General features: G+C 34.3%; 4 protein-coding genes and 1 long non-coding RNA gene across 5 annotated transcripts in view; 3 read left to right on the top strand and 2 right to left on the bottom strand.

Moving 5' to 3' along the window:
• The window catches only part of LOC134266897 (nucleoprotein TPR-like), a 23,247-nt gene extending 5,384 nt beyond the window's left edge, over positions 1-17,863 (top strand). The window contains exons 3-26 of the mRNA XM_062749101.1: positions 488-573; positions 739-812; positions 2,007-2,110; positions 2,370-2,547; positions 3,039-3,155; positions 4,477-4,640; positions 4,904-5,027; positions 5,218-5,335; positions 5,450-5,555; positions 5,738-5,969; positions 6,191-6,357; positions 6,650-6,946; positions 7,096-10,617; positions 10,738-10,800; positions 10,895-10,982; positions 11,133-11,407; positions 11,712-11,835; positions 13,205-13,345; positions 13,466-13,619; positions 14,008-14,135; positions 14,476-14,735; positions 15,072-15,230; positions 15,382-15,462; positions 17,196-17,863. Of these exons, the coding sequence (XP_062605085.1) occupies positions 488-573; positions 739-812; positions 2,007-2,110; positions 2,370-2,547; positions 3,039-3,155; positions 4,477-4,640; positions 4,904-5,027; positions 5,218-5,335; positions 5,450-5,555; positions 5,738-5,969; positions 6,191-6,357; positions 6,650-6,946; positions 7,096-10,617; positions 10,738-10,800; positions 10,895-10,982; positions 11,133-11,407; positions 11,712-11,835; positions 13,205-13,345; positions 13,466-13,619; positions 14,008-14,135; positions 14,476-14,735; positions 15,072-15,230; positions 15,382-15,462; positions 17,196-17,246 (6,813 nt within the window). The 3' untranslated portion in view covers positions 17,247-17,863. The remainder of the gene's footprint in view (positions 1-487; positions 574-738; positions 813-2,006; positions 2,111-2,369; positions 2,548-3,038; positions 3,156-4,476; positions 4,641-4,903; positions 5,028-5,217; positions 5,336-5,449; positions 5,556-5,737; positions 5,970-6,190; positions 6,358-6,649; positions 6,947-7,095; positions 10,618-10,737; positions 10,801-10,894; positions 10,983-11,132; positions 11,408-11,711; positions 11,836-13,204; positions 13,346-13,465; positions 13,620-14,007; positions 14,136-14,475; positions 14,736-15,071; positions 15,231-15,381; positions 15,463-17,195) is intronic.
• A 756-nt stretch (positions 17,864-18,619) lies between these two features.
• On the bottom strand, positions 18,620-35,431 carry LOC134266895 (uncharacterized). The gene is made up of 11 exons (XM_062749099.1): positions 35,349-35,431; positions 34,963-35,046; positions 32,542-32,756; positions 32,206-32,298; positions 31,470-31,682; positions 30,922-31,109; positions 26,832-27,299; positions 26,514-26,551; positions 20,740-20,840; positions 19,771-19,899; positions 18,620-18,776 (listed from the first exon to the last, which is right to left on the bottom strand). The coding sequence occupies exons 2-11, from the start codon at positions 35,024-35,026 to the stop codon at positions 18,747-18,749; spliced, it is 1,539 nt and encodes a 512-aa protein (XP_062605083.1). The 5' UTR covers positions 35,027-35,046; positions 35,349-35,431; the 3' UTR covers positions 18,620-18,746.
• On the bottom strand, positions 33,819-34,969 carry LOC134266896 (vesicle transport protein SEC20-like). Its single transcript, XM_062749100.1, has one exon. The coding sequence runs from the start codon at positions 34,849-34,851 to the stop codon at positions 34,174-34,176; it is 678 nt and encodes a 225-aa protein (XP_062605084.1). The 5' UTR covers positions 34,852-34,969; the 3' UTR covers positions 33,819-34,173.
• A 10,464-nt stretch (positions 35,432-45,895) lies between the features above and the next one.
• On the top strand, positions 45,896-109,872 carry LOC134266906 (uncharacterized). The gene is made up of 36 exons (XM_062749113.1): positions 45,896-46,671; positions 64,190-64,523; positions 64,940-65,074; positions 65,275-65,512; positions 65,607-65,745; positions 65,986-66,120; positions 66,983-67,086; positions 67,523-67,647; positions 67,784-67,896; positions 68,000-68,137; positions 69,145-69,244; positions 69,377-69,477; positions 69,806-69,985; positions 71,806-71,880; positions 89,189-89,565; positions 90,695-90,756; positions 91,736-92,016; positions 92,336-92,497; positions 92,605-92,715; positions 92,903-93,104; positions 93,336-93,448; positions 93,792-93,993; positions 94,297-94,456; positions 94,627-94,789; positions 94,974-95,197; positions 96,965-96,967; positions 97,987-98,387; positions 98,919-99,029; positions 106,114-106,227; positions 106,980-107,093; positions 107,357-107,470; positions 107,700-107,813; positions 108,099-108,243; positions 108,556-108,831; positions 109,256-109,421; positions 109,709-109,872. Exons 1-36 carry the CDS (start codon positions 46,111-46,113, stop codon positions 109,826-109,828), a joined length of 6,213 nt encoding a protein of 2,070 aa, XP_062605097.1. The 5' UTR covers positions 45,896-46,110; the 3' UTR covers positions 109,829-109,872.
• On the top strand, positions 78,148-83,678 carry LOC134266900 (uncharacterized). Its single transcript, XR_009992064.1, has 3 exons — positions 78,148-78,386; positions 80,857-81,045; positions 83,464-83,678. It is a non-coding gene; the product is annotated as an uncharacterized LOC134266900 (long non-coding RNA).
• Positions 109,873-125,000: the final 15,128 nt, after the last annotated feature.

Genomic DNA, 125,000 nt, shown 5'->3' with positions numbered 1-125,000 from the left:
GCACGTGAAATGAGTAAAATCAAACATACACTTGAATGAGCGTATTTTATTAATAATTTTGGATTAAATACTTTAATATTCAGTGTATTAAAATATAGATTGTGCAGACAAGATGATAAGGTCATGAAGCAAATGCATTCACATGTGCACGCGTGAAATGCTAAAGTTTAAATGATTTTTGTACACTTCTTTGTAAATGTTGTTAAAATCTCAGATGCATAGAGTTTGTCTTATTTAATGAAGCTTACAGGGAATATGGCACCAAAAGGGAGTTGGGGAGCGTTTGGGGAACATCTGTAACGGTCCCCGTTACAATTAGCACTAGTTGTTTTTAAAATCTCATTCTTTATCATGTTTACAATACAAAAGAAATTGTGGCTAAATAAGTAAATTTTAATTCCTCTTAATTATATTGAATCTGAAGTGAATTAAATCTTACTTTGATAACTGTAAATTCTAATATGTTTTATATGTGCATTCATTTCAGCTTGATGCTTTTTGTGAGGATAAGAATATTACCTGCATCAGTGATATTAGCTCTGGGAAAGAATTTATTGACTTCATTTCAAGACAGTAAGTAATTGGTTTGTTTTGTTTTATTAAATTAATGACATATTACCAACTGCTCCTTAAATATTACAATTTTGGGTGTACAAATCAATTAATGGTGTGCTATACTGCAGTCTGCTATACTGAGTTGTACTTTTATATACAGAATTTTAATTCTTGTATTTTCAGTGACTCTTCAAGGAACATAAACAATATTCAATCAAAAGAGGCTAGTTTTAATCTGGTTAGAGAAACATTAGAAGGTAAGTTAACACAGAGGATGAGATTTGAAGACTTAAATATGAGCAGAAAAATTATTCTTCATATGAACTAATAAGCAGGAGTCACCTAAAATGACTTGTAATCTCAATTATAAAATAAGTAGAAAATATTAAAAAAAATTCTTTAAAGCAGCTGTATCTGAAGTTAAAAATAAATAAACAAGAATGAAAAAAATGCAATCAGAAAGTCATAGATGTTTGAATTCATCAGGGTTTAAACTTAACTGAAATTTCCACGAGCCATGTGGGCTCCTGACATTTCAAATTTAGGAGCCCACTGTTAAATTTGTTAGCCCACAGTCTCTGTGATTTTTTGTAAAAAGCATAGATACTGGGACAAAAAGTAGATACAAATGAAATACATATAGAAATTCATCTGTTTAAAATTGGAGTTCTTACTTTATAAAAAAAATCAGATGTCATATAAATATTTAATCAAAGGAAATAAAATTGCATTCAATAAATAATTTTACTATCTTTTTTTTTTACTTGGTAATACATGTATATAAATACGTAGCCCTGGTACATGTCTTCAACTGATAAATTGACAATGACACAATAAGATTTTCTAGGTTAAATATTTTAACTACAACATATCTGAAATAGGTGAAAACACTTAGTATTCATATGACTGAGTAGTTGGGAGTTATTAAAATTGTATATCTCTCACGTATCAACCATTTACAGAGGGTTGGAGGAAATTCGGATTAGGAAAAGAGACGATCGTTTTAGGGAATTTCACAAATCGTTTAGTACTTTAAATGGAAAAGATGAAGAATATTTACGAACAATAGGACCATACTGCTGTGATTTATTTCATTTTTCTGTAGTTTTAAATCAAAAACCTGCATAAAATGTCTGTTTTTCAGTAAGGGGACTGGGAATGAATTCGGTCCCCTGCAGAATTTTTATTCGCCACGTGGGCGAACAACTTACAAATTTTATGAGCCCACACCAATTTTTACTCGCAATTTGCGAGTGGGCGAGCGTTAAGTTTAAACCCTGTTCATTAAAATGGGAAAGGAGCAGATAGTGGGCTGTGGAATGCACATGATATAGGTATATAAGATGAAATGTTCAAGATTTGAAGAATGTATTTGTAGTGTGTTGTGTCAGTTTTATTTTAGACAAATCCTCATTTATATCCTGCCTGTACATATATATGAATTTGTTTAGGTATTTATGCTACTGACCTATCTGGGACTGGCTCCATTATTGACTTCTCAGCGGTTTTTAATCTGAACACTGCACCAGAAATTCTAGAGTTTGAACTTGCCAAGGTATATTGAAGGGAATATAAATGTTTGATGGCCAGAATGACCTAAAAGTCCTTGAACAGTTATGATTCCATTAATCACTGAGTAATAAATTGCAATGGAAAAAACAATAAAAATATTCAGTACATTTACTCTTTGGAGCATAATTTTACATTTTAAAAGAACCATTTAATAGACCAGTGAGGAATGCACACTATTCAGAAAATGAGAACTTCAGAGTCTGACCATTTTTATTTATATATAAATATATTAATCATTACAGATTCTGCTTGCCCTTATCGGAGCCTACTTTCAGCCCACCAATGGAGATGTGGGAGTGTTTGCTAAGATTGCCTTGACCTTACCAGCTGACAAACAGGCCCACTTCCTACAGATGCTGGAACATATACTCAGTAAAGACTTAGATGAGGAATTTGTGGCAGTTTTATCCAAGAAATTAGGTAAGACTTTTATCAAAGAATATGAATTTACATGTAGGTAATATAATTATGTCAAAGAATAAGAATTTAGGTAATACTTTTTTCAAACAATATGAATTGCATTGTGCTCCCTTAAAATTCAAGTATTTATTCCAAGATTTTTGGATTTACAAATTGGAATAGTATAACATCAAAATTTCATTGTAAAAAAAATTACTTTTAGCATGTATAAACATTGTTTCATATGATTTCCTATTTTATTGCATATATGCATTCCCTCCCCCAAAAGGTATTCTCATGTCACTAAAAGATTTTTTGGTGCAAAATTATTTAATTTTTGACTAATTATGATGTTTTGAAACACAAATTACAAGGACACTATATTTTTATTGATCTGAGTTTTTAAAAAACATCTAAATTGTTAGAATTTTTCCAAAAACATCAATCATTTAAAAACATTACAGGTTCAGATAGCCTGTAGTGCCCCCCTCAATTTCTTTCCTTTGATATAGATTCTGATCCAGATGGTGCTCTTTTCTTGAAACTAGTGACCAGCCATCCTCGCCCCCTAGAGGCCTCCACGCCATTGTTGGAACAGTCGTTCAACTTTGCCAGTAGATGCATCAATGGTATCATAACCCTTCATCTGTCATTCATCTAATCATAGTAGACTAATCCAGTATTAGGCAGTTACCATTTAATGTTGTTCTTGTTTGTGTATTAAACATTTTTCATAATATGAGGGCTTTTTCATGTTTCAAGAAAGATAGTTCATAGTTTTTGGGTAGATAGTACATAGCAAATTGCTGAAATTATCTTTTTCATTTTGATAAGTATTTGTTTTAACATTACATAAGATAGATTTGTGAGTGTGTGTTGGGAGGATAAGGGGATGTATATTATAATGTATATAATATTTTCCGGTTAGTACCAATTTGAAATTTTGAATTTTGACATCTGGGGGATAATCTGCCATTGGAATCATACTAGTGAATAGCCAAATCTTTCTCTAAAACAGCATGAAAAAGCCAAGAATTTAAGTAATCCTATTTTTGTAAATTTCATTGTTGTAAAATTGCATGGTTAGCAAAAAAAAAATTATTATTATAATTCCAATGCATATTGCAAATATCTAGTGTTCAAACATATACTTCAGTACAGTAGTTTCAATGGATTGAGAAATATTTAAGAATAAAAAATATGGTGTCTTTTAAACCATTTATTAAAATGATTTTGCAAAGTATATAGCTAAGCACATATTACATGTAATTGTACACATGGATATTTATGTATGAGTATGTAACAACTATTTAGTTTAAACAGTTTGAAATACACAGAGATTTAAAAACAAACTAACAAAAAAAAATTAAAAACACTATTAAAAAAAATCCCCATAATGTTATTAATTTCATGAAGTTATTGTTATTATTGGATAACAGTTATCAATGAGTAGTTCCATTTACCTATAATTTTATTTTACACCTTTGTTTGAGTAATTGTTAACACCTCACAGATGTGGCTGTGTAAACAATGATAAGTGTTAATGTTTATACTGCAAGTCCTCAGGTGAGAAATTGACCTGTAGATGAGGTGTTGACAACTTAACACTCTCTTGTAATCATCTCATAGTCAATTAATTAGTGATGCTCCAAGCTAAGTGGGCAGCCATTTAACACTACAGCACCATCCTGACTAACACATTCAATTTCTAATCCTCATTCTGTTCACATGTTTCATGATCACCTCCTAGAGCTTCACAGAAAGAGAGAAATTCAAAATATATGAACATTACATGTACTTTCATTCCAAGTCATTGTGGATTTTCATCATTGCTTTATCTGGTTCTAGCAAAACTTTGTCAAGTTTTGAATTCTTAGAGCATTGAGTGACATGACTTGTAATGGTCCTTTGAATGTTTGTTTATATGTGCTTCAATATGTGATATGTCAGGCTCCATGAGAGACAGCCCTGCCCCCCTCCATCAACACAATACCAGCGTCGGGAACCATTCTATACTGGAGATTAATTCCCCCCTACGAATGATGTCCCTCAACTCCTCGCCCGCCCCCACCTCCCTCGGGGACCTCGTGCAGTCACCTCAACTCATGCAAAAGGTAAGCCGTCTTTTATTGTATGTGCTAGTAATTCTGACATTTATAAATTTAACAGTAAACTGTCAGTTTGAACTGCTTCTGTAGTCTTTAGCTAAGTTTTTTTGTCATGTTGATTGCAAAATAAGAGAGGAAGATTGATAGTGGTTTCTACATAAAATACATTCGTAGTTTCAAGCTGAAGATTTTTGAAATAATCAGTAAACTTTGATGGAATTGTAAAATGCTCTTAGTGTATTACATACTGCAAATTTTATGTTGTTCAGGCCCAGCTTCGACAGAAGGACAGAGAAATCAAGAGACTGGAATTTAATCTGCGAAGTGAGCAGCATCTGAGATGTGAACTGGAAATGGACCTTAAAGAAAAATGTTCTAAATTGGAACAAAAAGGTATACCATATCTACACTTAACTTAAGCTGAGATAGCTTATTGTGAATGAAATTGTCAAGAATAATTAAATTACAAATGATAGATAAAATGTGTCGAGAATAGTTCCCAGAAGTTTAACTGAAAATTGATAATACATGTGAACATTGAAAAGTCGATAAAAAGAAAATTAAATTGTACACATATTTTTAGAATTAAACATCAGGGAGCTTGAGGCTACCATAAAAGAACAGAGAAAACTACGAGATGCTGTTGATGAGCTGCACCAAGTTCAGAATCTAAATGAAAAACTGAATCAGGATTTACAAAGGTCAGAACTGTGATGAAGATTTTATTTGCCATTTTATTTATGCCTTACTTAACGATATTATATGAAAACGATTTTACTTGTATATTTTTTAAAATAATTATTATTTTCAATTAGTTGCAAGGCTAAAGTCACAGATTTCCAAGAACTGAAACAGCAGAAGGAGTACTTTGAAAAGCAGTACGAGGAAACTCTGGCCCAGTTCAATCAGATGGAAGAAGCTGTAAGTCCACTGAACAAAAACCTTTTGTTATCAATCTTGTTAATTCAGGAAGGAAAATGTGCATTTTTCTAACGAGAAAATGTGAATTTCTTAAGAGGAAATGTGAACTTTTTTTTGCATGTTAAATAACTAAATTGAATCTGATAATGCTCATTAAAAACTTTACTTTCATGTACTTGCAGATGCGCAGCCTTGAATCTCTGAAACAGAGTCATGAAAAACTCCGAGGTAAATGCCACAAACAGGAAGTGGAAATCTCCGTTCTACAGACCACGCTCCAACACAGGGCCGAGGAAATCAATGCTCTCAAAGGGGAAATGTCTACTCTGAACGAAGCCAGGCAGTGTGCCATTCAGCAGTTCAGCGACATGAAAAAGGAAAAAGAGGAACTGGAAGAAATGTTTGCTGCAAATGGTAGGATTTTATAGAGGGATAAAATTGAGCCTTAGATTACAGGATCATGAAATATTTTAAAATCAAAATGTATGTTAGTGGTTAAATGAGATACAAGTCAAACAATCCAAAAAATTCCAGTAAATCAAAAATATGCATAAACAAGAATGCAAAACAGCAATCCAATATTTACTTGAACCTGAACATGGATCAAGGAAATTTATTTTGTACTTAATTTTCAGGAATGGCTGGCGGTATAGGAGAGAGTATGGGGGTGGTGACAGACATCAGGATAAGAGATTTAGAGGCCGAGTTATCTCAGCTGAAGTCCACCTGGATTGACCCGGTAGTACACGATCAAGTCAGGAAGGACCTGCTGGAAATGTCGGAAGCCAAAGAGACTTATCAGGTAGGGGAAAAATCTCTTTAATTTGTGTTACTGATAGTGCAGGAATGACATACAATGTAGAATGTTATGGTTTTGAAATACTAGCAATAAAATGTACATTTGTTATTGTGCCTGTGTTGGAGTAATTCACTCACTTACTGAGAATTGGTAATGATTTCATTTGAGGTGTTTATATACATCTAATGAAAAATCTGCTAATGAAGCTGGGGAAAAAAACGAGGAAAAAAACTTTAATACTTTTACATACATGTATATTCTTATTTTTTATATAGCTAGTTTAATATTTTTTCAGACAAAGTTTTCGGAGGTTCACAAAGAACTGCTGGCAGTTCAGAGTGAGTTGGACACCACAAGGTCACAGGTCACCAGCCTGGAATCTCAGTTGTCAGAGAGTCAGCAGATCTCCCAGGAGAAGGAGGAAACCATCAGGTCCCAGGTCATGAAGATCAGGGAACAACAGGAAACACTGACGGCGGTCAGATCATCCGAGGAGAGTCTACAGACTCTAAATCACGACCTGGAGGAATCTTTGACCACTCTAAAGAAAGAACTGGCTCGAAGTCAGGCAGAGTACAAGTTACTGACAGAGGTAATACACTCATTTTTAATCTGAATAGAACTAAAAAAAAAAAAATAGAGACAGAAACAAGAAAGTCTACAAAGGCAAACAGTGTTTTTTTTTCCGATTCTCTAAAATGATTGGTAAGTGATCCATTGATAAAAATCATTCTCTTTTAGGAGTTTGAGAATGAGAAACAGATTCATGAGAGCAGAAGGCAGACAATGTCATCATCATTTGACACAGTTCAGTCTGAGAAAAGAAGCCTGGAGCAGACACTCAGTAAAGAGAAAGCCTCACTGACCAGTCAGATAGAAGAACTTCAAATCAGACTCAACTCGCAAACTGAGCAGGCTCGCAGCTCAGAGGAGGCATTGAAAACTAAACTCGCTGCAGCTCAAAACACCATCAAACAGACTGAGATTGTGCTAGAGAATGAGCGATGGACAAAAGACAATTACATCAAGGCACTGAAAGAGGAAATGACACAATTAAAAGAGGAGATTCAGCAGACTGAGGAAAAATTGAATTCTGAGATACAGGTGTTGTCCTCGAAGTCCAGACAGCAAGAGGAGGCGGCACAGAGGGAAATCTCTCAGAGGGATAATAGCATTGAGGAGCTGAGGCAACAGTTGGAGTCCTCAAGGCAACAGAGCAGAGAGCAACAAGACAAATATCAAGAGGAGAAGGATGGCCTCAACCAAGATCTCGATCAAGTCCGCAGCGAGAACGAGAGACTGAAAACCGACTGCGTGATCTTCCAAGAGAAAATTGATAGCATGAGTGTGAAAACCAAGTCCCAAGTTGAGGAACTTCAGAGCCAGATTTCATCATGGCAAGATAAATATCAGTGGAGTGTTCACGACAATCAGATGGTTGGGGAGCAGTTGAGTGAATGCAAGGCTAAACTAGAAGAAAAGGGTCAGGAGCTGGAGTCCTGCAAATCTAAATTGTCAACAGAAAAGGAGAAAAATATTCAACTCAGTGGCAGAAACGGTGATCTTGAAAGCAAACTTGAGACTCTGCAGAAATCTTTCAGTTGTGTGAAGCTAGAAAGTGAACAATATCAAAATGAAATTCTTGAACTGAAAGCTAGTTACAAAAGTTTGGAATCTGATATGCAGAACACTGTGGATAGCTTGAAGAATGACATTTCCAATTTCTCTTCAAAGAACAAAAAGTTACAAAGTGAATTAGAAGAGCTTCAAATTTCATCAATGGAGAAAGAACAAAACTTGAAGAAGGAACTAAATAGGTTAGAGCAGACAAGTAACGATCTTGAAAGCCGTTTACAACAAGAAATCAATTTCCACCAGGAGCAACTCCGACAACATGAGGTGACAAGTGAGCAGAACCAGAAAATTAACGTAGAAGTGGCCAGATTACAACAGCAGCTAAAGCATAGAGAGACAGAGCTTCAAACAGCAACGGAGGAGGTTCAGAAGAAACAGGACTTACTGGAGGAAAACAGTGGCCAGATGGCGCTGGTCAAAAAGGTCGCTGAGGTCAAACAAGCAGACAACGAAGAGCTGCAACAGAAGATCCAGCAACTGGAAAAGAAAATCAAAGAGAGGAAGGAAAATGAATGCGAGCTCATCAAAACGCAGAACAGATTGAAGGCCGAGAAGGATCAGTTTGAAAAGGGTCTGCAAGAGACGGAGACAACTGTTGGACAACTCCACAGAGAAAATGATGTCCTGGAAGTGGAAAAGAACAAACTGAATGGTTTGGTGGCAAACTTGAGGAGCAGTGTGGGAGAAGTCCGTGGCCAAAGAGATGAGCTGCAGACACAGGTAGATCAGCTTAAAGCTGAGAATGCCAAGCAAATCAGAATAATCTCTGACCACGAAGAGGAAGCCCAGCGTTTACAGCAGAAGATAACAAGTCTGCAAGAAGAAGTGGATTCTTTAACCAACCAAACCATATCTAGTAAGGCTAACATCCAACAATCTGCCTCCGAGTGTGAGAGATTGAAAGAAAAAAGCAGCAGACTGGAGGCGGAAATTCAGGATCTGTCTTGTCGTCTGGATGATCAGACCCAACAAAGGGAGTCACTCCACAGCAAGAATCAGGATCTAGAGGCTCAGATTATTAACTTCCACAATACCCTGGAGACTGAGAAAGAAAACTTAGAGACGATGGTCAGTGAGAAAGAAGAGGCCCACAAAAGGGTTGAGGCCTTAACAGGGGAAATTAATAGTCTTCAGGCTGTGCTCAGATCTAACAGTGAAGAATTTACAAGGGAGCTTGAAGAGAAAGATCAGAATATTCAGCTACTGAAAGAAAGTAATTCAAAGTTAGAGAGTGATCTTAGCTGTGAAAAAATGGAATCTGAAAGACTCCTTCAAGAAAAGAGTGATCTGGATAAAATAATACTGGAATTGAATGAAAATTCCAAGCAACTTCAACATTCTTTGGAGCAAATGAGATTAGAATACTCAAATACTGCAAGTGCATTGGAAACAATGACAACAAAATGTAGTGATGTTGAAAAGGAATTAAAATTGAAGGTCGAAGAATGTAACAATTTCTTAAAAGAAAAGGAGAGTTTGTGTGGAATGATTGAGACATTAGAATCCTCTCTGAACCAAATGTCATCCCAACAGGAAGAAAATCATAAACAACTCAGTGACATGTCTGAGAAATTCAGTGAAGCAACTCGGCAACTTGAATGCAAAGAAGAGGAGCTTGAGAAATTAAAATCAGAATTCGAAAAATCTTTAAAGGAAAAGAAACAAGTCATTAAAGAATATGAAGAGCAAATCATATTAACTTGTGAGGAACACCAGAAGAAGGTGTCATCTTTACAAGATGAAATGTCAGAAGTTAAGCAGAAAAGTGAAGAAAAATTGAAGAGTTTGATTGCTGACTATACAGCAAGCAACCACGAACTTAAAGAGGTCCAACACAGGCAGTTGACGTATGAGAGGAAGACAGGAGAACTCGAGAAAATGATAAGTATGGAGAAAGAAGCTAAAAAGGAATTGAAGGCCATGTTTGAGAAAACAGTGCAGGAACTGCATGGAGATGTGGAATTTCAGACGAAGCGGAACCAGGAGTTAGAGAATCAAGCTCAGAGGAGACTGAAGGAAACAGAGTGCTACTGGAGAGCACAACTGGAGCAGTTAGAGAACGAGTATTCCAGGGCTTCTGAAGAGGTGAAAGAAAACTACAGCTCAGAAATATCGGAGAAACTGGAGCAGGTGACGAGTCGCTATGAGGCCATCGTGGCCGAGAAAGAGGGCATGTGGAGTAATCAGAGACACATGTTCCAGGATCGCGTAACTCACCTGGAGGGGCGGGTCGCCCAGCGACAGAGGGAGCTAGAGGAAATGAGAGAGAAGAACAGAAAAATGGAGGATCTTCTCACAGAGGAACTGAACAGCCACATGGAGCTGAAGACAATTACCAGCGAACTGAGTTCCAAGATTACAGAGAAAGACAACGCGATCAAGGAACGTAACGCAGCAGTGGCTCAGTTACAGAAGAAAGTGAACGAGAAGGAGACGGAAATCAGCAGTTCTCGTCAAAAGATCTCGGAGCTCCAACAGGACGTTCAGTCCCTGCAGGACAAGATTCAGTGTCTGTCAGAGGACATGGAAAATCAGACACATAATACAGGTGGCTTACAGAAGGAGATAGAAGTGTGTAAAGAACAGAGAGAGGTGGCCCTAGCAGAGATCAACAGTTACAAACAACAGGTAACCTCCAAGTCTATTTTACAGAAAATGGTGAATTTTGTACTTCTTTTTCTTGTTTCTCAGAGATCAGAATATTTAATACTGTGTACCTTTATTATGGAACTGTTTTGTTTTTTGAAGCTTGGTGCAGTAGAAGCTGAAAGAGATAGCCTACAGGAAGAAATTGAAGGTTACTCAGAAAAGGTATTAAGTTGGAGTGATGTAATAACAACGTTCTTGGAAGCGTTTTAATGTTGGTTCAATTTCATTACTTAGATGTAATTTTTCCCTCCAACAGTTTGAGAAATTCCAAGAAAACCTTGAATACAAGCTCAAACAGGCAGAACTGCAGGTGCTGGAGACCAAAAACCAGAAGGAAAATTTTTGTTTTTTTGAAGAACGAGATTGGTGCTGTAGAAAAGTTATTCTGAAAGGGATAGCCAAGCACAAGGTAGAACATTTTATGAAGGTTACTGTACACATATTTAGTACAGGGCTGTTTAGAGTAATCTGAAGTAAGAATTAGAAATTTTAAGATTTGATGTCTTGTCACCTCCTTTCTGCTCTCAGTCCTTGTGGAACAAAAATTTATACAGTTGATGTTTTATCTTTGCAGCTGGAGAATGAACTAAAACAAGTTCAGGCTGAGAAGGAGAAAACGGAGAAAATGCTGGATAGCTACAAAATTCACTACAGTAATAAAAAATCAATAATAGAGGGCCAGAGCAAAGAAGTTGAGAGTTACAAAAAAGTGGCTCACGAGTTCCGACAGAAATCAGAACAACTCAAATGTGATAATAAGGCACTGAAGGTATCTACAAGTATTTCATTTGCAGTATCCCATGTAAAAGTATCAATAGAATTTTTCTTTCAAAATCTTTTAAAAATTTGTTTTGTTGCCCAAGTGGCTGAAAATGGTCTGACTCAAAACTTTTTTTTTCACTCCCAGGAAGCAATTATCTTTAATATACACATTTAAAAAAAAGATTTTACTGCATTGAAATTTTCTGGTGCTTAAATGTTTAATACTTTAAAGTTGGCCTTATACACTTAGCTTTATGTTATTAAAGATAATTTACATTCTGGATTTTTATATTGTTTTTTTTTTTTCATAGAACACCTTGGATGAGATGAAGTCAGAAATAGCTTCCTACAAATCTCAGCTGGAGAAGGCAGAGCATAATGTGTCTCCTTTACAGGAGGAGCTCCAAGCAGAGTGTTTAAAAAACAAAGCCCTCAGTAAGTTTTAATAATGCATTATTTTTACAGAACCCCCCCCCCCTCCCCCTTTAAGTTTGCATTGTCCCCTCCCCCTTAAATTTTTATACGCCCGTCTTAAAACGTAATGTTAGGCTGTGTCCGTCCGAGAAAACAGTAAAATGCTGTCTGTTAGCAGCTATAAAATTCACTAGGCCTAGGATTATCAAACTTTGTCATCTGATGCATCTTGGGTAGAAGGTGTGTCGCAGCACAAAGAAGTTGAGAGTTACAAAAAAAGTTATAGCCAAATATTAAAAAATCCTTTCCGGCCCATAACTAGAAAACCATAAGACCTACAATCATCAAACTTGGCCAGTTTATGCATCTTAGGTAGAAGGTGTGTCGCGACATTTCAAGGTCACTGTGACCTTTAATTTAAGTGAATTTTTTTTTTAAAAAATGTGTCTTTTTACCATTCATTACACATCCCAAATAATGTAGAGTATTGCATTTCTTTCAAAAAAGTTTAAATCAAGCAAATACTTATTTTTTTTTAAGCATTACTTGACAGCAATTAAAAAAATATAATGTATGTTGTCCCATGTCTCCCATGAGTGTAATTATCAAGCACTGGTCAAGAAGAATTTTGATAACAGAAAATTGCATGTCAAATTAGAGAGAAATTTTTTTGAGTGCGAGGAGTTAACTGACAGGCATTGGCATTATCTATATCCCTATGCATTAAGCCTGTTTGATTAAAAATAGCTCTTGTTGACTAGAAGTTTTGAAATGAAATTTGATGAAAAAATTAAAACTATTTTGATATTGCATAATAGACTAATCTGATATTAAATATTATTAATTTAAAAACTTTTTAAAGTTGCATGTCCATATGAATACATACTTAGCTTTATGTTATCTCAAAGAGAGTATTTTATATGTTTTTTTTATTTAGTGCAGAACATCTCTTGGATGAGATGAAGTCAGTTAAAGATTAATTAATGAGTTCAATATAGGAATCTCAGTCGCTCTGATTAAGCAGCCCTTTGGGGAAGGCAGAACTGCTGGTAGTTATGTATGTCATTTGATGGCCTTTTTTTTTCAAAATTAATTTGGTATAGATTAAGTTGTTAAGACTAATTTGATGATGTTTGACAAAACACAACCAGCACAGAAATCTATCAATGATGTAATTTTATTATAATTGATGCCTACATCACAGGGGATATTTATTTTAAGGAATGGAAAAATCATTGAAATCTTAAAATCAAGGTTGATGTGATTTTTTTGCACCTAAACTGTTCAAATTTTTTTTTTATCATTTGACTTTATTTTTTTATTTGATGCTCATTCTCTTTTTTATACTTATAAATACTTGATGTTAGAATGAAAACATTCATTTTTTCAGACAATGAGATCAGGAGCCTTAAAGTCCAGTTAGACCACGCCTCTAGACAGCTACGTGACATGAACAAAAGCGGTGGTAGGGTGACAGAAAATGCAGAGATGTTCACCACTAACAAGGTCATTGACTCCATCAAAATGCAAGGTAAACTACTGCAGTTTTGCAATTTTTATCTTGAAATATTTGAATTTTTGAAAGCTCCTCAAAGAAGGAAAACTTGTTTTTGTGGGATATTGATTTTTTTTTTCAACAAATCTTTTTCAGACCATGAAATGGGGCATGCCTTGTTCGGAAAGACAGAAACCAAGACAATTCTAAAACCTCGGGAAGTCTTAGATTCCTTGGATGATTCTATCTTCATGGAGTCTCCACCCAAACCAGAACATGTTAAAACTGTTAGCAATATAACCCTAAAGAGGTAGGCAGTGATATGAAACTTGATTGACTCTAAGTAAAAATTCTTAGTTGTTAGACTTTTATACCAGTTTACTGGCTTGAAATATTTGATTGTATTGAGTATGTGTGGAAAAAGAAAAACATTTCAAAGTGAGATATGAAAGACAAAGTGCTAGCAAGTTAGAAGGGTACTAATGTACTCAAGACATTGTGCGAAATTTTGTGATTGATTCTTTTTTATTCTAAACAATTCATTTACTTGAGTTTAAAGGTGCAGATATGAACAATTCGGGATGTTTTAATTCAAAATTGGTTATAAATTCCATCTTATATCTTTTTGAGGTTATAAGAGCTGAAAATATTTCTCAGAATAAGTTAAAAACTTTTATGTTTACTTTTATCCTTTACAGTGAAGCCCTGGATACCTTATCAGAACGTCGGATGTCCCTGAGGAGTTATTCCAATCGTCTGTCTAGCTCAGACATGAACCAGAGTATGTACAGTACCAGCTCAGCGGCTTCAACGGCTAGTGTTCCACGTAAGTACACACTGAAATCACACTCAAAACTTACTAAAAGTCATCAAAAATTATATACATAAACACCACACACTTTTATCCAAACCATTAATGAAAGACATGACCTTTAATTGAAACTTGTTTATATGAAATTTCAATTCATCTTTGGTGAAGTAAATGTAAATGTCTTTTATCATGTTTAAATACACATGCAAGCCAATGCAGGAAAAAACACATTCTCACAAAAAATCTGTTTGGGAACACTCTTTACCCCATTTATGTACATGTAAATGTGGTGTTTTCTTGCACTCTACATTTTTGTAGGTGATATTGAGAAGGGTTTTCATGTTTGGTATTACAGGTGGCATGTTCCACTGCGAGGATGAACCGGAGGAGTTTGAGTGGAACCGCCTGACGGAGCTACAGCGCAGGAACACCCTGTGTCTGCCCCACCTCAAAACCTCCTACCCTGTGGAGACCCAGCGCGTCAAGCCTAAAGAAATCAGCGACGACGCACTGCGCTACAGTCTGATGCCCAGTGGGAGTGGCAAGAAACGGAAACAGACACAGTCAAGTGACGAAGATGATGCAAAATCCATGCAGCTACGAAGCAGTAAACAGGTTATTATTCTTTTTCTTTGTGATATAAGGTGCATGTGAAAAGTTACTGACATATTGAATAGAATTTGGAGGATTTATATTGTATTTGGGATTTTATCTTCATTTTATCCACACTTTAGCAGAATTGAGTAATGATACATTGTATTAAAAGATGCTGTCTTGTTGAAGGTATTAAAAAAAAAATTACATATTTTTGCAGTCTTCTTCATTTAATGCTTGAACATAATACTAATGTTTTCCGAGGAAAATGAGACTGAAATGCATAAGTAGTAAATTCATTCCAAAATTTTCTTGTTGCAGGAATTAAGTAAAAAGATCTCAAAAAACCTTTTTCAGGCAAAACATAGTACTAGCCAGAAATTGGGAGCTTTAACCCCTTCCAGACCTAACACTCCCAGGACGCCCTCTAGTTCTAAGAAGTCAAAGAAAACACCTGGGAAGCAGAAGACCCCCAAACTCAGCATGAACAGAGAAAACGCATCATCAGTCAAAAAGGTCAGTGTTAAAAATAACTAATTCAGATGTGTAGTTCTTCCAGAAATTAGCACAAAAAAGAAAAAAATAAACAATTGACTCCTTTTATTTACACGCAGTTTACTGTATAATGTCCTAGCTAGTTTCTTAATTCCATGATGTATTATTTCAGTCAAGACTTGGAGGACTGAAATTCAACATTGGTTTTACACCCAAGAACAAGAACAAAGAAAATCCCAAGAGCACATCTAAGGTGGGTAGTCTTGTTAAGTTATTTGAGTTACGAGGATCACAGTCATCTGAGTCCAAAATACCCACACCTGTCAAACATAAAGACCTCAGATCATCAACTGTGGTCAAACATTCAAAAATGACTCCAGTGAAAAATGGTGATTCCAAAATACCAACTCCAGTGAAAAACAAAGATTCATGTCATACACCTGTAAAACAAGGGAGCATTAATTGTAAGACGCCATTGAAACTGAAAGGCAGTAAATTTCATACACCAATCAAATCCAAGCTTAGATCCCAGTTTGGATCTGCTGATCCAATCAAATTGGCTGTTACTCCAGTTAAGGTTTTAGGGAGTATTGTACAAAAAATCTCAACTCCAAAAAGGTCAAACAGGGTCACACCAATGAAGGTCAATGAAAAAGAATGATGTTTGTACATTCAGTAATGTATTTGCTTCAGAATTGTTTTTTGATAAATTGATTTTGAGTGCATTTGTGTTGTTTCAAAGAAATACATTGCACATGTATAAAGGTTTGTTATATTCATACACTGTTAGAAATTGAACACTGGATTTCCTATATATAGGATGGTGGTAGGGAAATACAGGAAATTATTTTCACTTTTGTGTGTCACCTGTTTTCCTTATTGTAACAGTTAGAGATAGGGAGTCAGCGGCTTTATCTCTGGTAGGTCTCATGTTCGACTCCAGATTGTGACACTGAATTATTTTACTAATCCTTAAGGCCGGTTTACACTATGCATCTTGACATATGCATCTTGGATGCATGTTTCAAGATTCACAGTGTAAAAGCCCCTTGTGTCAAATTAAATGGGTGTTGCGTCTTGAACGATGGAATAGAACTTGTTCTATTCCGTGCTTCAAGATGCATGGAACTTACCAATGAAAAGAAAGGTCAGAGTTGAGATTGAATCATGAGCCTTATTTTTTTCATTTAGTTTCAAAAATGGCTTCCCAAGATACACAAAAACAGAAAATACTGATTAAAACTACAATTGGAAAAAACTTATTTGATAATTATAATATAGAGGAGTTTTTGTTTTGGAATAAATATAAATTATATCTACCAAAAATTATCATAAAAAGGAAATTAAGAATGATTTGTTCAGCTAAAATAAATCTGGAAATGAAATTTGAAGGTATTGTTCCTTTTTTAAGTAGAGAAATTTCATTTTTACAAAGTATTCTAAAGATGCATGCATCAAGACACATAGTGTAAATAAGAAGATGCATGAGGCAAAATTGAAGCATGAGTTTAGATGCATGTGTCAAGATGCATAGTGTAAACCGGCCTTTAGACTGATGTATGACATCTACTTGTACAAAGCAGGGCACAATTTTGTTCTCTGCATGTTTTGATTTGTACACCATGTTTTTCAGCATATAAGCAGAAATTATAGTAACTTGGCAAAGATGGTCTAGAGGGTGTTAACCAAATGTTGAATAATAATTCAATCATAATTCTTGGCACTTTCTAATCCTTATTTTTTGCATGCATCTCAATGGAATATTTCACATCTTTGTTTCTTAATCACTTTTCATAAAATTGCCATAATATTAATACATGTATGATGTTGGGAAAAGTTTCAAAATTATTGAAAACAAACACATTGTAAAGAAAATGTGCTTACTTTCTCAAATTAGTTTTCATATCTACATGTACTTATTAATATATGTATTATTAAGAGGTATGTTTTAAATATGAAATAATTTAGTTTTTTCTTCTTTTTCAGGCCGATAGAAAGCCCCTGAAAAGCAAAAATTGGTTTCAAATGGGACATTAGCCAAATAAAATGTAATGATCAATATCCTTGCAAGCTAAGGAAATGGAGCTCACATTTTTTATTCCTAAAAGCACAGACTGAAGAAAGAAAAAATTCTGTGATATCACTGAGTCAGTTGATCAACATTTACTTAAAAACTGCATCTTGAATTTTAGAAAAATGGTGGCAAGGTAAAAATACATTAAATCTTGCCAATCTTGTTTATTATTCAGTTCAAAATTGTGTATTTTGCCCAAATTTCGCCATGTACAAAATGTAAATTGCCATATCAGTAAGTTTTTGCTTTAATTTATGTACATTGTTTGTAAATACATGTTTGTATGATGCTTCTTTCTCGACAGGGACAAAAATTATGCTTGAACAATGTATATGACAATTCACTGTAATCTAAGATTCTTTAATGAGCCAAGAAGGGTTGTGATTTTTTTTATATGTGTATGTATGTGCCCTTTGTTTTACATGTGTATATTGTATAAATGGAATCATGTTTTACTAGTCACGTAGAAATGTAGATCTGTGTAGACATTATTTATTGTGTGTAATCATGTATGTTTTGCTTTGTATCTCAGTGCTCATCTTACTTCAAGCACATGAAAATGGCAGCAGTAAAGGAAGTAAAAATATATTGATGTTTTTTTTTTCTTGTTTTTGGACAAAGGGTTCATATGAAATAGCAAAACATTTTCTTTGACTGATATTTATCTCATTTATATCTATTTATTGGCCATACTGTAGCATCCCTGGTTAAAGTATTCAGGGCAAATTTATTTCCGAATTTGATCAAAGTTGTATGGATGTTGCTTGTAGTATGTTTCATTAATGTACTAAGTTAGATTTCAAATGCTTTATTTCGCCCAATATTAATACTTTGTAAAAGTCAGTCACCAGGTAAATGTTTTTGGAGCCATTAAATGTTTCAGAGGCAACATTTATTTCAAAGTAAACTTAAAGCATAATCTCTGATATCTTGCATGGATGACGCATCTAGGGATGTGCATTATCACATCTGCTTTGAATCTCAGGCATTATTATAATAATTACTATGTGATGATAAAAAATTAAAAGAAATGTCTAGAGACACATGCTCTGAGCATGTGCCTGAAATGCTGGATCTGACCTACAATTTCTGAGAGTTTTATATATAATAGGTCCATTTCCATATAACCATAAATCCAAAACAAAAACAATATTGCATAGATGTTCCTTTAAGGGGATGCACAACCAAAACTTTGCCTTATATATGACATTTCTTGACTTGAGCGTTGTTTCCTTGAATTTCCTGTATAACAACTTGTTGCCTTTGGATGACTACGGTTTATTTATTGTTTTTCAATCCATCAACTTAGGTCAATATAGAACAATAAGACATTTTTTTAAAAACTGTTTTATATGAAATTCAAATATTTCAAAATGCTACTTATAAAATGACGAGCAAATGAACATGGAACTTTTTTAAGATAAAAAAAAAAACAACACTCCAGAAATGGCATTCAGTCTTCTTTAAGAGTAAATACTGTGATTCTTGAAGACCTGAAAGTAAAAAAATATAGAGTAAAACACATTTATAAAGAACACGCTTATACTGCATTGACGCTTACAACAACTGCATTGACGCTTACAGCAGTCAATGAGTGATTTTCATTCCCCTACATTTTTAGATATAACAAAGCAAAATTGTCCATTCCTGCAAACACTTCGTTATCAGCTTGTTTTACTTAAGTGAGGAACTACACCTGTACATGTGTTAATCAAAAGTCTTAGATGATATCACCTCTTTTTAAATAATGAATTGTTTCAGAGTTTTACAGAAAAACTTTCCTGAAAAATAATTCTTGGTACCAGTCTCCCGAGAAATGTACTAAAAAAGGAACTACTAGTGATTCGAAATATCTTTATAATACTAATATGCCATCTTCGCTAGCCAAGGGTTTCTGATATGCTCCTCTCCTCATAATCCCTTGGCATACGGTGAAGTCAAAAGACAGGATTTTTTTTCCGTCACATGATCTCGAATCTATCAGGTACGCACAGATTGCGTCATCGCCAGAAGTAAAGACACGTGTTAAAAAAAATTAAATCAAAGTTTTTTCAAGAATAATTAAGAAGCAATAAATGAATTATGTTTATTCATTATTTATAGAACAAATCTGAAGCTTCAATATAGATTCTTAATCACATATTTAGAAGATATTGGATGACACCATGGCTATTCATAGAATTGAATGTTATCTTACGGATCGTTTACTTGCGTTTTTCATTTCCCAGATTAAAGAGTGAAGATGTATCCCGAACGCAAATATCGTCATTTACAAAAAACAATTGCTGATTAGTCGACCTGTATGTACTGAAATCCAATCAGAACTCTGGACAAAAATCCTGATTTCTATGAACACCGTAGGCCAAGGGTTTATGAGGAGAGTAGCGTATCAGAAACCCTTGGCTAGCGAAGATGCTAATATGCATACTTTTCACTTTCTTTACTGTAACAAAAATTTGATGCTTTATAAGATGATAAAATGTTTACTTGGCTTTTAAACAGCTTGACAACACAAAATGGTGTAGATTGCTGGCGTCTGTGGATGTTGATATCTGGCACCTGATATCTTTCTAAAGTAATTTCACCACCCGATGAATCCGAGGTAAACTCTATTTGCTGAAAATAAATTTATCTCTCTGAGATCTTTAACCACTAATTATTAATGATCTTGGCTTAAAATATTTAATTTCATCCTTGAAGCATGCACTGGTACTTGAGTCAAGAGATGTACAAAATCTTATAGTAGTATGCTTTTAAACACTACATTTCTAAACATATATTTGATTAAATTTGTAATTGTATTCTTATTTTTTAAACAACTTCCAATCACTTTATAATTACTTATTTTTGTCTCGTGCTGAAAAATTGTAATGACAACACACAAATTTCAATCAACACTCTGTTTTACGGGAGGTAAATCTGCCGGTTTACATTTTTTTCTGCGCATCTTTTTTCATATGAATGTTCATGACATATTACATATAGCATACCAGCATTTCTACATAATATGAGTTGTAATTAATTCATTGAGAAATTGTTTTAACTTTGGAGGGAGATTGGACATGGGCGGATCTAGAGGGGGGTCGGGGGGGTCAGGAACCCCCATGGAATTTCCAAGGTTACAAAATGTATATACTAAAGCAAGAAAAAAGTTGCCATGGACCCCCCTGGTAAATGCGATTATGTGTGGAATAGGTAGGAAAAGTGAAAGATTTGAGGCAAAAGAAGTCATAACCCCCCCTCCCCCCTTCCAAACACGAAATAGGTTTGTGACGTTTGGGCGAGTGTAATTTTTTATTATAATTTTTTTTTTTTGCTTGTCAGGAAATTTCTGGGATTGTTTTTTTTTTTGACTGGGGTGGACCCCCCCCCTGGAAAAAAATTCTGGATTCGCGCCTGTTGGAGATTATAATATGCATTATTCTGTAGATAAATTAACTGATTTGTTAGTTATACCTGCTGGTTGTCATTTTCCAGGTCTGAAAACTTGTCAATGTCAGAAACTGACAATTCTGTATCACTTAGGTCTTCCAGTGTCACAATGTGCATATCTTCTCCTGTCAAAGGTTATCAGAAAAACTCATAGAAATATTCAACAGAATGCTCAGATGATTGCAAGTTAAACTAGTGCTAATTGTAACGGGGACCGTTACAGATGTTCCCCAAACGCTCCCCAACTCCCTTTTGGTGCCATATTCCCTGTAAGCTTCATTAAATAAGACAACCTCTATGCATCTGAGATTTTAACAACATTAACAAAGAAGTGTACAAAAATCATTTAAACTTTAGCATTGCATGCGTGCATATGTGAATGCATCATGACCACATCATCTTGTCTACACAATCTATATTTTTAATATACTGAATATTAAAGTATTTAATCCAAAATTATTTTTTAAAAAATACGCTCATTCAAGTGTATGTCTGATTTTACTCATTTCACGTGCACGCACGTGCATACATGAGCATGGTGACCATACCTTCTTGTAGAAGTCCATTACATCTATCTATGTTCTAAATTCCACCCCGTTTGGGTGAAAACTAAGGGAGTTATAGCTGTTTAAAGTTTCAGCCAATCAGATTGCAGCACATGTACACGCACGTGTATGCATGTGCATGGTGACCATACCTACATGTAGAAGTCCATTATATCTATCTACGTTCCAAATCCCATCCTGTTTGGTTGAAAACCAAGGGAGTTATAGCTGTTTAAAGTTTCAGCCAATCAGATTGCAGCGCACGTGCATGCACGTGTTTTCATGATAATTGCTTTATTTCATGTTGAAGGATATCCTAATGCATGGCTATGTTCAAAATTTCAAAGGATTTCGTCAAAAAACAAGAAAGATATTGAGACTTTAGTTGCAGCCAATCAGAGCGAAGTGCACGTGCATGCGCGTGAGATCTTGCTATTTTCACCATGTCGTCATGTCTATACTACTAATATATCCTCACATAATGAGTTTCAAAGCATTTCATTTAAAAATAGAACAGTTGTGGCTATATCTATTATATTGGTCATTTCACGTGTTGCACGTGCACGCTCTTGCAAGCACGTGCGCGCAAAATGACCTTGATTCCGCAAATCTACATAACATGTCTACTAACCCTAAAAAGGTTTTACTTACATCGGACGAACAGTTTACAAGATCATTCCCGGACAAAAAAGTTCCAGGAAGAAGAAGAAAAATAATAATAATAATAATAATAACTAGTGCTAATTGTAACGGGAACCGTTACAGATGTTCCCCAAACGCTCCCCATTTCCCTTTTGGTGCCATATTCCCTGTAAGCTTCATTAAATAAGACAAACTTTATGCATTTGAGACTTTAACAACGTTTACCGAGAAGGGTACAAAGTTCATTCAAATTTTAGCATTGCACGCATGCGCATGTGCGTAATGACCATATCATCTTGTTTACACAATCTATATACTTTAATATACTAAATATTAAAGTATTTAATCCAAAAGTATTAAAAAATACGCTCATTCAATTGTATTTTTGATTTTACTTATTTCACGTGCACGCACGTGCATACATGAGCATGGTGACATACCTTCTTGTAGAAGTCCATTACATCTATCTATGTTCTAAATACCACTCCGTTTGGTTGAAAACCAAGGGAGTTATAGCTGATTAAAGTTTCAGCCAATCAGATTGCAGCGTACGTTCATGCACATGTACGGTTGTGCATTGTGATCAAACCTTCTTGTAGAAGTCTATTATATCTATCTATGTTCCAAATCCCATCCTGTTTGGTTGAAAACCAAGGGAGTTATAGCTATTTAAAGTTTCAGCCAATCAGATTGCAGCGCACGTGCATGCACGTGTTTTCACGAAAATTGTTATATATGATGTTGTAGGATATCCTAATGCATGGCTATGTTCAAAATTTCAAAGGATTTCATCAAAAAACAAGAAAGATATTGAGATTTTAGTTTCAGCCAATCAGAGCGAAGTGCACGTGCATGCGCGTGAGATCTTGCTATTTTGACCATGTCATATTGTCTATGCTACAACTATATCCTTATATTACGAGTTTCAAAGCATTTCATCAAGAAGGTAAAAATTTACGCCGATATCAATTAAATCGGTCATTTCACGTGTTGCTCGTGCGCGCTCTTGCAAGCACGTGCACACAAAATGGCATGTTGACAATGTCATCTTATCTACATTTATAATATGTCTACATATTCTAAATATCAAAGCATTACATCGAAAAATGTAAAAGTTACAGCAATTTCAAGTATATTGGTCATTCCACGTGTTGCACGTGCGCGCTCTTGCAAGCACGTGCGCGCAAAATGACCTTCGTTCCGCACATCTACATAACATGCCCACTTACCCTAAAAAGGTTTCCCCTTAATCGGATGTGTACTTTACAAGATCATTCGCGGACAAAATTTTCCCGAGAAGAAAAATAATAATAATAATAATAAGAAACAGAGTAAAAACAATATGTTCCCCAACTTCGTTTGGGGAACATAATAATAAGAAACAGAGTAAAAACAATATGTTCCCCAACTTCGTTTGGGGAACATAATTACTGACCATTTCATGCATGTTGAAATATTGCAAATGTACCTTGTGAAATTATATGGGGAATATGACACGAACTGAAAAACCGATCTGGAAAATTTCACTTTTGAAAAAAGATTTCTATTCAGGTATTAAGACTGATATAAACTTTAAAGCATATTTTTGGGCATTTTCTTTATCAGAAAATGGAAAATTGTTTTAGTTGCAAAGAAATTTTGGCAGTAAAAATTTGCTTTAGAAAAAGGTTCAAGTCCTTTTTTATGAAACAAGAGGCCCACGGGCCTTATAGGTCACCTGAGCATTATGCAACAACTTTCCAGTAACAGTGTATTGAATTTGATTCATGTTTTAAGCCAGATGCTATATGGCATTCACAATTTTGAAAGAGGCACCATTGATCATCATAACAATAAACTTAGCAGTTGCTTAGCTTGGTTACTGAATACCCATACACAGGGTAGGGGAACAAAAATGCACTCCAACTAATCAGTAATATTCATCAATAATCAGTAGTGCCCCTAAAACTCTGACATAAACCCCTGACCCTAGGTTGCACAAATTTTTAAAAGGCATCCTTAAAATTGCCTATAAAAAGTAAATAAATGTTTTATATATATAAAGGACCAGATTTCAAACAATTAACTTATTTTCAGTATATAAGTAGAGCCCCCCCCCCCCCCACCCCTGACCCTGGGGCATTGAATTCACAATTCTGCAAGATTAGGGCCCTTGCCCATCTTAACTATATAGGTAGTTCATCTGCTTCAGGCCCGGAGACAGAGAAGAAAATTTTCAAAGATTTAATGTTTTTCACTATATAATCAATAGAGCCCCACCCCAACACCAGAACCCCAGACCCTGGGGCAATGAAATTCATAATTTTAGAAGAGGCATTCTTGCTCATCATAACTATGCACTTACTTAGTTTATTTAATACCTAGGAGCAGAGAAGAAGATTTTCAAAGAATTCATGTATTTTCATTTTATAATCAATAAAGCCCCCCCTCCCAACACCAGAACTTCTGACCCTGGGGTCATAAAATTCACAATTTTTGAAGAGGCACTCTTGCTCATCATAACTATGCACTTAGTTAGTTTATTTAATACCTAAGAGCAGAGAAGAAGATTTTCAAAGAATTCATGTATTTTCACCATATGATCAATAGAGCCCCCCCCCCCCCAACACCAGAACCCTTGATGATAGGGCCATTAAATTCACAATTTTTTGTTGAGGCACTCTTGCTCATCATCACTTTGCACTTATATAATTTATTTAATACCAAGGAGCAGAGAAGAAGATTTTCTAAGAATTCATCTTATTTCACTATATAATCAATAGCCCCCCCCCCCCAACACCAGAACCCTTGATGATAGGGCCATTAAATTCACAATTTTGGTTGAGGCATACTTGCTCATCATAACCATGCACTTAGTTAGTTTATATAATACCTAGGAGCAGAGAAGAAGATTTTCAAGGAATTCACATATTTTTCACATATTTTCACCATATGATCAATAGAGCCCCCCCCCCCCCCAACACCAGAACCCTTGACCCTGGGGCCATAAAATTCACAATTTTTGTTGAGGCACTCTTGATCATCATCACTTCGCACGTAGATAATTTATTTAATACCAAGGAGCAGAGAAGAAGATTTTCTAAGAATTCATCTAATTTCACTATATAATCAATAGCGCCCCCCCCCCCCCCCACACACACAAGAACCCTTGATGATAGGGCCATTAAATTCACAATTTTGGTTGAGGCACACTTGCTCATCATAACTATGCACTTAGTAAGTTTATATAATACCTAGGAGCAGAGAAGAAGATTTTCAAGGAATTCACATATTTTCACAATATAATCAATAGAGACCCCCCCCCCCTCCCAACACACACACACCAGAACCCTTGACCCTGGTGCCATAAAATTCACAATCTTGGTTGGGGAACATTTGCTTATCATAACTATGTACTTAGTTAGTTTATTTAATACCTAGGAGTAGAGAAGAAGATTTTCAAAGAATTCATGTACTTTCACTTTATAAGCAATAACCCCCCCCCCTCCCCCACCAGAACCATTGATGCTAGAGACATAAAATTCAAAATTTTTGTAGAGGCACTCTTGCTCATCATAACTATGCACTTGGTTAGTTTATTCAATACCTAGGAGCAGAGAAGAAGATGTTCAAAGAATTCATGTAATTTCACTATATAATCAATAGAGCCCCCCCCCCCCCCAACACCAGAACCTTTGACCCTGGGGCCATAAAATTCACAATTTTGGTAGAGGCACTCTTGCTCATCATAACTTTTTACTTACTTGGTTTATCTAATACCCAGGGGCAAAGAAGAAGATTTTTCAAAGAAATCATGTATTTTTACTATATGATCAATAGAGCCCCACCCTAACACCAGAACACCTGGCCTTGGGGCCATAAAATTCACAATTTTGGTAGAGGCACCCTTGCTCATCATAACTATGTACTTTGTTGGTTTATTTAATACCCAGGAGCAGAGAAGAAGATTTTCAAAGAAATAATGCTTTTTCACCATATACTTATTTAGCCCCGCCCTAGCACTAGAACCCCTGACCCCAGGGCCATGAATTTCACAATTTCGGTGGAGGACTCAATGCTGATTACAATCATGCAAAGAGTTTGACTGCATGATGTCCAGGAGTAAAGAAGAAGATTTTTAAAGATTGCATTATTTTTGTGGTTTTGGCCCCACCTCTCAGGCCCCAGGGGGGCAGGGATCATGAAATTCACAATTTTTGCTCCCCTTCACCCATAGATGCTTTGTGCCAAATTTGGTTGAAATTGGGTCAGTGGTTGCAGAGAAGAAGCTGAAAATGTTCAAATGTTAACGCACGGCGTACGATGGACGACGGACGACGCACGACGACGGACAACAACGGATAGCAATAGGTCACCTGAGTTTACTCAGGTGACCTAAAAATATTTATGAAAATGAAAAACAGAATTTTTAAATTTTTTTTTATAAATATACTTGTAAAACCTGAACTTACAGAAAAGAATTTCTTCAAAAACATATTTAAATAATTCAAAATGACTTATATCTGTGCTAACTTTTAATTCTTCTTTAACCTAATGAATTTCTATTAAATATACAGATCAATATTTTGAAGTTTCAAGTTCTCAATAGTCTTCATGAGTTAATATTCTTACCAGCTTTATCAATATCCACATCTTTATCCCTTTGACACCTGAAATATACACCAGTCACAGTTACAAAATAATGTAGTTTCTACGGAAATGCATGAGAGTATAACAGATAAGAAATTTTTAATGCAAAATCATCCCAATTTGAGACATGTACAGTGCAGCCTCATTTTTATGGACACAAATAATCTACACACTTTACATTCCGAAAGAATTTTTGTGGAACAGAATGAATATTTTAACCTACAAATTATGAAGAATCTTGATGCTTTGCTTAGAGGCTCAACTGTACAGTAATTTAGAGTAAAGGAAGTTTTTATTAACCTTGTTTCCATCTCAATGTTCAGATCCTCTGGAGAATTTTCACAAGGAATGTTCCTCCTAGATGACTGGTCCTCAAGAGTCACTGAGGGCATTTCCTCAGAGGACAAAGCAGTATTCAGGTCCTCACAAAACTGACCCTCCCGAAAACATGAAGCCTTGGAATGTTCAGAAGCTATCACTGTAGAATCGGGAGATTTCTGGGATGTTGTTTTTGTCACTTTCCTTCGTAGAAAATTTTCATTATTTACACCTCTTCCTGAGTTCACATTTAAAATCTTTGGCTCAACAGATTTATTACACAAACTGTTCCTAGATTTTTCAAATTCATTGTCATTTCCTTCTGACAAAATGAAAGTAAAATTTTCAATTCCTGAGCAATTTTTGTCTCTGCATGAGTTACAATGATTATTTTGATTTCTACAAGAGTTTATTACAAAGTTCCCATCCTCTGCAGTGTCTGCACTGCATCTGAAAAACAAAATCATACATGTTACATTTTCATTCATAAGTTTTGTCAAGCACAAACACTTTTTCTTCAGAAAAAAAAACAAAATACTATCTCTTTTAGTCAATAAAGAATGATATATAATTAGACTCTGTTACATTTGTGGTTCATTACTGTCTGAACATTCAAAATTCATGCTTTCAAATTCCTTCTCTGCTGTTCTTGAATTTGTTAAAATTATTTCAATGGAAGGATACATCATATCTTCAATAATAAATGCACATTTCTTGTATCCAAGTCATAAAGTTTCATGCCCCTTTGAAAAAAAGCCAGAGAGAAAAAAAAAATATTGAATCAAAGATGCCTATAACCAAAATCTTCTGAACCTCTGAAAAACATTTTCATGAATTTATCTTTCCTATATCATCTCCAATCTGCAATAATGGCCTTGAACCTCACATCAGGCTTTTCAAGATAAATAATGATCAGTCATTATGCCCTAAGCATTCAGTAAGTAAAAAAATCTCAACTATTTAACTGAATTCCTGATATCATTTGGAAATGAAAATCACATATGCCATGGTGTCCTTGACCTTTGACCTAGTAAAACATCAAAATTTACTTTCAACTTCTAAGTTAGATACTCGATAGAATAATTAAGGCATTTAAGACTTAGCTACTGCATTGAACGCCTGGGTATCAATTCCATCAAATGTTAAACAATATCATTTCACAACTCTTCCAGAGGGGTATAAAAATCATAGAGGTTTTTCAACAATTTTCAATGCATCAAAGCCATTTAACTGAATAAAAGCTGATACACAGATCAAAATGTTTTAATTCACTCAAAATGTCATTCTATCTGGCCTTCTGAATTAGTTCAAAAGTTTCAATACAAGTAATATTTTTGAATTGTTTTTTTTTTATTGATAAAATCCATGAAATATCTTTATGAACAGTTAAAATCATTCATGGAGATGAAAATTTGATTATTTTATAGTACAGTGTATTGTATTGCACTAGTTTTTCCTCAAATCAAACAAAAACTGGTACTACCACTTTAGATAAAGTTTACTGCACTTAATTTTTATGACTTTAAACAAAAAAAAATTGAACAAAAAGAACCTATATAAAATAACCAATCATGCTACCATGCAACAACAAAATTAAGGCCACAGAATGTAAACTTTCTGTTTTTGGTTCCATTTTCAAGGATGAAGTTAGTCAAGCCAGTTTAACACATATTAATATACAGCTCAACGCACATTTTAAGTGCACTTGGTTTTTCGCACAAATTAAGGTCACATTGTTATGATGTAATATTGTGTATCGAGGCATCAAAATACATCTTAAAATTATTTTTTAACATTATTTGAGCTTTATTTCATTTACTAAAACATAATTCACACATATCAATTGGTAGAACTTTGATATTTTCATGGCTGAAAAATAATAACTATTCTCATTTGCATTTTTGTGGTGTCTTGCCAATTGCAGCTGTCTTTTTTTCTGTTCTTTTGAAAGCAATAGCTCTTGGCAGAAACGTAGACACAGGCACAGTTTAGCTACTGTAACTTGTATTTCCTGTACATTTTGACTCTTTAGCTCGGGGTGATAATAGTATTTTTCATCTGTTTGACTGCTTTGTATTTTAATAAGGTTAGATTTATCAGAGTCAACTTCTAAAATCTAAAATCATGAGAAATTCATCCCATTACAAAATTCTAACCTTTCAAACTAAATACAAAGAAATTTTCCTTTTCATAGAAGGAATTTACTATTTTAAAAAATTAACAATACTTCATTATCCCACCCTGTAGTGTGGTTTCCTTCTGCAATGTTATCCCTTTTCTGGCACTACATTTCGACAAAACCAAGAGGAGTATGGTAAATGAACAAAGAATTTTAAAATATACTCACCTTTAAGAAGAAAATTTGAAAATTTCAACTACATGGTGTCAAGGAAAGCTTGTTTTATACAATTTGTAAAAATTTATGGTAGAATCGTATAGTCGAAACATCGTACCATATACATATACATTCCCCTTAAAACAGCCACTTTGAAAACTTAAGATAATAATTTTAAAAGACATCTATGCTTGAACATTATATATGTAATATAACAAAGGGTTATGTCATTGTAATGCAGTTCGAAAAATGGTAATATTTATTACAACAATGTGACCTTAATTTGTGCAAAAAACCCTGTGAGCTTAAAAAGTGCGTTGAGCTGTACTTTGAAATATTATCATTTTTTTAAAAACACTTTTTCCAGGCCCAAAGCCTGATATATGTACTACTAAGTATGCATGTCTTTCTTGTTTACTTTTCATTCTTCAAAAACAGCATACATGCCAACTTTTGAAAATTCCCATGGGGGATTTACCACGTGACGACAATTTTCAAAGCTTTAAATTCGCGACATTTTGTCGTGAAATTAAATGATTATGAAATGATTTTTTTTAATTTATAATATTGATATCACTTATCAATAAAACTCAAGGATTAATTTACCACAAAAAATGTTTTTCTCACTCAAAATTGAAATATTTTTGCTAAAATACTGGTGCCTCTCTCACTAAAGAAGGGGTGTTTAGTTACATATATAAACAACTTTTTTTCTTTTTGCCAGGACAGAATTTAGTGAAAAATTGAAAATTGTACAACTTTAAAATCATTTTTTTCAAAGGCTAAAAATAAATGAGGTGTTGATACTGTAAAGTCCTGTTTCTAGAAACATTTTTTATTTATATTTCAATTAATTAGAAATTCTAATAAGATATTAAATTTACAGAAATTTATACCACCTATCCAAAACAAAATTATTTTTTTTTACAGTCATGAAATTTGTCAGGCTTGATGGTGCCATGTGGGTATTTCCTTAAGTCATGCACATAGATCTACCTAACATATTACTTTTGGGAGAAGGGAGGGAAAAGAATTTCTAATTGACATACACTTGATTGTTTCATCTTAATTTTTTAATAATATTTTAACTGGCAAACTTTACAATATTTTTCATTATAGGTAGATAAAATCAGCAGCTATGCTTTATTAGTTTTCTACTTTCGTTTTCAAAAAACGATCTCTTTTGATTCCGTTTTTATTGTTTGATTTGCATTCTGTTGTCTTTAATTTATATTTTTAATAAAATGACAAACAACTATCTAGTTAATCTATGTGTTTCACCTTGCATACCCTTTAAAACTAACAAGATAATCCCCTAATTGCCCCAAGCTATAAGCTTCTTGCTCCAGTGGACAACTTCGTGCGTTCAAGCGTGAAGTGATTTCCTGTGTCTAGGCCTAATTAACATCTGGTTAAATAAACAATGAAACTTATCTGTGTGCATTGATTAAACAAGTCTGACATTGTTATCCCGATTGTCAAAATTCAGCGGTAGGGAATTACTTTTAAAATCGGAAATTTTGGTGATTTTTTTTTTCAAATCGGGAAACAAGGGCAATTTTGCTTTCCCGATCGGGAACGCGGGATGAAAGGGTAAAATCGGGAGGATCCCGCCTAAATCGGGAAAGTTGGCATGTATGAAAAACAGTCGATACAAAATAAACTTTCAAACAGAAATATTGACAAGAAACAAATAATTTACATTTCATGACCTGAAACTTTTTCTGTGAAAATCACCTTCTTGGTGATAAAGATATAGTATTGGGGACCTGTACCCGGTCTTGGGTATTTGAGGGATCCACCATTGCAAGGAGTTCAAGAAGGTCATCAGAGGTCAAAGTTGACTTGTCATGGATAACATCCAATAACATCTGGATTTCTGGAGCTTGCTGGCAGTCTTTCAAGATGTCAGGATTTTCCAATATCTGATATAAAATTTTTTTTAGTCTTTTTGCTCACAGACAACAACCAAATATGAAAACAATCTGCAAACTGTATGTATTAAACTCTTCTATCAGTTTTAAGACAGTCAGACCTATTTATCTTTAACTCGATGGGTTAAAAAACTTCAAGATACCTAAGAATTCAAGATATTGAGGTACAGTGTACTGACTTTGACATATTCATGTTCTTTACATATTGACTAACAATTATATCTTGTGTTATCATATATGCTCTATACATATTAAAAGAAAATCTAACCAAGAAAAGTCAAATGTATGGAAAGTTTTTATGAATCCCTATGTTATCAAAGGTATCCATAGGGGCATACATTATTGCTTTACCTGTGCTAACATAGGCTCAGGAAAATAGCCCTGAATCTTGTCCACAAACCAGGTACACATCTTCTGCAAGGCTTCATGAAATTCTTCTCCGTACTCTTCTGAAAACTCCTCTCGAAAGTAAGCCTCAGCTCGTCTGCTGTTGGCGAGTAAGGGGAGGTAAAACTTTCGGAAGTTCATGTGAACCATGTGGAGCCGAGACAACTGCTGAGGACACTGATAGAAATGACATTTTTTAAAATAATATTATACAAAAAAATATAAATAACTTGAAAAATATAACAATTTTTTAGAAAAAGTTCAATCAAGTCATTATTTTACATGCAATTTGAAATGATTTTGTAAGAATTTAAAAAAATGAAAAGCATGTACCATTTTTTCAAAATGTGTTTTTGATGAGGATGCGTCTCTAAATGTATTTTTTTTAATGTACCGGGTATATGTATTGTAACACAGTACCAAATTTATAGCAGCTAATATCTAATACTGTAGAAGTACTTTTTTCTGCGTAGTATTAACTTACGCTATGTACGCGGTCACAAATTTTCACAGAAAATTTGTCAAAGCATACTTAATATAAATGCAAGGCATATAGTGACAGTCTAAAGAAGTATGTCTACAGTATAAATCACCCCTTTTTCTATGCAACCAGGGTGCTTAATATGATAAATATGGTACATTGTATTTTGCAGTCTTTGAGATTCACTTTGACTATATTGCATTGTACAGATATACAAACCACTTCTGGGAATTCAGGCTTCTTACGGGGGAAGTATTTCGTTAGCTTTGATAGACAATCCTTTTCTTTGTTCTTGAGCATATGTAGCAAAACCTAAAAGAAAAAACAAAATTCAGGAATCATCACCATTATGCATATTACACCATGCAACTGATGAACATTAAGATATTACTGTCATTATTAAAAAATTCTTATGTATTTTTATAAAATCAATCATCTAACATCTCTTTTAAATTATTATCAAAAAGCTTTTCACCATTTCATTTATTCTGAGTTTAAATGTTAAAAAATGATACAAAACCTGAAAAAATTGGTTTTATCAGTACCGGTACTCACCAGCATTTTAAGACCAACAACTAGTTTGGAATAGAGTTTAAACACAACTGCATTGGGACACGACACATAAATGAAGTCCATTAGATCTACTGCAAGCTCTAATTTGATTGGATCTGATGGGAAATTGTGGACGATGTCGTGTAAAGTACTGCAAGCCAACTGGACATCGGATACTCCCAGGTCAGACAACTGTCCAGCAAATCGGGACAATACAGCTAGATGAAAGTATTAAAACATCTTGTATAGTGGATAGCTTTAGAAATGTTAAGAGGGTGTCATTCAGTGAAAAGCCTTTAAAAATTTCATAAAGTCTGAATTAATTTTTTCTCTAATTTAGGTTCATAAATCCTCTGCTAGGTCATATAAATTTTTTGAAATTCTTTAATTCTTATGATTTTCCAATAGAAATTATTTTTTTAAGTAAAATACAAAAAAATTAGAGCATAACTTAAGGGCACAATTGGACAAAAAAGATAATTCAACTTGACAAATTTATATAGGAATAATAGACATTTATGTCGTTTAAAGTTATCTCTCTTATCAGAGTATCGATGAGCCTTAAGCTATAAAAACAATTTCATATACTGTATCAGTAGAAATTTGAGAGAAGATTCGATTTTGGAATTTCTAGCAAGGGTGTTGAGATCACTAAACAAAGACATCAGCAACAATTTATTCTACATAAGAGGTTACATTTAGGTCTTAATGCACGATAAAATAGCCAAAATTACTTCTTGCTAAAATTAAATACAGGGAAAAATTTAAAATTTGTGTCTCCTGAAAAATTCTACTTTGACAGTAATTTCCATTTCTTTTAGTTAAAGATCAGGGATTTAAGTAAACTCCTTCATCCTTCTACATGTTCTAAGATTCCGAACCCTCTGACAGTGTTTCGTCCCACATGAATCAATTTTTAACACAATGCCTAAGTTTTTGAGTTTTCTCAAATAAACCTTCATATCTTAAAGTTCTAAAAATCTTTGTTTAATGTTGACTCTCTCACATACCTTTCAATTTAAAAGATTCAAAAACCTTAAGTGGTTAACTTTAAATTCCCACTTTTACCCATAAATAAGTTTTCCTGCTCACAGTTGTATTTTGAGGGAGCCCAAACCATCCCGGCCCTTCCATGTTTTTTCTGAACATCCAAAACCTCCACAAAAATGCTTTGCTGATATCCAAGTATGTTTTAATGAACTTAATTAAAAAAAATATAATATATGCCTTTTTTTCATAATTTATTCATTAAATTCATAGATTATTTGCTATTCTTCACGTATTATTTTTCACATAAATTATTCATTTTCATTGCACATGTTCAAAATTAATAAATCGATCCATAATTATTAATCACACCAAAGAATAAGTGTAGCTACAGTTTTTGAACCACATTTAGCATGTTTAGATTTGCTAAGTGAACACATACTCCAATTCATCAATAAGTAATATGCATCAAGCAGTACAAAATTCCTATACAAATCACAGGTAAGGTATTTAAAATAAACCATTAATATTAAACATTAATTTGTGATCTTAAAATTGTTCCTGATAATTCAAGTCCATAAACATTGATGCATGTGAACCATCTTACATTACCAATAAGCAAAGTTTTATTTTTTTTTTTAAATAATCTTACCATAACCTTTTCTTAATTATGTACAAAACAGTTGCAATGAAAAACACTAGAGCAAGAAATATCAGAAATTTGTCTGTAAGTTGTCTACGATTGTATTTTGACAATAATTTTTGTGAAGTCCCTATATGAGCTCCCATGTTCTTGAATTCCTCCATTGTATCTGTCACTGTACCAGAGCTCTTGATCAATGTCCCTTTCGTAGCCTCACTTTGACTCAGTTGCTCCGTCAATTTCTTGTTGATGCCATATAAACTTTCTGTAATTGCTGTAGCTTGTTTGACCAAGCTCTCTTTATTTCGTCCCCTCTGCCTTATGCCTGAACCTCTGGAGGTCATCAACTTTTCAGTATTTGCTTTCTCCATGGCAAACTTGGCTGTTAAGTTGGACTGTCTGAGAGAGGTGATTATATTAGACAATCTATCTTTATGGTTTTCCACATCTCTCATGATGACTTGTCTGTCTTCTTCTAAATCTGCTTCTATTCCAAACACTTCCAAGTCCTCAATTTTCTTCTGAAGTTTTCCGATTTTTAGCCTTGCATCTTTGTTTAGATCCTCCAAAATATCTTCCGTCAAAGCACACTCACGGATGTCCTGGATCAGTGCTTTTATTTCTAAATCAAGCTTCACAATTTCTTGAAGACAAGATCTTACTTCAGAATCTTCTGCAGCCATTTTCACTAATATACCAACGTTGTACCAATAATAACTCTAATTTAAAATTCACAAATAAAGAAAGAGAGAGGTTTGTGTTAGAGCTGTTGATTTAAACATAAAATACAGTACCCTCTGTCACTGTTTTTAGCTGGTTCTTCACAGAGTATTCTAAAATCCACTTCACTTCTTCCATGCTTCATCTAATGTGAACAACTGAAAAGTGAAATAAAAAGATGTCTCTGAATAGCTAAATATAAAATAGTAATGTTGAAGGAGATGACTGTTAAACTCATTAAAAAGATAAATATTCTTTTCTTCAATACAAAGATAAACATAATTTGCTATCTATCTGTGATGCACAAACTACATTACTTTTTTCAATTGTGGGAACAGCATTCCTTTTTCCCATATCGGATCATTGATATCTTTCAACAATTTCACAATATTATGAGATAAAATCTTCAAATAAAGCCTAACTGATCTTAATATTTGGTAATTTAAGTAAAATGTTATACCTTTTTCATTCAATCTTTTTCTAGTATCGCATAATCAAGCTTGTAACATCAATTTCTCATTTTCTGATCTTCTCCACGCAAGCAGTAAGGATGGGTCTAAATACCGCAAAATTTCAATATCACACTTATGCGATTAATTTAAAAATACCATTTACTAAAATATTTTAAAAATGTACCAGTTGACAAACTGTTAAAACAGCAAATCTTGCTAACAATCAAAAGTAGTGAACATTCTTTTATTTCATATTTATTTATTTATTTTCTTTTAAAACTTTCCCACAAAGAGTTGGAATTTCGATCCCGATCAATAAGATTTTTCTATTTTGCATTTTTAGCCTTTAAATTACCTCAACCTGAATTTTAGATGCACTATAAAATTAATATAATTCAACAAAAACTACTTACTTGCAATCAGGGAACTATATGTCCCTGGTGCGATATACTGTTAATAAGGGGAGAGAGAGAGAGAGAGAGAGAGAGAGAGAGAGAGAGAATTCCATGTCTTTTAGAAAATGATTACTTTCAAGCCAGGTTTTCAGAACAATTTTGAATGCAGACTAGCCATAATAAACAGAATCATAAGAATAGTCATACTATTTAAGATAATTGATACTTAATATTGAAGATAATATTTATTTTTTTTTTTTTTTGGATGGATAAAAATAATTTATAATGATCGTAATTTAGATGTGGTAAATGTGCAGAAAATTTATCTTATTTAATTTTTCGATGAGTATCATGAACCATAGTCAGAGCGCTTTGGGGTCGTCCCTTCGCACAGTGTTTTTGTAATAAAATCTTCATAAAATCAAACAATTCTTTTTACTTTAAAAAGCGTATAAATGTTGAAAAAAATATGAACAAATTTGGTGATTTCAAAAATATTATCTTGAGTGGAATATCAAAGTTATCTCTCTTTTGTCACGTCTCGGGAAATCCATACAACAAATTCTTGAATCTTTATAAATTATAATTTAATATCCTAAATGTGACCAAGTGTTTTCCATGAGGGTACTCCAATCTTCTTTGCAGAGTAACTGTTGTCTTTAATAGACATTAGGATATCTGAACCGATGGTAGAAAGTCAAGATATTCATATCAATTCAAAATTTACTTTAACTTGCACACACCAGCATTAAAAAATGTTCAACTATAATCATTTACAACATTAATCAGAAACAGAAAAAAGAACAGCAAATTGAAATTAACCTGTTTGACTTCATATTGTGAACTTTAGAAGCGTATTTGAGAAATTATTTGAAAAAGTGCAGTATCGAAAGTGAGAAGTGAATCCATGCATTTTACGTGGAAACACCTTTTACATGTCTTACATAGAATGAGGTAAAAATAAAGCAGCTATATATATTTTGCGAGGTTAGCACATTTTCTCAAGAGGGTCGTATATGCTCCCGGCTTTGAAAAATAGAGAACATCAAGAAACTTGTGCATCATAAAAACAACAACAATCCAGAAAAAAACAAACAACAATAAATAATTTTAAAAAAAAACAAACTAGAAGATGAAGAAGTTTGTTTCGATGTTGCTATAATTGCTCAAGACTTTTAAAATAGCTTTAAAAGCACAGTGTTATATAATGTATATACATGTATACAGTGTGTATTGTATACACTATATGATATTGAACACTTCTTGTTCAAGATGAAAAAGGATTGTCCTATCTCTAATCACCTGTCTAATCCCAGAAGTTTTGTACTCAAAAACGAACTTTGACCTTGAAACCACGTGATCCTGCCCCACCAGTTCTACATACTGGCATTGGTCTTGAAAATTGATAATATAAAGGGATTTGGCTCGGCAACAACCTCAAACTAATATCAGAACAGTTTACAAAACATTTTGATGTGTTGATACAAGCAGTTGGAATATTGAGCCAAAGGAAAAAAATCAGCTACCATCGAGTTACCCCCCCCCCCCCCAAATATTGTTACGGTCAAAATATTTAACCACTCGTGTGTGGTAAATTGTTCGAGACTCAAACTCTAATGCATGTCAATTCTTTTTTAAAAGAATCGAACAAAAACAAATGAGGGCGAAGGGGTAGATCCGAACCCACAGTCGAAATTACCAAAATGACCTTGATAACCACTTCACTTTAAGACGCGCATGTTTCATATATAAAAGTCAGGATTCACAGATTTCGGGCCCATAAGAAAAGAACCCCCTTTTTTATATGGAAATTTATTTGGGTTTTCAAAAACGCATTTGGAAAAGTTTACACCCTTTTGTTTAATTGATTAAAGCAGAACATCCATTTTGATAAGAGATATACTTAAAAGACCTTTTACAGTCATTTATAATCAGCTCTTTCAAAACCACTTAATTAATACGCAAATTATCTTCTTTTGTCAATATTTTTGAAACTTATTTTGATAATTTGACCTAAAATTTTACACCCATATTTTTTGCCTGTTATAAACTGTGGATATATTAATCTCTTTATAAACAATGTAAAAAGCAAAATAATTTAAAAAAAAAAAGAAAAAAAGAAAACTTTTTTTCGGATATAAACTCTTTACATGTACTTTATAGGAAAATGCAGATAACAATGTGATATTCTGATTGAAAAAGCAGCGCTTTTTATACACATATTTCACAGAAAGATATAAATCATTGATGTGACAATAAATTATCGCTCTTTCTATTCTCTTAGTCAATTTTCTTCATATCATGGTTAAATTGAAAAAGATAAATTATTGAAGTACATGTAAGTAATAATCAGACTTCATACAATTTTCCATTTGAATCCGGTGCATTTGATGACGAAAATCAATGTTGAGAATTACTTTTTTTTTAACGAATATAAAGCAGAGGGTCATTACCCTTTAAGTGGAAATTAACACCTAACGTGGGTAACCCCCCAACCCCCAAGACAAGGGGGGGGGTCCCGTAAGATAAAAAAAGCGATTTTTTGTGAAAATTTAGATTTTAAACTAAGCCACTGCCAATAAAACGAAGCTCATGAATCGGTATGTAACCTCCTCTGCATGTGATGAAAGATTGTGTAATCATATTGCATGAATTGTTGCATTTGCCCTTTTCTTCTTTGCAAGCTGCTTTTTACATGTGAAAGTCGGTCAATAAATATTTAGGTTCAACCTTTTTGAGGTATATATCATAAACCTTGACGCTTTTCTAAACACATTGTTCTAGCGAAATGATCTCAAATTATTCAGGTAGTTCTGGATATGTACAGTTAAACTTTGTTTTCTCGAATGAATAATACAAAAGCCCCCAATTTAATGCCTTCACCGTATATATTGATGCCCGTATTATTTCCTTTATTTTCAACTCAGTTGGAAAGGGAGGGAGGTCAATTTCATATGATGCTATATATAGCTTTTGACTTGATCTTGAAACAAAAACATTTAGACAAGGTCAAGTACAAATAATTATCCAAAATTTATATGTCTAGTCTATCTTTACAATAGAGAAATATCAAAATTTGAATTTAAGTCAAATGCAGCGTTGGGGGGGGGGGGAGGGGGCTGGAGGTCGGGTGAACAAGGTTAAGGTCAGGAAGATCTTGTCCGAACTTGAACTAGGTTGGGGAGTAAACAGTTTATCAAAACGAAGACTGTTTCTGAACCCAATAGTTAAAAATAGCAAAATATACTGACATATGACCGATGAGTTTTATTGCACAGTCTTTCAAACATATTGGGGGAGGGGAGAGGGTTACTCGATTTGCGAACGGCATATTTCTTTATATGTAAGGATAGCTAATTAATACATGTAATTGTATATCATAAAAGTGCCCAAAGCACAATGGGCTACTTTGAGCAGTTGTTTTATTGCAAGCAGAGTATTTTGTTTGCTCTGTATTTGTTGCATTTGTAGCGACACTTGTTCATCATGGACAAAAATTGCCTAACATTTACAGTCATGTTCTTAAAAGATAAAAAAAATTCTAAAGCATAACCGCATTTCTTGAAACAGTATAAATATAATAACAAAAGGGATCCTTTAAAAAAGAACATCGGCTCAGAGGCAGATGTACACATCTGTTCTGTTTTCTTTGATATGGTACAGTGTGCCTCGTATCAGGACAAATATGAAGTATTTTATGTAGAAAACAGGTTGTGCCCTGCTTTGAATCAAGGTTTTGGGCCAGTCACATGTCGGTAAAAAATAGCAACCTTCTGACGAACTTCAGACTGCGTATGATTGTTGAAGTAAAGTAAAGAACGGCAGCTAGCGGATAGATAGAGAACAAGATGAAACAAGAAAAATTTATCACTACCATAGATGCTCTTGGGAATGGGGAGGGGACTGTACCCCTACAATCTCCCACCTCATTATTTTCATTAAAATAAAAAAAAAACAAGATGTGTTTGTGAAACACGGATGCCCCCGTATGGCAACAAAGTGAAGGTTAAGCTTTCTCAAATGCAGATCAAATATGTTGGTACCTAAAGTAAGGCCTTTGCACATGAAATACAGATGTGAAATATAAAACCCTAGCATCACCTGTTCAAGGGTTATGGCCAAGGTTAACATTTTTAAAGGTAGGAAAACTCTGGGGTCAAGGCCAAAGGGTCAAGGTTGTTGGTTTCTGAAGAAAGGCCTTGTCTCAAAGATTACATATGTAAAAGTATGAAAGCGCTGGCCCTTACCGTTCAAAAGTTATGGCCAAGGTTAAAGTTTGTAAAAAGTAGGTCAAACTCCAAGGTCAAGATCAAAGGGTCAAGGTTCTTGATATCCAATGAAAGGTTTTGTCACAAGGATTACATATGTGAAATATGAAAGACCTAGCCCCTACGGTTCAAAAGTTATGGCCAAAGTTAAGGTTTGTAAAAAAGTAGGTCAAACTCTAAGGTCAAGGTCAAAGGGTGAAAGTTGTTGATATCCAATTAAAGGTCTTTTCACAATGATTGCATATTTAAAGTATGAAAGCCATAGCCCTTACCGTTCAAAAGTTATGAAAAAGGTTAAAGTTTTTTCGTAAGTACGTAAATCTCCAAGGTCAAGGTCAAAAGGTCAAAATTGTTGGTTTCAAATGAAAGGTCTTGCCAAAAAAATTTGATATTTGAAATATGAAATTCCTAGTATCTACCATTTAAAAATTAGGGCCAAAGTAAAAGTTTGGATTTTTTGTGTAATAGTAGGTCAAACATCAAGGTCAACGGGTTAAGGTTCTTGATATCAAATGAAAAGGTCTTGCCACAAGGATTAAATATATGAAGTATAAAAACCCTAGTCCTAACTCTTAAAAAATTATGGTCAAGGTTGTATTTTTAAAGTAGGTCAAACTCCAAGGTCAAATGATCAAGGTTGTTGGTATCTAATGAAAGGTCTTTCCACAAAAAATACATATGTCAAGTATAAATGTCCTGGTATCTACTGTTCAAAAGATATGGCCAAAGTAAAAGTTCAAAATTTTGTGTAAAAGTGGGTCAAACTCCAAGGTCAAGGTCAAAAGGTCAAATTTGGTGGTAACCAAAGAAACGTCTTATCACAAGGAACACACTTTGGAAATATGAATGTCATAGCTCCACTAAATCAAAAGTTATGGGCAAGGTTAAAGTTTTTGAGGACAAACAGACAAAAAACAAACAGAGAGACAGGCAGACAGACAGACAGACTGACATGCCAAACACTATATATCCCCGAAACTTCGTTTACGGGGGCATAAAAACAACAAAAAGATGTGTTTGTGAAACAATGATGCCCCCGTGTGACAGGTTATAGCAAAGGCTAAAGTTTTTTTCAAATCAAGTAATACTTCAAGGTCAAGAGATGAAAAATGTAAACCAAAGACTTGACTCCTTGAATATCCTGTGAAATATGAAAGAATTTCTGATTTGTTGAAGATATTTCTTCAACATGTTTCACATGTGTATTTCTTGTGACAAGGACTTTCTATGGGTACTGACATATTTGACCAAATGGCCTTGAATTTTGACCCACTTTTGCCAAATTTACCCAACTTTAACCTTGGCTATAACTATTGAAAATTTGGTGATAAGGCTTTCATACTTTACAGATATTCATTGTGGCAAGATTTCTCTATGGATAATAAACATTTTTGACCATTTGACTTTTGTCTTTGAGTATGATCTGCTTTTAAAACATAGACCGTGACCATGAATTTTGAACAGCTAGTAATAAGGCCTTCATATTTCTCAGGTGTATCCTTTCTGTAGATGTTTACAATTTTGACCTTTCAGCCTTAACCTTATAGTTTGACCTACCTTTGAAAAAAAACCTTTGATCATGATTTTTGAACAGTTGATATTAGGGCTTTAAAATAGTTCATGTGTTCTTTATAATAAGGCTTCCCCCTGGTTACTATTAATTTTGACCTTGACCTTGAAGATTGACCCACTCTTAAAAAATTAAGTGACTCTAACGTTTGAACTGTAGGTGTTTGGACTTTCCTTTGGACAATTATTCATCGAGACAAGGTCTTTCTATGTCCGGGTAACAACACTTTTGATCTTTAAACCTTGACCATGGAATCTGACTTGCATTTGATAAACTTCGCCATTAGCTGCCATACTGGGGCATCAGTGTTTTACATACACATCTTGTTCTTGATTATCTCTCCATAGAAGGCGGTACTGGTTTGGCCCTTCGGTGGACAATGTTGAATCCCCTTTCCTCAGAATATTTTGTGGCAAGTTATACACTGTTGTATGTTGCGAAAGATTCATTCGAGATTCTTTAAAAATCCTTATTTTGAACCTCACCTCGCTCCTACATTCAGTTTTGAAAATAATGTATCCTTACGTAACGTCGGTCTCTCCGAGTATCACATTATTTTAATTCTCAGATCATTGTCTCTTTAAACTACGCCCTTGTTTTGTTTGAAGCTAGCGATAAAATAAATCTTAAGCTTAAAGTTGCAACACGATGTTCACATAAATACCCCCAAATCATACAGACGAACTCTATTTACGAAGCATGGAATTTGCTGCTGCCAGGTGCTGGGTAATTATTTGATCTATATCAAAGATTTCTACTTTCTTTTTACTGTTTTTACACAGGAATCCACTCCAATTTTTCAAAAATAACTGCCAATAAAAGCTAATAAATATGCAGCAAATATTGAAGATATCAATGTATAAATATTTTTAGTTGCTGAGGATTCGACTTGGATAGAATCGAGTTTTTAAAGCACGACCTCTTAGCACGGAACGAAAAAAGACTAATGATGTGGTTCATAACTTCATATACTAGTAACGCAGACACTTGTTGGGGGTAATTCATGAAATATCAACAAAATTAACTATAATTGTTCTTTTGATTCGTCTTTGATGGAAATTTATCAAACATTCAGGTCAGGCTAATTTTCAACGGAGCATCGAGATCATTGCGATTAAGATATTGGATGAATAAAATACACTTTATTCATATTTTATCTAAAATCGTTTTATTTTATTTTCTATCGGTATGTTCCGCAAAATAATTAAAATAATATCTAAGAAACAATATATTACGTAGATGTATGCAAGTGTCATTTTTCATCAAGGTTTCTTTTAGTTCCTGGTGGAACACAGGACCTTAGCAACAGTCCTCTCTGTTTTTAGCAGCTTTTTCAGTTGTATACAAGTGTGGTTGTTATATATTGTATTACAAAAGACCAAAAGACGTAAAAAAAAAAACCATATGACCAATTGGAAAAGGACATGGGCGAACAAGGCCCAGCCCTTGGTTTCTATTGATATATGAGAGTAAAGTTCTTCTTATTGAAAATATAAAACCCAACAATTTTCCTCGGAAATTCTCTAAGAAGAGATGTTCATGTAGTTTAAAATTAAGATAAAAACCATGGACATCGTTTCTTTCATCGTCGCAAGCCACGGGTTTTGTGGAAATAGAATGGACACAAAACCCTTGGCTTGCTACGATGCATTACTTAGATATTTTAAAAAGGGGGAAATTGAGCGGGGTAGATGAGAGGGGCAGAACATTTTTTAAGTTTTTCTCTGTTTTAAAAAAAGAAACTAACAAATGAAAAATACTCAAAGTTCGGTGCAATACGAACCAAAGGCGCTGGTTTTGCTGCGATCGATCCAAAATTTTTATTTAAAATGTTGACCGAACTCTAGAAACCGTTCCAGAATGAAGCAAAGCATGCTTACAATTGAGACGCTCTATCAACACTGCATTAAACAATATACATTACCTGCACCGCATAATTTATTTTACTCACTGGGTATATTATGTAACGCCCTGGTACCACCTGTATAGGTGTAAATCTGTCAAACAATTTACCCTCTTGTAACAAGAATGCACGGCAGACAAATTACAGATGATTTCTAAGGATGAAAAGATAAGTAGCAGAGAACATACTTTTTTTGCATTAAGTCTCACCAAACCTTGAGGTATCCTCAAAACCAAATCTCAGGTAAGACAGGACTTCCGTATGAAGTTGAATCCCATGATCCATTGCGAAGTGCAAAGAATCATAAGACAAGACTAGAATAACCATAGTCAATTAATAAGTCTGATGAATTAGCATGTGAATTTTGCATTTGCTACATATACAACAGGATAACTAACCAGGCTTAATGCCTGACTAGTCTAATGCATACAATAGACATTTATATATCAAATCTAAACCTTTTTGAGTTCAGTTATAGCAGTAATGTAAGACTGAATGAATGCTTTTTGATTTCAGTTGAATTGCAGGATACTTGAGCTACTTCTTAGACCAATAGTCGCCTACGTGGCGCAGTGGTTAGAGCGTCTGCTCTCGAGTTGCGAAGTAAGAAGTCAGTCCTTACGTCGCGGGTTCGAATCCCACTGTGGGACACGGAGACTGGTCCTTCGGATGAGACCGTATAAACCGAGGTCCCGTGTCGCAGCAGATGCTGGCACGAAAAAAGATCCCCCACTGCTTAATGGTCCTGAATGCCGAGTATAGGACAAAATTTGCAGCTCTCCACCGGCAAGTGGTGGTGTCTCCATATGAGTGAAAAATACTCGAGAGGGACGTTGAACAACATACAATCAATCAATCAATCTTAGAATAATATATCGTACGTTTGGCTAAAATTGACGGAAATGAAAACGGAACCAATCTCCCCTCCCTTCTACACACTACTGCACGTACTATCACTAGAGTGCCTGTGTATCAAATTAAGGATTTTTTAATTAATACATGTAAGCTTTCGGAAAAGCAAGTTAACATGAAATCTCACTCGTCCCTCAGTCTGTAAGTCAGTCAATTAAACCTTGATCGTAGCTTTTGAATAAGATAAAGATAGCGTGTTCATAAATCACAATCACTGTGACAAAATCTTTCAAAATGCAATAAGTTTTTACCTTTAAACTCTTTTATTTTTTACTAAAATCAATTGTATATAAATGCACTTTATTATCTATGTTTTAAATTTGCTTCAAACATTGAGTTGAAAAAGTATGTTAGACGAAATGCATCTGGTTTTGGAATCGGTTAAATGAACGCATGCAATGGTAGACATGACACGGGGTGCAGAAAAACCCACTTAAAGGTATAACAGTGTTTCTAAATTATGAAACAAGACAGGGTCATATTACACGAAAAAAATCTCCAGATAAGCAATCCCATTGTCTTGACGAAACATGTTTTGCAGAACCAGAAACATATCTGAAAGTACCATTATCAATTTCAGTGATGCCATACAGACGATAAAGGGCAAATCCCCACCCCGTGGAGACGAATTAGTTCAAAAAGGTCATTCATCTCTATAGTTGTGTTGGACCACGATCCGTTCACATTGGAATCCTGATCCAAGTTGGCATAATTTCAGTTTACAGGTTTACCAACAGAAAAAGTGTTGTTTAGGTTTTTTTGAACATTCCCTTTTTATTCGCCAGACTAGATTTAATCTGCCTCAGATCTTAAAACAATATTTTTTATATTAGAAAAAACCGTAAATTTTTTTTAAGCTTTGATATTTAGACGGCCTTAAAATTATTTTTAACATCCAGAGGTGAAAAGGTACATTTTCCCTGGAAAATGGTATTCTTCTTATTTGGCTATTAGCATGCTACAAAAATAACATCCAGAAGTGAAAGATGGCAATTTTGCTCGACATTGTACCGTAGAATGCTCTCTGTAAAATTTTGCCATTATTATAGTATGCCATCACTGCTTCTGTTCGTGATTCGTAGCCTTTGCAAACCAATGAGATCAAATTTTATAAATGTCTAGAATTTTCTGTGGTGTTTTGAGCTCTTAAGCTGGGTATGTAGAATCTCAAAGAAAAAAGTTAAGGAAATTTTTCTTTGTTTGGGAACAGAAAATCAATTGGAGTACATTATATGAAATTTATATGTTTTTATTAAATTTTATGCACAAATAATTATAATATACATAAATGTCAATATCATGCGCTAGTAAATTTTATATATCCAACTTCTCATCAGGTTGGGAGGTGCTTAAATGCAGAGTGAGTACATTTAAACGCGAAACGTAAAATACCTCGCTAAAAACGAGTGTAGATTCTGGTGGCGGAGTAATTTTGCCAACGAGATACAGCGGGAGTTAAAAGCTCCAGTGATTGGTGAACCGCGGGGAATGCGCTGCAAGAGCGATTTTCTCCGAATCAAACGTCAGATTATGTATCTAAAAGTTAACATAATATTCACATAGAGATAAAGAACATTTTCAGATTGATACAACGGAAAAAATAAAATAATCGCGAACGTCTGGAAGAAAATGGACAAAAATTTAAATCAATGACGTATTTATTGTCCGGAGAGTATCTTTGAGTAAAATATGGAATATACCTTCAGGAAATAAAACAATCATATGTCGGAAAACCCTGAAGAAAGATTCTGCGTAACTTTAGATATTGACATACCTGATCAGCGTGACCGAAATGAAATCGAAAATGACGCGGGAAATCTGGCCTTATTACACCTAGAGGACAGAGAGTCCGCGATAGAAAATAATCCACAAGTGACCAACGATGACCAGGAAGAATGCCAGGCTACATTTTTCCTTGAGGATGAATTAAGTGACTCTGAAAATAAAAATGAAAGCAATAAAGATGGAGAGTGTGAGGGTCTGTTCATATCAGAAGATGGGTCGACAGAATGCCATGGCGATGGACAGGAAACAAATGGAAACGACGAAAACCCTTCTACTGACGACAATCTGGAATTTCCGCAGTTTCAGGTCGTGTATTCAGACAACGAAAAGTTTTCTGATGATGATGAATTGCCCGATTCTCTTGCTCCGTTTCAGGACAGAGGACGACGCGAATCCAAATGGAGCGCGACAATTTTGTTTGTGGCGTCAGAAGTTCAATTGATTATAGACCTTGCCGAGTTTTGTCCTCCCGAGGGATATCTCACGGAGCCATCAAAGGTTAGAATATTTTTTCAGTAATTACTAGCATTTACGAATTTCGATTGTATTTTGAAAAACGTCTATATTTTTGGCGAATTATTTTTCTCTTTGGCGTTTTTTTTTTTCGTGCAATGGACCTTTGTTTTTATATACATTGATTGTAACTGATTTCTGATCACTTGTTTTTGTAAAAGCTGAAACCTTACTAATGTGTACAAAATACTCCCACTCCAACAAATCCACGGGTTTTCTCACTATGACGTCGCATTTTAAGCTCGTTATAGCCGATAAACATTCAATATGCAAATTTTTACGAGTTGAAAAAAGAATTATGAATGGATTTCCCGTAAAGTTTGAAATGAAATTTTTACGTGATTTCACATTTGGTGTTTTATGTGGTGGTTAGTTATCAAAAGCAATTTTGTAATATCCGAAACATTTTACTAAAAAGCAAACTTATATATCTTTAATCTTATTATAGAAAAAGAGTCAAAGTACGATTTTCCCCTATCAATCAACTTATAAATGTGTTTTTAAAAAGAATTTCAAATAATTATTTGTGTTAGACCTTTACTTACAGAAAAAAAAATTCGAGTTTTATTGAATTTAATAATATTGAAAATAAGAATACTGTACACTTGAGAAGGACATTGGAAAAGAAAAGAAAAGATCTTTATATAGATCTTACTAGCTTATTTATTTTCTCAAAAATGAACTGTATCAATTTGCCAAAATGCTGCATCAATCGTAGATAATCATGTAGCGCCTGCCTATATCACAATAAGATATAATGAGTAAAAAAAATTAACGTTCCCAAAAGATTGCTTTATGAGCAACCTCTTGAATACCATCAAAAAATTAACAAAGTTACCGATAAATGATGCAGTTGAAGTTTAGATCTAAAATAAGACCTATTTTCTTCAAAATTTCTAAAATCTACAATTTACAGCGGGAAGCAAATTAAGGTCTCACTTTTAATGCTACATTTCCTCGTTTGTAATTGGTTTTCATGCCAGTGTAAGCGAAAGCGGGATTAAGTCTCTGTTTTTTTTTTTACTGTAGTGCAGTAATCACAAAATTCACCCCCCCCCCCCGATTTTTCATAAATTTACAGAGCTGTATTCAGTTCAACATGTAGATTTTGGAATAAGTTGGTGCAGAGGTTTGAGAGAGGTACCTGTCTCCAGATCAAGAATATTGTTCTAGATGGAGATACACATGTATGCAATTTTGTTTTGTGGGTTATACTGTATTCTTGAAGAATTTATTTACCTTCATATTTTTCTGCATTACTTTAAACAGATTAACTAATTGCTTTGCAAAGTCGACGTTTTTAACTCTTCGTCAAATTGGGTTTTGATCGCAAATTACACATCCCTACTGCGAAAGCCTTGATTTAGGTATTGTTAATGTTTAGAAATTTCACTTCATTTAAACATTATACATTCATGCAAATAGGAATTCAACAGCGAGCTTTGTCTGTGTGTTTGTTAGTTATCCTTCCTTCTATTATTTGTGATGAAATTGTGCAACAGTTTTATATCTTAAAATGACTTAGTACAATTTTTTGTTCAATACTGTCATATCGTGACCTAATTTTTAAGCCATAAATGTTTTTGAAAAAAATAAGGTTGGACAATTATTGCAAAATCTATACTATTTTCTACTTTGTATGATTATCAATTTATTTTTGTGTTTGAAAAGCAAAATTCTATATCGAATCCTCTCAAGATCTCTAAAGGATAAAACAGTCCAAAATGTTTTGTAACATACAGTGACTTCTATTTGTCACCTATCAATTCGAGATTGAAATAGCAATAAATAGATTTGGTGAAGTTTGTATGCTCTGTATTCTATAATACATTCAACTGAATAACCCAAATTGAAATCTGTTAATTTATAGTTATTGCAGTTAAATTAATTCACAATTTACATAATGGGCCAAAAGGGAACACATCTTGAATCAATTTTTCATACTTTTTTGAATGAAAACAGAAAGAATACAATGCAACAAAAAGAAAGTAACAGTTAACCAACCAAACCACAAAGAATATTTCAAAACTCATATTTTTAATGAGTTCAATTTTACATAAATGTAACCTAATTATCTCGAACCTGATGGGGGAAAAGCCTATCCAATATAACCAGATATCGAGATTAAAATTCAACAAGAAAAGGAGGTTGCAATTTTAACTGACTTCGACACATCCATGATATTCGATATCTCGAAGGAAAGATAACACACAAAAAGAAAAAAAAACTGAATATCTCGAGTGTAGAAAGTCTATTTTGATGGATGACCGTTTGGGCTAATATTTACATTGAGTAATAAGTATAAGGCTGACGCTATTCCGTTTCTGCTGTATACTTAGTTTACTTTTAATCTGCAACCGGAAATGACGGCGTTTAACATAATGGTGGTACTCTGACGGGAAAAGAGATGAATTTAACCATTGCATTGCACGTCCAAGGTTCTTCTGAATTGCATAATATTGATAAATGCGTCTTCGATTCTGTGTACAATCAGAGAACGTCTGCAAGTCGTATTCTGTAAACAGACTTGAAGAAACAGCGCTCTCAATAATGAGAAATGTATTCTTCTGGAAATTTCTATATCAAACATTTGGATAAAATGATGAGTATTAAATAACACGTATATCTCTTTTTCTATCTGTTATCAAACAATATAAATTGATGCACCTGCAATCGCTTTCACACCTAATCACGTTTCAAATCAATCGTGTATATTTTTTATTTGAACATTTTTTGACTAAAATTGAAATGTTCTTTTCAATTGTGTAGAAATGATGATTTGCTTTATTTCTTTTCTACTGATATACAGCTGAATATATTAAATATTAATGGCTTTTCATTTCGCATATATGCTGTCATATCTGCACACAGAAGATAAACAAGACGATGATACAATTTCAAGACAATTTTGAAACTGTACAGTATTCTTAATTTATCGTCCCCATTCCATGTCAGCAAAGTATAAACTTAAAATCATAATTTCCTTAGTTTGCCAATCCATGGTGACGGTCCTAGCATTTGTTGAGATTTGGTAGGAATAATCATTGTTTTCGAAGTTAAAAGTCCTATGTAACAGTTATTGTTAAAAAGTACAGTGAAAATGGCGTTATATGGTACATGTATCAAATATGCACAATGGAAAACAATTAAGGTAGGATTCTTCTCATATTTCTAATATTTAAAAATTAATGAAATTTTCACAGAATCAAGAAGACAATATCAGTAAGTGATCGTATCAGTGAAATTAAATTTGACCGTTTTATATTAAAGGCAAGGTCAGGTCAAGGTCATTATCTTTTTCCTTGACATTAAGAATAAAAAATAACTTGCCAATCATGTGATACCTACTTCTATTTCAAAAGTTAAATGATTGTTCTTTTTGCATAAAAACATATTACTATATTGGGTCTATAGCAAGATATTACCAAATCTACATAAATAATTTAACTTAACTGGATATTGGCTAATCCGAATTTTCTCTGTTTTTCTTAATTTTTTAGGATATATAAGTTATTTTCATATGCTTCCTATATTTTACTTTTTCTTATTTTCACATATAATAAAGTAGTCTTATAAATGTACAAAATGATACAAAAACAAAAAGATTTGATCGTTTACTATGAGAGAAAAAATACCATTTATCGATTTTTGGCTCAAATCTGCACTTTGATAGGAAGCGTTTAAAAGCTAATAAAGTTCTAATTTGTTTGATATATTTATTTGATATATTTTGAAAGTTTAGTCCCTCATTATTAATTTAACTTTCAATTGAAAATTTCTCCAAGTCTTCGATTGTGTAAAAATTATAACTAAATTCATTGTTCTATGATAATTTTGAGAGTTAGAAAAGAAGATATTTTCATATGCCACTATTCCGCCAAAAATATAGTCCCTGCTAGTTTTCAAAAGCAGTTTACCATTTCTATTGAAAGTTGTACAATTGTGATGAGGAAAGAAAAATAGGGTCTTTTAAATTCCTTACACCTCAATATATAAGATATATAAGCAAATATACTTTGAATGTTTCATCTAGTCAGAAACCAGAGAAGAATCTTACCTTAAACACATGTTGAAAATCACAACGTTACACATATTTAAACTTCATAAAAAAATAAGGAAAGAGAATCGTCATATAGGATTTCGAACATGACGATTTTTAGTGAAAAAAATCTTTCCGAGTCCTTTGTAGTAAAAATAAAATCAATAAATAAAACCCACTGATATGGTGTCCGGATAGGGCCATTTGCATTAGCGCGACATCGCGTTCAGATAAACGCGCCGTCGCGCTAACACACAACACGCCGTCGCGCTAACGCAACTTTGCACGACGCGCCGTCGCGCTAACACACAACACGCCGTCACGCGAACGCACAACACGCCGTCGTGCTAATACAACTTTGCACAACACGCCGTCGCGCTAACGCAACTTTGCAAGTTTCACAGTCTAGTAGGAAGTCGTGTATGGAAATATAAGACTGTGAAACTTGCAAAGTTGCGTTAGCGCGACGGCGTGTTGTGCAAAGTTGTGTTAGCGCGACGGCGTGTTGTGCAAAGTTGTGTTAGCGCGACGGCGTGTTGTGCAAAGTTGTGTTAGCGCGACGGCGTGTTGTGCGTAAGCGTGACGGCGCATTGTGTGTTAGCGCGACGGCGTGTTTTGCAAAGTTGTGTTAGCGCGACGGCGTGTTGTGCAAAATTGCGATAGCGACGGCGTGTTGTGTGTTAGCGCGATGTCTCGTTTATCTGAACGCGATGTCGCGCTAACGCAAATGGCCCTATCCAAACACCATACACTGATGATGTACATGTAATGAAGGATTTGTCATTATTTTATTTCAGTAAATAAATCTTATCATGTATAAGACATCGATGTTGAACGCTAATGATACAAAACCCAATAATGATACAATTTACGTCACTGACAGAAAACATTTTCATCAACTAATGAAATAAATTTTTGGCCAATTTAAGTTCACCCGTATATCATTTATGAATGCCAGTTTACATTTATCAGACCTATAGTTATCTTGAATCCAGTGAGGGAAAAATGAGAGATATCCGATAATTCCACGTAAAATTCATAAAGAAAGTGGTTTCAGGAATCGCTGTCTAGTAAGTAGATAGGTGCAGATCTGTAGCTCTCCGAAAAAAAATATATTGATAGACCGGAGAGCTACAGTGCCACCCATTGAAAAAAAAACTGTATATTTATTGCGCACAAAAAAGTGCGCTCGGTTCTCGATTTATTTCTCCATGTTTTTAAAACTGTAATCTCAAAATATTACTAACCGTGTGTTCCTAACATATTCTTTCGCTGTTTCCACAACAAAACAATCCTCATAATTGTTGTTAATAGTCCTCCTGACCCTGATATTGTTGTCATCGAACATTTCGCTTATTTATACTGCCATTTTGGTTTCAAAGATAATTCGGTCCAATATGCTTCGTTCAGATGTCAACTACGAGAGTACTTGATTGAGGATAAAGGAATTTTTTGAAATCTTTCCTTTTTTGCAATTGAGGTAAGAATTTGGAAGAATTTTCAAGAACCGAGCGCACTTTTTTTGTGCGCAATAAATATACAGTTTTTTCAATGGGTGGCACTGTAGCTCTCCGGTCTATCAATATATTTTTTTCGGAGAGCTACAGATCTGCAGCTAGTAAGTAGAGTACTGTACTAGTATGCCAGGACATCAACGATATAGTTGGAAACGTGGGATAATTTGTATAGCGTTCGAAGGCTGTTATGCATAAATCGTTGACGTTCCTGGCATACTCTACTAACTAGACAGTGATTCCTTATGTTTCCATTTCATTGTGAAATAAAATTGTAAATTTAGATTTTAAAAATGTACACTAATAGCTTTAAATAACACGAGGCCTCCCATGTCAATTTCAACATTGACGTCAAAAATCAGACAGCCGCACGACATTTACATGTATATTAGCCCTTCTTAGCGTTCAGGCACAGAAACAAACGCACGAGATTTACATGCATACTGTATACAGGTTTTTTTTTTCACTCTTTCACAATTGAAAACAATTGTGTCCGTTTTAAATTCGCCCAGTCATAGTTTTGTTTAAGAAATTATACTGCATTCTTTAAATTCACCCAAAACGGGGGCGAATTGTTTTCTGTATACAGTATTAGGCCTCCTTAATACCGGACCTATCGCTTGTCGAAATTAACATTCCAGTAGAATGATCAAGAAATCAACATTATTAACTTTCAAAGAGTTATCATAAAGAAAAAAAAACAGAAAGGGAAATATTGCAATTTTAACTGACTTCGACATATTCTTGGTATTCGAGATATCGACGTTCGAGACTCTACATCAATCACCCATTCGAATAAGTGATATCACCTATTTGAATTTCTTACAACAATAAATAATGAATGCTCCCTATAATATATAGATTACCACTGGAACCAAGAAAATTCGGACCTATTCGAATAGGTGATATCACTTTTTGGCAGTATATACCAAAACGGTGCCCCATACAAAGTAGATATTTTTCAGGTGCATACTAGTATAAGCATTATTTCAGGCTTTTCACTTCTAAAGACGTAATATATCCTCTACATTAACTTTCCATAAATATTTTCTCGATTTATTTTATGAAAACCTATTAACTGCATACGAGTTCGAAACGGTTTTTTAAAGCCCCTGAGTGGGCTTTTCCATCAATCATTAAGATTGATAATATTATATTTTACAGACTTAAACATACTTAATAAGACTGTTTATAACTATAACTAATATACACAATCTCTTTATTTATTTGAAGCAGGATGAACAATTGAAACTATTCCAGAATAAAGTTACATATCTACATCCACTGAACATTTTCTCATATGCATGTTCCTTCGCTTCTCTCAATCTAACCATAATTCTATTAGTTAGAACTGGATTTAAAAGCCACATTTATGACATACATATATTTCCTTTTCTGTGGCTTTGCCCTGACGTTAAATTGTGTTAAGTTAAAATCAGTATTCAAGATTATAATTTCAACAAACTTTTTATGCGAACTATAGCATACCTATAGATGAGAATTATTCAATGGCATCAACATATTTCACCTTGACCTTTCCTTTAACCTTGACCTAATGTTTTTGGTTAATTTTCAATGAACCCTCAGGCTCGAGTTGTGCACTAGTATACAATTACGACCGTTAATGTCATCGCATTAACGAACCAAAAAAAAAAAAAAAATCAATGTTATCATATTAAAATTAAATATCAAATTATTTGAAATTTTGAGTGAACTTTGCCAGAAGAGAAAATCAGGAAAACGATAAACTATTTATGGAACGTCTTTCAAACTGTGGAGGGCGAAATCGATAAGGAAACTGGTGACATACTGAAATAACTAAATACAGAAAACTCACCCCCGTGAAAATGATAATAAAAAGGAAAATGAACACGAAACTCAAGAAGCTAACTTTATTTTGACAAGTAATTACAAGAAACAACACTATGTTTACCTATTTCAACACCTGCCATCAATCAATTGCTTTAATGCGGAATGTAATTTTCAGATCCCGAGTAGTGAAATGTATACATGTAAGTTTCTATTTCCTTTCGCCCTCAACAAGATGGTAACATTATCTAAGTAATATAAGCAGACAATCGATTCAAGAATGTAAATTAAGCAGAATTTAATGGGTCTGCCACTCGCCATGAATGAAAGATGCCATCTTCACTGTCAATTTTTAATGTGAATGTTCCGTTTTAAATGTTGGAATTTAACTTGCTGTAAACACCCAAAATGTTAATGCTTATTGACGAGGCATAATAAAATATAAGTGCTAAATAGAGATGCATTGAACAGACGTGTATAATATGAATATTCTTAAGATATATTGCATAATATAGAGCACAACAAATTAAATTTCAACGCAAGAAATAAGTATGTTGCTATAATTATCGAACGAAGTGTACTTATTCTCCTTCTTCTAAAAGTCTTGAAAAAAAAGCAATATGATTTTTTTTGTGGTCTTGAATAGAACGTTTCAAATAAATACAGATCTGAACGGAAAACAAAACTCTACAAAGATATAAATAAAATATAAGTAAGACAATTTTAAGCAGTCCCGACACCTTTTTGTGGCCATGAATTGGAATTAACCAAGAAAGTTTTTAATGACGAGTTTAAATCCATTCTTCTTTGTATTTTTAGTTTTTGTTTTAGATTATTTTTCTTTGGGTTTTTAAAAAAAGTTTTTAAACAAGATGTATTTGTGAGACACTATGCGCCCGGTCGCAACAAAGTTCGAAAAAGCTATTTTAATCATATATGTCACAATCAAGGTCATAAGATAAAGATAAGATAAGATAATATTTATTTAAAGTCGGGTACATCAACCGACAATTGACCTTGGTGCCATTTGAAAGAACTTAGTTTGTGGGCTATGCTACCAAATATGAAGTCTCTATCTCTAACGGTTCAAAAGTTATGGTGAAAGATCGAAAAAAGCTATTTTTAGAATGCAAGTCACAGTCAAGGTCACAAGGTCATCGACCTTGATGTCATTAAAAGAATTTAATTAGTGGATGATGCATACCAAATATGAAGTCTCTAACTCCTATTGTTCAAAAGTTATGGCGAAAGTTCGAAAAAGCTATTTTTAGCATTTAAGTCTTAAGGTCATTGACCTTGGTGTCATTTGAAAGAGCGTGGATTATGCATACCAGATATGAAGTCCATATCTCTCACGGTTCAAAAGTTATGGCGAAGGTTAAAGTTGACAATAGACAGACCGGACAAAAAATAATATACGCCCCGGATCTATCTATTCGGGCGCATAAAAATGCAACAAGACTGAGGTCACTAATGATACCCCTGCCTCCCATATGATTATAATGGCAAGGTCCACGTTTTGCTATCTGCTATCGTAGACCCGGAATAAGTGTCAGATCATAAAGTAAAATATCAGGTAAACAGTTACATTATGTGATAAAATATCATAAAATTTTATTCAGTGGTATAGGAGTAATTGCAGATAAGAGATGAATAACCCTTCAATAAAATAGAAAGAATGGCAGTGTCGATGTTTTGCTTTGGGAAATCCAAAATATGTGTTGGATAAAAAAGTAAAATAGGAGGTGCATAATTGCAATATGTAACTAAGATTCTTTGAAATAAAACTAACATATGGAGATAACGAACAGTATTCAAGATCGAATCCATAATACATTAAAAAATCGGAGCAGAGCAAACACGGACCTCCAAAACATCAGAGTTGGGATCAGGTGCCATGGAGGAGTGAGCATCCCCTGCCGACCGCCATGTTCTCCTTTTCATGATCGGGAAATAACGGAAAAATCCGTCGTCAATTCATTATATAAATAATGGACTTACAATTAGTATGAAAAACGTCAGTCAGCATTTGACTCAATGATAAATTGTATTTGCTGACAAGGTCATTGTATCGTCGATGGAAATTTGAAATGATGGCTTTAAACGAGACTGCTGATGATCTTGTTTCTTCAACTTGTTTGTCAATAATTTACCTCGTTTTAGAAATTTTTCTTACGTAGAGCATGCTCTTGAAAAGTTAAAGACATCACGTTTATCTTAGAGCTTGGTTGTTAGATTACCATTAACTTCTTTTTTCAAGTAAAATATGTATGTAATTTATGTTCTTTGTATAATACATGTACAATGTAAGTCTGTAAAGATGAAGAAGCAGATGGAATATAGAGTAAAAGGGCGTTTTACTTAAATTGTTTTCGCTTCTTGTAGAATAAATCAACTTCATATCTGACCAGGTCAAGAAGTATATATATTTTTAAATACCTGCTGCTTTTAGTTATCTGATGTATACAATTCTTCAAGGATTAACAATATGTTTATCTTCAGGATCTGACAAGGACAAAATGGCATCTACAATAAGCGAATGTTGAGATAATTTTACCGAGAGAAAAATTAAGGGAATGATAACATGGATTGTAAATAATGTTACAGTAGACGTAGTTTTTTTTAGTTTCAAGAATGTGTAGAATAAGGACGTAGTAAAAAATCGAAAAGCAGGGTGGAGTATAGTATAATACATCATTATTAAATACACTGTAGCTTATTTGCATAATAAAGAACGTGGACACGAAATTAAAATTTGAACAATATTACGTCAAGAACAAATTTTGAAAAGTAACGAAACTGGAATAGTACAATAAAGAGTACAATAAAAATCTTCCCAGTGACCTTTTGATTTAAAGAATTTGGACCTGGGAATGTAGACCACCTTGCTTCTTCCAAAACTTCGATAAGCAATAATTGCTCGTCAAAAAGGCTTTGGCTGCAGCGAAAAACACGCGAAGAGAAAACATGCCCGATGAACGATAAGTATTTTGGAACCTCTTTTACAAGGATGTAAAATATGATCAATAAAATTGCTTGAAATGTCTGATTTTGTTCTCGATCTTCCCCAAAGAGCTGGAGGGAACATATAAACCAACATTTGATATTGTTGAAGCGAGAAAATTTACGCTACGTGAACACCGATTTCAGCAAATGAGGAATGCGAGCAATCTCTAAGTCTTGCTGATTAATTTTAAATGCATCGAATAAAATAAAAGACAAGTGAATTTATTAATTGTTTATGTTGCCATAGAGAACGATTGCTTTGATTGCTCCGAAGGATAAGAAGCATATAAAACGGGTAAAAAAGTTCGACAATGAAGATCTAGAGGGCGCTGTGTTTATTTTACTTTCCAAGGTCAACGACAGCCATTTTATCAAAAATAAACATTATAATTGCTATTTAAGATATGCTTTGTATCTGTGAATATACACTCAGTATCCCAAATTTTAGAAGTAATTATTTGCACACTTATAAAAATATTTTTGCTTCTTTTATTTAAAAAATCCGGATTTTTTTTTTTACAGAAACAGTAGGTTGTCCATCTTTCCTGAACGTATATATACTATGTAAGAATTCACAAAGACACGTGCGGATAGCATAGAACCTGACAAAAATGCAAAATGTCTCGATTATAGACAGCAATCATAATGAGTAATGAGATTATCATTTTTAAATGTCTGTGAATGTCATATAATTAATTAACAAAAGGAAATATACATGTATGGGCAGCGGAAAGGGCAAAAATTACCATAATGAGAAAGCAAACAATTATTTTAATTTCAGTGACCATAAAAACTTAACAAATGATATACAATGCACAATCAACAGACCTTTTCGCAGAACAAATATACATTAAAGCAAAACCAACGACCACGTACGTAACAAACATATATAAATGCAAAACCAACGATCATCTTTGCAGTACAAACGTACATAAAAACACGACAAACGAAAAAAATTTTTTTAACAAATGCGCACGCGGTAAATCTAGTCTTCCCGACTCCCGGCTCCCGACGGTCCCGGATATTTTTTTTTTTTTTTTTTTTTGGCGATTTCTTTTTTGTCGGTGCACAGAAACTCTGCTAATTTCTCAGGCACATTTTCTTTTTAAATGAATTCAATAATATGTAAAAACTTAAACAAATTTGCGTATTTATCACTGAATCAGCAGTATCACCTTCCAAAAAGCGGTAAATGAGGCACTCCATTATAAATATGAAAACCAAAAACGGACATCAATACAGAGAGACGTAAGGTGTCGTAGATAGTATAGGTGCATGGATACAGATTTGAAGTTAATATTTTCTGTATAATATTACGACTTATATATTGTAATAGCATTTCACACAAAAATATATTAAAAATCTTATTTCATCTAAGAGTTATTAAAACTTCAAATTTTTAGACGGGTTTGATTGACACATCCTTGCACTCTCACAAATTTGAATTTATTCTTAATACTTAGGAAAAGTGGCAATCTTGTTTCAATAACTTTAAGATGAAATAAAATTAACTTCAAATCTGTGTCCATGTATCTTTAAAGATATCAAAAATATTGATATTGAGAAGATATTTATTCTATTAAAAAAATTAAAGGGGGATCCGAGGTAGAACCATGTCCATGTTTTAGAGTCTGGGAACATAAACATGATGTGGCAAAGATTTCTATACAAAAAAAAATGTGTGGGGAATTTTTGTGCATACAAATTATCTGGCATGTAAACGAGGGTTTTCATTTATTTAAAAAAAAATATATACCTCAGTTTGTTGTTTTTAATCGCGATTCAACGAAAGCAGTGGTATCCTTTTTAGCTCTACTGGTCAGAGACCAGAAGAGCTTATGCGATAGTAATGCGTCCGTCGTCCGTCCGTCTGTCTGTCTGTCTGTCTGTCTGTAAACAATTTTTCAAAATGCTACTCCTCCTACAGTTTTGGTCCGATTTCAATATAACTTGGCACTCTACCACTAAGATACATAATTTTGTGCGTCGGTTTTTGATTTCGATGAATGGTGTTGCCATGGTTACTAAAAATAGAAATTTCTGTGAAATTCTTTCAAAATGCTACTCCTCCTACAGTTTTGGTCTGATTTCAATATTACTTGGCACACAAGTAGACTACACTAAAATACATAATTCTGTGCATCGGTTTTCGATTTCGATAAACGGTGTTGCCGTGGTTACTAAAAATAGAAATTTCTTTGAAATTCTTTCAAAATGCTACTCCTCCTACAAATTTGGTCCGATTTCAGTATAACTTGGCACACAAGTAGACTACACTAAGATACACAATTCTGTGCATTGGTTTTTAGCTCACCTGAGCCGAAGGCTCAAGTGAGCTTTTCTGATCACATTTTGTCTGGCGTCCGTCTGTCCGTCTGTCTGTCTGTCCGTCTGTCTGTAAACTTTTCACATTTTCGACTTCTTCTCAAGAACCGCTGGGCCAATTTCAACCAAACTTGCCACAAAGTATCCTTGGGTGCAGGGGATTCAAGTTTGTTCAAATGAAGGGCCACGCCCTTATTCAAGGGGAGATAATTGGGAATTAATGAAAATTTAGTGGTATATTTTAAAAATCTTCTTCTCAAGAACCACTGTGCCAGGAAAGATGAAACTTATGGGGAAACATCCTCAGGTAGTGTAGATTCAAGTTTGTTCAAATCATGACCCCCGGGGGTAGGGCGGGGCCAAAATGGCTGACCAAAGTTTTACATAGAAATATATAGGAAAATTCTTTAAAAATCTTCTTCTCAAGAATGACAAAGTCATAATTCATCATATTTATATGGAAACATGCTCAGGTAGTGTAAATTCAAGTTTGTTCAAATCATGACCCCCGGGGGTAGGGCGGGGCCAAAATGGCCGATCAAAGTTTTACATAGAAATATGTAGGAAAATTCTTTAAAAATCTTCTTCTCAAGAATGACAAAGCCATAATTCATCATATTTATATGGAAGCATGCTCAGGTAGTGTAGATTCAAGTTTGTTCAAATCATGACCCCGGGGGGTAGGGCGGGGCCAAAATGGCCGACCAATGTTTTACATAGAAGTATATAGGAAAATTCTTTAAAAATCTTCTGCTCAAGAATGACAAAGTCATAATTCATCATATTTATATGGAAACATGCTCAGGTAGTGTAGATTCAGGTTTGTTCAAATCATGACCCCCGGGGGTAGGGCGGGGCCAAAATGGCCGACCAAAGTTTTACATAGAAATATATAGGAAAATTCTTTAAAAATCTTCTTCTCAAGAATGACAAAGCCATAATTCATCATATTTATACATATGGAAGCATGCTCAGGTAGTGTAGATTCAAGTTTGTTCAAATCATGACCCCCGGGGGTAGGGCGGGGCCAAAATGGCCGACCAAAATTTTACATAGAAATATATAGGAAAATTCTTTAAAAATCTTCTCAACAAGAATGACAAAGCCATAATTCATCATATTTATATGGGAGCATGCTCAGGTAGTGTAGATTCAAGTTTGTTCAAATCATGACCCCGGGAGGTAGGGCGGGGCCAAAATGGCCGACCAATGTTTTACATAGAAATATATAGGAAAATTCTTTAAAAATCTTCTTCTCAAGAATGACAAAGCCATAATTCATCATATATATATATGGAAGCATGCTCAGGTAGTGTAGATTCAAGTTTGTTCAAATCATGACCCCCGGGGGTAGGGCGGGGCCAAAATGGCCGACCAAAGTTTTACATAGAAATATATAGGAAAATTCTTTAAAAATCTTCTTCTCAATCATTTTCCAAAAAATAGGAAATCCATGATTGGTCATGGGACTACTTTTGGATTTAAACTTTACAATAAAAAGCCATTTTATACTAGTCCTATCCTTGGTGCTCAGGTGAGCGATGTGGCCCATGGGCCTCTTGTTATTTTGATGAGTGGCAAGGATCATTTTTCTATTTATTGCTGATTTAAAGTCTCAAGTCCCAACTGCTACTTTTCTCTTCCTTTGTTTTAAGTATAAACCAGTAGAGCTACAGTCTCGACAGAGACTTCTGGTTTCAGTGGTTTTCGCATTTATAGCTGAGTACTAGATTTACCGCTTTTGGCAGATGATACTGCTGATTCAGTTATAAATTAAATACGCAAGTTTTTATATATTAAATTTAATGAATTTTTTAAACCTAGAAATGTGCATGAGAAGTGTGAAGAGTTTCTGTGCGCCAAGGAAAAAAAAAATCCGGGACCGTCGGGAGCCGGGAGTCGGGAAGACTAGATTTACCGCGTGCACGTTTGTTAAATTTTTTTCGTTTGTCGTGTTTTTATTTAAGGAATAACTGTCTTATTTTTCGAATTCATGAAGTGATCAATGGTTTGGCTTGTGTGATAATTTGCATAAACGCCGAAGGCGTTTATGCATAAAATTATCACACAAGCCACTCCATTGATCATCTTCATGAATTCGAAAAATCTGACAGTTATTCCTTATATTTACATGCTTTGATTCCGCCAATCCACGGGCTCCAAGCCTGCTTCTCTCTAGGTGTTGTCCCGCCCTGCACGTGGGTTTTTTTTTTGAACTGTGACAAAACATTCATGAGGAAATCAATTACATTTACAATTGGTAATTTTATCTCGGACAAAGACATTGGAAATGTAAATATGTACGTTTGTACTGCAAAGATGATCGTTGGTTTTGCATTTATATATGTTTGTTACGTACGTAGTCGTTGGTTTTGCTTTAATGTATATTTGTTCTGCGAAAAGGTCTGTTGATTATGCATTGTATATCATTTGTTAAGTTTTTATGGTCATTGAATTTAAAATAATTGTTTGTTTTCTCATTATGGTAATTTTTGCTCTTTCCGCTGCCCATATACATGTCCATGTAAAATATAAAAGTCCTGACACCAAGGCAACTGTTCAAAAGGCATGGTCAATAATAAGTTTTTCATACCGGTAGGTCAAACTCAAGGTTAAGGTCAATGGGTCAAAATTCATATTGTTGGTTTCGTCACAAGCAATACACCTGTGAAATATAAAGGACCTAGCACTAAACATACAAAGGTTAAGTCCAAGGTTAAAAGTTTTTAATAAGTAGACCAAACTCAAAGGCGAAGGACAAAAATATTTGTACACAAGGAAAGATTATTCTCCTTATTGATAAAAGTATACTTATTCTATAATAGTATAGGTATATTTTAATTAACGAAGGGAAAGGATTAAACGTCAAGCCCCTGTGGGACAACACATTTTTACAAAGACAAACAGACAAACAAATTCTATTTGTCCCCGAATATTCAATTAGGAGGGCATAAATATTCATAGATATTTTGTATAACCAATAGGAGCCATCACGCGGAAAATGATATAATGCTAAATCTGATTATTACAAACGTATTTTATAAGTTAATTATTAAGAACATACATGTACTATGTCGCTTTGATAATTTTCAAAATACAGTAGTTGCATAAATGAACATGTACATTGAAATCGTTTTAAAGAAATTATTTACAACTGAACAACCGACATTTGTGTAATTATTGGGAAAAATACTAAAGTGCGTTTGCCATATACATGTATATTTTTTATCAATGGGCAAAAGGAGTTGTTACATGAAATTTGACTCAAAGTAAATAATTTTGTATCTATAGAAGAATATGAATAGCAAAGTTCTATCAAAAACGTAATATTCTAAGCATCCAAGCTAAAAATAACTCGAAAAATCTCGTTGACCTCAAATTTATCTATTCCCGCGTGCTTCTGCAATTTCCAGAGAAAAGCTGAAGAGGGAAAAGTTGACAATCTTAGAAGTTTAATCTAACATTCTTTCCTATAAATATTCAAAATGGCCCATTACTCAATCAAAACATTAGAATAACTTGATAACTAATATCAAAAGCTGTCAAAACTACCACACCAGATTTCCTTGATTGTAGCTCCAGTAAATGGAAATCTTGTTTGAGATTTAGGTTCAGTTTTATTCAAGTTTTTAAAACAAAATCGGAAAACGATGAACAAGCTGATAAGTTTGAAAACTCTGAGACGAGAAATGCACTTATTCTTTCGCAGGTAGAAATGAAATTTATGTTATGTGATTTAGTAGAAAAGTTAAAACCCTTACTTTAATACAATAAATTATAGAAAAAGATCAACAAAAGCATTATTTTACTAGAAAGAGAAAAAATATTGTTTTTTGGAAAGAAACACGATGCACACAGTAAAATTCCGAATAGGTCATTGTATTAACTTTTGCCATGATAATGTAATCCACTACTCTCATTGATGAAAAGGAAGTGTTGTAGAATTCGGTATTATTTTCGGCGTCCCATTGCATTTATTTGCTGAAATCTTTTGCATGTGAAAATCTACTCCAATATATTTCACAAAATCGAAGCGATGAAGAAATAACTTAGCTATAGACTTCGACCACCAGTGACAACAATACGTTCGTTGACTTTCAACAAAATAAGTCCTAATTCCCGAAACCATAAGAAAAAGAACTTTACACTGTCATGAGCCGCTTCCCTTCATTTGTCGGTAACAATTCCGACATAATTACGCGGTTTTTCTTGTTCATTTGTGTGTGTTTACCTCTTCGATCTTTCAAACTACAAAGCAAATGCAAAAGTGTTAACAGACACAAAACTTATTCTTGTAAAACAGACATGAATTGGAACAAAATGAATCCAAGGAAGACAAATATTTAATTCAAAAAGTAAACGATTTCTACAGTAATACTATTGTTCGAAAATACTCGATCATCATCAAAATAAACTATATGCATTTTGAATCTATTAAAGTCATTGACCATTCCATGCAAGCCAATCTCATGTTGAAAATTATACTTTTCATCTTCATTGTCACTTGTTTATTTACTTTTCAAGTCATTTGTATTTTTGGACAACCGGCGTTCGCGCCATTGACGGTTGTTGGCCGCACGTTAACGTTATCGCGAGATCTCGCGCGAGGAAGCAGGGTCGTTAATAACTAAATGTGTTGACATGTCAAACGCTAGATTCCTCACAAACGAGCATTTGTCACAACACCCCAGAAAACAAATCTGCTTCTTACCTATCAGTGTCACATAGGTCGACCGTTCTCCATTAACCCCTGTGACAATACAAACATACCAACACTATTAGAAAAAAAAAGTTTGCAATAATATTTCAGAACAAAGGCCAAACGGAGCCTGACTGCAATTCCAACAACATGGATAATGGTGAAGCACTACCAAGTCCCTCAGACGACGCAACATTTGATGATGTTGGACCTTTGATAAAGATGGACAATTTGCAAAATGGAAGGGACCATAATGAGGATTCCAAAGAGAAAATGCTCCCAGAAAATAATAATATAAAGAACAAAACTAAGTTGGAGCACTTTGTAGCACCTCCCAAGGAAAACTGGGGCGGAAGTGGAGACTATCTACTGGCGGCGATTGGATATTCCGTGGATTTATCTAATGTTTGGAGGTTTCCCTACTTAGCCTACAAAAATGGCGGCGGTGAGTTGGTTGCTGTTTATGCTTTGTTATACTCATTAAAAATTACGTGTATTAGATAATTTGTATAATAAAAATTTAGTGGTAATCATGGTCTTCTTTTAAGAAAATTATAAAAATTGGTCAAAATAAATTTAAACATTTTAAGTTTGTTGAAGATGAACTTCAACATGGTCGTTACAAACGCACTCTTCAAATTCGATAGACAAAGTAACAATGTTTGGATTTAACTCGAATGAACCATAAACGCGGCTAAATCTTTTATATAAAAAGATTCCTTTTTTCTAGGAACTCGTAGACATCTGTTACGAACGAACTTGCTTGAAAAATAAACGTTTGATATTATTAGTAACCTTACATTATAAAGTATTTGTAAGAATAAAGACTGACACTTGTATAGACAGTCTTGGATGTTGCAGGTGCATTTATCATTCCATATTTCACGGTTCTCATACTCGGCGCTGTCCCCGTCTTCTTTATGGAACTTAGCATGGGGCAGTTCAGCAAAGAGGGGCCCATAAATGTTTGGAACAACCTTGTACCCATGTTCAGAGGTAAACATTTTCGGGAAAAAATACGTTTAGACCAAAGATTTCAATAAAAAATATTAAAGAATTTGAGACGTATTTTTACGAGAAAATGGCTTGTACATTGTAGTCCCTTTTATATAAGAATAAATACGTTCGTACTGAATTGTTTTCGTGTAATTCTACGTGATTTCGGAATAATTTTTAATCACACTTGGATATTGTAGGTATAGGTTTTGCCTCTTGTTGGATGGCCTACATCGTCGCTTTCTACTACAACATGGTTATCGCCTGGGCGTTCTACTACCTGTTCTCTTCTTTCTCTTGGAACACTCCCTGGTCAAGGTGTGACCACGAATTTAACACACGTGACTGCTGGCAGTCAGACTGGGATACCAATCAAACACACTCAAATAGGACCTATAACTCCAGCACTGCTATCTCTTCCTCTTACGAATATTTTGAGTAGGTACATGTTCAAAGCATCTGGCATTCTGTATCTGTTTAATATGTTTTATTATTTCGTGATTGTCATATAAGATTTTTTTTTTGCATGAAGACGAGGCGTTCTCAGTTTACACAAGAGTTCGGGAATCGACAACCTCGGTGGAATCAAATGGGAAGTCGCTGGATGTGTGGCCCTTACGTTCATTATTCTTTACCTCAGTTTGTGGAAAAGTGTTAAGAGTGCAGGAAAGGTATTTATGTTATCTGTTAGCACTAACTGTTAAAATTAACACTGTCTCAGTGAGACACTTTTGAATCAAGAAATTTTCAAATTTACTGAATCCAATTTCAAATGAAATTATTATTAACAAAAGAAACTTAAAACTTTTTTTATAATATGAATTTTCAGTGAAATGCCGAAAATTAAATTTATTCGAATGTAAAAAAAAAAATGAGTGTTGCCAGTTTAATGTTTTTTTTTTTAATTTAAGGTCGTCTGGTTCACGGCCACAGTTCCTTACTTGATACTCACTGCTCTATTGATTCGAGGCTCCATGCTCCCTGGTGCAGGAGAGGGGGTCAAATTTTTCATCGTTCCAAACATGAGCAGGCTCGCAGAAGTTCAGGCAAGTTTTTGCTTTGATACTTGAATAAGTTGGTGTGATTTTCATTTTTTTTTCTATTCAAACCAAAAGACACATCCTCTATTAAAATGTTCTTTGATCTAATGTGATGTCTTCAATAAATGAAAAATGTGAATACAGTATGCTTCTATTCTTCGTAAATATCCACAATCTTATCTATTTTGCAATTAAAAAATGATCGTTTTTTCCTAATCCGAATTTCCTCCATTCTTCTGTTAAACACATGCAGTATATAAGGTCATGAAGTGCAATACCCACTGAGAATTACCAGTAAATTTATTTTTATTTTGAATTTCTATCATAACTGCTATTTATATATGTTTCAATTTTACAAGTGATAAACTTTTTAATTTAATTCTAATTGCCATATTGGTAGTTGCAATCAACTAAATTTTATTTATCAAAAATTAAATTAATTGCATTATGTAAATATTTTTCACATAAACAGTGAACCATTCCAAATTAAATTAAATCAGGATCATAACGATAAATCACAACATCAAATCAAAAATTAAAATGACTACTATACTAAGGAGAACATACATCTTTTGTTTAAAATATGTAATTATGTTATAATATAAAAGTAGAATGGCATACAAAAAGCAGTTTAGTTGCATGTAGAAGATTTTGAAATATTTAATACTAGTGTACTCTAAAGTACCGGGGTACTCTATCTTAATCTGTTTCGTACGACCACTTTTCAACTAGCCTATCTTTTTTTTTTTCGACCGACCGACCTTATTTTTTCAAAAAAAGTCTTGAAAAACAACTAATAAATAAAAATGGCCTAAGGATATGCAAAGACTTTGAGACCTGATTTTGCTCCGTACTCTCTTTCCCTTAGGTCTGGATAGACGCTGCAGTGCAGATTTTCTTCTCCATCGGCGCTGGATTTGGAACACACATTGCATACGCCAGCTATAACAAGTTTAATAACAATTGCTACAGGTATAAACAAAAGAACCATAAACTTCTGCTTTTTCCAAGTGATCTGGTGGAATTTCGTTTCCGGATACATAAATAAAATCCTTGTAGAAATGAGTTTTTTCATTATCTCTTAATCCAATCTCTTTTTTTATCATTAACAGTATATTAACTCCTCAGGAATGTTTGTCATAAAAATAGAATATTATAAACAAAAGCTTAAAGACTCGTAAATGTTCTTAGAGGGTATACCATAAACACAACACATACAAAATCTGTTTCTTCTCTCGAGTTTCAATGTCTGAGTTGATACATGTATTAACAACAGTAGTTTTTTGCGTCACATATACCGGGTAGATGAAGTGTCAGATTTAAAATTTATAATTCTAGTGTTTCTAAGTACATCATGTACACCTAATCAGTCCATATATTCAAATCTTGCCCAATTTCTTATTTGCAGGGATTGTCTCATAACAGCATCCGTAAACTGCATTACCAGTATCTTTTCTGGTTTTGTCGTGTTCACATACCTTGGGTACATGGCTCAAAAACAGCAAAAAGACATCAGGGATGTCGCACAAGATGGTAAAATTGTCTGTTATAGATGCTCTCTGTTTCCTTGTGACTTAATCTTTAAAAAAAAAATTAATTTAAAATTTTTCTTTTAAATAAAAGTTCTTTTAAATAAAATCTTAAAATCTTACAACTTTCATAATTGCAGGCCCGGGTCTCGTTTTCATCGTCTACCCAGAAGCCATTTCTACACTTCCGGGATCGTCAATATGGGGAATTCTGTTCTTTTTCATGTTAATTACGCTCGGTTTGGATAGCGCGGTGAGTAGCATTGCTTTATTGATTGTTTTCCCATTGTTTGCGTTCTCTTGACTAAATATTTTGCGAATTATACTGTCTTTAATTTTATTTTTTGTTTTTGTAGTTTGGCGGCTTAGAATCTCCGTTGACGGGTCTCCGGGATCAATTCTACAGGGTATTTAGACACCGGTGGGCACGGGAAGTTTTAACCTTCTTAATTGTCGTCAGTGCCTTCCTTTTCTCCATTCCATGTATGACTGTAGTAAGTACAGGCTCCAAAAATAGTTGTTACATAGACTTGATTCTTCTTCTGCGCGTTTTATAAAATTGCGCATGGATTTATGATTTACTAGAATGTACCGAGTATTATCAGCAAGTGTTAAAAAAAATAAATGAAACTCTCTTAAATATAAATAACACAAACATTTCTTTCTTTTTTTTCAAGAAATCGGCAAAAGGTCTAGTAGATTTATGTTCGTATAGATAATTAGAATGAGATTTGTCAGATCGAGTAAATGTAGAAATTGGTGATTTTTTGTAATAATGTCACAAAGTATGAGCAAATTATTGCATATTTTTGAACAATAAAGGAACACGGTCTAAAATTTGAACAACAAAGAATACTAGTACTTACGATTTCCTTACATGTTGTTTAGAGACTTTATATGATTTGTGTGATTTCTTTTCAAAATTTAAATTAGTCAAAAATACATACCAATTCATGCATTAGTTGCTTTTTTTATGTTCTGATATCTGTCTAATCTATTTAACCTTTTGAGAGAAAAAGCATATGTGTAATACAACAAATATGAAAGGTTGGTTGAACCAAGAGAGAGTCAAGGCTTTGCAATGCGGTGCAGGTGAAATGCCATGTGCACCAATTTCTTCTCATTCAGTGCAAACCCATTTATCTTTTGTACATTTATATTTTTGTGTGAAGTTCCCTACCAATTCGGATGATAATATGAAAGATAAAAAAGATGATTTCAACACAAACGTTTTATCTATGGGAGAAACTCTTAAGATTCTACACCCATTTTTTCATTAATATTCTTACACTTAGTAAGTATAAGTACAGACTTAATAATAAATAGGTAACAAATATTAGATATATTTTGTAATCTGTACTATAATATAATTTTTTCCGGCAATTTATTGAGTAAATTTAAAGAAAATACCCGGCCTTCTCTCGAAGCGCTAAAAAAACTGAGTGCTTCTTTTTCTTGATAAATATACTGTAACTTTTTTCTCTTCCTTTTAATTTTGTAGGGAGGTATGTATGTGTTTAAAATACTGGATACATTCGCTGCCGGCACTTCCATCGTTTTTGCCATTCTATTTCAAGTCATCGCCGTTTCCTGGTTTTATGGTAAGTCAAAAAAAATATATTTTTAAAATATTTTCACTCAAATTAGAAAAATAGACTTAATGAAAAGTATTTGTTATGTGGTATATTAAAGGAGGCTAACCGAATTTTAAAACAATGATTCAACTTTTTCAGGGGTGGATCAGTTTTGCTCGGACATTTATCAGATGACAGGCCATAGACCAGGGCTGTATTGGCGAGTGTGTTGGAAAATCCTCAGTCCTACATTCCTATTGGTAACTAACCCCCCCTTTCTTTCCACCTCCGTCCCTTTCCTTTTCAACGACCACATACAAGTGCTGAAACAATCCTGTTAAACTTAAAATACCCTTCTGATAATACCCTTCTCATTTTCTTAGAAATTTGATTGGTATATTATTTGGTTCATTATTCAAGTTTAAATTCTAAATATACATTCTTTTATAAAATCAACAAAGTAAATGTAAGCCTGTACTTAAATATTAAATGACATCTAAATTGAACTCAAGATATTTTTGGACGATTTTACTAGAAATGCATTGCACACATTTGATTCAATTTAATTTTTTTTTATATTTATTATAGATAATTGTGATATCAAGCTTTTCTCATTATCGACCACTGACTTATAAGGGCAGTATGGGCGTGTACACCTATCCTTCGTACGCTAACGTCATAGGATGGGGCGTGGCTCTTTCCTCAATGCTCCTGATACCAGGTTATGCAGTGTATCTCTTGCTGTCCACTAAAGGAACTTTTAAACAGGTACAAACACTGACGTATTTCTCCGAGGCCAGAATTAAAAATATCTTTGTTTCCCCTAACCCGACCCTAAATTCTCAAGTTGGGTCGGTAGGTAGGTAAACAATTTTAATTTCTGAAAGCAACTTTGAAAATACATTCTAAAATGTAATTGAAAATTACCTTTATAAATAAGAAAAGTACAAAAGAAAGCGATTTGTGATCTAAATGCTAAGTATCATACATATGCGGTTTAAAAGCAAAATTCATGATTAATTAATTCACAACTGTTATTTAGTTGAACTTTTGGAATATCTTACGCCATTACCTTTATATAAATTGAATAAAATAGACAAGATTCTCAAATACGCAAAGACCAGACATACGAGTATATTTTTCAAACCTTCAATCAGCCTTCAGAGCTTATAGACGACCAATGTACTTTTTTGAGGGCAATGAGATTTGTAGTGGTTCTGGAGCATTTTGCTTTGGAGTTAAGAAGTAAGTGGCTAATTTTAAATCGCAGGTTCAAATCCCAATGAGTAACGTTGAAAACGGTCCTTCAAAGGGGACCATAAAAACTTATGTCCAGTGTCGCAGAAGATGCTGGCTCAAAAAAGACCCCCACTTCTTAATGGCAAAAAAATAGTGCTGAGTACGTCTAAATTTGGGGCAATGGGGAAATGTTTAAATGTCGTCCTAACAAATCTCGAAGGGATTAAAAGCAAAGAAACAGCCAATCTTCAAGGGCCTAATTAAAGAAAAATACACTGGACGTCTCAGGAAGCTGAATCCTAATTTCAAAACTATTTGGAAAGAGTATGTTAACAATCTTTAATCGAACGAAACCGAATCTACAAATGATAAAAATACCATTCTCACGAAGTTTAACCACTTTATAAAGGCAGGAAGAAAGGACATCTGAATTATATTTATCAGGATTAATATGCAGGCATATTTACAACAACTCCTATAGTTCCATAATAGCATATAGTAAACATAGGAACATAGATGAACTAGTTATTAGATCAAAACTCAAATTAAGAAAATAAAATGCAGTGAAATTGAATGATGTGTTCACTAGGTGGGCCCCTCATCTGCTCATAAGGCGGGCCTTACCATGTATTATGTACCTTAAATTCAAAGACAGATTTGTTTGTTTGTTGCTTAACGTCCCTTTCAAAAATTTATTCACTCACATGGAGACGGTAAGACACTTCCGAAACACTCTTAATTAGTCATGATAAATTTTAGTATCGAATTGTTTCAAGAGTGAAGAATTCCAATTAACTGAAAGCATAAGATTGAGACGTCGCCATCGTTCTATGAAGAGTTACTGCCCTGTAATCACATCTGGAGGTCATTTTGTTTCCAACAAATGATTGAAAATCACAGTAGAACAATGTCGGCCGTTCTGATAAAAACTGATTTGGATGAAGTTGTATTTTATAAAACTTGGTTAACAATAAAAAAAATATTTGAATCATCTTATTCAAAAAATCTTTTCAGTCGGTGCGATTTAATTGGGTCGGTCGCGTTAGGGGAAACGAAGGTATTTTTTTATTTTGGCCTGATCTCAAGAACTTCTCATGCAAAAGGTGATTAATTGATTGGTTGTATGTTGTTAAATGTCCCTCTAGAGAATTTTTCACTCATATGAATACGCCACTAATTGCCGGTGTTTCGATTGGAATTTGAATTAAATGTAGATAACGAACAGTATTCAAGCTCAAAAGTCCATTAAATATATCATAACTAAATTATATTTTAATTACGTATAAATTGATTACTCTCAGTACTTTGATGAGTTCCTTTAATCAAACATGTTCTAATGTATTACACAGAGATTGGCAAAGTGCATAACCCCAAAAAGAGATCACGAGGAAATCACAAGAACCAATGACGTCAAACGTTTCAGGGTGAGTCCTTCGAGCGTCCTTGGCAACAGATAAAATTGTCCAATTTTCTGCGCCGGTATCGTAAGAACAAAGTCATGTTCTGATAAGTACCCAGTTCTTTGTGTTTGCGAGCACGCACTTTCCTTGTTCTTTCAGATTTTGATATAAAACAGAAATAAGAATTTTCATTCACAGTTGAAAACTATGCATACCTTAATGATTTTTATTCTTCGTTTCAGCTGAAACATTGGATAACCGTGTGATGTGTGTTTGGACAAAGTTTTTACCAGGATTATATGGGCTGTAGAACTTGTATCGTGATATTGTTAAATGTGACTTCGATGCAATACCTTTCGATATGTCATATTTTTATTCTAGCGGGTATTCTAATTCAGGTTTATGTTATATGTGTTAAAAAAAATTATGCCAGTGAAATGTGTGTAAACCAAACTTTTTATCATTGAAAAAACAATAAAGTATAAATATAGTGTTATTGTATATGATTATTCTTAAAACGATGTCGAATTAAAACGAACCCTATTGAAATATCTGAAATGAATGGAGTTAAGTCTCAAACCCCTCCCATTTGCAATTTAAAGAGACTTACATAAAGAAAAAACAATGACATCAAATTTTAGAAAGCCTTGCAGCAAGCTTAACAATGGAGACTTAATTGTGATGTTTCACTGTTATGGATACCTCTAAAATTTCCTTTAAGAACTCTCAAAAATACATAAAGATTCGGGGGCATATATTTTTGTTATGTCTGTCTGTCAGTAAATTTTTCTGTTTGTCCATAATTATTGAATGGTTAGTGCTATGGCTTTCATATTTCACATGTGTATCCCGTATGTGACATAAATCTCTGGAGATACCAACAAATCTGATTTTGTGCTTGGGCTTTTATATTTTATGTGTATATATATCATATGACGAGCCTTTTCTATGAGCACCAACATTTTTTTAAAATTAACCTCGATCTTTGAGGTTGAACTACTTTTGAACCTTGGCGGTAACTTGTCAATTGGTGATGTTAGGGTTTTTATATCACCTGTATATTCCTTGAGACAAGATCTTCCTCTGAGTACCAATATTTTGACCTCCTAACATTGACTTTTAAGTTTTACTCACATATAAGTAATGAAAACAAGAGGCTCATGGGCCCCATCGCTCACCTGCTACCGTTCTTTACCAGATCCCGCCCCCTTGTAATACCTATTTTGCCCCCCCCCATCCCCCCACCCCGGGTCATGATTTTAACAATTTAGATATTACATTATCCAAGGATGCTTCCTCATAAGTTTCAGCTTTTCTGGCCCATTGGTTCTTGAGAAGATTTCTAAAGATTTATCCTATATGTTTCTATGTAAAACTTGAATTCCCTGTTGTTGCCCGTCATACCCCCGGGGTCATGATTTTAACAATTTAGAATCTACACTTCCCTAGAATGCTTCCAGATAAGTTTAGGCTTATCTGGCCCAATGGTTCTTGAGGAGAACATATTTCAGAATTTTCCAAAATATTTCAATGTAAAACTTGGATTCCCGGAGGTCATGATTTTTTAAACAATTTAAAATCTACACTACCACAGGATGCTTCAGGATAAGTTTCAGCTTTTCTGACCCAGTGGTTCTTGAGAAGAAGATTTTTTAATGACCCCATCCAATTTTTGTCTTTTCTTGATTATCTCCCTTTGTAAGGGGACGTGACCTGGCCTTCATTTTAACAATTAACCCCCCTCCCCCTCGCTTTACCCAAGGCAATCTCTACCCAGAGTTATCGTTCCACTTATTGCGAAGCGAAATATAACTCTGGGTAGAGATTGTACCCAAGGATGCCTTGTAATAAGTTTGGTCAAAATTGGCCCAGTGGTTCTTGAGAAGAAGTTGAAAATGTGAAAAGTTTACAGGCAGACGGACGGAAGAACGATGGACATTTGGTGATCAGAAAAGCTAATATGAGCTCATCTGAGCTAAAAAAAAAATGTTATTATGTTCCCCAAACGAAGTTGGGGAACATATTGTTTTTACTCTGTTTCTTATTATTATTATTAAGGTCTTCCGTCTTCAGCGGAAGACCTTCTTGTTATTCGTTTGTTTCTTTTCCACTGTTTTTCTTATTATTTTTTTTCTCCCAGATTTTGTGCACGCGATTTCTCGAAAACGGCTCGTTAGATTTTTATGAAACTTTCAGGTCTGATAGAACATATTAAAACTTGATGCATTTTTTTTCATTTTGATGACGTCACTTCCGGTTCGAAGATTTTCGCAATTTTGTGATTTTTAAGGGTCATTTTGTCCGTCGCTCTTCTTAAAAATCGCTCATCACAGGAAGATGAAACCTTGTCTGGAAGATAGAGCAACAAATGTAGATTTGCATTGTGTTGTTAACTTTTACCGGAAGTACTGCACGTTAACGCTCGGTATGGTCTGAAAAAAGCAATATTGAGCGTTTCAAAGTTTCTTACACTTTTTCTGTTATATCGTTTTACTTGTAAATATTTTGTAAAAACATATAGAACAAAAATTGTTAAGAATTCTAAGATCTTTCAAATGATATCTCGAAAAAAGGGCTGATCCCTAAAATTAGGGATCTAGAGGGGCCAAAAGTTTTTACTTGATATCTCGAAAAGTATTGAAAATTTGTAATACTTCAAAGAAGCAAAGTTGTTCAAAATGACAAGCTTAATCTATCTGAGTCGTCAAAATACGTCCGGCGTCGTCACTTCCGGCCAAACCAGAAGTAGTCAAAAACGGGTATTTTTGCCGTTGTTGTCAAGTTTTTTGGGGTAACATATGTCTCTGGGTGCATAAAAATTAATTTTCCGTCCGTCGTCGTCACTTCCGGTTAAACCGGAAGTAGCAAAAATTGCTTATTTTTGCATTAATTAATATAGCTTTAGAGGATTCAAACCATTTCAAGTCGTTATTTCTCATTTTTGTTGAAAATGAAAGTTACTTCCGGTCAAACAGGACGGAAGACCTACTCGTTGCTTTGCAACGAGCTTTGCTCTAGTTAAGGTCTTCCGTCTTCACGGAAGACCTTATAGTGATTCTATTGTTTCTTATTATTATTATTCTTTTTTTGACAAAATTTTGTGGACGGGATTTCTCGAAATCTATTCAGCAGTTTTCAATGAAACTTTCACAAAAAATGCGTCATTATATGAAGTTGTGCAGTCTATAATTTGTTTTGGAAATTTCGCTTCTGGTGCCAAGTTATGGACAATTTTCTGATTTTAAAATGCGATTTTGTCGCGCAGTTTTATCGAAAATAGCTAAAGATATGAACTGGAGACTTATTGGAGACGATAGCTCACGACTTTCTGGTTTGCAGAATCACCTTTTTGTGTGTCGTCAATACTTCCGGTCGTTACGAGATGCAAATTTAAAAACTCGTATTTTTCTAACTTTTTTGTTTTTCAATATTTTTCATTTATATTTGGTATGTTAATAGAAATCTTTCTTATAATGTTCACTATATAATTTGTTTGAATATTGATAAATCTAAACTCTAGATATTAGCATTTAAAAAACTGAAGCGGGTCCAAGATGGCGGCTGTCCCTGTCAACTCCGACATTTCGCAATAGGGGTTTTCGGAGTCAGCTGAGCGTTTGCTTGAACGAAAGTAACACAAGCAAAAATGAAATGTAAAGGAATACTTGGATTGTCACGTCTTAGTTACGTTGCAATTCTGCGTCAAACTATGTTCTTCTTAAACGTCATCTATAATTAGATTTGGCTGGTTCTCAAAGTAGAAAAAGAAAGACTAAATGTGCAAATGAAATTAGATACCTAATACCTTCTGATTTGCAACACGTGAAAACAGATCTTAAATCATAGTTATAAGTAATAGTTTTTCTAGAAACAATGTCAATGAATATAGTAAGTATAGAAATTTTTCCAATGCACACTTGTGTCATATTAAAATAATAGAAAAGACAAAATAAGATAATTTTTTAAAAGATCGCTAAATGGAGTTTATATTAACATTCTTGTCTCAAAGGTTTTCGGAGTCAGCTGAGCGTTTGCTTGAACGAAAGTAACACAAGCAAAAATGAAATGTAAAGGAATACTTGGATTGTCACGTCGTAGTTACGTTGCAATTCTGCGTCAAACTATGTTCTTCTTAAACGTCATCTATAATTAGATTTGGCTGGTTCTCAAAGTAGAAAAAGAAAGACTAAATGTGCAAATGAAATTAGATACCTAATACCTTCTGATTTGCAACACGTGAAAACAGATCTTAAATCATAGTTATAAGTAATAGTTTTTCTAGAAACAATGTCAATGAATATAGTAAGTATAGAAATTTTTCCAATGCACACTTGTGTCATATTAAAATAATAGAAAAGACAAAATAAGATAATTTTTTAAAAGATCGCTAAATGGAGTTTATATTAACATTCTTGTCTCAAAGATCTGATTCAAGTTATTGAGTATAAATGGTATCCGATTCCTTGATTGTCTTCGGGCAACACATGTTTTTCGGCAAAATATTTCAACCTTTTCATAAAAGCTTAACTAATCTGGATAGTTCATTTTGGGTATGAACAGGAAATTTTAAAAGAGTTAAATTCAATAACTGTTTCATTGCTTTAGTGTTACTTGCTTATATACAATATGAAATTTGTAAAATGTGTTAAATATACTTTCTTCACCTTGATATTTTAGCTATAAGAACGTTCTTTTTTCTTTCCATTAAAGCGATCACACCTATTTAATGGAACATTCTCAACAAAAGGCGCGAAGATTTACTCGAGGCGTTTGACGCAAAATTATGATTCGCCTTTTATAATTCTAATGTACTGTTGCAGAAATATATACAAATACATTTAGAGCTGTGGTCCGAATAGCGTAATAGTAAGCGCATTGGATTTTCACGCTGGCGATTCGGGTTACATCCCCTTTGTTTCCATAAAAAGTTTGATTACTTTTTTCAGCTCGAGTTTGTGGGGGTTTTTTTCAGAATCAGACGGAAGACCTCTCGTTGCTCGCTACGAGTTTCTTTTCTAGTTAGGGTCTTCCGCTTCCTTCGGAAGACCCTACTGTTATTCTACTGTTTCTTATTATTATTTTATTTTTTTTTTCCCGCTCGATTTTTGACAGGCGATTTCTCAAAGACCTTTGGACTGATTTTTATGAAACTTTCAGGTTAGATACCTTGTAATTAAACCTATTTACACCTGTTTTCAATTTTTTGATGCATGCCTTTAATTGTGAGTTATTGCCCTTTAATTGATAATTTTGATGTCTCGTTTCCACTAAAAATCTCAAGAACGACGTAAGATATTTACACGAAAGTTGGAGAACTTGTAGCCAATACATTGTAGATGTGCAGAACGATAAAATTATAAGCTGATTTCCTAAAGTTTGGAAGCTATAAAACGGCAAATTTTAGTAATTTTTTTTTCTTGAATTTTTGCTACTTTTTGTGTAATAACTTTTGAACCGAGAATAATTTGGTAAGAAATATAGAACAAAAGTTGTGTGTAATTACGAGAGCTTTCATATTAGATTAATGAAAAGGGGCTGGCCCCTATAATTAGGGGTTAATAGCTCATACACGCTTTTTCTGATAGCTTAAAATATTGGTATATTATGAAAAAGTTTGACTGAAATAATTTCGAACTTATAAAATCTTGTCATTTGATATAAAAAGAAATAAACTTCCAGCTATATTTAATTGTTTTTTATATAAAACAAGTACCGGTACATGTATGTGAGAAACCTTTCAGGAACAAGTTGTCTACTATATCCAGCCAAGCCTTTACTGCATACACGTGCACATTTTTAGTTAATGCATCTAAAAGATATAGTTTTGATTCGGTGTTTCTTTGTTTTCTTTTTATTCAAATAATTTTAAAATGTGATAATGTACACAACAATAATTAGTACCTAGTTTAGAGGATTTTTTCGCGCTTGTTTGTAAACAACGCGCGGCATTGTGGGAAATAGGAAGGTACTAAAGACGCGATGTACTAAACACTAATTTGACCTGATTCAAATTTGTCTGTAAATGTTCCAAACAATTGAATTTTTGTATAGCATATGCCTCGAAGTCATAAAGTCTGTACATAAGTAATTTAAAATACTCAATATTACCATTTAATTAAAAATTAAAACGTCAGGTAAATATCAGGTCTCTAGTATATCCCGTTTTTAGTGTGCCCCTTCGAGTCGACGTCGGACACATGTTTGTCGTGGTTTACAAACTGAAAATAGAATGATTTGTGAAGTTGAACATTTTCTCACAAAGAATCCGTTTGTAGACATGCACTTACTCATTTAATCTGGAGCTACAAAGTACTTTGTCACTTTTCTGGAACATTATTCTAAGCAGAATTATCCCGATATATTCTAAGAATCTTGTGTGAATTGTTTACGAGGAAATTCTGACTGTCACATTAACAAGGATGAACACTCTTGACTCTGCTCCGGATTCCCCAGTGGATAATTGTATCGAGTGATGAAAGAGCTGACGGCGACATTTTAATGTATGATTGGCTTGGACCATTGGAATGAAGGTTAGAATATTTTTATTACTTAAATTTTACACTACTGATTACTAGACTGGTACCCTGACATTGGTTCACGGGCGCAAGCGCCCTGAAAAACCAACGACAGGTAACCACTGCCATTTTATCGCGTCACAGGAACCAGCACTGATGATAAAATCTATATTTAGACTTGCGTAAATCCAGAAGAAACCCTTCTCTCTGCACTCTACACATGCTACACTGCTGTTAACAAAGAAAGTAGACGGATTTTAAGCATCTATAAAACCATAAAGAAGTGCTGCCTCAAAAACCATTAAATGTAAAGCGATATCACAGGTCCCATATGCATATCAGGGTCTACCAAAATAATTCAAATCAAGATCTATTGCATGATTAATTTTCCTACATATTTGCCACTAATATGATAATTAAATCATCGATTTAGAAATAACACTTGTTCTTTAACATTATTCATGTTCTAAAGTTTACGGGGAATGCTTTAACTCGTCTCTAACTCCATGTTATGGTACATGCACCAGGAATACGAGGATTACAATGTTAACAATAATGGAACATTTGAAAGTTCATTGTGACATTATATTGCAAGTTAATGATATATATAAGCTCAGTTAAGAAAGTCCTTACTATGTTGTATTCAATTGCTCTATTCATCAAGAAAGATATATGCTACGTTTTGTTTTCTCTGTTATTTAAATCGCTGGATCCACCTAACATTCTTCTCTGCACGCATTGACGCTATTTATTTTTGGAATGCGCAGTACTATGCGCGAAGCAAGCAGTGAGTTTTTCCACTGTCATGGCGGCGGAGGTTACCTGTCCTTGTAATTCCTAGCGGCAGCGACTGGAATCAAGGGCAGAGAACCAGTGCTATACTGATTACATGACAGTGACGTACATTGATGTTATTAGAAATACAAAGACACACCGATATATTATCTGTTTTACAGTTCAGACGCTCTCTGTTTGCCTTGTAAATCCCCACAGCTTTATATTTTATTTTTTTTTAAATTTGAGGATGTAATTTCAACAGTCCTACTATCTATCATAGTGATCATACTCTATAATTCAAACTGCACTTAATGTTACAGAATTATTCAACTAATTATATATTGACAGTGTGACTGTAAGGGTGAGGGCAGATACTTATTTAGTTTTAATTTAGATTGTGCTTGTCAAGCCCCATTTGACATTTGGTGCATCCATGCTCAATGTTCACACTGAGAGTTTATTCAAATGTTTAATTCGAATGAATTCACTGCTCGTTAAATTACTTCCCATTAGCTCCATGTGAACATGAGTAAGGATAGCTAATTCAAATTAATTAGAAATGAATTTTGAATGTAGCTTAAACATGTTAAAGAAGCTAAGCACTGTGTGTCCAAAGTAATACTGCGGAAAAATTGTGTGGAGCAATGTGCAAGTCACAATCTTCTTTTCCCAAGGTGTTATCATAAGAGCTCGCATTATGGGCAGGGATTTGTGCTGCTGTCTGGACTCGCTATAAATATATGTTCTCGAAAAGTCTTAATTATTTAATATTATACAATTAATTACCCCTTGTGAGGGCAACATGGTGAAATAAGGACCCGAGACCTGGCCCACGCGGTGGCCTGCCCTGACCGAGGCCGCATAGCGGCCGAGGTCAGGGCAGGTCATCGAGTGGGCCAGGTCTCGGGTCCTTATTTCACCATGTTGAACTCACAAGGGGTAATTAATTGTTTTATTATACCGATATATATTGAAAAGTATGAACCTCTATTCGTTATCAATTCTTTCTTTGATCGAGATCGGGATTCGCTACAGACCGGATAGTGAAAGTTGTTTACATTGACGTCTGCAAATCGTGTAAGTTTTTGCATCATGATTTACTGATTAAAACAATATTTAGTTGATAGCGACATACATTGTTATAACTAACGATTGCTTAAATCTAATACAATATTCAACTCTTTAAAGAGCCCACTCTACATTCTATTGAACTGAATTGTAACGATATAGTGAAACGATCTATTGTAACGATAAAATTTTACGGTATTCTGTATGGTAATGCAAAATAGACCATGCTCAATTTTAAAAACATGTTTTTTTTTTTTTCGAATAATCATTATCTTATGCATTAACTTCACTCAAAAACGAATTTTTGATTAAGCGGTCATTTTTAGCGGTCATTAAAAATAATGACCGGGTCATTATATCCCACGTTCAATGATTCTTAGGTCAGTTTTGCTGTAAACAGTACAATTTGGAGTCATTGTTGTGTTTTAAAGTTTTCTTACCAGCCAATCAAATTCGAGTATTATCAATAGAGGTATAATAACATACTTTACTGACAAAAAAGGACAAATATTGCTCAGTTAAATTGCAAAAGAAATTTGTTTTAAAAAATTGTGATAATAGAAAGTTTGCTTTTTTTGTTTGATAAGACTGCTGTAATGGTTTAATGTTTGTTTATTTGCCTTAATCATACATTTTTCAGTCATTTCATGGTGCCACCACTTGGGATGGTATTAGCTGCAAATATAGACTTGTACTCAGCACTTATTGCCTTTAAGAAGTATGAGATCCATTTTGTGCTAACACCTACCGTGACACAGAATCTTGGTTTATGCAGTCTCATAGGAGTAACCTGTCTAAAGCATTTAGCAATGGAATTGGAACCTGCGACGTAAGGTTCAGCTTCTTATTGATACTTTGATTTATAATATTTATTTGAGAATTTCACTCATTCACATACTTAGAGATGTTGATATATATTGTTGAATAGCATCAATTTAGACCTTTAATTAGCTAAGTAAACATGTACTGTGAGGTTTTTAAGGTCTCATTCATTTTATATTCCAGATGCATGTTAAGGAACATTACTGCATAAATGTTTTTGTCTTAAATTTGAAGCTTTTTACTAATATAGAGATATGTTAGTTTTAAACCTCTTCAAATTAGGGTAGACCTTTACTTTAAACTCAGCAATGTGAGTGTGTTGTGTGAACTTGTGTTAGGGAGACAGTGTGTTGTATGAATTTGTGTTAGCAAGGCAGTGTGTTTTGTGAACTTAATTGTGTTAGCTTGACAGTGGGTTGTGTGAATTCTTGTTAGCTTGACAATGTATTGCGTAAACTCGTGTTAGCGGGACAGCGTGTTGTGTAAAATCGTGTATAAAGTGTAAGTGTGACAGTGTGTTGTGTAAACTCGTGTTAACTAGACAGAGTGTTGATTGAACTCGTATTAGCGAGACTTCGTGTTGTGTAAACTGGTGTTACTGATACTGCGTGTTGTGTAAACTCGTGTTAGCGAGACTGCGTGTTGTGTAAACTCATGTTAGCGAGACAGCGTGTTGTGCATATTCTTATTAACGAGACAGCATGTTGTGTGAATTCGTGTTAGCGTGACAGTGTGTTGTGTGAACTTGTTATCCTGAAAATTTGTCGTGTGAACTGGTGTTAGAGAGATAGTGTGTTGTGTGAACTCGTGTTAGCAAGATTGCATATTGTGTGAACTCGTGTTAGCCAGACTGCGTGTTATGTGAACTCGTGTTAGCGATATTGCATGTTTTTTGAATTTGTGTTAGCGTGACAGTGTGTTGTGTGAACTCGTGTTAGCCTGACAGTGTGTTGTGTGAAATGGTATTAGGATGACAGTGTGTTGTGTGAAATGGTATTAGGATGACAGTGTGTTATCACAACAGCGTTTAGTGCGAACTTGTGTTAGTGAATAGTGAGACAGCCTGTTTTGAGAATTCATGTTAGCGTGACAGTGTGTTGTGTGAACTCGTGTTAGCCTGACAGTGTGTTGTGTGAAATGGTATTAGAATGACAGTGTGTTGTGTGAAATGGTATTAGGATGACAGTGTGTTATCGCAACAACATTTGGTGCGAACTTGTGTTAGTGAATAGTGAGACAGCCTGTTTTGTGACTTTGTGTTAGCATGACAGTGTATTGTGTAAACTCGTGTTAGCGTGACAGTGTATTGTGTAAACGCGTGTTAGTGAGACTGCGTGTTGTGTAAACTCATATTAGCGTGACAGTGTGTTGTGTGAATTCATCTTAGCGTGACAGTGTGTTGCGTGTACTTGTGTTAGCTAGACAGTATGTTGTATGAACTCGTATTAGCGAGACTGCGTTTTCTGTAACACTTTTGTTAGCGAGACAGCGTGTTGTGTGAACTTGTGTTAGCGAGACAGCGTGTTTGTGAATTCGTGTTAGCATGATAGTGTGTTATGTGAACTCGTGTTAGCCTGATATTTTGTTGTGTGAAATTGATTTAGCGTGACAGTGTGTTGTGTGTTAGTGTGACAGCGTGTGGTGCGAACTTGTGTTAGTGCGAAAGTGTTTTTCAGTGTTGTGATGGCGAGCTGTGTGATAGCCTAATGGCGTCTTTTGTGTCGGTAAGATGGCACGCTTTTATGAAAATGCTATTGAGCTTTAGCAAGTGGCCCTATCTGGACACGCCTTATTATAATTGATCAGTTCTCATATATACAGTGAATTACCGGTATTATTGTCACCATGAAATCAGCATTTACAGTTGCAATTACCTAGTTAGTAATCATAAGATATTGGTTTGTCAGTTTTAAAATTATGGTGTTCCAATGATGTGAAGTTGCAGTGTGTTAGCATGTTAATTTCAACAGACTGCCACTCCAATGCAGCTTTAAACAACACGCTGCTGTGTTAACACAAAACAAAATATCATGCAAACACAACTTTAAACAATCTGTTGAGTGTTAGCTTCACTGCATGTTGGATTCAGTGTGCTGGCATATTATCACTGACGTACATGCTAGCACATTGTCACCTCGTGCTAGTATGTTGTCATAAATACTCTAGCACATTATCCTAAACCCACTAGTGCATGATTACTTTGCACTTGTATGTTGTCTTATTAGGGAATAGCATAAATGACTGCCTTAATTGGTGTAAACTTCTTTTAATTGATGAAAGAGTACATTAAAATTTACAAATTATAAACAGAAAATGTGACAATATCTTATCTCTCAATTTGATAATCTAATTTATAATCTCATGAATTGCACTTTTTATTAGTAAAAGAATTATAGATTAAAAAATTTCAATTTCTTTTGGATAGGTGTGACTCATCTGAAGACTGAATTTTGATACCAAGCATGACCATGATTTGCCAGAAGATCATCTGTTTGGATGTGACATGGAATAAACAGCATAGTGAAAATAAGTCAAGTTTTGGTTTGTGAAGACAATTTTTAAACACACTGTGTATCATTTTTAAATTTTGATTTGACAACATAAATCCACAAATATGAACATTTCAATTGCTCTCAGTTTTTCAAGTGAAATAGATTTTGTAACAGAAATACATGTACCAGTATTTACATTGGAATAAATGTTATTTTTAAATATAATAATATTTTGTTTGTGTAGCATGTTGACCTCTTTATTAAGGTCTTCCCTTTCAAAGTTTAGACTTGCTTATTCTAATGATTAAGATAGATCCTCTGTCTTCAGTAGGAATAGAAGATCTTGTAATACATGTATGTGTATTTTTTACAGTATAATTTTAAAAAAAAATTGTTATTTTGGCACATACAACTAATTAAAGGCATAAACATGTGTATGATTCCAAGGAATTCAGTACATAGGGCATGTACATGTAGTTTTCTAAAACAAGATTGAAGAGATGTCCAGTCGCATTTCAATGTCAACTGCAAAACTGTGCCTGTTGCATACTTATTAGCCCATCTGAGCTAAAGGAACCAGTAAATTTTTTAAAAAACATAATTTTATCCATTATCATCATTGTCTAAAATTTCACAATATCATTTTCCAGAACCAAAGTGAAACTTGGCACAGAGCATCCTTAGTGTAGGGGATTCAAATTGTTCTTATGCAGGGCAATACCTTCAAAGAGATTTGTTTCTTTAATGCTGTAAATGTATTATATTTAGCTTGTACAATATTTGTTGGAAATTGACTTTTGAATAAGTTAGCGTAGATATTCTTATTTATGTTTATGTACAAGACTTTTAGCTTTGTACTTGATTTAGTGATTGCTGCATTCCGCCAAAGCCGCTAAAAAAGAATACACAGCCATATGTAATATGTTTACAATATACCTTTCAGAGAATTTTACACTCCTATTGAGGTACCACCAGTTGCTAGTGGAAAGCTGCAAATTCGAAACATACACAGCACATTTCTGTGCGTTTATTATAAAAGTATTGTTCTACTTACTGATTGCAACTAATGAATATTGTTCATCATTATTGTAAACACATTTGGATTTTTTGAATTATTATATAATTTGTTTATTTTATTTACCTAGTTATATTGTATATTAAATGATTTTAAAGCCATATTTAAGATGGTAATGTAGCAAAACACTTATGTTTCTGTAGTATGACACGTTTCACAAACATAATTGCAACAAACATGGTATACATGTATCCGATATCAAAAGTCATAATATTGGAAGTTAAACTGTTGTGGATACGATTTCAAGAATGCTGTTAGAGAGAGTACCCTTTAGACCTCATGCTCACACCAAATTAAAGAATTCAAGTAAGGGTTTCTGAGACAAATCGAAAAAGAGAATGTTAGCAAAGTTGACAATCTAGACAGAAACATTTAATCTTTTGCTTATCGCTAGGAAGGAAGACCCACTCGTTGCTTTGCAACGAGCTTTGCTCTAGTTATTATTATTATTGTTTTTTTTTCTTACCGATTTTGTGCACGCGAGTTCTCGGAAACGGCTGGTTCGATTTTCATGAAACTTTCAGGACTGATAGAACATCAAACAAAGCTGATATATGATTTTTTGTTTTGATGACGTCACTTCCGGTTTTGAGATTTCCGCGATTTAGTGATTTTCAGAGGGTCAGTTTGTCCGCGAGTTTTCTCAGAAACGGCTTAGGATAGAAACTTGAGTTTTTCAGCAATGATAGAGCGATATATGTAGATGTGACATACGTATTTCATTTTCACCGGAAGTGCTGCACGTCGGCGCGCGCTATGGCCAGAAAATAGACCTATCGCGAATTTCAAAATTTTTAACACTTTTTCTACGATATCTTTTTACCAGGAAATGTTTTGTTAAAATATATAGAACAAAAGAAGTGTAGAATTTTAAGATCTTTCAAATGGTATCTCTAGAAAAGGGCTGGCCCCTAAAATAAGGGGCCTAGAGGGGCCAGAAGTTTTTCCTTTATATCTCAAAAAGTATTGAAAATTTGTAATACGTCAAAGAAGCAAAGTTGTTCAAAATGTCAAGCTAAATCTATTAGAGTCGTCAAAATACGTCCGCCGACATCATTTCCGGCCAAACCGGAAGTAGTCGGAAAACGTGTATTTTTGCCGTTCTTGACAAGTATTTGGGTAACATATGTCTCTGGGAGCATAAAAATTAATTTTCTGTCCGTCGTCATCACTTCCGGTCAAACTGGAAGTAGCAAAAACTGGCTTATTTTTGCATTAATTAACATATGTTAAGAGTATTTAAACCATTTTTGGGCGTTATTACTCATTTCTTAAAAAAATGACAGTTACTTCCGGTCAAACAGGACGGAAGACCTACTCGTTGCTTTGCAACGAGCTTTGCTCTAGTTATTATTATTATTATTCCTGGGAAAATTTTGTCCTTGAGTGATCTTGTAAACTACACATCCGACTAAGGTAAAATGTTTTTAGGGTCAATAGACATGTTATGTAGATTTGCCAAACAAAGGTCATTTTGCGCGCACGTGCTTTCAAGAGCGCGCACGTGCAACATGTAATTGACCGATTTAATTGATATAGGCGTAACTTTTTAAATTTTTGATGAAATGCTTTGAAACTCATAATGTAAGGATATATTAGTAGTATAGACAAGATGACAAGGTGAAAATAGGAAGATCTCACGCGCATGCACGTGCGCTTTGCTCTGATTGGCTGAAACTAAAGTCTCAATATCTTTCTTGTTTTTTGAGGAAATCCTCTGAAATTTTGAACATAGCCATGCATTAGGATATCCTACAACATGATGTATAGAAATTATCATGAAAACACGTGCATGCACGTGCGCTGCAATCTGATTGGCTGAAACTTTAAAAAGCTATAACTCCCTTGGTTTTCAACCAAACAGGATGGGATTTGGAATATAGATATATAAAATGAACTTCTACAAAAAGGTATGGTCACCATGCACATGCATACACGTGCATGTACGTGAGCTGCAATCTGATTGGCTAAAACTTTAAACAGTTATAACTTCATTGGTTTTCAACCAAACAGGATGGGATTTGGAACATAGATATATATAATGGACATCTACAAGAAGGTATGGTCACCATGGACATGCATACATGTGCGTGTACGTGCGCTGCAATCTGATTGGCTGAAACTTTAAACAGTTTTAACTCCCTTGGTTTTCAACCAAACGGGATGGGATTTAGAACATAGATAGATGTAATGAACTTCTACAAGATGGTATGGTCACCATGCTCATGTATGCACGTGCGTGCACGTGAAATGGGTAAAATCAAAAATACACTTGAATGAGCGAATTTTTTAATACTTTTGGATTAAATACTTTAATATTTAGTATATTAAAATATATAGATTGTGTAGACAAGATGATATGGTCATTACGTACATGCATTCACATGCAATGCTAAAATTTGAATGAGCATGGTACATTTCTGGGTAAACATTGTTAAAATCTCAATTGCATAGAGATTGTGTTATTAAATGAAGCTTACAGGGAATATGGCACCAAAAGGGAGTTGGGAAGCGTTTGGGGAACATCTGTAACGGTCCCCGTTACAATTAGCACTAGTTTATATTATACTAGGCATGTTATTAATTATAAAGCCACGAACACAATTTCCCCATTTAAATAAGCAACAGTAATTTCTGTTCATCAATACCTGTAGGATGTTGTCCTTGAAAAGTTTTTGAATGTCAGGTTTCCTTTGTGGGAGAGAATAAGATATACTCTGTATAAACTTTCACTTTGTAATGCATGATATATTTTCCTCAATTTCCCAAAACATTTTTCATTAGATTACAAATCTATACAAAACAGTTATCCAGTGTACAATATGATGAAGAATCTGGGTCACATCATGAATATATTTTTAAAAATCGGATTAAAACTTTCAAGCATTTTTAAAATGATTTTTTTTTTGAACTCACTGATCCGTATCTGAGTATTAAGTAACACGGAAGTCAGTTGTTACAAGAAGCAATTTTTAAAGTATAAGGAAACGTATCCCCCTAGAGAGGTAGGATTTTTCAATCAATTTACGTACTTTATATACGTACAAGATATCAGGCTTGGATGATTTAAACATGTACTTCCTAGAATACGTATATAATTAGATGTACATTGAATTATGATATTTTGTGAGAAACGATCTCTGGTTTTCGGAGGGGGAAGGGGGGGAATGACTTTAGCATTTTAAATTTAACACGCTCAGTGTTAAGCTCATTTGAGGGAAATCTGGAATATATGTTATTTTCTCTACCTACTGCATTTATTTTGTACATGTCACATAAAATCTTTCAAGGAGATGGTGTATTCAGATCGGGTGTGGTGTTCGATTCCAGCCACCCTTCCTCCTTAAACTTCGATAAAAATGATGAAAAAATAAAAATAACAATGTACCAAAAACACTCATCTGACCCTATCGTGCCCTAGCATACCCAATTTTATCCTCATCCAACCCAACTTTTGAGGGGGCCAAAATTTTCAAAATTTCCTTTTTAGTAAAAAATACTGCAACCCCCAACCACCCGTTTTGGGAATAAATCGCACTATGGGTTGTTGAATATGTAGGCCACTGTCGAATTTAGAGCCCCCTTCCCTCACTGAGTCCAAATACACGATTTGATAAATAAATTTTTGGTGTAGTTGTGGGCCCCTGCCAAGACCCAAAACTACCCCCTCCTTTTCAAGATACCTGGATCCGCCACAGTAAGCAGTCACGTGAAGGCTAATTAATCAAACGTGAACCACTAAGAATCTAACAGATAGTTTACCCTTGAACTATAATGCGATTGTTTAAAGCTCTATCAGATATTTACCAAATCGTGTCAACGAAGAGACAGAAAGATCTATTATAATTTTTTAGTCAAATCAATAAATTGTATACATTGTGGTCGATCTAATCATGCAAAAATTGGCTTCATTTCTTTTTTAAAATCCCTTTTTTATACTGATTTCAAATGCCTATATTAAAAATACATTCTCGGCTACTGCTTGATTAAGCTTTGCGGACAATCTGTATTCTGCAGGATAGATTAGAAAATATTAAATTGATTATAATTATTTAAGATACATGTATCGACTCCGATATACATTTTCAGTACTGCTTCGAACAAAAAAATATTTTTGATTTTTATGGGAAATATTGTTGATTCACAATTATTTAGAAAAAAAACTTCTCAATCGTTGACCACCTTTGAGAGTTAGAAGCTGCTTTCAGTGCATTTTGTTGAGGATGCTTTATTGTATATGATCACAGAGAAGATGCTAATAATAATACCCTAAATTCACGCGAAACACCATCTTGTCAAAGAATTATTTTACAAAGGTTATACACGTGCTTTTACGTTCTTTGCGGTACTCTTATGTCAACACTTTCCTCTGGTTAGTCAAAAGAGACGAATATAAAGCAAACACGTCCAAGAAGGTACAATTCCGGAAACCATTCCCAGGTTTTATTATTACGCAAGCGGATTACTTGATAAATATTGCAGATGTGTTTTCGGGTGATGTAACTTGTTTGTTCAATTAATTGATCTTCTCACTGTTCAATATCCAGGTCCAACTGGTTTTGACACCTTAATCAAAAATGTATCATGGCAAAGCAGACCCCCCGAGGCGACAAACTGGCCGACGAAACCAGTACGCTTATGACAATCCCGCATTATCTGAAACGGCTTCTACCCCTAGTATCTTCACAGTGGAGAGCTCAAGCTCACTCGTACACAAGGACGGTGTCTCACTCGACTTGTACCCGGCGCTCCGGAGAAACTCATTCGAATCCGCTTTGGAGACAGGAAGTAGAAAAAGTTGGCGAGAATCAACGGAAAGAATGTCGGAGGATCCTGCCAAAACGGCTGGTACGTCTACGGACGCCCTCATTGCAACGGAAAATGGAGAAGGTCCGAAAGAATCTAAAGAAGAGAGGGAAACTTGGGACAATAAAGCTCAGTATATCCTAGCAGTCGTTGGGTGAGTAGTATTTTTATTGAGAGTGTAAATTTGATTCATCTCATAGGATTTTGTTAGTCCGAGATACTCTCTTCTTCACGTTCTTGCGATTGTCACGATTTTGGTATTTGACCCGCCAGGAAATCTTTCTTTCCCCGCACCTCAAATATCAAAATCGTAAAAAAAAAAAAAAAAAAAAAAAAACGCCTGGAAAAGGTCAGATATTTGGACAAAGGGTATTTTAATTGCTATTTTAGATATAATCATTTATGGAAACATTTTTTTAACGGGGATATCCTGCTATTCCGCGATTCGTTTGATATTTAGTTTTTAATTTGACGGGGGTGGGGTTTAACTTTTTCCCCACCAAAACAGATACTATTAATAGGCCTATATCATCACAAAAGGAATTGACACAAATCCAGCGTTATAGAGTCAGAAAGAGAGTCGTAATTGAAAAAGAGGGATAACTAATATTAAATTGTACGAATTTTCTTCAACGAAGGAATGAAATAACCGAGAAACTGATTGAGTTAGACATAGAAAAATGCATGTATGGAATAAAATACAGTCAGTTGTGTTGTAAACCATTATTCGTTGAGGCCTAGGCTGCATGGGTACACAATCTCTCTCTGATCAACTTAAAAAAAAATTCTGAAGTCTTTATTAGTAAATAATTACTTCCCAATTATTTTTAGAAAGAAATTTGGTCTTAATTTGTAAACAATGACCAGATGGCATAAAGTATAAAGACAGAGATTGTATATGGTTTGAAAAAAAAGTGCAGGCGACTATACCCCGCTGATTTGACATTTCTGCTAATAAGGCAAAACAGCGGGGCGCCACATGTGCACAAAATCAGAGACCCATTGCCGACTGTAATTAGTACATTTACCATGTATCCATAAATCATCACTACTGATAAGATGTTTTCTAAATACTCAATATTACTTATTTATTAACCATGTTAATCACAAGAAAGATTATAATTGCCAGCGTCAAAATTATGTCAACTATATGACATGGCTTCGTCTCTATTTTTTTATTGAATGAAAAACTCGTATAGGTTCCAAATATTCCTCTAAACTCTCAAATTGTTTTCTATAAATATATAATCAAAATCGTCTATAAACTAAATTTTATTTTGCAGATACGCTGTAGGATTGGGAAATGTTTGGCGTTTTCCATATTTAGCACAGAAAAATGGTGGCGGTGAGTTGATTAATAACTTTTTCATTTGTGCAATAGATATTAAGAAAAAAACTTTGTCATGACTATACAAAGCAAAAAAGAAGGGAAAAAACACGAATTTAAAGCTAACTGACCTTGAATAGAGGACACAGTTTTAAATGATGCATGATAAATGAACCTGTGAGTGGGCGATACCTGGTTATGAATCTCGGTGACAGTGTTAAATAAAAGAAAATTGAAGCACACGCATGGATTAAAGTGCATTTTGACTAAAATCAATTTCATAGGACATATTACATAAACGTCTAATGTAAAAAAAAAAATATATAAAAAAAATGGGGGGAGGGGAATCACACACAAAACTGCACATTCATCAAAATTAACTGAAACTGCGGTACATGTATATCCTATACTTTGTAAGACAACCTAGTTTGTAAATAAATTTTAATTACTGAAATTCACATTTATTATAGGAGGAATATAGAAGAAAAACAAGAACTATTTAATTAATTAAATTTTTATAAAATTATAGTAAAATATACTATAATACTTTCACAAAATATTTTACGACTAAGACTAAAATTTCACCACTCTGTAATTTTTAATTTTTCTAAATAAATAATTACAATCTAATTATAAAATATGCAATATTATAGAAAATTGAGATTTTCTCAGTTTTAGATATTAGTTGTAGAATGGGGGAAAATGTTTAGTCTTTTTCGTTTCTTTGTGAAAAGAGCCACCGGTGTCTTATTTTCTATATTTTTTCCATAGGCGCTCCCCATGTAATTCTGTAAATGACGAAATATAAGTATATATATAGGTCTACCCCTCTATACTATAAACTATGGATAGTTTATAGTATAGAGGGGTAGACCTATATATATATACTTATATTTCGTCATTTACAGAATTACATAGGGAGCGACTATATAACATTTATATTTCGTCATTTACAGAATTACATGGGGAGCGCCTATGATTTTTTCTTACTTTACAGGTGCTTTTCTCATACCGTACACAATCATGTTGGCGATTGAAGGCGTTCCCATCTTTTACTTGGAGCTTGCAGTGGGTCAGCGCTTGCGTAAAGGTGCCATTGGCGCCTGGAACCAAATATCGCCGTATCTTGCTGGTATCGGAATAGCTAGTGCTATGGTTTCCTTCTGGGTCTCGTTGTATTATAATACTATAATAGCCTGGTGTCTGTATTATCTAGTCAACAGTTTCCAGTCTCCCCTGCCGTGGGCTGAATGTCCTGGAAATGTCACGGAGTGTTCGGTTAGTTACTTTCGGGGACTCAGTATAAAAGAAACACAGAATTTCCATGATTCAATAAATTTCATTGTATAGATAGAAAAATCTTTGAATTCATAAGTTAAAGAACCTTTGCATTATCATTCATCTTTAAATAGTAAATACTCGATTTACCAATGCTGCACATCAAAACACATATCTAAGAAACTAATTTTAGTATCATTTAACTATAATCCGGGTCTATACCTTTTCCCTCTGTCTTTTTCTTTGAAAAAGCATAAACTTTTCTAATCGAATCGCAATTTACTTTTTTAGTATAAAATATATAAATTCTTAATTTTAGATGAGTGGCTCAACCACATATTTCTGGTATAGGGAAACTCTCAACATCTCACCTTCCGTTGATGAACGCGGGACTTTGAACTGGTGGATTGTGGTCAGTCTATTAGCAGCCTGGCTAATTGTTTTCCTGTGCATGGCAAAAGGAATAGCATCTTCGGGCAAGGTACGCACATATATATAATTTCTGAAATGTTCTCCGAGAACTGTATCTCCTTCAGTATTATCTCCAATAAATCTAGTTATCTGATATTTGAAATTCATTTATTTTAGGTTGTGTATGTCACGGCAACTTTTCCATATCTGGTGCTCCTTATTTTTTTCTTCCGTGGTGTGACGCTTGAGGGGTTTGAAGAAGGAGTGAAACATTTTTTCGTCCCGGATGTAAGCTTTTCAGTTCCCGTTATTTCTCATTAATTCTACAGGAATTTCTATTGATGGACAGCACACATAAATAAATCATTTGTAAATTGTACATGGATCATTGATGAATGTATTAAACAATTACAATGTTTTGGAATTATTTGTTTTTTTAATTTAAAGATCATTTAAATTTTTACTTATTTTTCAGTTTTCACGTCTTGGAGATCCGCAGGTGTGGTTAGAGGCCGCAACACAAATTTTCTTTTCTCTTGGTGTGGCTTTTGGGGGCTTGATCGCCTTTTCCTCCTACATGCCAGTTCGAAACAACTGCTACAGAGACGCCATCTTAGTTTCTGTCGTAAACTGTGGCACTTCCGTCTTTGCAGGAGTAGTAATTTTCTCAATTCTAGGTATATATTTCAGATTATGATCAAAGAATATAATATATTGGAGTTTATAGAAAAGGGAACAGTGCTACTAATTTCATTTGAACATTTTATTAAATTCTGGAACAATTCGATGGGAACAGACTCAACCTTAGGACAAAACTGACCATCGTTGAATACTATTGGAAATGTTATAATTATGCACATTCTTTCTTAAAGCCATTCAATAAAATTATGCCTTTGGTACATTTTCAGGATTCAAAGCAACACAGAGTTTTAAGGCCTGTAATGCCCAGAACGATTTGTTATTGAGCCAAAATATGACAACAGGTTTCTTGGCATGTGACATCAAAACAGAGATACAGAAGGTAATCCCCCCTTCTCCTCCTCACACACACATACAATATAGAATACAATAGAATATTTCTATATATTCCTATTTATCCTTCAAGCTTCTGCAAATGAATATATGAGTTGTTCATCAAAGAAAAATAAGTAAAACACTTTATCTGACGTAAAACTGTTACTTTTTTGTCTTATTTATAGAGCTGATACAAATTTTGTAAAAATACCAACCTATTGCCGTTTCTGTCAACTTTATTATCATGTTCGTTCTGTGAAATAAAGAATGCCACACTGTTTAAGGCAGAGTGAATGACCAGTGAAATCAAAATTGCAAAGTTAATTATTTAATCTCTTTTTTTTTTTTAGAGCGGATCAGGAACAGGCTTGGCTTTCATTGCCTTTACAGAGGCCATTAACCAGTTGCCCGCTGCCCCCGTGTGGTCAGTGTTGTTCTTCCTGATGTTGCTGACCCTCGGACTGGACAGTATGTTCGGAATGTTAGAGGGGGTCGTCACCTCTATCATCGACATGAACCTCGTCAAAAACCTCCGTAAAGAAGTGTGTGCAGGTAACAAGAACTTGTTAATCATTGTAAACACTAATTATCATTATCAATATAAAATGAAGGTTCCTTTAATGTATTTAATGTTTAATTCTCATGAAATACATATTTCCTGAAAGAGAATTTTCAAGTGCTCCCAAAAGTTATGATTTATTTTATTTTAACATTTGTTATAACTTTAGATTTTAGTAGAGGTACTTCTGAACATAAACTAAGTGTACTTACTGTACTGTTACTGTTGCCTGGTTTTGTCTCTGGTTGTTAGATTTAATCCTATCGTGTTTACATTGCATTTTCCCTGTCTTCCAGCTGTCCTTTGTTTGGTTTCCTTACTGATCTCCTTCTGCTTTGCGGATTCAGCGGGCCCTTACATTTTTGTTCTGTTTGATGAATACAGTGGAAATATCCCTCTCCTTATCATCGCCCTTGGCGAACTCCTCGGACTGACGTACGCGTACGGACTAAAAAGGTAAGATATCGTACTAAAGAGTAATTATTGCAACAGATCATGACACAAATTTGTTAAAGCTATACTAACCACCTTTGAAAAGAATACACTTGAAAAGATAATGAAAAAAAAAATCAAATTTTACTTTATATTTTCAGTTGATAAATGCTTCGTTTTTCTCATTTCGAAAGGTTTGGTGACGACATTGAACTAATGACAGGACAAAGACCTAATTATTATTGGTTGATTATGTGGAAGTACGTATCTCCGTTGGTCATCATCGTCATTTTCCTCGCAAGTTTTATCAAATCCATGATCAGCAGCGCGACGTATGAGGCATGGATTCCATCCATAGTAAGTTTTAAAAATTTATTCGAGGAAATATTTAGGGACGTTTTTTTCTGTATTTTATTGCTTTTCGATTGCTTTTTTATTTGATCTATCTCTCCATTAAAATTGAATAGAAAAGATGACGTTACACAATGTTGATGACGCAGTGAGCTGTTTCTCTACAGTGTAAATTTTATTTTATTTTCAGGCGGATAATGTAACAACAGAGTGGCCAGCATGGTGCAAGTTTATAGCAGCAATGTTAATTATCAGCGCCATGGGGTGGATCCCCCTAGCTGCAATTGTGAAAAAATTCAATCTTGTAAAATGGGAACCGGAAACGCCAGCGGAGTTTCCGGAAGAAGAACTTGTTGCCGAGAGGGGAATAAAACCTCATATACCATCTGACAGAGAAAGGAAATGGCTTTACTGGTTAGAGAAGTTGTAAGAAACGAGATTGGTGCAATATAAACTGTCTCTGTGTCCACTTTTAGATAATATTCAATGTAAAATATTTTAGCAAGTTAATTTAACAAAGTTGCATAGATTATGATTTTATACTTTTATATGCAGAAGACCTTTTTACAGTACTTCCAGTTTATAGAACTAAGTTGCATCAATTATTATAGTTTTTGTACTTTTATACGAAAAATTGTTTTCAAGCCACTTCAAACATTTTTATGAAAATAAAACAATTTCCATTGCTTTTATAGGAATTATCATATTATGCAATACTTTAGTTTTTATGATATTGTAACATTAAAATATTTTATAGTTTTATCTATTTTGACTTATTAATCGCGACACAGAACTGGATTTTAGATTGATGCTTCCGCTTAGCACAATCTTTGAACATTTCTATTTCTATCTGTTTTCTTTGTGATAACTCATTGAAAGTTAGTTGAGTTGATTTCTTGAAAATTCTACCGGAATGTAAATTTTCGCTCAGCGAAAGGTAAAGAGCTAAGGAGGCCTAATATGCATGTAGATCTTGTGCATTCGTCAGTGGGCGGGGGCTATCGAAATTGACATGGGAGGCCTCGTGTAATTTAAATCTATTAGACAACATTTTTAAAATATGAAATTTATTTCACAATCAGATGGAAATGCATGCATAAGGAATCACTTTCTAGTTTGTCGGGTTTGCCAGGGACAACAACGGTAATTGGAAACGGTGGGTAATTTATTCACTCGTTGTGCAAATTATCCCACGTTTCCAGCTATCGTTGATGCCCTGGCATACCCAACCAACTAGACAGTGAAATCTCGTGCGTCTGTCTTAGTGACTGACGTCAGTGGACGGGGACTATTGAAGTTGACATGGTCGATATCGTTTAATTAAAATCTACTAGACAACATTTTGAAAATCTAAAATTACAATGAAACGAAAATATAAGTAATCACTTTCTAGTGTGTTGGGTATGCAAGGGCATCAACGATAGTTGAAAACGAGGAATAATTTGCATAATCAACGAAGACAGTGAGTTCTTAAATAGTATTCCTTAAATAGTATTCAAATTACCAATATATCCTATCTGCAAAAGTACATCTGACACGTCACAAGGTTGTACAAGGTTGCAAATTTGCACTCTGCAAAGTCAGTCATGTTTCAAAGAATGGTAAGCAGATAAATTTTTAGGGGATTGACTACAGGTACATTGTATATTGTATGCACTTTTAAAAGATCAGTAAAAGTTTGAGAACAGAGGAGGCGGATTTAAGTGAGAAAAAGCAGATCACAAAGCATTTTATATCTCTTTTATGCATTGAAAAAAAGGCGTTTTTCTTATTTGAGATAAATGATTTTAATCGTGAATCAAGACATTTGGATGCAAGCTTGCACTACACATAGGCATTAATATCATTTTGTCATGCACTTAATACCCGTAAATAAAAAGGCGAAAGTAAAAGAATGTTCTTCTCAAATCAGTAACAAGACCCCCACCCCTCCCTCAAATATTGGGAAATAATTTCTAAACATGCAGTTTCGGTACAACTTGCTGTTATTGATTGGTCCCCATCATTTCAGTCCAATCTAGATGAACCTGTATGGTACGAAAATTTTTTTAAAAATATTAAAACAGCTTCTTCAGTGACTGTAGTCTTTTGGAAGTTGCACCAGATGACAAGATGACCTGAAATAAAAATCTTCTAGCACTTAAGAAATCAAACCATAACATGCACTCTATGAAGAGAAAGCTGGTTCCGACTACAATTGTACCTGCAACTGGAAGATTCACAAATTCTTTTAGATGAGATTTTATTCTTGTTTGGTACTTTCATATTTTTGCGATTTAATTGTTCAATAAATCATGGTAAACGACCTTTCTCTTCTCTAAAATTTTATTCAACATATTAAAGTCGCCCGCATGGCGCATTGGTTAGAGCGTCTGCTCTAAAGTCGCGAAGTAAAGAGCTAATCATTATGTCGCGGGTTCGAATCACACTGTGGAACGTGGAGACCGGTGTTTCGGACGAGACCGGAATATAAATCGAGGTTGTCGCAGTAGGTGCTAGCACGAAAAGATCCTGCCTCCTCAATGGCCCTGAGTGCCGACACTTGCAGCTCTCTAACGGCAAGTGGTGTCGTCTCCATTTCAGTGAAAATTTTTCGAGAGGGACGTTAAACAACAAACAAACATATCAAAGAAAAGTCCATTTGAAATTTCAAATTTTAGAAGTTTAAAATAAGTCTTGGAAGCCCCGGAGATGGTTCAATATTCCGGAGGAAGGGGGGGGGGGGGTTCTGTCCACAAATACCTGTGGTACTTTCAAGATCTTTAATGTTTAAGAAAAAATCGTGTTAGTGCAATATTAAACGAGAACTTAAACTAGAACTTTATTTTCACAGATTTATAATTTGAACTTACTTGGGGGTAAATTTAGCATAAACTCCCACCAAGTAAATTCAAAATCTATAGAACATGTCACGTGTCGTGAACTCATTTTTTAAATTTTCTTATGCATCAAATCTTTACAGTAAAATGACAACTGTGTGCACTTTTCATGTGAAATTTTTCACCGATCTAGGTATGTCGAAATGTATAGTACTAAGAAGTTAACTTGGAATTATCTAACCTACATGACCCTTGACGCATGATTTTCTACGACTTTTTAAGAGATAAAGAAATCTGGCCAGAGTACCGCTAGATCTCCGTTCACAAAGAAGCCGGCGAAATGCTTCGCGTTTTCAGTTTAATTTTACTGCAGATTTCTTACAGTTTTTGTCAAACTACCCAGGCAGCGGACCCCTATGGATACAGAATCCATCAATTTGACGGTCATTGTAACCCCGATGGTACCTGCACCTATACCCTGACCATACCGGTCAAAGATTCCCTCGTGAATCCTCACGTCATGGACAACTCCACTGCCTCAGCTATGGTGGAACACCTTGCCAACCACGACAAACAGATTGACCAGATTCTGGGCCTTTTTGGCCACAATGTCTCCACTACTATGAATCTCATTGAAGAAGTCAGTAAGCTGAAGAAAGAAGAAGACAATTTGAACGGCCTGGTCAAAATTTTAACGGACGAGGTCCACAATCTGTTGACAGAGAACGGAGTTTTGAAAAATCAGCTAGCATATGTTAACCAAACAGTTCTTACAAAGCTTTCAGGTACGATGGGAAGTATTTTGGTTATTCTTATTTTTTATTTAATGCACTTTCACTTAATAACGTTGTGTTTGCTGAAGTTGGTCAAAGATAAGAAACAGTAAACCACAAAGAACCAAGTATTTGAATCGAACACGTTTAATGAGTGTTGGATAAGCACCCTTCATCAAACAAGATCATACTGCAATTATGCATTCTTGTTTGATCAGTTCTGGTCACAATCAGAGGTAACGAATCAGTTGAAAATTCATTTGGGGACATAATCAGTCCTCAGGGGATGCCCACTCCTCCACGGCATCGGATTCCACCTTTGAAGTTTTAGAGGTCCGTGTAAGCTCCGATTCTGATTTATTTACTGGCCTATCAACTTGAATACTACTCTTTACTTCCATATTGAAGTGTGTCATTTCATTTGTATGAACGGCTTCCAAAACACACGAGTTCTATAAAAAAAAAAACCATGTATCGTGAAAGCCTTTCGTTCAGGAAAATTTAAACTATTTATTTTCTCAATTTATTTTTCTCCGAATTCAGATCCATGTTTGGTGCGTCCATGTGCACATCAAGCCAAATGTATAGCCTTGTCCAACGGAAATTTCACCTGTGATTGTCCACTCGGATACAGAGGACAAACCTGTGAAGAAGGTAATGTTTAGTGTCCCGATCTGCTCTCCATAAAATGCATAAGAAATGTATGCTGGTAAAACTTTTCAATCAAAGGAAACGCTTCACTCTATTGCAACGATGTTATTGTTGTTATTTTTTTTATAATTATTATTTTTTTGGGGGGGGGGGGGGGGGCTTAAATCGCCTGTAAATCCGGTTATCTAGCAGTCCTCTTGTCTACTCTAGGGCAGTAGACCTTTATGGTTGCCCCAATGTTTATTTTTACAATACCATCAAAACTAAGTACGAGGGCTGTTAAATAAATGATGTCCTCGGTGCTCGGAAAGCAACAAAAAACGCTTTTCAAGGATTTAGCCTTAATGATTTTACTTAAATATTCTTTTTTAATCGAAACACATGTCCGTAACATTTTTATCCAATTTCTGATTGTTTTTAAAACACATTTTTGAACACTGCCCTTCGCATATTGGAATATGGCAGATCCTATGATTTCCTTGACTTGTTTTTTCTTTCTGAAAGATGTTTTTCAAGTTTGGAAAATGAAACAAGTGATAGGGTGAAATATCTGGCGAAATTTGTTGATTTGACAAATCATTAACTCTCTGTTTAGTGTTTATCCCCCAAACTACTTTACTCCTCGTGACCTGTGGGTTTGGACGCTGTCATGACGAAATTTAATGTAGTGGTTTCTTGATTTTGGTTCCATCCTCTCCTAAACCTTTCGAGTTTTTTTTTGCAAAACTTTGCTTTCTAGACTTCTCCAGAAATTGAACTGCCTCCCTGAATAAGAATTTGAACAACAAGACTACTAATATCTAAGAAAATGACATATAAAAACTATTTTTGTGCTTTTGAAATTCTTTGCTTTTTTCAGACCTTGGCTGATTTTGTCAAGTGCATCTTATTGTAAATTTGTTTAGAGGGTTTAAAGCAATGAAATCAAGTTTCACTATCTGTTTGAAGTTCAGACAAACGTGGATAACTTCAATTTTTGATTTATAAAATAATTGTTTAGATATTCTTACACGCTGTTGTTTTCACTAATTTTTCTAAAAATAAGGTGGACATTGAGTACTAAGCTTTCATACTGTCAAATGTTTCTTTAAAACATTGTAAACTAGTGCTAATTGTAACGGGAACCGTTACAGATGTTCCCCAAACGCTCCCCAACTCCCTTTCGGTGCCATATTCCCTGTAAGCTTCATTAAATAAGACAAACTCTGTGCATTTTTGACTTTAACAACGTTTTCCCAGAAGGATACCAATTATATTCAATTTTTAGCATTGCACCCAAGCGCATGTGAATGCATGTGCGTTATGACCATATCATCTTGTCTACACTATTTATACATTTTAATATACATGTACTATGTATTAAAGCATTCAGTCTAAAAGTAATAAAAATCACTCATTCAAGTGTATTTTTAAATATACTCGTTTCAAATGCACGCACGTGCGTGCACGTGCATAATGACTATACCTTCTTGTAGGAGTCCCTTATATTTATCTATGTTCTAAATCCCATCCTGTTTGGTTGAAAAACAAGGGAGTTATAGCCATTTAAAGTTTCAGCCAATCAGATTGCAGCACACGTGCATGCGCGTTATTTCATGACTTTTTTTTATATCATTTTGTAGGATATCCTAATGCATGACTATATTTTAAATTTCAAAGAATTTCGTCAAAAAACAAAGGAGAAATAGCCATTTAAAGTTTCAGCCAATCAGATTGCAGCACACGTGCATGCGCGTGATTTCATGATATTTTTCTATATCATTTTGTAGGATATCCTAATGCATGACTATATTTTAAATTTCAAAGAATTTCGTCAAAAAACAAAGGAGATATTGCCATTTAAAGTTTCAGCCAATCAGCTTGCAGCACGCGCACATGCGCATACTTTCATGAAAATTCTTATATATCTTGCGGTAGATCTTCATAATGTAGGACTATGTTCAAAATTTCAAAGGATTATGACAAGAAACAAGAAAGATATTGAAACTTTAGTTTCAGCCAATCAGAGCGAAGCGCACGTGCATGCGCGTGAGATCTTGCTATTTTGACCATGCTATCTTGTCTATACTACTAATGTATCCTTACATTATGAGTTTCAAAAAATTTCATCAAAAAATAGAAAAGTTACGGCAATATCCATTATATTGGTCATTTCACGTGTTGCACGTGCGCGCTCTTGCAAGCACGTGCGCGCAAAATGACCTTCGTTCGGCAACTCTACATAACATGCCTACTGACCCTAAAAAGGTTTCACCTAAGTCGGTTGTGTAGTTTACAAGATCACTCGTGGACAAAATTTTCCCAGGAAGAAGAAAAATAATAATAAGAATAATAACTAGTGCTAATTGTAACGGGAACCGTTACAGATGTTCCCCAAACGCTCCCCAACTCCTTTTCGGTGCCATATTCCCTGTAAGCTTCATTAAATAAGACAAACTCTGTGCATTTTTGACTTTAACAACGTTTTCCCAGAAGGATACCAATTACATTCAATTTTTAGCATTGCACCCAAGCGCATGTGAATGCATGTCTACAGTATTTATATATTTTAATATACTATATATTAAAGCATTCAGTCCAAAAGTAATAAAAATCACTCATTCAAGTGTATTTTTAATTATACTCGTTTCAAATGCACGCACGTGCGTGCACGTGCATGATGATCATACCTTCTTGTAGGAGTCCCTTACATCTATCTATGTTCTAAATCCCATCCTGTTTAGTTGAAAAACAAGGGAGTTATAGCCATTTAAAGTTTCAGCCAATCAGATTGCAGCACACATGCATGTTCGTGATTTTATGATTTTTTTTATATAATTTTGTAGGATATCCTAATGCATGACTATATTTTTAATTTCAAAGAATTTCGTCAAAAAACAAAGGAGAAATAGCCATTTAAAGTTTCAGCCAATCAGATTGCAGCACACGTGCATGCGCGTGATTTCATGATTTTTTTCTATATCATTTTGTAGGATATCTTAATGCATGACTATATTTTAAATTTCAAAGAATTTCGTCAAAAAACAAAGGAGATATTGCCATTTAAAGTTTCAACCAATCAGCTTGCAGCACGCGCACATGCGCATGCTTTAATGAAAATTCTTATATATCATACGGTAGATCTTCATAATGTAGGACTATGTTCAAAATTTCAAAGGATTATGACAAGAAACAAGAAAGTTATCGAGACTTTAGTTTCAGCCAATCAGAGCGAAGCGCACGTGCATGCGCGTGAGATCTTGCTATTTTGACCATGCTATCTTGTCTATACTACTAATGTATCCTTACATTATGAGTTTCAAAAAATTTCATCAAAAAATAGAAAAGTTACGGCAATATCCATTATATTGGTCATTTCACGTGTTGCACGTGCGCGCTCTTGCAAGCACGTGCGCGCAAAATGACCTTTGTTTGGCAACTCTACATAACATGCCTACTAACCCTAAAAAGGTTTCACCTAAGTCGGATGTGTAGTTTACAAGATCACTCGTGGACAAAATTTTCCCAGGAAGAAGAAAAATAATAATAAGAATAATAATAATAAGAAACAGAGTAAAAACAATATGTTCCCCAACTTCGTCATATTAATAAGAAACCGAGTAAAAACAATATGTTCCCCAACTTCGTTTGGGGAACATAACTACCCCCAAAATGATGCCTATTAGTTTTGCTATGTGTTTTAAATTTAATCAAACGTCATCAGTGACTATTTGTTGAATTTTCTCAAATATTACATTGGTTGTTGTAAGTTTTTGTCGCCAAGGACGGTACCCATTTCTGATGCCCATTATATCATTTTTGTTCATTGAAATTCAACTGCTCATGTGTCTATGAAACAGACATTGGTTGCTGTAAATTTCACATACCGGGTATTTCAGGGAATATATCTTCGGGATTCTTAACGAGTTTTACAGCAGCTTTCATGAAGCGTTTATTTTCGCTCTTGTTTACTGATTCTTTTTTTAATGCAGTGTCTCGAATAGCCCTTGTTTACCAGCTCCTCACAATGATACTATGTGATGAAAAGTGTCAAATAAATTGTAATCAATTTATGAAAGATTCAATCATGAGAAAACGTCAAGCTTAATGTCATATGATTTCTATATTGTATGTCAAAGAGCTCAGGACATTATTTATTGAACAGCCCTAGTAGTTTATAAAATCAAAATGAATCTGGGGGGATTAGGCGAGTCATATGCCCACACGGATTTTGTCGCTCTGTAAGCATATCGGAAATTTCATAGTCGTACGATTTACCTAAACATTTAAACTTTGTACAGCACTGTCCAAATGACAATGTACATGTATATTTTTAAACCTTGCGGTTATCGTTACAGTATATTTAACATGTAATGCTTTTCATACTACGTGTTAATTGTTCTATCAAATATTGTTTTTCAGGGGTTGGGAGATGGTACGCTTTACCTTTCCTTTTAACTGTGTTTTTTTGCATGCAGAACAGTCATATCGTGCTTGTCTACCCATGATTGTTTACATTTCAATCGTATAATGTACATGTAGTCTTGAACTTAATGCATTCAAAATGTTATATATCTTGAAAACTTGTTTAATATAGGAAAATATTAATTGACCGTAAAAAATTCATTATCTTAATTATTCAAATTGTTTTTACTGAAAAAATAGATTTATTTATAAATTTCATTCTGAACTTTAAAAAATCGTGATTCGAACACTCGCGACTAATAACTGGATACTTCATCACAGCCGCTATGACCACTGAGCCACGAGGTCTCACATTCATTGCCCTTTAAATAACAAACAGTTCTATATGTATAGCAAACTCAGAATTGGACCTGGAGTTTTTGAGAATATGTTCCGAAATTTAAGTAGGTAAACTAACTTTTTTATATAGAGTGGGTCTTCGTCCCATTTTTTGGGGGAAAATGGTGAGAGATACATCCTTCCATACCCTTTCAATATTTGTTTACAAAAAAGTGGTACGAAGACCCACTCTATATAAAAAACACAGTTTTAACATCCCATTTCTATCATTTTTACGGTTACTAAAGTGTGTTACCATCTTGGTGGGTTAATTACAATCAATTTCTAAGTAATTTGATTCAGGTTTTATCTTTACTGTACGCATATGGTTATAAATAATTCCTAAATTTAGCAAAAAGTGGAATTGTAAACAAAAATTAATTGATATTTTACCTGCCCTTGCGAAGGCATATGACTCGTCTAATCCCCCAGATTCTTTTACAGTTAATTAGTATATTAATGATTAACAGATAACAAGGATCACATGATAATAAATATTTAAAAAAGAATATTTGTCGAGAAAAAAATACTTATAAAAATGCATATACAAACTAGTACTTTTACAAAATACCAATTAATACAATAATTCAATAACAGCATTTCAGAGACCATTCTCGTCCATCTTGCACTTCATTGATAAACATACACTATTTCTACAATGATGGTTTTCACTAAAAGTACAGCATTAAAAATATGCAACATTTTTTTTTTTTTTTTTTTCTCAAAAAAATATATTTTTTAAAAATATTTGTTTTCAAATGATACTTTCTATCTGTTAATCACTGATGTATATTTATAAAGGGTGTTAAGAAAGTTCGTTCCACATTTTTCTTTTATTTTCGAAAAGAACAACAATGAGAAGATATTTACAATTTGTGATTTTTCATGTTTACAGAGTCCATTCTTGCTACTGATAAGTTTTTAACTGTTTTTTGTTGAATTAATAAGGGGAGGGTAGGTATTAAAACAGATGATGTCTTTTCAGAAAATCAGGGATGACGCATATTTGTGACATATATTTGGCACACAGGTCAAAATATCCTTTCAAATACTATGCAAAAATTATCAATTAAGTCTGAAAAATTTCAAATGACAAACCTATATTCTTTTTGAAAAGTGATCTATCATTGTTATACCTTCGTTCATCAGCTTGTCTGATGCAAGATAAGCTATGAAGAAACAAAAGTAAATTATCCTTTATTTTCACTCAAAATGACCAATATTTCTATCAATCGGGTGCTTTAAAGATGTTAAATATATTTTCATATGGAAGATAAATCCTTCACTTTCTTGCTAGAAATGAAATGCTTTTAATCTAAAGCACACTCTTGTGATTTTGTCAGACTTGAAAATTCATCTCTTTAGTTAAGCACTACTTTGAAAATTTTGAAAATATTTCATCATGGAACGAACTTTCTTAACACCCCTTATATTGTAAAAGTTTTAACTTTATAGCTCACATAGTTTTGGAGCTATTGTAAAAATAAATTTTTGAACATCTTGACCATCGGTCAAACCTTAAACTTTGAGGTTCGTTTACAAGTTCTTTCATACCAGATATTCTATATCAAACAAAGTTTCTTATCATATAAAAAGATAACCTCAGAAGAGGTAATGAAGTCAAGTGCCTGTTAGTGATGCATATGCAAGATCCATAAGTACTTTCCTTGACTAAAATGCAAGAATGACTGGCCTACAAATATAATGAAATTGTCTATTATATACCCTTTATGGCCCCATGTCAAGCTTATCAGTATTGATATTATCTACAAAGACCATGTCCTTATGGAGTGGTAATTGCAGTAGATTATACCTATGTCATAATTTTATTGTGTCTTGAGATTTCAGTTCTTTTCTGGCTATATTTTGTTGATTATTGAAGGAAAACTGTTTTCACTTGAAGAATCTGTGCTTAAAATCAAACAATTATTTTTTTTGTTCTGTATGCTTCCTACTGCCTTTAAAAAGACGCTATTGCTTTAAGTGGTTGTTAGATTTATAGAATAAAATATGAATACTATTTGTCAGACGTCCTTATTTGCGATACGATTTATTCATTAATTAAATTGAAGAAAACTGAACTTTTGAAGGAAAAAAAAACAATTTACCGATAAGCAATTCTGTATTTGATAGCCATTTCTTTTTTTTAAAAACGGAAATTGATGAATTTTTAAGCTTTGTTAATATACCCTTTATCCTGACAAGCAACTATCACATAAAAAATAATAGAGTACTAGTATATCTGCACTATACTTAACAGTGTTCTAACACTGGAGTCACAAAATTTTGAACATTGCATTGGTAGACGTCAACGAATGCCACACAACTGGAATCTGTGGACACGGAAGCTGTACGAACATCTACGGAGATTATGTCTGTAACTGTAACCCAGGATACACAGGACCAAACTGCACGATCAGTAAGTATCAGTCATCATAGCATACACAGGTCAAAACTATACAGTCAGTAAATATCAGTCATCATTACTTACACAGGTCAAAACTAAACAATAAGTAAGTATCAGTCATCATAACGTACGTGTACACAGGACGTACGTGTACACAGGAACAAACTGCACGATCAGTAAGTATCAGTCATCATTATTTACATGTACATTAGTCAAAACCATACAAACAATAAGTATCAATCATCATAACATACAATCAGTGAATATCAGTCGTCATAATTTACACAGATCAAAACTGCACAATCAGTAAATATCAGTCATTCTCACCTAATCACAGGTCCAAAGTCCAAACTGCACAATCAGTTAGTATAAATCATCATTACGTAGACAGGTCAAAATGATGCTGTCCATAAGTATGAGTCGTCTTACTTGACTACTAGTATCTGTAAGTATCAGTCGTTATTACTTAGACAGGTCAAAACTACACAATCAATAAGTATCTGTCGTCTTTAAAAAGGATAACATCTTTATCAAACAAGTCTCTCAATTTTTTTTTCAGGAAATCCATATATTTTTGTACCTTTTTGGAAGAGAGTACTGTTCATTTATAAATAGATATTATCATTTAGAAGAATATGATCTCCTTATTTTTCCTACATATAGTTACAAAATTTTCTAGATGATAACACCATATTTCTAACACTAACGCTGAATGATTTATTTAGGTGTTTCATTGTTGTAACAAGTTTTTAAAAATGTTTCAGACATAGATGAATGCGCATCAAATCCTTGTGAAAATGGCGCCTCTTGTGAAGATTTGATCAACATGTATCTTTGTCACTGTGCCCCGGGATTCTCAGGAATCCACTGTCAAATGAGTACGTATAGCATGAATTAGTTAATTAGCAAAATTTAATTTAAAAAAATATTGTTAATAAAAAATGTTAAATTGTTTATTAGATGTATAAAAATGTTCCGCCTTCGTCAATGCATCAATATGATCACTTAACCTACGGAGGTGTTCGATTTATTTTCTCTAGATATGTATAAACAAAATAAATAAAATACACACCCTCTATAATGCACATACATGTAAACTTTAAGTACTTTCGGTTCTTTAATTTTGGATTTTTTCCCACAGACAATGATGAATGTGAGAGCGATCCATGTTTAAATGGAGGATTTTGTTTGGATGATATCAATGATTATTATTGCGTGTGTGCTCCAGGATGGAATGGAAAAGACTGTGAAAATGGTGAGTTTTTCCTTTAATTCTTTGTTTTGGCATCTCTTTTTGATCAATGATTTTGCACTTTCTCTCTTCCACATATTCGCCTTTTCATATGGAACTTCACCTCAAAAACTGAGATGAAGAAAGTCTGTTATGTATGTGTCCTTCCTCTCCAAATGCTTGACAAGTCAACTTTGAAGTTATAAAATGACAATGATTTCAGATATAGGATGGCAAATTTTATCTATTTTAGACTTTGACGAATGCCAGAACAACCCTTGTGTACATGGTAAATGTGTGAATGATAATGGTACGTTCCACTGTGAATGTAACTCACCTCTCATCAAGGGAAAACTGTGCGACGAGGGTAAGTTTTGATTAATCTTCGGAAACTCTCCGCTGTTTTCACCGATTTTTATTTCTTAAAATCACTTAGTCAAATATCTTCCTTTGGGGGGGGGGGGGGGGGTCTTGGATGCGTTGCATGCAAAATTCTTTACATATTATCCATATTTTTTAAAATAGATAAAACATGATCAACGTTAGTAACATTATTCACAATTCTCTTTAATATGTGTATTCGCTCGGAAGTCTTCGGTTAATTCATTACATGCACCATAAAAAGCAAAACACTTTTTTATTTGGTATTTAGCTCCCAACAGAGACTGCGCTGATTTGAAGGCTTTCTGGAATATGAACAGAGACGCCGTGTATACTGTGAGGGAACCAAACAAGATGTTAACTCTAGCCGTCTGCGACATGGATACAGACAATGGCGGATGGACCGTCTTCCAAAGGTAGGAATTCGTTTTTGTTTCAATATAGAGAACTACGTGTGTATTGTACATAAAGAACTTTATCATTTATACGTTTTGAAGCCTTTTCGAGAATAATTGACATGGTATGTCTTTTTGCAAAGTTGACTCTTTATTATTCGTATATCAATTGATTAGCCAAATACTAGTACATATATATCTATTTTAAAACATATACACTGTACTACCAGAATATGAAGAATCTGACAAAGAAATTGAAATTGCTTCTAAATATATGAACAATTTAAAAAAAAACAACTTTTAAGTATATATTGCATGAATTTAATTTTGCAGACGTGTAGGAAGTGTTGTAAATTTCAACCGGAACTGGAATGACTACAAAGAAGGTTTCGGAAATCTTGGCGCCAGTTTCTGGTGGGGCACGGAAAGGTTATTCAACGTGACAAACAATAGAACCAATCTGGTGCTGAGAATCGACATGATGGATTGGGACAATAATACAGCATATGCAGAATATGATAATTTCTCGGTCGGCTCCGAGGCCGAGCAATTTAAACTGACGGTTGGTGGATATAGAGGAACCGCCGGAGATGCCTTGAATTTTTACTGGTTAGCATTCCTTCAAAGCAATACTTGTGATCTGGCATTATCCCAAGGGTTCTGATCCACTGGATTGGCCCCCTTTTTAGTTTTGTGTCCAAAATGTACATAAATTTTGATAAATTATTTTTTTGGTGTGGCAGTGGGCCCCTACTCCAACACCAAACTGCCCCCTCCTTTTTATCAAAATTCCTGAATCCGCCACTGAGAAATCCCTGATTAAGGAAGATGGGAATCTTTGACCTAGATCTAAAATGTTCTTTTGCTATACAAGACTTTCAAGTTTTTTTAAAAACATTTTATTACTTTTCTGATTATTTTTAACATTGATGGCAATAAACAGTTTTCAACATGGCAACAAAAATAAAATCTTCACAACATGTTATTCTAAACCATTTAATAACAGTGACTATGTGTCTTCGTTTATTTTTAGGAAGGTATTTTCACATAACGGAATGAAGTTTTCCACAAAGGACCGTGATAACGATAACTTCCGGACAAACTGTGCGCAAGTCTATCATGGAGGATTCTGGTATAATGGCTGCTGGGCGGCAAATTTGAACGGAGTTTATTATCACACGCCTGACTACAACAGCTCGGTATGTAAAATGCACTGCAGATAACCACTTTAGGAATGTGATCTATTAAGGAATCATAAAAAACTAAAGCACTAAGAATAAGTAATGAGCAGTTATTTTGGGCAAAGTCGGTCCAAAACGAAGATTATATATATGAATTGTGTGACTGAAAGTATGTTGCATGCTTTACGATCAAGGACCAAGGATTGAGGATAAAAAAACAACAGACACAACTCTTTGAATAAAATTAAAATCCAACTACATATCGTGGTAAATCCTATATATATATTTCTCTTTTTTATTTGTAGATCCATGACGGATTAGAATATTTCACCTGGAAAAGAACTAAATACTCCCTAAAGATGGTGGAGATGAAGTACAGAGCTGCCGATATAGTTCAATCTAACAATACAGCTACATTTACATAAAAAATATAACTTCACAATTTTTAGATATTAAATATGTTTTCCAGTTTTGTTTTCATAAATTAGCTATGATCTTTTCTGATCAACGTTTGTATTTTGTCCGTTGTAGTTAACAGTTTAGCTTACCTGAGTTCAAGTGAACTTTTCCTTTCATAAACTTTTGGCATTTTCATCTTTTCCTCTAGCACTACATAGCAAATTTTAACCAAAGGAAAAAATAGATAGGGGTTAGTTGAAAAAAACAACTGCTGGGTCTAACAGCAAGGCTGAGATTACCGGGTAGTCATTATTAATTAGAGATAGTTTTCGACAGACCCGAATTAAGGAATAGTTACTTCCGTTTGGGCGCCACAGGTCCAACATTCCTTTGATAATTCATGATTCACAATCGGCAATCCTCGGCTGACTCCGCTACACTCCATTCAAACTTCAGTGTGCGAGGTACGAGCCACCCGAGGAGCTCTGAGTGTATTTGTCATCTCCCTCGGGAGATGACACATTAAGATTGTATGCCGGAAGTAAAGTCCTAGTGTAAGCCTCCATTGATTTTTCGGGAATCCTCGATGTTTTACAATATCTCAAGTGAGAATCTACACAAGGAGTTCCAAGTAGCCTGTAAACTGGTTTTCGTTTAGAAGAACTAGCTTAGCAGTGTGTGATCTACTTTCGGTTTAGGCCTATTTGCCTTGAAAGCCAAGGAAAATTTAGAAAAGAAGTACGATGCTTATAAATATCTAAAGTTTTGGTGTGTCCATCGTCTCAAGCCACGGTCCGGAGTCCGCATATAGCTCTCTCCAGAATGGGAGGGGATCGTACATTTTGGCCGTGGTTTGCGACGATGTGGTGTGTCGTACATATATTGATCCTCAATACTATGCCTTATTAAATTGATAAGCCACACAAGGAGAACTGACAATGACGTGATTTCTATATATAGATTTGTAGTAGTATCCATAGTTATAACTTAAATCACTGCATGATACCCTGCCCCTCATTTTTCTTAAAAGTGAACAAAACGTAGGTATAGGTGGCTTCTTTCGAAAGGTTTAAAAATCTACTTGGGTAGGAATTAATAATTTTTGGACTGCTCTTGCTTATGTTAAAATACCTGTCAGCTTAGTTTTCTGTTTGCTAAATAAGTCTTTCGGGAACTTCAGGTATAATAATCCATATACTGTAAATCACTTTTTATTTGCGAGAACTTTATTTTCGCGTAATTACGCGAGACGGCATGCTGGCGAAAATTTCATTCTCGCGTATAATAGAAATCCTTAAGATTATATAGAGCAATGACCACAATTCGTGAAAATTCTGTCTCGCTAATAAAAAGTCAATGATCTCGCGAAAATAAAGTGTCGCGAAAATTGAGTGATCTACAATATTCATTGCATTAAAATATTTCCCTTTCTGTTTTATTTCTTTGACATTATTGATACCAAAGAGATGACATTTCAGGCTTTCTGGAAAGCCAAACTTGTATTAAACTAACTTTAATTAACTTTCCATACGGGTCATTGTGGGTTAGAAGGAAATTCATTTTTTGAAACTTTTTTTTGGTAATTTTAAATTTATGAAGACCAGTCCTTCAAATATTTCTGCTCCACCCTCGTAAATTTGGTAAAACAAAGAGGAAAAACCACCAGATCGACCTCCAATATGGTGGCCAACGGGAAATAACTGCTAATCGGACCTATCTATAGTATATACGTATATATAAAATTTATCCTAAAAGTTTGTTTTAAAATATACATTTTTGATATGCAAAAACATGGAGCAATGACCACTTATATCTTAAAAGTACACTTTTATTACAAATTATTCACATCTTTCCGAGAAATATTTGAAGTCCATTAGTCAAAGGTCAAATCACAAACACGAGTTAAATGCCTCATTTCATCAGGATCCGTGAAGCTTAGTTGTTAGCTTGATAGTTTTTAATAACTTTTACCTCAAATACTTAAATCACAAATTGCCACAACTTCTCCACTTGACCACCCGTCTTCTTCCCAAGACATTTAACGTTTTTTCACATCATAACCCTCGGGGTTAGGATTGGGCTACAATGGGCGATCAGAGCAAAACATGGATATGGTGGAATTGCAATATGCGATCAAAGTCTTACATAGGAATGCATAGGACTTTTTTAAAAAAATTAATAATAGCAAAGTTGTCATTTGGGTCATTTAAATAATAAAATGCTTTCTTTGATTGTTTGTACGGATATTAATGTAGCAACTGTTGCAGAAAAAATACATAACCCGCGTGCTGCTACGGTAATTCCCGTACTAACAACCAAAGAAAGAATTTTATTGTTTATATTTACATCTGTATTAAAAATCATTCAAAGTAATATTAATTTTATTTAAATATTGTATTTAAGATTAATATGTAATTGTATTCAAAACTGATGGAACAGCCATTGTTAAAAAAATCTACGCACGTGGCTTGCTTAGTGTTGTTCACGCACTGATTATACAATGGCTATGGTCTTCATAAGAAATAAAGGGAAAATATTCAGTGGATGTAAATATATCTTTATGAGGTAGTGAATTTCAAGTTCCGTTTAAATTCTGACCCCTGGTTGTAATAGTGGGGCCAAAATTGAGGATAAAGTCAAACGAAGGAATATAAAGAATATACAAGTATAATCAAAAACTTTCGCGATCAACAAAGCCATAATTCAAAAGCATTAATCAAAAACTTTCGAGATCAGCAAAGCCATGATTCAAAAGCATCCTCAGGTAGTGACTTTGTAGATAACATTTATCAATTCGGGGCCCATCCGGGCATACAAGTGAAGAGAAATACAAACAAGAAAAAAAAATTAAATTGATAGCAGCAACATGTAGATATAAAAAGAAAAGAAACTAACAAAATGCCTGTCCATCACACTATATCCAGCAGTCCTCCTGTCTAGTCTAGACAGTATACATTTAAGCTGTATTTTATCCCTTCCTTGTTTTTTCAAGACCGGTATTTCGGTTTGTCAAAACTTGTCATAAGACACATCCAAACTAGTATCAAAAGCATATCCAAATTCAGTGGCGGATCAAAGGTTCATGAAAAGGAGGGAGTGAGTCTGTAGACATAAAATATAATACCTAAACAACAATTATTACCCAAGCTGGGGTGCCCCTTTTAAATCTACTAATAAAATCATTGAAATCAAATATGCATCACCGAATACTAGTATTAGTCAGATGCCTGTCTCGTCTAACTGACCTATCTTTAGACCTTGAGGTTTACAAGTCGTTCTTTATCAAACAATTAAAGTGATGCCACGATACTTATATTTTCAAATAAAAAGATAACCTCAGAAGAAAAGTACTTTACTTGACTCCAGAGCAACAATGATTGGCATACAAAAAATGAGAGTCCAGAAACCGTTCCAAACCCGTTCTCTGTAGACGCCGAGCTATATTTTTCATCGTTAGAAATCGGCACTTCTGTTCCTTTCGATTTCTGTGCTTGGTATCGAGGACGTTTTGGGTTAACTGCATGTTTTATATGGCAAGTTCAAATCGGCAAACGTTTGAAATGCGTTATTCAATCATTTTTGAAGCTAGATCTCACCCGACACTGGTAGCAAAAATGTAGATATTGATTTAAATCAAGTGTGAACCGAGGCACCACCTGAAATCCAAGATGGCAAGTGCAATACCTTCCTTTTTATATACAGTAAATATGACATTTTTAAAACGTGCTGATTTCAGTTAAATTTTATTTTAATGAGGGTATTCAAACACACCTAGAAAAACACAAAATACACCATCCTGAAACCAAGCGCCTATGATTTATTGCGACCAAAAAGTGCGATGAATCTCAATTTATTTCTTCATGTTTATAAAATTGTTGTTAATAGCCCTCCTGGCCCTGAAATTGAGATGATCGAAAATTTCGTCTATTTATACTGACATTTTGGTTTGCAAGATAATTCGATCCAACGCGCTTCGGGCAGATGTCAACTACGATGGTATTTGATAGAGTAAGGACTTGTTTGAAATCTAGATAGAATTAATCCAGAACAAAACGCAACTTTTTGTGCGCAGTAAATACTAGTATGCGTTTTTTTTAATGTGTGGCACTGTAGCTCTCTGTTCTAACAATATATTTTTTCGGAGAGCTACAGTTCTGCAGCTACAGTATATATAGGCATTACTAGCTGCAGATCTGCAGCTAAGGCATTACTAGTATTACTCTCTTGCATTTGTTTGATGATTCTTTGTCCAATTAAAATGTGTCCAAGTCATATCACAAAGGATAGGGCAAGGCCAGAAGATCAAACGTAAAGGGAAAAAATCTTTTAAATGTATAAGCTAAAGAAATATGAACGTGTCCTCGGGTAGTCGGGTAGTGTAGATTCAATTCAAGCCTCTGCTTTCCATTGTGTATTTTTAACTATCAAATACTGAACTAATCTTAAACATTCTTTTTCCTATAGTCAGTCGTGCAAGTGGTTAGAGCGTCTACTCTTCAGTCGCGAAGTAAGGAGTTGATCCACCACTCAGAACCAGTAAGCAGGGAGGGATCTTTTTCGTGCCAGCACCTTCTGCGACACGGGGCCTTGGTTAATACGGTTTTATCTAAAGGACCGGTCTCACGTCCCAGTGGGATTCGAACCCGCGATGTAAGGAGTAAGCCCTTACTTAGCGACTCTAGAGAAGACGATCTAAACACTGCGCCACGCGGGCAACCATGCTGTTTCAAGATAAATTTCAGAATCACAAAGACTCTTGCTTTAAAGAAAAATACATTTTTTGTCTTTCAATTATGTTTTCTCAAACACATGTGTAAGCATTTCAATACTACAGTATCCTAAAATTATTTTACATGACAAAATCAAAAATTTTCAAAATCAAGGACCATAAAACTATGTTCCGTATTGATTAATCTATGGTGTTATATAGCTGTACATGTGCGATTTTAAAAAAATGGCATTTCAAAATCAGAATTTTCTTCTATCTTGTCAAAATATCAAAGTTTACACAATGTCAAGCATATTAATAACAACACTCGTTATCGAGAGACCTTGAGAGATTATGATTGAACCGCCGACGCTTTTGTCTTCGCCTGAAATGACCCATTGTACGTTCAGCAGATAAAATAAAAAAATTTCTAGCATTGCAACAGTTTTGAATTTTACTGTTTCCCAATGGATAGATTTTGCATAGAATATGTTTTTTGCTTTAAAAGAATCACAATATTCACTAAAGGAGAGGTGAAATATGACCAAACTCAAAGGCAAAAGTTAAGAACAATAAAAACGTTTTTCCTTGCGTAAATAGCAAGCAATTTAATTCTATTCTTCTATAATTCTTAAAAAGAAATAACATATGGTTGCAAACTTGCAATATTTACATTCAGTGTAATTTTCTTTATGAAATCCATTAGAAATCCACGACCTTCAAATCTCTATAACACACATGAAACCTTGTCACTGCGCGTTAGAATATACAGTAGGAACTATATGTATTTTCAATACTCTAGAATATCAAAATGTACATTATTTTGACTGAATTTAATTCAAAAACTATAACCCTGTGAAATTAACGTAAAAATACAACAAATATGCGTTTATAATTAATTTGTCACTTTTTCCCTCGCAATGTTCCTTTGCGTTATTTAACTTTGCAACGTCACAAACGTCAAAAACGGCTGTTACATCTATAAAGCACACCAGTTTTGCAGGGCGCTAAATTCACATTAAAGATTACCGAAATAAACAAATATGAAGAGGAAAAATTAGAGAATGTAAATATAAGCATTGAGTTCATATTTTTGGATGTCTTCGGTCCTATAACACACTTGGCCGTGCCGACAAATTATCATACCGCGCTAACGCTCGGATTTCAATTTGTCGGCACGGCCAGGTGTGTTATAGGACCGAAGACATCCCAAAATATGAATTCAATGCTTAAATATATATAATGGTTAAACATTTTTATTGGGTAAACACAAATTATGACTAACTTGCATTTTTAGGAAAGACATACAGAATTAACACTGCCAAATATCTGCAGTTTTGAGATATTAAAAGAATAAATAGGCATCCACAATACTATGATGAAAACAAAGAAAATTGTTGCTATGGCTACAAAGAAGGCAAATTGTTTAGTCCCCCCCCTTTCATCAGCGATTTGTTGTCCCCTGCTTTCGCAAAGGCGAGAGCGTTAGATCTCATTCATAAGTCATTCGGCCAATCTGACAGTCTGTGCATCTGTCAGTCAAAATATATTGGTCATAACTTTCAAGGAGAAAATTTACAGCTCTCATATTTCAAAAATTCCATACTTCTCTTTCCAAATAAACCATGGGTTTTGATCCCGTGGTCTTGACCAAAAATATTTATTTTAAAAAATAAGCATTTTTGAAAATGAAAACTTTGGAATGAGAACATTAGGGCTTTGAGATAACTGCCATGTACATTACCTGTGGTAAGGCCTTAACTGACATTGGCGATAACTTTGGAATGAGAAAATGGGGGCATTCATATTTAGCTGTTACCTGTTACAAGGCCTTCCCACTTGTACCATAATATTTACCATCGTGAACTTTATCGACTTACTTACAAAAAAAAAAAAATACTGTGACATTTGTGACATCTTTTGAATGAGAAAAATAGGGCATTCATATTTGAATTGTACATCAACTATGACAAGATCTTTGCTCATTCATATATTTGAAATGTGTATTCTCAGAATTCTCAGCAAGGACGTATGCATAGAAAACAGGAAAAAAAAATTATACAATGTATTTCTAATTTAAAAATGAATAATTTTTCTGTTTCTCCAAAAATATGACTTTATCTATTAAAAAAATAACTATAAAGCAAAAAACAAAACAAAAAATTGCTAGTCCATGTCTTCTCAACAACTTAAGAAGTTTTCAAAATGGCCGTAGGTTAAGTAAACGTTACAAATGATTGATCACATAATCAGTTCATTTACACTTCCCATTAAGAAAGACCCGTACAGAATGAGTGCCACTAAGTCCAAATCTTCATTCAGTAGAGCACAAACAAGCAGCAACTAATAAAATATCAAATGATATGTGGACAGAATATATACCAGAATAGAATCATAATTAGATTATTTTAGATTTTACTAATCACGAAGTCATTTTTCTGTCATACCTGTTATGAAGTGTATAATGTAAAGCTCAGTAAAGTTATTTAAAACCACACAGCCGAGTTAGATCTAGCCCATTTAATAGCCAATTACATTAAAAATCTTAGGATTTGCCTTTCTTTTTCAATGTAGAGCGGACATAAATGCCTATCTGACAGAAAGTGCCGTTGATGTTTCAGTCGCCGTTTTCTTGGCTGTAACGTTGTATATACGTTGTGCGTTTTTAGGGTTTACTTCGTGGATACAAATCAACATATAATTGTTGGTTGTTGTATTTTTATTCATGAATATCAAATATCTTAATTAAAAATGCGTGACTGTAATTTAATATTTATCAGTGCAATCATTATAGTAATTTTAGCGATAACATATTTTCATAGACCTAAAACACTATCACTTTTTAATCAAATCTTCATACATAGTCTCCATAAACGGAAATTGTGTTAAAAAACATTTGATGAGGGAGGAAAGAATATTATAACTCTCTCTCTCTTCCCCTCTCCATCTCGTATTCATCTTGAACCTTAGCCATCTTTTTCCTCTTCCTATTCTTGCTCATATATAGCCTGTTCTTGCTGTTTATAGCTGTTTTCTCTCTCTATCTTGTTTCTATCATCCCTCTTTCTCTTACTTTCTACACCTCAAATCTTTCTCTATCATATCCCCTCTCATTCCCTTTCTCTCCACCATACTCTATTCTATCTTCTTATTTTCTCTCTCTCTATATCCTCTTACGTCTCTCCTTCCTTCCTCCCCCTCTCTCTCTCTCTCTCGAAGAAGAGACAGAGTGTGTGAGAGTGCAAAGAAAGAAAGAGAGAGTGAGTGCGGGGAGGGAGAGTGGATGACTGTGGGGAGAGAGAGAGACTGTGGGAAGAGAGTGCGGACGATAGTGTGAGAATGGTGGGGGAGAGAAACAAAATATATGTGAAAAAAGTGGAGAGAGAAATTGCGGTGGACAGAATGTGGGGAAAGTGAGAGTGCGAGGAGAGAGAGTGATGGGAGAGGGAGATTGTGGAGAGAGATTGTGAGATAGTGCGGGGAGAGAGAGTATGTGGGGAGAGAGAGAGTGTGTGGGGAGAGAGACAGTGAGAGGGCGGAAAGAGTGTGCATGGGGAGTGTGAGAGTGCGGACAGTGTGAGAATGCGGGGAGAGAGAGAGAGAGTGTGTGTGTGTGTGTGAGTGTGGGGAAAGAGAGAGAATGTGAAGAGTGAGAGTGTGAGTGTGGGGAAGAGAGAGAATGTGAGAGTGGGAAGATATAGTGCGGAGTGTGGGAAGAGAGGGAGATAGAATTAGTGAGAGAGTCAATGTGGGGTGAAATAGAGAGTGAGAGGTTGGAGGAGAGTTACAGTATTGGGAGAATGTGGGGAGAGAGATTGTGAGAGGGGGAGAGAATGGGGAGACAGAGTGTATGGGAAGAGAGAGTGAGATTGGAGAGAGAGTGGGAAGAGGGAAAGAGCAAGGGAAGGGATAGGGGAAGAAATATTTTGAGTTGGTTGAGAGTCAGAGAGGAAGAAAAAGGACACATTTTTTGACATGTGTAAAAATCGTAAATATAATGTAAATTTCGTTTACCAGCACTGCACTTAGTGCAGTTTTATTGAACTCACACGAATACAAATGAAATATTGTTCTGACCCCGACCACCTTGTGACTAAGCGGTCAAACATCTCATCGACAAGTCTAACATCTCATTCTTCAAACATCGATTTTTATATACCCGTTGAGGCGTCTCCATATGAGTGAAAAATTCTCTAGAGAGACGTTAAACAATATACAATCAATCAATATATATTTACATTTCCAAGAGAGAAAAATTACCAATTGTAAAGAGATTTATTTCCTCATGAATGTCTTGGCGCGAGAGAAAACCACGTGTAGGGCGGGACAGAGAGAGAAGCAGGCTTGGAGCCCGTGGATTGGCGGAATCAAAGCATGTAAATATAAGGAATAACTGTAGATTTTTCGAATTCATGAAGATGATCAATGGATTGGCTTGTGTGATAATTTTATGCATAAACGCCTTGGTTTATGAGTCAGAGAGGAAGAAAAAGGACACATTTTTTGTTGAGAAAAAATTAGAAAATCAAATATGGATGATAACATTTTTTTCGGAGAGCGTTTACAGCAGCACTGCACTTTGACATAAAAATAAGGGTCTTTGTTCGGGAGTCGTGGAATAGAAATATACTGCAAAAGCCTAAAGGGTTTCGAGAGTGTTAAAAACAGTACGACATTTAACTATTGTTCTGACCCCATTTCACCTATGTAATCACTTGGTGAGCGATCTTAAGTATCCCAGGGTCTCATGTTGAATGCACAAACATCTCCATTTTTTATATACCTGTTGAGGCGTCTCCATATGAGTGAAAAATTTGTTCAAATGGATAAATCCCACGGACGTTTACAACAATATATACATAGTATCAATATATACATGTTATGACATTGGTAATCTCTCAACATATATAGAATATATTCCTACTTTAAAATTGAAAAGGATTTCTTCCATTTGAGAGCTACAGTTCTGCAGCTAGGATTTAGTGCCACCCTGACCTTTGACTTGACATAAAAATAAGGTCTTTGTGCATTCAAACCTTCGGGAGTCGATATGAAAATATTTTGGATATCAAAAGAAATGGTAGTAAAGGGTTTTCCAGAGTTAAATATCGAGAGTGTTAAAACAGATAGAATTTATTACCTTGACCTTTTGGAACTCAAATTCTAAAGGGATCTTATCTTACACCACAGGCCGTTAGGACGAAGGGAAACACTTTGGTCCGAGAGTCGACTAATATAAACAAGGTCAATAAAATGGGTTTTTTGGTAATTTTTAAGGTTTTAATGCCTCACCCGAAAGCCCTACAACTTTCACTTCAAAGTGTCGGGCACTTGGAAAAGAAAAAGTTACCGAATTATGTCAGTCGCGGTCGTGATTCGAACATACGACCTACCTTTCACAGAATGAGTGCTCTACCGATTGAGCTTCCCTGATGGCATGGTTTCTATGCGTGTTTCCTAATTCAAATGGTCAACATTTTTTATTTATGCCAGAAAGTATCAGATTTAAAGTAATGGATACAAAGATTTGAGACAATCTCTGATAAAAGAGATAAAATTCTCAGTAAAAAAAAAAATTACTAAATATTAATATACTACTGATATTTATTTTATCAGAGTTCACTTATGGAGATCATGGAGGAGTGAATTTGATCAAACCTAACGTATGATTGAAAAATTGCCCTCTATTTCCATTTCCCGTACTTTTTAAAAATAGGTTTATGATATTTGACAATTTCGTTTAAAGCAAGTTTTAAAACCCTGAAAAATGAATGATCTATCTTTTAAAGGATCATTTTAAAGAAGAAGGTACAGTTTGGGCTTTGTTGGCCTTAAAAATTTAATGTTCTTAAGGTAGTCCGATCCTCAGGTATATAAAATTAGCAGTTATACTCATAAAAGTACTCTAACAAAATTATGTAAATTTATCCACAATATTTCTTTAAAGTTATAGATTAAAGTTAATCATATTACATAGGGAAAATTGTCAAATCTCAAATATTTTTGCAGAAAAAGTGAATTGGAATATCAGCAATGCATTTTCTAATTGCAAATTGATCAGCAAATATATTTTGGGGTAGAAAACATTAGGTATCCAGGCATTCAGAGAAATTGTCATGATTTTCAACTTAATTTTTGTCAATTCTATTATACATGTAAAATGCTTTTGCTATCATTGCAAGAAGGAATAATCATTGGTATATAAGGCTCATCTTATTTCTCTAAAACTGTATTTATTTTTCCTCCTTCTATAGGAACAAATGTCAACTTTTATAAGACCTTTTCTAAGACTTCCAAAGACCTTGAATCTTTTAAAGATTAAAATTTGTTGCATGAAAAAATTTCATTTACAAGCTTCATTTTAATGCATTTCAAATTTAATGTTCTTAAAATGTTATGATATTGACTTTAACAAGATTTGAGTTGTTAAGTTTGATAAATTAATTAAAATTATTAATAAAAGAATATGACATGAAGAAGGACAGTCATATGGAACATGAAAATATGACATCATTAATTTAGTACATTTCTAAGTTTAATGCAGAAAAGCCTCAGAATCACTTCATTTCTGTGCTTATTTTCCTTTAGAGAAGAGTGTCTGCCACCGTCGCCCACTTCAATTTTTAGAAGGGGTCACGTGACCCCGTCTATTAGTTTACTGTCAGAGCCCTCAAAACGGAAGCCGTAGTGATTAAATCTACGCTATATGAAAGAGTGCAGAAATTGTTGTGATCAAAATATAAACATTCTATATCAAACTGAAGAAAGTGATATGAACTTTTTTCTAAATTTGAATTAATGAAGCATTTTGTAACTGTAAACTCAAAATATTGATTGTAAAACACACTAGTAAACAAAGTACTCTCCTGCGTAGTATTACGACTGCGTACGCATCATCCATTATTTACTTCCGGAAAATATTAATTCGGACCAGGTGAAATTCGGACAGTTCAAAAAGGTTTCTAGACTTAGCAATTATTGAAACTTCTAATTCAAATTAAACGAAAAACGCGAATTTATATTATTCACAGTTTTATTTTTAGTATGTTAATTAAAGAAATTACCAAAACTCGTTTGAAAAATATCACATTTGTGAAATCTAGCATGATAATTATTTTGACCCCGTCTTTCAGTACTGTCTCAGTACTTTGATTGGATATGTTATGTAAACTGCTTTGCAAAAACATACATGTATCTCAAAATCTTTCTGGGCGACGGTGGCAGGGTATGTTTTTTAAAGAAAATTCCACTGAAAATTGATGTCTTCTGCAATTTTTTAAAGAAAATAAGGGAAAATGCACAAGTTAATGACGTCACAATTAGTATGTAGAAGGTCATATGAGAAAAAGGATTTGTGTATTCTTACTGCATGGAATTCCTATGAATCAGAAAGAATGAATTTTGATTTCTTATACATGTATCACTTTCATATTTTAGAAAAATACATGTACGGTATGGTTTGAAAATACATATATGTATATCTAACCAATGATCAAGGTACTCTGGTTAAATATTTATTTCCACTGGTGGATTTAAGGGAGGGGGTGCACCCCCCCCCCTAAAATTTTCAAAGTATGACTAACATTATTAATGCAATACTTTGATTTCATGATTAATAATTAATTAAAGATTATTAATTTTATTTAATGACCAAAATAACGGTTTCTTAAAAATCAAGACTAGTTTGAAAACCTTGCAGGCATTCCAAAGGTTTGAATAATCACATAAAAAGTGAAATATCATAGTGTACACAACAAGCAAATTCAAAGAATTGTGGTCCCCCGCTTTCAGTGTCCATGTGGTTGGGATGTCATTTTGTATGACATATTGTCTCAAATATAAACGCCCTATCATATGTCATTTAGAAATTATCACCGAAGTTTATTTTTTTTAAAAATAAGGTCAATCGTGAAGTTCATAGGGTCAGAAATCATAGCATGATCGGAAATATCTTCTCAGTGGTAATGCACATGTCAAATATGAAAGCCCTATCTCTTCTCAATCAAAATTTATAAGGAACAAGATGTTTTTGTGAAACACCAGTCTGATGACCCTGTATGGCAACATAGCGAAGATTAAACGTTTCTTAAATGCATTAAATGTATTGGTACCCAAAGTAGGGTCATCTCACAAAAAAATAAGATTGTGAAATATAAAAACCCTAGCACCATCTGTTCAAAAGTTCTGTTCAAAAGTTATGAACAAGGATACGTGTTTTGAAAGGTAGGTCTAACTCCAAGGTCAAAGGGTCAAAGTTGTTGGTTTCTTAAGGAAGGTCTTGTCACAAGTATTATATATTTGAAGTATGAAAGCCCTAGCCCCTACCGTTCAAAAGTTATGGCCAAGGTTTGAATTTTTAAAAAAATAGTCAGATTCTAAGGTCAAGATCTAAGGGTCAAAGTTCATGATTTCCAATTAAAGGTCTTACAACAAGGATTAAATATGTGAAGTATGAAAGCCCTAACCCTTCAAAGTTATGGTCAACCTTTGTTTTTTAAAAGTAGGTCAAACTCCAAGGTCAAGGTCAAAGTTGTTAGTATTAAATGAAAGGTCTTCTCTCAAGGATGATATGTGTGAAGTATGAATGCTTTAACCCTTACCGTTCAAAAGTTATGACCAAGGTTATAGTTTGTCCATAAGTACGGAAATCTCCAAGGTCAAGGTCAAAAGATCAAAGATGTTGGTATCCAATGAAAGGTCTTACCACAATAAATATACATGTACAGCAAAACTCGGTTATAACGAAAGTCACTGGGACCTATGAAATTACTTCGCTATATCCGTAATTCGTTATAACTGTATAATAAATTCATTAAATTTATACAGCTGGGGATCCAAGATGACTTCGCTATATCCGTAAATTCGCAATATCCGTGTTCCACTGTCTGTGTTCGTACTAACCGAGTTTTGCTGTATATATATATCTGAAATATGAAATCCTAGTATTTACCATTCAAAAGTTATGGCCGAAGTAAAAGTTTCAATTTTTTGTGTAAAAGTGGGTCAAACGCCAAGGTCAAGGTCAAAAGGTCAAATTTGGTGGAAAGGTCTTGTCACAAGGAATACGCATGTGAAATATGAAAGTCATAGCTCCTCTAAATTAAAAGTTATGGGCAAGGTTAAAGTTTTAGTGGCTGATGGACAGACTGACGGACAGAGGGACAGATGAATTAGATTTAATGTCCCCTCGCTTTTGCGAAAGCGGGGGACAACAAACCAATATACTAATATTTTGTGCCTAGTTTGACTCTTCAAATACACGAAAAACAGTAGCTTCCCTTCCAGGGGATTCGCCCCCCCCCAATCCCACCAGGACTTCCCCTGGACCCACTGAGGGCTTTTGGCGACCCCCAGACCCCATGCCTGAACGAAGTTATCCACCCCCCCCCCATTCCTGTATCTGTCCATGATTAATATATATGAATTTTCTATACAACAATATTCCGATGAAAACTAAATTGAGATCGAGTTTAAAATTGTTTTGAAAAGTAGGAAACATTTAGAATCCTCAATGCCTTATAATAGTACATTCAACAAGAAATGATTTTTTTTTAATTTATGTCATGAAATGATATCTTAGTATAAGCATAGGCTATGGAGCTTTCATGAGAGGTGTCATATCTTACAAGGCTTACATTAATGATTTAATAATAATTAAATCTGTTGAAATGCAAATTTAAAAAAAAAACCAAAACATAACAATTTGACCGATACTCCTAGAACTTTGCGATATGAACGAACAACCACAGTACAAGTTGTCTCCCTTATTTCAACTCTTCAGTAAAGTCCTTGTAAAAAGGGAAACTTTGGGCAGACGACAGGAATCTTAAAAAAAATGGATTGATTGTATGTCGTTTAACGTCCTTCTCGATAATTTTTCACTCATATGGAGACGCCATCACTTGTCGGTGGAGAGCTACAAATATTCGGCACTCAGGGCCATTGAGCAGTGAGGGATCTTTTTCGTGCCAGCGTGCATCACCTACTGCGACATGGGACCTTGGTTTATACGGTCTCATCCGAAGGACCGGTCTCCACGTCCCATGGAAGAGGACAAACTCTATGAGGTACTAGTAAATCGGTGTAGAAAAATTGCCTTGGAATGTGGACATTTACCTAATCAATATATTCGATAACAATTCAAGAGCTGCAGCAAAGATTGAAAAAAGTAAAATAATGTACTTCCGCTAAAAGCGCTGAAGAAGATGAAATACGAATTTTGGATTTTAATTCCAACAGGAAAAGATGTGAAGTAGGAAAATATGTTTAGGAAGAAAACAATGGACAATGCTGTACAGAAGCTTTGTTTTGGAATAACAATGCCGAAATTAAATCCATCATTCTGACTCATGCCGTTATGGACCGAGGATATAGACCTAAATTGAAAAATTCAGGTAAATACAAAATTTTCACTAAGCCCAGTTTTTATTTAGGAAAGAAATACAAAGGTCTTTTCTGATGAAAATTTTTAGGCCTAGCTCTAGGCCGGC

Source organism: Saccostrea cucullata, unplaced genomic scaffold (genome assembly GCF_032062105.1).
Source record: "Saccostrea cucullata isolate Sc308-1 unplaced genomic scaffold, CSIRO_AGI_Scuc_v1 ctg243, whole genome shotgun sequence".
NCBI lineage: Eukaryota > Metazoa > Mollusca > Bivalvia > Ostreida > Ostreidae > Saccostrea > Saccostrea cuccullata.
The sequence above is the reverse complement of the archived record's forward strand: the minus strand, read 5'-3'. Positions and strand labels throughout refer to the sequence as shown.

What these genes read in the sequence shown, in the direction of transcription:
- LOC134266896 (XM_062749100.1), bottom strand. Translation starts at nt 34,851, where the DNA reads ATGGCTGCAGAAGATTCTGAAGTAAGATCTTGTCTTCAAGAAATTGTG.
- LOC134266895 (XM_062749099.1), bottom strand. Translation starts at nt 35,026, where the DNA reads ATGGAAGAAGTGAAGTGGATTTTAGAATACTCTGTGAAGAACCAGCTA. An exon ending in AACATTGAGATGGAAACAAG is followed by an intron (nt 26,552 to 26,831) that starts GTTAATAAAAAC and finishes TGTATATTTCAG; the next exon opens with GTGTCAAAGGGATAAAGATG. An exon ending in TGTGGATATTGATAAAGCTG is followed by an intron (nt 20,841 to 26,513) that starts GTAAGAATATTA and finishes AACCTTTGACAG; the next exon opens with GAGAAGATATGCACATTGTG.
- LOC134266906 (XM_062749113.1), top strand. Translation starts at nt 46,111, where the DNA reads ATGTCGGAAAACCCTGAAGAAAGATTCTGCGTAACTTTAGATATTGAC. An exon ending in CCTTGTACCCATGTTCAGAG is followed by an intron (nt 65,075 to 65,274) that starts GTAAACATTTTC and finishes TGGATATTGTAG; the next exon opens with GTATAGGTTTTGCCTCTTGT. An exon ending in TGGAAAAGACTGTGAAAATG is followed by an intron (nt 107,471 to 107,699) that starts GTGAGTTTTTCC and finishes TATCTATTTTAG; the next exon opens with ACTTTGACGAATGCCAGAAC.